Source organism: Budorcas taxicolor, chromosome 3, assembly GCF_023091745.1.
Source record: "Budorcas taxicolor isolate Tak-1 chromosome 3, Takin1.1, whole genome shotgun sequence".
NCBI lineage: Eukaryota > Metazoa > Chordata > Mammalia > Artiodactyla > Bovidae > Budorcas > Budorcas taxicolor.
Window position 1 is genome coordinate 109661240 of NC_068912.1, and position 118009 is coordinate 109779248.

At 44.1% G+C, this 118009-nt stretch overlaps 4 protein-coding genes across 16 annotated transcripts in view; 1 reads left to right on the forward strand and 3 right to left on the reverse strand.

Annotated features, from left to right (window-relative positions):
* Positions 1 to 6230: 6230 nt before the first annotated feature.
* Positions 6231 to 7850, forward strand: EVA1B (eva-1 homolog B). 3 transcript variants are annotated; one of them, XM_052637789.1, is made up of 3 exons: positions 6231 to 6313; positions 6758 to 6855; positions 7139 to 7850. In XM_052637789.1, the coding sequence occupies exons 2-3, from the start codon at positions 6789 to 6791 to the stop codon at positions 7576 to 7578; spliced, it is 507 nt and encodes a 168-aa protein (XP_052493749.1). In that variant the 5' UTR covers positions 6231 to 6313; positions 6758 to 6788; the 3' UTR covers positions 7579 to 7850. The 3 variants fall into 3 exon arrangements, with proteins under 3 accessions (XP_052493749.1, XP_052493748.1, XP_052493747.1); XM_052637788.1 differs by having other exon boundaries at positions 6276 to 6313; positions 6734 to 6855; XM_052637787.1 differs by lacking the exon at positions 6231 to 6313 and having other exon boundaries at positions 6633 to 6855.
* An 868-nt stretch (positions 7851 to 8718) lies between these two features.
* SH3D21 (SH3 domain containing 21) lies at positions 8719 to 22326 on the reverse strand. Its single transcript, XM_052638082.1, has 16 exons — positions 22323 to 22326; positions 21996 to 22153; positions 21846 to 21909; positions 21476 to 21594; positions 21142 to 21232; positions 20913 to 20968; positions 20783 to 20828; positions 20533 to 20633; positions 20327 to 20413; positions 20122 to 20164; positions 10498 to 10591; positions 10358 to 10410; positions 10161 to 10237; positions 9069 to 10006; positions 8916 to 8979; positions 8719 to 8836 (listed from the first exon to the last, which is right to left on the reverse strand). Exons 1-16 carry the CDS (start codon positions 22324 to 22326, stop codon positions 8780 to 8782), a joined length of 2052 nt encoding a protein of 683 aa, XP_052494042.1. The 3' UTR covers positions 8719 to 8779.
* Positions 22327 to 23426: 1100 nt separating this feature from the next.
* THRAP3 (thyroid hormone receptor associated protein 3) lies at positions 23427 to 92079 on the reverse strand. Of its 4 annotated transcripts, none has more exons than XM_052636800.1 (13): positions 92022 to 92071; positions 66630 to 66717; positions 50550 to 50621; positions 42663 to 42830; positions 37516 to 38421; positions 35251 to 35964; positions 34172 to 34344; positions 33350 to 33461; positions 32081 to 32165; positions 29805 to 29992; positions 27307 to 27502; positions 26718 to 26861; positions 23427 to 25013 (listed from the first exon to the last, which is right to left on the reverse strand). In XM_052636800.1, exons 4-13 carry the CDS (start codon positions 42797 to 42799, stop codon positions 24792 to 24794), a joined length of 2877 nt encoding a protein of 958 aa, XP_052492760.1. In that variant the 5' UTR covers positions 42800 to 42830; positions 50550 to 50621; positions 66630 to 66717; positions 92022 to 92071; the 3' UTR covers positions 23427 to 24791. The 4 variants fall into 4 exon arrangements, with proteins under 4 accessions (XP_052492760.1, XP_052492759.1, XP_052492761.1 ...); XM_052636799.1 differs by having other exon boundaries at positions 50550 to 50729; XM_052636801.1 differs by lacking the exon at positions 50550 to 50621 and having other exon boundaries at positions 26718 to 26858; positions 92022 to 92079.
* Positions 92080 to 117610: 25531 nt separating this feature from the next.
* MAP7D1 (MAP7 domain containing 1) overlaps positions 117611 to 118009 on the reverse strand; it is a 22931-nt gene continuing 22532 nt past the window's right edge. For all 8 annotated transcript variants that reach the window (XM_052636674.1, XM_052636670.1, XM_052636676.1 and 5 more), the window contains one exon: positions 117611 to 118009. This exon is cut by the window's right edge and continues 197 nt beyond it. The gene's annotated coding sequence lies outside the window, so the exon portion shown is untranslated.

Below are 118009 nucleotides of genomic sequence, written 5' to 3' on the forward strand. Positions count from 1 at the left end.
TGGTCCTGTCCCCAGCATCCCCCACAGCACACAGGCAGACCCACTTGTGTGTTCAGGAACCTGCACAGACCCAGGTCACAAAAGGAACAGCGGTCCATGCCCCTTCCCGGGCAGGTGTCCACACAGCAAGCGGGGGCGGCACCCCTCCAGGGTTCTGTGGGAAGGCCCTGATTCTCTGAAGTTTCTTCAGAGCGGGCCCCCAGGCCTCCACCTTTCCCTCCTCCCACAGCTACCCCAGCAGCCAAGTGGCCCCCATTTTCCTGGCCACTCCCGAGCCTACACAAATGTTCCTTTTTCCTGATCTGTCCCACTGTCCCAGGCCAGAAGCTGCCGGCACTCCCTGCCCACCCCGGCCACACTCAGCTCCACAAGCCACACCCCTGGGGCACTTATCTCCATCTCAGCCTCCCTCCTGCACCCCTGGCCCAGTCAGCCTCTGTTCTGAGCACAGGTGTCACCTGGGCACCTACATGTCAGGCTTACATTCAGCACCACCCGAGCACCAGGACTCCTTGGCTCATTGAGTCCTCGGCACCTAAGACTGAGGGCCACAGCTCTCACACCAGAACTGTGGCTTCACTGACTTAAACTTCTCAGATCCCCCTTTACCAGTATTTTTTGTGTGAGCCCTGAAAGCAAAGCCAGGAGGAAAGTACCAGAAAGGCAGGTGTGATCAAAGCCTCCTATGCTCCTGAGGGGTCAACCAAGAACCGAGATGTTCCCACCGTGTTAGTGACTGCCTGGTCCCCAGTGTCCTCCGGGAGAGCAGCTTCCGAGAGAAGCCAGCCGGGAGCTGTGCCTGGCCATGTCCACTGGGTCTTCCCTCACCCCTTCCCCTGCTTTATTTCCCATCATTGTGCTTATCACAGCCTGTTACTACAAGATATGTGTGGTTAGTGATGATATCCCCCCACTGAAATGTTGAGCTCCATGAGAGACAGGAGGCTTTTCCATGTGTCCATGTTGGGGCAGGGAATTGGGGGCTGGTTATCACAATGATGGGGGTAGGGGGTAGGGGGTGAGAGGGTGCTGCTGGCATTTAGGGGGCTGGGGCCAGGGACTCCAGACAACCCGAGAAGGCAGGCAGATTCTACATCCTGCTCAACACAAGTGAAAAAATGTGTTTATAATTATCAGAGCCAAGAATCTAATACCATTTTATACATAAACACAGAGACTTGTGTATCCATAATATACACTAAATTTTCTGGGAAGGCAACTACTGTGTAAAGTGGAAGATATGCATACATTTTTTTCAGAACTTTACCAAGAGTTCACCACCATTTCAGACACTGACATAGTATCTCAGGTCTGCACCTTCAGCTGTCACCTTCCTGGCAATTTATCAGTTCACAAATACACATTACCCTTTATTTCTTTTATATATATTACAGGACAAAAATATATGTATATCTGTAAACTATATTATCTATATTAATTATATAATTTGATTTAATTATATATTACTTTTGATTTGATTATATATTGCTTTTAATTAGAGGTGGGCATATTAGCCATAAATTTCATTTCCAGAGCACGCAAGAAGCAATAGAAAATATCATGGGGACTTCCCCGGTGATCCAGTTGCTAAGAATCCACCTTCCAATGCAGGGGATGCTGGTTCGATCCCTAGTCAGGGAACCAAGATCCCCCATGCTGTGGTGCAACTGAGCCCACGTGCCATGGAGCCCACGTGCTTGACCAGAGAGAAGCCCCCTGCACTGCAACAATGGACCCCACATGCTACAACTAAGGCCTGATGCAGCCAAAATAATAAAAAAGAAAATATCAAGAAAAGGCAGCTTTGGGTCTGACAGATGGGGAGAACCACGGCCTAGAACTGCCCTGTGGAAGACTGGTAGGGAACACGGATCTGAAGTTCAAATCCAGGCCCCATTAATTTCCATCCCTGTGACTGCACACAGGACACTTGACCTCTCTCTGAGCCTCACTTTCCTTCTCTGTAAAATGCGAGTCACACATGTGTACTTACGACTGACTCACTTTGCTATTAGTTTCACAGCAAGAAACTAACACAACACTGTGAAGTAGCTGTACTCCAATAAAAATGAATTTTAGAAATAGAGGCTACACTACAACCCACAGAGGGTTAGTGAGAGGATCTGAAGGGTTGAGATAAGCACAGTGCTTAGCAGAGCGCCAGATACCTAAAAGATACTCAACATCCCTGTGATGACTCCCGTCCCGGACCTGCACGGTTTCTCTTCCCAGCAGCTGTCCTGGGTGCTGAGGGGGCATTCAGAGGGCTAGACAGGTCTTAGGAGGCCTTAAGTGAGTCCCTTTCTTCCCACCACCCGAGAGCTAGGCAGCCTTTGAACCCCCAGTGGGGTGAAGCCCTGGTGTCAGCAGCAGAGCAGCCAGGCTGGTCCCCACCTGGGCCCCTGGGGAAGGGGGCAGAGTCAGGCTTTCCCTGGGCCCTGAATATGCCAGGCTTCCCAAGGGCGTTCCCAGAGGCTCTGAATCGCTCAGCCTTCTGATCACCCCTTCACTTCAGTTCAGTCCGACTCTTTGCCACCCCATGGGCTGCAACATGCAAGGCCTCCCTGTCCACCACCAACTCCTGGAGCTTGCTCCAGCTCATGTCCATCGAGTCAGTGATGCCATCCAACCATCTCATCCTTTCTCGTCCCCTTCTCCCACTTTCAATCTTTCCCAGCATCAGGGTCTTTTCAAGTGAGTCAGTTCTTCACATCAGGTGGCCAAAGTACTGGAGCTTCAGCTTCAGCATCAGTCCTTCCAATGAATATTCAGGACTGATTTCCTTCAAGATGGACTAGTTGGATCTCCTTGCAGTCCAAGGGACTCTCAAGAGTCTTCTCCAACACCAGAGTTCAAAAGCATCAGTTCTTCAGTGCTCAGCTTTCTTTATAGTCCAACTCTCACATCCATACATGACTACTGGAAAAACCATAGCTTCGAATAGACAGACTTTTGTTGGCAAAGTAATGACCACCCCTTAATACCTGTTTTTCCTGTGCTTCATCTTAGGAACACTCTGTGCTTCCCAAGGTGACAAATGGTTAGTCTCACAGGCAGACAGGACAGAAAGGCAGCTATCAAGCAGGCAGGTGGGCCGGCAGCAGATCAGCCATAGGCTGACAGACAGGGAGGAAATCAGCAGGCGCAGAAGTGGGATACAAGCCAGGCAGGCAGGTGACAGATATGCAGAGATCCTAGCCAGCATGACCGGAAAGCAGGTGCCTCGGCAGACCTACAGACAGGCTGGCGGGTGGGCAGAGGCAGGCGGAAAAGCAGACAGGCAGGTGGCCAGGAGGGCAGGGGGATGGTGTCAGGGGACCACATGGGCCAAAGGCTTCAGGCACCTCTCCGAGGGCCTTGAGGAGCAGCCCCCAGCTTCTCTGAACCTTCTCCCACCTGGCCTGGCAGGCCCACATGCCTCCCCCCAACCCCCTGGAGAAGGCAGCCCTCTGGGTACCTCTTGTTGAGGGACCAGCCACCATTCTCAACTCCCACTCTGTTCCAACATGGACACCTGCTTTGCCAGGGCTGAGTCACACCTGACCCACTCACACAAGTCACACGCCAACCCAAACACAGACACACCTTCGTCTGTAGGTAGTGATACCCAGAGATCTCCATAGCACAGATGCGAGTCAACAGCTTAATACAAACATATCCAACATCTCACAGCCCCCACTCAGACAGGCATGCACACAGACCCACATGGAGCACAGGTGTGTGCCATACAAACCGACGCACACTCAGGTTTGGCCATACCCCCACACCCGCCACACACTGATACTCCCACGGACACCAGGCATTGAACATGTCAGTGCAACCCAAGGAAACCCACGGCCAGGGGTTGGGTTCTGGCCTCACCTTTGCCCTCGCAGCCCAGTTTAACACGGCTGATCACACACTTGCCTGGCCAGATCTTCCTCCCCCCTCACAGACTGCCATCTCCTGCAGACCGGAAATGCAGCATCCAGAGCTCTCTCCTCTCCTGTCCCCTGGGCGACCTCAGCCACTCCCAAGGTGTTCAATCCATCCTGTATATTGAGGACTCTCAAACACACACCCAGGCCAACCAGACTCCTCCAGGCCGCACCTGTGTGTCTGATGGCTCCACCCAGATACTTATGGACCTCTCAATTAACCACCTGAAATGGAACTTGAATTCCCTACATGGTGCTCCCCAACCTGAGCTTTCCCCAGGTGCTCGGACCCAATCCAAGCAGTGGTCCTCCATTCCTGCTTCCCGCAGTGCAGAGAGCCTGCTGCCACTCCCATCAGCGTCTGAGCTTGGCTCACCTCCACCAGCCCCCCTGGTCCAAGCCCTCAGCCACTGCTGGCCTGGCTGGCTGGCAGCCAGCCCGCGGCTCCCCCTCTTTCCATTCTTGCCCTGCAGCCCCTTTCCTACCCGGAGCCCCCTGCTCACCCCCAGGACCTCTCCGAAGTGCGTCACGGAACGATGACACTCTCTGATGGAAACTAGGGGCTCCCATCACACTTGCAATAACATCCAAGCGCCTCCACAGGCCTGCCAGCCCCTTCACAATCACCCCCTCATCCTCCCCTGTCTCCCCGGGAGCCAGGTGAGGCCAGACACTCCTACCTCGGGGGCCCTCAGCCTTTTTCCTGCCCGACACCCTCCTGCAGATCTCAGCTCAGCTGCCCCTTCTTCAGGATTCAAGCCTCTCCCCATGTCACGTGCGAGAGCTGCCCCAGGTGTTCTTCACCACACCGCCCCACTCCATTGCCCTCTGAGCACTCAGCAGCACCCAGGACCATCGTCCCTGCGTATTGTCTCTCCGCCTTAGTGGCAGCTCCAAGAGAGCCAAGATTTGCATCCCTGCTGTTTACTGCTGAACCCCATTACTAGGGAGCACTAAGCAGACCAATTAGCGTTTGCGGACCAGCGGCTGAATGGGCTGATACACAGTCAACCCCACAAAAGTACTCAGGCAGATACAATACGAAAATAGACACAAATATACAAACATGGGCAGACATACCCCCCCACACACTCATAGAACAGACTAAACAGCCACAGAGACACCAAAAGCCCCTTTCCCTTCCCCACGGTAGTCATCCTAGTTCTTTTCCCAACCAGATCTGCCCTCTGCTTGAACCCAGACTCAGGACTGGGAGCGGGGGTCTCCAGCCTGGACAGAAAGGGGGGGTCACTGGCCCCAAGGCCTCAGGCTGTGCCTTCAGCTATGTCTGCAATTTCCTCTCCCCCCTTCCTTCCCTCCTCCTCTCTAAGGCTCCTGCCAAGAAGGCCTCCCCCTCACCCCAGGCCCAGTGCAGGAAGGGGGGCCCAAAAGGGGGGGGTCTGGGAGTCTGGGAAGGAAGAAGACCTGGCCGCATGCTGATCACACATGTTGCAGGCACAAGCCCTGAGCCTGGGTGGAAACGCACGCACACGCACCAGCAGGTTTAGCCCACAGCCAAACACACCTCTGCCCTGTGCTCTGGTGGCAGAAGGGCACAGGGGCCAGCAGAAGCCCTGGGCTGGGCTCTGCAAGGCTGGCCTGGGTCTGGCTTGAAGCCATAGTCCAACATTCATTAACCCTGCACGACCAGAGCTGGGCCAGCTGGACACACTCGTGGAGGGGGCTCTGAGAGGAGGGGTGGAGGGCCCCAGCCCTGGACACGGCGGCAGAGCGTCTGGGAGAGGTCTGGCATCTGAACTGGGAAAAGGGGCAGCCTCCCCTGAGTGAGGGGGCCTCCGGGGAGGAAGAGCAAGGTTTAGGGAAGGGGTTAAGAGCCCGGGGTCAGAGAACTGTGGGTTCAAATCCTGACCGTTGGGGTAAAGCTATTCAGTCTCTTCATGACTCAGCTGACTTATTCCTCAAGCGGGGATAATGGTCCCCACGTTACAGGGTTAGGATTCAATGAAAAAAAAATATTGTAAAAGATTTAGCTCATTGCCGCGGCAGAACCCCATCCTCATTATTGTTATTAGCAGCCTGGGGGCGGGTCCCTGCAACCCGCCTCCCCAGCGGTTTCCTGTGGGGGAGCAGACGGCCCCTCAGGCCGCCCCCCTCACTTCACCCTCCTCTCCCCTTCCTCTCCCGGCCCTTTTCCTCCCCGCCTCCCCCGCCCCGCCCCGCCCCGTCCCGTCCCGTCCCTCCTCTTTCCTCGGAGGAAACTTTCCGCCGGCCGATCCAGCAGCCCGAGTCCGGCCCGCGCTGCTGCGGCCTGGGAGCCGAGCGGGCGGACGGGCGGGCGGGCGGCCGGGACCGGACGGGGCGGGAGCGGCCGGGCCCCGGGTGTCTGCGGCCGCGGACGCGCCGGGGCCGGGCAGCAGGCAAGCGGGACGTTGACGGTGAGTGAGCCCCGGCCTTCGGGCCGGGGGATCCCCACGGGGCGGGCGGGATGGAAGAGGGAGGCGGCTTTCCTTCCCGGAGCCCGCCCAGGGAGTGGGAAGGCGCCCGCGTCTCCCTCCTCCATCGCGCTTCGCGGACGGCGAAAGCAGGCTTCTTTGGGGGACCCCACTAGGGGGCGGAGCCTCCTGCGGCTCACTCCCCGGTCCCTCAGCTTGTTGGGGCGTCCGCGCCCGGGGGAAGGACACCCCCCACCCCCACCCAGCCAGGGCCCAAGTCTGCAAGGAAGTTAGGAAGCCGCTCTCTCCAGGGTGGAACCTGGCTGGGGCTGCCCTTCCAGGGAGCGGAGCTGCCCCGAGGAGGAAGCGGGGACAGGGTCGGCTCTAGAGAGGGCGCAGGATCTGACCTTGCTGACCTCGCAGGATCTGACCTTGCTGACCTCGCAGGCTGACAGGGGAGCTGCGCCCCCAGAGAAGCATGGATGCCCCTCGAAGGGACATGGAGTTACTCAGCAACAGCCTGGCGGCCTACGCGCACATCCGCGGTGAGGGCAGACCCCGGGACACGGACCCCTCCCCGCCCCATCAGGCCCCCCTCCACTCCTCCCTTCCCCTCCTCCCCGCCACTGACTATAACCCCCCGCTTAGCCAGTTACCTATTCCCACCCACCGCTATCCTCACTCCCCCGACTGCCCAATGGCGGCTACTAAGGTCCTTCAAATAGGGGGTGCTGTCTTTGCCCCCTCCAAACTTCCCGGAGTCTTTTCGAGATGGGATGACCCCTGCGCATCAGGCCCCCTCCATGACTTCCGCCCTCTGACCCCCAGCTAACCCTGAGAGCTTTGGCCTCTACTTCGTGCTGGGCGTCTGCTTTGGGCTGCTCCTCACCCTGTGCCTGCTAGTCATCAGCATCTCCTGTGCACCCCGCCCGCGGCCCCGTGGCCCCGCCCCGCGCCGGGACCCCCGCAGCAGCACCCTGGAGGCCGAGGAGGACGAGGAGGACGACGACGACGAGGAGGACACGGTGACGCGGCTGGGCCCCGACGACACGCTGCCGGGCCCCGAGCTGTCCGCGGAGCCCGACGGGCCCCTGAGCGTCAACGTCTTCACTTCCGCGGAGGAGCTGGAGCGGGCACAGCGGCTGGAGGAACGGGAACGGATTCTGCGAGAGATCTGGCGCACCGGACAGCCTGACCTGCTGGGCACCGGCACGCTGGGGCCCAGCCCCACGGGCACGGGCACCCTGGGCCGCATGCACTATTACTGACCTGCCCACTTGCGCTGCAAGGTGCTCAGCGTCCAGGACATGCGTAGGGGCTCAGAGCTGCCCCAGGACCTTTGGACTGCCCCCTGCCCACGGTGCTATGGAGGCCCCGCCCCCACGGCTCCCCTGGTGCTATCGGGCCTGGATTCTGGCCCTCTGGGAGACACCCTTCCCTAGTCCAGCCAGAAGGCCCTGGGGGTAGGGTAGGACGCAGGGTCCCCATCCCCTCTCTGGGGGACGGTTAAGAGGTGACGTGACCAATGAAAGCTGCATTCTCAGTGACTCAGTCTCCTTCTGCTTCTAGTAACCCCCAGGCTCTTGCCATGTCGGGGTACCTAGGGTTGAGATCCCTCTACCAGGCAGCCCACCTCCTTCCATGCAACTCACACCTCGGCACACATACTTGCATTCACTTCACACATGGCAAAAACACACGCCTGCTGCACCCACAGACACGCACACAAATCAACTGCATTTCTTAAAGTGCATTCCTTACCCGGAAACGCCTGGGTACAGGTTGCCCCTGTCTCTACAAATGCCCTGGGTTTATGCATCATTTCAATCACACAGACACACATGCACACAAGGCCTCGGGACCCTGACGTTGACGGTAAGGCGCTATTACCCCCAGTGTAACCAAGTGTGCCTGAGCTGGGCCATGGAGTTCGTGTCCGTCACTGCATTCCTATGAGTCCCTCTGAAAGGGCAGTGAGACCAATTGGGAGGGGTCTGGGCTGGAGAGCAGGCCGGCCCCTCCCGTGGCGCACAGCTGGATTCCGGAATCCAGCCCGAGGGCAGATCCCCGAACCCTCCAGGGCCCCTACTGCCTGCCATTTCTCCAGCGTTGGCGGAGGCGGGGGGGGGGGGGGGGGGGGGGGGGGGGCTCGCGTCCGTAGGAGACACCCTCCCCCCGCCATCCGGTGGATAAAAATAGCCGTGCGCAGGCCTTGGGAACCGTAATGGGAGCCACATGTTGGCCAGATGTGCCCGCGAGCTACTGCCAGGAATGCGGACGGCGGAGAAGAACGCGAGCGGGAGCGCCCGCCCCACCGCGCAGGCCCCGCCCCGCACAGACCGGGGAGGCGTGGCGCGCGTACACTGCAGAGTTTACTTTCCGGCGTTTTCCGAAGACGTGTGCAAGGACGTGGGTGGCCGGAGCCTGGCTTCGCTCCAGGTCCCGCCGCAGTCCCTCCCGGGCCCACCCTTAGTGCGTCTGCGTCTGCGCGTGGACGGAGCCCCGGTCCCTCTGCTTCATCTGAACCTAGTGGGAAGAGGGAGTCAGGGGAGGGCCAGCCGCCACCCCCCGCCCCCCGCCGCCTCCCGCCTCGCACCCCACCCACCTCCAGCAGTAGGCGCTTCTCCCTCTCGTTCTTCACCTCCTCCCAGATGTCAGTCAGCTTCTTTCTGCGGACGCGGGAGACCCAGGGGAAGGGGTGGGCCGGGCAAGCCTAGAGCCCGCACCCCTCGCCTCCCCTGCACCTCTCCCCACTTACTCCAGCTGCACCCCCATCTGCTCCAGGGACCTCCTTAAAGCCTCCACCTGGTCCTTTATCCCCAACATGTCATCTCCGTCACTTCTGCGGTCTGTGAGATTTGGCGGGGTCGAGGAGTGCAGGATTGGGGGCGTTTGGGGCTCTGCATTTTTCTGAGCAGGGGTTACCTTTTTGGAGGGCACCCCTTCTTTGGGAGACTCCTCCTCTTTGGGGGTAGTCTCAGCCTTCGCTAGTGCCTCCTCCAGGAGGGTTGTCGCCTCTTCCTGAGGGTGGGCCTTCTCAAGGCCAGGCGCGGACCCTGACTTGGGGTTGGACTCGGACTGGAGAAGGGAGCTGACCCTCCTCTCCAGGGGCTGTTTCACCAGGCCGAGGGGGGGCTCCTCTGGCGTCTGCACCTCCTCTTGGGATTGAGCCTCACTGGCCTCAAGAGACCTGGCGTTTGGCGGGGCGTCTTCCTCCGGAGAGAAGTGATGGAGCTGAGTGTTGTCTCCGGCGGAGGCTTCTTCAGAGAGCACAGGCTCCGGGGTCAAGACCTTTCCTAGGGTGGGGGCCTCATCCCCCGGAGCGGCCATCTTTGGACCAGCGGCCTCATCTTTAAGTAGGACTTCTGGGACCCGGGCCTCATGCACAGAAAGGACCCTGTCTGGACTGGGGGCCTTGTCCTCCAGGGTTGGGGTCTCCTCTAGGGTAGGGATCTTCTCTGGAGTTAGGGTTTCCTCTGGAGTGGGGGTCTTCTCTGAAGGTGGGATCTTCTCTGGGTTAGGGGACTTATCTGGAGACAGAGTCTTCTCTGGACTAGGGGTCTTATCTGGAGGTGGGGTCTTCTCTGGTCTGGGGGCCCTATCCAGAGTTGGTGTCTTCTCTGGGCTGGTGGTCTTGTTCAGAACTGGGGTTTTATTCACACGAGGGCCCTTTGTAAGGCGGCTCTGCTTTTCATCCTGTAGTGACGGGGGTGTGGACTCAGCCAAGGGATGGGCCTTGATAGTCTGAGTCTGTTTCCCCTCAGCCTGGGATCCTTCACCTGCAGAGGCCACACCCTGGGAACCAGCCTCTGTCTAGGATCCCTGCTGTCCCAGGTCTCGTGCCCCTCACCTGACTGGCTGCAGGGCGTTGCTGGGAAGCCTGCGTCTTGGATCGCTTTCTGCCAGGCTGGAAACTGCTGTTGGAGCCTATGAGAGCAGACCCTCAGGAATCCAGGCCTACTTGGACCCCAAGCCGCTCCCCATCACTGTCCCTTTAGCACAACCACCCCAGGGCTCACCCCACTGCAGGGAGGCAATGAGACTTACTGGAGTTTCGGGAGGGGCGCTTCTGACCGTCTCCGCTGGGTGTCCAAGATGGCCTGAAACATGTCCCCATCAGACCCGGGGCTGGAGGCAGGGAGCAGCATTTCTTTTGCACCCTCCTTCCCCCATACCCCACTCCTTACTTGGTTTTGCTGGGCTCAGTGGGAGCTGTCACCAGCTTCTTGACTGTAGGGAGGACTGTTTTGGGCATCATCTTTTTGGATTCCTTAATGGGAGCTAGGAGGGGAGAGGGACATTTGTTCACTCACTCATTCCTTTCATCTCGGAGTCACTGACCCTGTCCTGTGCTGTGCCCAGGGACTAGTGACAGGAGATGAATCATATTTGACCGGCTGCTGGGAGCTCTGGGGACACTGACCACAGGAACACCCCAAAGAGTTGCCAGGGAGGCTTTGTGGGGAGACGGCTCCAAATCCCGCTGATTTTTAATCTATGCTTTTCTGACTTGTACTCAGCTTAATACCCACGGCTGGTTCAGACTCTTCTGCTTCCTGGACCACGGCAACAACCACCTCGCTTCCAGTCCACACTCCCTCCTCTGTCTTCTCTATCATGTGTACTCCCTAAGAGACCTCATCCAGTCTTATGAGTCTAATTATCATCAATAAGTCAACGACTGCCAGATTTTCATCTCTAGTCCCTTCCTCTTCCCTGGACTCCAGATTCATACCCGATGGCCCTCGCAGTATTTCCACTTAGCAGAGCTAACCTCTGGCTTCTCAACCTCCTTGTCCTCGGAATCTGGCCCTTTCCCAGTGTTCCCCATCTCACCCACTCACCCGCTCAGATGACAAAGTGAGGCGTCCTCCTTGACACCTCTATTCCTTTATGCCGCATGCACAAATCATCAGTAAGTCCTGTCTGTTCTGAACACATCCTCACCTCCATGACTAAGCTCTCTAGATCAAGTCACACCATCTTCACAGGAACTACTGCAGCAGCCTCCAACCTGGGCCTGGGCTGCACCCACCCTGCCTACGGTGTGCTTGCCCCACAGCAGCCAGAGAGGGCCCGTGTTCTACTGGAGAAACCGACACAAAAGCAGTAAACTATGGGGACTTCCCTGGCGGTCCAGTGCTTAAGCCTTGCAATGCAGGGGACACAGTTTCGATCCCTGGTCAAGGAACTAAGTTCCCACGTGCTGCAGAGCAACTAAGCCTGCACGCCACAACGACTGAGCCTGCGCTCTGGAACCCGTGTGCTGCAAGGAAAGATCTCACATGACCAAAGGAAGATCTCACATGCCGCAACTAAGACCGGATACAGCCAAACAAATCAATATTAAAAAAAAAAAACTAAGTAGTGCATTAGATAGTTATTGGGCTTCCCAGCAGGCATTAATGGTAAAGAACCCACCTGCCATTGCAGATGAAAGAAACGCAGGTTTGATCCCTGGGTCTGAAAGATCCCCTGGAGGAGGGCTCCAGTATCCTTGCCTGGAGAAGCCCATGGACAGAGGAGCCTGGTGGGCTATAGCCCATAAGGCTGCAAAGAGCTGGACACAACTGAAGCAACTTAGCATGCACGCCAGAGATTTATTAGTCGTACTGAGGAAGAATAAGCAGGGAGGGGTGTATAATTTTAAATGGGGTGATCAGGGAAGGCCACAAGGAGAAGGCGACATCAGTGAGCATCTGAAGGCAGTCGCACAAGTGACTTTCACCTCCACAGCTACAGAAACCGCCACCCAGGCACAAGCAGGCATGCTGAAGCTGACTTACACACACGGTATCACACCCAGATACAAACAGAATCCCCCAATTATGGGCGCAGTGGGCGAGAGCATGGCTCCTACAGCCAGACAGCAGGCTTGGAATTCCTGCTCTATTACTTGCCAGATGGGTGGGAACCTGGCCGGCAACTTAACCTTTCTGTGCCCTGTGTCCTCACCCATGAAACATGGATAACAAGAATACCCATCCTGAAGGGTTCTGTGAGGTCTGAGTGACTTAACCCGTGAGGTGCTTAGTGGTGCTTACTTACAGTCAAATGTTAATCTTGACTCCAGCTTCTTGTGGTATGGCTGGTTCGGTGTTCTGTGGGACCCTCCCACTAGACAGCAATTATATCCTGCTTTTGGATACAATTTTAAGGCACCACTGGGCATAGAGGTAGGAGAAATCCACAAAAAAAGGGAGGAACTGGGGCCACAAAGGAAGTGAGAGGGCAGCCCTACTTTGTGGCTACAGAGCCTGGGAACTGTGAGGAGGAGCAGGTGGCCCAGGTATGGCTCCCCTGGCTCATCACAGGCCCACAGCGCGGTAGCTACAGAGCAGCGAGAACCTAGCACCACCTTCTTCCGGAGGACTGCAGTGGTCGCTGCTGGTTGGTGCCCTCTGGCTGCTGGCAGGAGTAAAAGCAAGTCCTCTCTGGAAGTGTTTTCCCTACGGAGGCATGCCAGACTCCCACAGATTGGGATGGTATACAAAGATCCTGAAACACACGAGGGGGCAGACCACCGAGAGCAGGACCCAGCAAACGCAACACACAGCAGATACTGGAAGTGTCAGGAAGGGAACAGCGCAGTCATGCATAATATATCCGAAGAAATAAAGGACGAGCATGCAACAAAAGGGCCATGAGGCATAAACAAGCAGATTTTTCGGGGAGAGAAAAAAAGAGTTCTGAACTACTAGAGATGAAAAATAGCATTTGTGAAATAAAATGCAGTGTATAGGTTCAACAGCATATCAAACCTAGATAAAAACTAGAGAGAGAATTAGTAACTAGAAGTAGAATGAGGCAAGGAGGGAAGATTTGAAAACAATGTTAAAAGGAATGAGTTAGTATTTGTGAAATAAAATGCAACGTATAGGTTAAACAGCAGATTAAACCTAGATAAAAGCTAGAGAGAGAATTAGTAAACCAGAAGTAGAATGAGACAAGGAGTGAAAATTTGAAAGCAGTGTTAAAAGGAATCGGTAACAGAAGCAGGGTTTGACTATGGCTGAGTGAGGTAGATAAACCCTCTCCCCACACAGCAACTCTGAAGCTGGATTAAAAGTGACAAACCACCATTTCAGCACTTGGATACTGACCAAAGGTGTAAAGTAATCTGAGCAGTACTTGTGCCTGATGGTGTTCTTGCCTGCTCCCTTCCTCCCCCCAGTCCCTGCTGCCTTGGTCCACGTGGCCGTCCTACAGGGTGGGACAGAGAAGGGTCAGCAGCTTCACTGCCACGGTTGAACGGAACTCAATCAATATGGTGCGCAATTTTGGATTTGGCTTTGGTTTCACTGCTATGACACCCAAAGCACAGCAACCAAAGAAAAAATGGGTAGGTGTGACTTCATAAAAATTTTAAACATCAAAGAACACCATCAAGAAAGTGAAAAGCCAACCCAAAGAATGGGGGGAAATACTTGCAAATCATACATGATCAGGGACTTTTACCTAGAAAATATAAAAAACTCCCACAATTCAATAGTAAAAAGCCAACCCAACTAAAAATTGGGCAAAGGACCATTTCTTCAAAAGAAGGTATACATGTAGCCAATAAACAGGAAAAGATACTCCACATCATTAGCTTTCAGAGAAATGCAAAGCAAGACCACAATGAGATAGCATTTCACATCCACTAAGATGGTTACAATCAAAAGACAGATAATAACAAGTATTGGTATGAATGTGGAGAAACTGGAGCCCTCATACACTATTAGCAGAAATATAAAATGGTACAGTCACTTTGGAAAACAGCCTGCCAGTTCTTCTCAAAAATAGATTGTGTGTGTGTGAGTGTCTCTGTTAGTTGCTCAGTTGTGTCCAACTCTTTGTGACTCCATGGACTGTAGCTGACCAGGCTCCTCTGTCCATGGAATTCTCCAGGCAAGAATACTGGAGTAGGTTGCCACTCCCTTCTCCAGGGGATCTTCCCCTGGAAGAATTTCTTTCATTGGTATATACCCAAGAGAAATGGAAGCATATCCACATAAAATATTGTACACAAAAGTTTATAGCCGGGACTTCCCTGGTGGCAGAGTGGATAAGAATCCACCTGCCAGTACAGGCACCCAGGTTTGATCCCTGGTCAGAGAACTAGATCCCACATGCTGCAACTAAAGTATCCTGTGTGCCATAACTAAGACCTTGGGCAGCCAAAAAATAAATAAAAATAAATATTTTTTAAAAAAGAATATTATTAGGCAATAGAAAGGAATGAATTATATACATACTACAGAATGGATGAAACTTGAAAATATTATTCTAGGTGAAAGAAGCCCATTAGAAAGACCATATATTATATGATATCATGTATATGAAATGTGGGCAGATCTATCAAGACAAAGATTAGTGGTTGTCTTGGGATGGGGAGGGGAGAATGGGGAAACTGGTGGGATAATGGCTAAACAGTATAGCGGGTGGAACCTCCCTTGTGGTCCAAGGGTTAAGACTCTGCACACCCAATAAAAGGAGCTTGGGTTTGATCTCTGGTCATGGAAGAAGATCCCACATGCCACAATTAAGAGTTGTGGGTGCAACTAAAGGTCCGCATGCCTTAACAAAGATCGAAGATCCTGCATCCCACAGCCAAGACCCGACACAATCAAATATATGCATAACTTCTTTTAAAGTACAGTGGGTGATGAAAATGTTCTAAAATTGATTGTGTGATGTCGCACAACTATGACTATACTAAACACCAGTGAAGTGTACGTGATTTTATCTCAGTAAAGCTGTTCACCCCTGTTCCCCCAAAAAGATGACAGGCTAGATTTGACCCATAAACCACATTTTGCTAACTCCTGACCTAAACACCCCAATTTAAAGGCAGAGAATGTCGGACTGAATTAAAAAAACAAGATCCAACTACATACTGTGGACAACAGATTCAAAGACACAAATAGGTTGACAATAAAAGACTGGAGAAAGATATATCACACGAATAGTAACCATAATAGTACCAAAATGTTAATATCAGACAGAACTAGCTTTGAGACAAGAAAAATTACTGCAGACAAAGAGGGAGAGGTTATAATGATAAGCAGGTGAATACATCAGGAAGAGATAATAATTACAAATGTATATTCCCTAAAAACAAAACTTAAAATATATATTAAAAAAAAACAGAATTGAAAGGAGAAATAATTAAAAAACAATAGTTGGAGGTTTTGTTCAGGAGAAAGGTTAAGACTGAATTGAGACTTGTAAAGTTAAATATATCTGGTAAATTTCAAGAGCAATCACCAAAATAAATATAAAGTACAAATTTCAGAAAAATGAAAAAAGTAAAACATGAAAAAAGAAAATAATTGAAAAATATTTTTAAATAATTATGATTAATATAGTCTAAACTCATCAATATATCACCAAAGAAAAAGAATTGCAAACTAGAGTTAAAAAACAAAGGTAATTTCTAGAGATCTTTTGCAAAACAATGTGCATATGGTTAACACTATTGTACACTTAAAAATGGTTAGAATTTTTTTTTAAGTATTTGAATATTTTAACAGGAGGCTGAATAAGAATATACTAACAGATTGAATAAGAAAAGAGAGAGGAAAATATAAAATAAACACTATTAGAAATGAAGAAAAGATGTAACTACGGATGCAGATGAGATTAAAAAGATTATAAGAGAATATTATAGAAAACATTATATAAATGATTAGAAAATGTTGATTAAATGGATAATTTGAACATATAACTCACTAGAACCGATTCAAGAATTTTCATGAGGTTTTTGGTCAACCATGGTTACCCAGGAAGTAGGAGCCAGAAGGCTAGTTGTATGCATCTCCTAAGGTGTGAGGTTTCTTCTTCCTCTGAGAACAGTTGTAAAGGGGTCTTTGTAGATGTAATAAAGTCATGAAGAGGTCATACTAGGTTAGCGTGGACCCTAACCCAGTGACTGGTATCCTTCTCAGAGGAGGGAAATCGGGACAGGCACACACAGGGCAGAAGACCTTGTGAAGACCAAGACAGAGAGCAGAGCCACGCACCCACAACCCAGAGGCCACCGGCAGCTGAGAGGAAGCAGGGAAAGACCCCTCCCCCAGACCCGCCACGGGGACACGGCCAGTTCAGCTCCTGGCTGTGGGCTTCCAGCTTCTAAAAGTGTTCCATTAAGCCAGAGGGTGGGGCAGGGAAGAAAAAGAAACAAAGAATTTTAGCCAGAAGCCAGACTTGCTTATAACTATAAAAAAAACTAAAGTAGTTTAAAATCTTCCCATAACAGAAGAAAACAGGACCAGATGAATCTACAAGCAAATTTTATCAGCTTTCAAAGAAAGATGATTCCCATCTTATGTAAGATCTAAAAGATATTTAAAGATATGACAAAAAAAAAACCAAAAAGTATATTCCTTGGGATTTTCCCTGTGGGCCAGTGATTAAGAATCTGCCTGCTGATGCAGGGGACATGCAGGGTTCAAGTCCTGGCCTGGGAAGATCCCACATGCTGGGGGACAACTAGGCCAGTGTGCCACAGCTACTGAGCCTGACCTCTGCAGCAAGAGAAGCCACTGCAATGAGAAGGCCATACACCACACCTGGAGAGTAGCCCTTGCTCACCACAACTAGAGAAAACCCCTCCACAGCAATGAAGGGCCCATGTGCTGCAATGAAGACCCCAAAATAAACAAATAATTTGTTTTAAAAAGTATATTTCTTAACTCATTCAGGGGCCAGTACAGGACTGATGATCAGATGAAGACAGTAAAAAATAAATGCAAAAATCTGAAGGGGAAAAAAAAAACTGAGATGGTATCCCAATAGCACATAAAAAAATAATAAACCATGACCAATATGAATTCATCCCTGGAATATAAGGGTGACTTAGTATTAGAAAATCCTACAAATATCTTTATATTGACAAATTAAAGAAGAAAACCCATTTAATCATTTCAAATAATTCACATAAACAATGGAAAATTTGATACCCACTTTTGATAAAAATTCCAAGTAAAAGAAATAGAAAGGATCTTCCTTAATCAGACAAAAACACACTTACAAAAGATCTAAGCATCAAATATCATTGTGAAAGGGAAAAAGTTTGAAGCATTTCATTTATAATCAGGAACACAGTAATGATATTCAGTATTACTATTTCTATTCAATACTGTATTACAATCCTAGCCACTAAAGTAAAATAAGAAAATGAAATTAAAAAGGTTGTAAGAAGTGAAAAGATAGAGCCAAACTGTCATTACTCACAGATGAAACTGACTGTCTTCATGGAAAAGTATTAAGGATTTACAGATGCAATATATTTCTATAGCCCAGGAAGAAAAGGGATATCTAATTTTCAAAAAAACACAATAAAACTCACATGCAGAAATAATACATAGTGCTAGAACAAGTGATAATCTATATGGAAAAAAGTATAATTGGATCACTCACTAAAATCAATGCTACATAGACAAAAGCACTTAAAAATGAAAAGCAACCCTTTACAAGTTTTAAAAAATATAAACGACTGTCCTTCTGAACTTCAGACATGAAGGGATTTCTTAAACAATAAAAACACCTACCAATCATTAAAGATAAGACTGATAGGTGTGTATTAAAATTACTCCGAGCAACCTAAATGTCCATTTACAGAGGAATGGATAAGAAGATGTGGTATATATATACAATGGAATATTACTCGGCCATAAAAAAGAACAAAATAATGCTATTTGCAGCGACACGGATGGACCTAGAGATTGTCATGCCGAGTGAAGCCAGAGAAAGACAAATATCACAGATCGATCATTCATATGATTAGATCATAAAATTTAAAAATTAGATCATATGAGAAATCTACTTTTAAAAAATGACATATAGATAAATAAGCTATAAGGATTTATTATTGAATAGCTTTAAGGATTTATTGGGCTTCCCTGATAGCTCAGTTGGTAAACAATCCACCTGCAATGCAGGAGACGCTGGTTCGATGCTTGGGTTGGGAAAATCCGCTGGAGAAGGGATAGGCTACCCACTCCAGTATTCTTGGGCTTCCCTCTTGGCTCAGCTGGTAGAGAATCCGCCTGCAATGCGGGAGACCTGCATTCGATCCCTGGGTTGGGAAAGATCCCCTGGAGAAGGAAAAGGCTACCCACTCCAGTATTCTGGCCTAGAGAATTCCATGGACTGTGTAGTCCATGGGGTTGTAGAGTCGGACACGACTGAGCGACTTTCACTTCACTTCACTTCAAGGATTTATTATTATTGTAAAATAGAGCCAATATTTTACAATAACTTCAAATGGAGTAAAAGAGGTAAAAATTTTGAATCACTATGTTGTACACCTGAAACTAATAGAATATTGTAAATCACCTATACTTCAAAAAAGCTTCTTTTAATTTACAACTCCTATTCATTAAAAAAAAGAAAAGCCATAAACTGAAACTATCTATAACATGTGCATCCCATAGTCAGAATATATAACGAACTCAACAGCTATCACTAACCAGGGAAATACAAACAAAGGCCACAACGAGATGCTGTTTTGTGCCAGATTCACAAAAATAATGAAATCTGATAATAGCAAGCATTTAAGAGGGTTTGGATCAGTATGCTCTCATACACCAATGGTGGAGTGAAGTGTACAAGTCCTTTGGAAACACCAATGTGACTTTACCTCGTAAAAGCTGAATATTCACATACTGTACTACCTAGCAGCGCTATCTAGCATATTCTAGAGAAACATTATACCTGTATGCTGGGAGACAGTGTTTATAGCAGCACCATAAGAGTGAAAACTATAAACAGTGAAAATGTCCAACCAGGAATAGACCAGATACACAAATTGCGGTAATTCCTACAAGGAATAGTAAACAACACAGCAAAACAAATGAACTACGGGGACTTCCCTAGTGGTCCCGTGGCTAAGACTCCACTCTCCCAAAGCAGGGGGCCGAGGTTCGATCCTTGATCAGGGAACTAGATCCCACCTGCTGCAACTAAGAGTTTGCATGCTGGAACTAAAAGATCCTGAGTGCCACAAGAAAACTGAAGGTCCTGAGTGCCTCACCAAAGACCTGGAGCGGCCAAGTAAATATTTAAAAAGAAAAGAAAAATAAATAAACTACATCTACACACAACATGGATGTGAATTTTAGAAACATAATATTGACTAGAAACAAGAAAACCATAAACATATGATACCATTTTTATACAACTCAAAATAAGACTATATTAAATGATACCTCGTTTAGGCATAGAACATAAATGAATACACCTAAAAACTCCAGGGAATTGTTCAAAATTCAGGATAGTGGTTACTGGTTACCTCTGATGTGGGGAGAGGAGCAGAAGGGAAAGAGGAATACACAAACCACTGGCAATTCTAGTTCTTGGGTTTGGGTGACCGGCCATGGGTGTTCATTGTTAAGTTTTAAAACACATACGTTACGTATATTTTTGGATTGTGTGCATTACATTAAAACATAAAGACACATCCCACAGATACACTGACACATAAACAGAGCTATTCTCTGACTCACTTGATAGATACGTGAACATAAAGTCTCAAAGGCCCAGATATACTGATCCATATATTTCCTCACAAAATGAAACAAATGTAAACACAGTCATTAACGAGAATGATAGCTCAGGACAGAGGAACAGGAACGTAGTAACACACACGAAGTGACACAGTCCTAACACGGACCCACCAGACATTCCTACCAGGGCTTTAACCCGTGGGGAGGTACCTCCTTAAGGGTGTGCACTGGACCACTGGGAAGCTACAGGTGTCTGTGAGCACCTGGACTGGTGGGCCTCCCAGAAATCACTCCCCAGTCCCAGGCTTCCCGGGCACCCACCTGATTCCTGAGATACCACTTTCCGTGGGACCAGCTTCTTGATCTACGCAGAAAAAAGTGTCAGAATCGGAAGAGGAGCCCTCACACTTCTAGGTCCACTCTCGCTTGTGGGTGGCCCTCAGCTGTGTCCAGCGAGTGCCACCACCCTCAGCTTTGTCCAGAGTGGCCTGCCCCTTGCCACCAGAGTCCCTGGCTCCATACTCACTGGGGGAGGTGGGAGCACAAAGTTATCCGGGAAAAGTCCTCTTCTGCCTTGAGACTCTCCTTCCCACCAGCCCTTATCCTCTGTGACCTGGGAGAGCAAGAGGTCATGGGGAGATGAGCCAGAACCCCAAGCTCCTTCCTTCCCTAAGCCCATGCTTCTCAACATCCCCCATCCCCGTGCCCTCCCTCGCCCTGTGTCTTGCCCACCTTCCTCAGTACTTTCACCTCATCACCCCTCCGAAGAGCCAACTCGTCTGGGGCCTCAGGATGGTAGTCAAACAGGACCCTGTAGGTCTCGGGGTAGGAGACTGAGGGGAGTTCAGTTCACTGACGCCAAATCCCCTCCCTGCACAAGTCATAGGCTCCCTCCTCCATCAGCCTACCTGGGCACCCCCTCCCCCAAGTCACAGGGGCTTGGGGAAGAGGATTTTGAGGGACCCTTTGGCGGGGTGCTCACCTGTCTGCAGGTAGTCTGGAGGGCTGTCATAGGTCAGGCTGCTCAGCTAGTGGGGGCAGGGGAAGGACCAAGCTGAGCCTCCAACCCCCTAAGAGGAACTCACCAACTCTGCCCACTCCACCCACTTTACCTTGGGAGGCCACTGGGGACCAAGGATGACTGAAGGGATGTCTGGATTGCCAAGGCCTGGTGGGGGATAGAGAGGTTAGGGAGGGTGCTAATGCAGTTGAGGTCATGGGAAAGGTCAAAGGGGTCATAGGGCAAGATGTGCAGATCACAGGTTCAGGCCACTGGGGCAGGTCACTGAAGATTGTAGTCTGGTCACAGGGGTTCACGGGGTCACAGGGTCCAGGTCTCACTTGGGGGCCCACTGTCCAGCAACTCCACAAAGTTGGATGGGAAGGCTCCCAGCTGCCCGTTCTTCTTCCCCAGCCACCAGCCGTCCTCAATCTGGGAAGGGGGGAGGACGCAGGGGCATCTAGTCCTGCCCCAAGGGTCTCCCTAGCAATATTAAACCCTGATTCACCCCGATTCTGCCCAGATGACCCCTCTCCTCCCTTGCTCCCTCACTTTCCCATTTCTGTGCCCCTCATCAGTTCCATCACCCACAACCTCACGGCACCCATGTCTCCTCACTCAGAGATTCCATCGTCTCCCCTCAAACCCCTCTCATCCATCACCTCATCCCCTCACCTCCTTTATCACTTCCACAATCTCCCCAGCTTGCAACTGCAGCTCGTCCGCCTGCTCCGGAGTGTAGTTGAAGTTTGCCTTGCACCATTTTCGGGGGCCCAGAAATTTGACTGAGCAACCTGGTGTCGGTCGAGAGTGAAGCAGCTTGAGTCTCACGCTCCAATCCGCGGAGCTGGGGGAGAGGCGGGACGCGCTCTCACCCTCCCTGCGTCTAGGCCCCACCCCAGGGCGGAGCATTGTACTTGAGAACCAATCACGGGTCGCGCCGTGGCCGCGCAGCCCCGCCCAGAGCCGCGCCCTTCAAGGCGAGTTGGGGACAACCTGGGCGCTGGGGCTCCGCGCGCGCGTATCCACGTGCACCCGCGCTCACCTTGGCGGCGCGCACAGCGCGGTCTCGGCGCCTCCCCCGAGCAGCGGAGAGTCTCCGGGATCTCCTGCGAAAGAGCGCACTGAGAGAGGGGCTCTCAGCTCCCTGGGGAGCGCGCAGAGAAACCCCGCCTGACCTCCGGCTCTACCTCACCTGCACCAGGGACTCCGGGAAGAGGCCACAGCGGCCTCCCAGCTCTCCACGCATCCAGCCCCGTGCGGGCCCCTTGCACACCTGCCGGATCACGTCACCAGGCGCCAGGCTCAGCTCTTCCTCCTTCTCCGCGCGATAACCGGCTAGGACCAGCACCTCTGCGGGCGGAGGATGGCGCGGGCACGCGGTTCAGAAGAGCCCAGTCGGGGCTGACTGGCCCTGGCGCGAGTCCCGGACCCAGTGTGGACAGCGAGAGAGCGTAGTAGTGGTGTAGGCTTTTAAGGCTATTTCCAGGCAGAAGAGCCACCCCAAACCCTCTGCACATACCCATGGCTTCCGGGGCTCCTTCCGGAGCCGAGCAGGGAGGATGGTGTGGTAGCGTTAGCAGCCGAGTGCTGGGTCCAGGTAGGTTGGGACTAGCCGCGAGATTGTGAAGCCAAGGAGGCGGAGACGCAAGCCCATAGGTTGGGCTCCGGTGCAGGGAGTGGGTGTGGGAGGGGGCGGCCCGGATCGGCAGGTTCGGCCCCCAAACTATGGGTAAGGACTCCAGGACCTCTGGCCAGTGCTGGGGTCACAGCTCCCCGACAAGCTATCTGCCCAACTACCTCCCCTCCTTATCCTAGCCTTGGCTGAGTCTCCGACTCGCCACTGGCACAGAACCGTCCCTGGCTTACCCTCTCCTGGTTATTAGCTGCATGGGAGTCGACAGCATACCAGGGTGGGGCCCCCAGCAGGCAGCAACCGCTCTTAGACGGGTCCTGGATGGGTGCAGTGGGTGGTTGCTCAGTGTGCACAAAGTTATTGCTGCTTTCCCTGGGAGGTGTATTCTCCCTGTAGTCCCTTCAAGGGGAGAGGAAGAGCTTAAAAACCCTTTCTTCAGGCCAATGGGGCCTAGCTTGGTTTCAGGAAACACCACGGGATTCTCCTCAGAGGAAGACAGGAAGGCAACTTCGGGAGCTTTCAAGGCTCGTGGTTTCCTACAGCCAAGGCCAGAGCTGGCAAAGGTTAGTGCCAGTCCCAGGTGGGCCAGGCTAACTTTCAGATCATCTTCCTGCTTAGTGGTGAACACACAGAAGGCCAAGCCTGTCATCCACACCCCTTGACCCCTGCCCCACTGCTTTGGAAGCCAAAGTCCTTGCTTACAATGACACCAGAGTGGAAAAATCTGGTTCTCCTAGGGTGTCTAAGGAACAGGATATGAAGCAAAATCACTGGAATGGGAATGAGGAGTTATTACCCAACACAGATTGGCTGAGGCTCCTCCCAGAACAATCTCGCGTGCAGCTGGAGGGGATGGGGCTGCAAGAGTCTGGGCCCAGCCCCGCAGACATTTCATCTTTCTGGTTCCCTGAAGTTGCTATGGGGGGACATCCACCACCTGCCCCCACCACACCCACCCACACCCACTCAGGGTGACAATGACCAGAGCCATTTGCATCTGCCACTTCATTTATTTTTTTATTTGCAGGAGGAGTTGAAACAAATTTTAAGGGTATTTTCATTCCCCCCCCCCAAACATGAATCATTCAAGTAAAACCAACTTAACTATAGAAATGTAGCAAAGTAAGGGGAAAGTAGCATAACAACCCAGGAGGCAAAGGTTGGGGGGGGAAGAGGTGGGTGCAGTCCGCATATAACATATGCATAAATGCCATATGATTCACCTGCTCAGGACCGCCTCCCCAGAAGGCAAGCACAAGGACCAATTTTAAGAGGATGTTTTCCCCCCAAACATCGGAGAATGTTTCAACTTAAAGCTTAAGGTTTAAAAAAAAAAAAAAGGAAAAAGAAAAAAACACAAAACAAAAAACCCCCACAAACCACCCAGCCATAACCACCTTCCTTAATCGATCATAGGAGTTTCTTTTCATTTTATAAAAAGATTAATAAAAAATATTGAAAAAATTATTTTCTCATCTTATATTTGTAAAGATAATAGAAGTCAGAAGTTTCTTAGAAAACAGACCAGAAACTGCCATCCAGTTTCCACCCCTGTTGCTGAGAGGATCAGCAGGACTAGAAAGTTTGGGATACTGGAGCTGCTGGTGGAGAAGGGGAAGCCCAGCCCACAAGAAATCAGAAAATACTGGGGGGAGGGGAGGTGCGCACATGGGGTGTGGTTAGGAGCAACACCACATGATACATGGCTGCGCAGAAAAGGGGAACACAAGGTGGTCAGAAAGGCCTTGAACTCCTCCTCGACATACAAAACCTAGTTTTACAAAGACCCACGCAGTTTGGTCCCAAACTGAGGTGAACACATCAATATTTATTCACATGCTTTGTTTTCTCTTTTAAGAATCAAAGTTGCCCAAATTAAATCTTTCTGCTAATGTTACCTATATATGCCTAAAAAATAAAAAAAGGGGGCTTTTAAAATAAGGATAAAGAGACTGAAAATCAAATTAGTCCTCAGCTCCAAATGAAATGAAATAAAGAATAAAACTGTTGGTTTCTAACAGGGAACAAACCAAAATCCAAGTTATCGCTCTGCCCTCCCTACCCCAGCCCCCACCCCACACACCAACAATAAACAAGAAACACGTAGCTAAAGCCCAACATGGTGTGTTCTGCTCAAGAGCTGGGCCTGACCCCAGGCCAGCTGCCTCTGTCTGGTGGGACGCCAGGATGCTCTTCGCCAGGATGCTCTTCGGCAGTTGTAGGATATTTTGCATGGCTGGTGGGGGGTAGGGGTGGGATTTTCAGAATCTTCTTGAGGCTCCTCTGTTTAGCTCCTCACCAGCCGTCTCCCGGCGCCTCTCTCCATCGGGCAGGGGCTCCCAGCAAGAGTGGCCGCTACTCAGTTGTCGGCTGTAAATTGTCCTTCTCTTCTCGGTTCTCTGTCCCACTCTCATCGTCTTCAATCTCCCCTTCCTCCCCACTGAACTTGTCATGGGCCCACTTGGGGCTGGTGCTGGATTTCCGGAACATGAACCGGCCTCGACCGCGAGGGAAGGCTCCTCGGCCCCGGCCCCGGCTCACCCACTTCTCACTGCCTTCGCCTTCACGGTCATCATGCTTAAAAGAAAAGGAAAACTGTCATCAATGCCAGAGTAAACAAGAGCAGCCTCTCCTCTGCACCTACCCAAATGTGACTTTCCCAAACAAACCTATGTCCTGTCCTCCTCCCTGTCCCCACTGGAAAAATGCTACTGATTCAGATCTAAGAGAATATTCAGTTCGGTTCCTTGAATTCTAAGGCAGTCGTTTAGGCACTGTAATGATGATGATGATAAAATCTTCAAAGACCTTTTCTTACATTATCTCATTTAATCCTCACATTTACCCTACCCTATCATTATCAACCCTCCACTATGCAGATGAGAAAACAGCCAGGGGAACTTTAAGTAACTCCATATTATTTAGAACACATTCTCTCGGGGCCGGGGGGGGGGGGGGGTGGGGGGGGGCGTGCCGCGCAGGTGTAAGCCAATCACCCCGAAACATGCAACTCTTTCTGATCCGAGTTGTCTGTAAGCTAAGACAGGAAGCAACACAGAACACACACACAGCTGGGAGTCTTATCCAGCTCTCCCAAGCCTCCCCTCAGCCAAGAATAGGCAGTGAGACCAAGGGCAAATGGCTCATGGTCTCAGACCAGTACTGGCAAAGGCAAGGCCAGAACCCAGCCTCCTGTCTCCTATCTTTCCTCCTTTCTCAGTTTTATGCAAGAAGGCAGTGTGGCAGAGTAGAAAACAAAACAAAACCTTTAACTCAATCCCTGTTCTGATGATCTCATGAGAAAGGAGGAGGGAACCAATGAAAGAATGAATGAGAAAGGATTTTGAAAAGTCACTGTTACCTCATCAGCCCCATGACTTCAGAGAATCTGAACCCTCCACCCACACAAGTAGTACCTGAGGCTCCTGAGGGGTTAGTTCAGCTAAAGGGCCAGCTGCTTCTTCACTAGCCTAAATGAAATCTGGTTGGCAATGCTTCTTCAGGGACAGATAGGGTACGGCCTTTCATCCTTCCCCTAAACAGCCCCACTCCAGTACCTATCCTGGGCCCAGTCCAGCCAACATTTTCCTAGATATAGGTTCAAGAGTCCTCTCGGAGTATCAGAGTAGCTTCTAGAAGCCCCAGAAACGTGAAGTTGGCTATGCACAGTGATTTACACAGCAACCTGCTTCCCAGCTTCCTATTTCCAGGTCAATCCTCATGGGTGATCAGACTCAGCAGCAAGATTACCTTGGTTATTACAACACTCAGTCACATCTGCTTGGACCTGAGCCTGCTGTTAACACAGCAAGGCAATAGAGCTCTCTCACTGGCCAAGTAATTCAGCCTATAAAAGCCCAGCTCCAGTGGTGTTTCATTCTGGAGACAGGTGCCCTCCCTCAAAAAGAGAACTGTCTTTCCTACCCATATTGTCCAAGGGCGTGACAAGGTGTAACTGCCGCCTCTGGGGAAGGTGATAGTTCTATCTCTTGTAAAGGCTGAAGGGAAGCTTAGGGTGGGTGCGCAGTAAAAACAGACAAAAAGGCAAGAGCAACCTTTCCTGCTTATCCTGGAATCCATAAACATCTTAGATAACACTTTCAAGGTCAGGACTGCCTCTCTAGAGAACAGTCATCTTGCCAGAACTCTACCAGCCCACAAGTATACACATAACCAGTGCCATACCTGCACACAGTTCTGGAAAAATCAATCAAAGCCTCACTGCCAGCTACTGTGTATGTCAAAGGCCCCTTCGCCCTTCCTGGTTATCCCAACACATACCAAGTAGTACTTCTTGCTTTTGGGTGTGTACTCGGGGTCCCATTCCTCCTCCCGGCTTCTCTTCTGAAAATCATTGTTGCTGCTGTTGTTGTTGTTACCAGAATAGTTGCCTCTGCCCCAGCCTCTTCCTCTGGCTCGAAACTGCTATGGCAATAAACGGGGAAAGGAACAAAGGGTCCATGTAAGGAATGGAGAAAAACAACTCCTTGTCTTCTAGTCAAATACTTTTCTGCTGTCCTCTAGTCAATATGCTGGTTAACTGGTTTTTACCTATTCCCGTTCTGTTTATCTCAAGTCTATAGCCCAGACAGGGGATAATGCCATAAGGGCCTTCCTACATACAGCAGGAGTTAAAACAAGTGAGGAATTTCAGACCAGAAGCCCTAAGAGGCTTTCTGGGTAAGTGATTATGAACAGGGAAAAAAAAAAAAATTAAAAATGGAAAGCCTGGGGAATGGGAAACCACAGATTCTAGGGTCTACTGACCTAATCACCCGTATCAAGGGTAACAAAATAAATGTTCTGATAAGCACATAATTAGAATTAGCAGGAGAAAGGGCTTAAAGAAAGGGCGGGGGCAGAGTCTTACAAAGGTTCCGCGGGCTCTGCCTCCTCTCTCACTTGGGCCCACGAAGTCTTTGGTCCCCAGCCTTGACTTGTCGAAGCCCGTGGTGCTCTCCTCCCTCTCCTCGGGCTCTTCCGTGTACTCCTCTGCTTTATAGGAGTGGGACGACTGGGAGGAGGACGACGACGACCTGGACCGGTCTCGCGCTCTCCGGTGCTTCCTGTGGACACACAAGCGGCCTCTGGGTACAGTCCTTGTCTGCGGGCTCGTGAGTAAGGAGCACAGGGCAATCAAGAGCGTCTGTGATGAGAACACTGAAGACAACCCGGAAAACCAACTCACCCTCAACACACCCACCCAGGGAACTGGGGAGCTTCCTCCCAATTCTCTCAGCCATGCTCACTGACATATCTATGTCTGAGCCTGTGATAAACATGGGACACACACATACAGGAGGAGGGACAAAACACAGTCCATGCATGGCCTCTGGAAGCTCAGTCTAATACGCGTGCATGAACTGGAAAGACAAAAGGAGACACACACTGTCATGAGAGCCAGAGAGGGTCTGGTGCTGGGCGAGCCTTTACATTACCATCTGTTTCAACTTTATGTTAGCTTTATTTCTCATGCAAGACTACGACCTGTCTTGGGAGGCTGTTCTAAAGATCGAAAAAACAATGTGCTTAAACACTCTACACTGACACAGCACGCATATAGTAAATGGCAATTATGATTTCAGTACTATTTTCCCCATCTTAGAGACAGGAGGTACAGGTGACAGAACTAGGTAGATTTGGATTCAAACCTAGCACTAATTATACCAATACTCCACAAACCACTGTACTCTTCCCACTTTCCACTGCGCTCAAACAGGTTTAGGTCATTAAGCCTAGGATCTGGCAGAACTCTTCCTAGAGTTATTTCCCATCTGTCCCTTCATCTGGAGGAAATTACAGACCAGGGGCAAATTAGAGTAATACAGTGAGTCACTGTATACGTACTCGAGGTTGGGGCCAGTCCTGCCATGTGGTAGTGGAGGAGGGTATCAGCCACCTCTAAGGTGGCAGAACAGCCAGCTCCCAGGAGTACAGGACTTACAGGGAGAAGCCAGCCAAGTGTTACTAACCTATCATTACCCTCCTCCATTATGAAAAGCACCTTGCCAACCCCCCACCCCCACAGCTACCCCAACCCCCAAACATTTGAGAAGATCAAAGACAAATATTTGAATCCTACTGGCTCTAAGTTATTCTCATCGGATTCTTGTAATCAGCACTATTTCAAGAGCTTTTCAAAAATAAGACTCCAAAAATCCTGATTTGAGTCCCAACACTGCCTTTTATTAGTTGTGTGATCCTGGTATGCAATTCTTCAATCATATGAGAAAGAGTTTTTGCATACAGTGAAAACAGTGGCAGAATTACCATTTTTCTTCTTGACCCAATCACAAAATACTAGAGTTGCAAGAAACTTGATTAAGGTTACACAGCAAGTCAGAGGCAGTGAAATATGTCCCAGGGAAACAAATCAGGATCAATAATCCAAGTCCAGGCCTGAAAGGCCTGAAGGGTCCTACTCCCTTTCCACCAGAGAAGACTACTGTCCACCAGCTTCCATTTCCTGTTGAGGATGATCAGATCCTCTATCTGTGGATAGCCCTGAAAGCTGTTAGGGCTCATAATGCATATGTTAACTGAGCGCAAGGGTAGACAAAGAAAAACAGAAGATATGAGCTTACTTTTCTTTCAAACAGGCAAAAGGGATAGTCTACTAACTGTCTCGCTTATTTCGAAGGATTGTTTTCAAAAAATGGATATAAAAGTGCTTGCCAGCTAAAGTTCAGGAACACAAAGCAGTGCTGCTTCCCACAGGAAGGCGTGGGGTTTCAATTCTGCAACTTTTAATGCGCATGACTGAAAAGTCATGGAACGTTCAAAAATGTAAATAGAGACAAGACCTTGGCATAAATGCTGCCTTATGAAGTTTAACAATGCTACCTTTGTTTTAAAGAATATTTGGAACACCTCTCTTGGAAGTGCCTGTGAAACTAGTTTAAAAGGCATTTAAGATCAACAAGCTTGTCCTATCTAGTTCTGCCCTGTTTCTCTGGCCAAACAGTTTTTACTTGAAAACAACTTTGAGCCATTTTAAAACATAAAATGTTTTAAAAATAAAATACTTTAAAATCTAACCTTCGCAAGATGATTTGTGATGAGAAAGGACATGTCAAAGAACATGTCCAAAACAAAAGCAAAAGGAATTCCCATGATTCTCCACACTGTCCCTATAGCCAAATCAACTGCCTGTCTCCCAGGAGGCCTCCTTTGGACAAGGATTATGTCCATTTTCATTCAAAAGTTCTATTTTTCATCTAGGGAACTTAACTGACAGTTAAAAGAAACTACGCAAAATTGTCCCTAATTGTTCTCCAGTGTGCAGGGTCTGCCGTAGAGTCTGATGAGGGGCAGACAAAGGAGTCCACTCAGGAGGCTGAATGAGGCAACAGACAAGGGTTTACGTACTTCTGCTTCTTTGATCCTTTATGAGTTTTCTCTGTTTTCTCAGCTGATCGCTCCCTTGAGTGGCTTGAGTCTCGGGAATCCACTGATTCTCTTGATTTACCTCGTTTAAGATCTCTCTCTTTATGTTTTTTACGACGTTCAATATCAAGGCGGAGATCAACAGGATCATCTTTGTATTTTCCCTCAGCCTGCCAAGAGAAATCAAAATTAAGGTTTTTGGGATTCAGGACTACAAACTCAACCACCCCACAAACTGTGGTTTCTATTCCAATGGAGTGGTACAGAGGAAGCACTGGGAATGTGAGGCACCTCGCCCAACTCAGGAGGGATACAGGATGTTCCACCAAGTCACTTCATGAGGATCCCTAGAGAGCCCAAACCGATTCTCTAGAATAATGATGATAACCTTCTGCGTATGCTACATACATACACACACAAACACACACACACACACTTCACTATTTCCCTCTGTGGTCCAGCAATGACTTTGGCTAGCTGAAAAGCTGAGAAGGCCTAAATTAACTCTGGAAGGTGTTTGGTTAGGCTGGCTTAGGCTTAGTCACCAGTAGGAGTGGAAATGCTGTCATCATTCCCCTACCTACACTGTGGCAGCTACCCTGGACCTATCCTCTATTTGGAATTACCTCTCAGTACTGAGTCCAAGCCTTCCAAAATGTTATTTATATCAACAGATTTCTCTAGAGAAGGCATATCGAAAACCATAATAAAGAATTCATAAAGTTGACAATACCAAGTCAAAGTTTACTTTGAAAAGAAAAATGAGAAAATATTTTCTCACTAACTTTCTTCAAGTGTAACCTATCACAGTATGTGGTGCAGAGACAGAGTGAGCCCAGCAACAACAGCGGCCTCCTACCCTAAACCATCAGGCAAAGGGCTTTCAACAGCTCTTGAGAAACTCAGTGAAAGCAGAGGAGCAAGGTGTTTTCAGGCATATTATACACTAAGATTTGTCTCGTGGAAGCAAAAACCTCCCTAGGGACTTCTCTGGCAGACCAGTGGTTAACACTGTGCTTTCACTGCAAGGGGTGTGGGTCAAGCCCTGCTCGGGGGAACTAAGACCACACAAGCTGTGTGGTGCGACCAAAACACAAACAATCAACAACAAACCTCTCTAAAAAGAGGAAGGGATGAGCAGTTCGCTCTGTATTAACATTCACTTACACAACTAAGCTTTTTGTTTAAATAATGAAGTTTTAATTAACAAGAATGGTAGGTGGTAACTTGGTTTATTTTATTGCACACTTTTGAGAAGGAAATGGGGCCTCTGCACCCTCCAAAGACCAAAAAAGAGAGCAGTACAGCTGCAGTTCCCTTAGTGCACAGAGCATCTCTAATGAATAGGCTTTGTGGGGCAGATAGGATGACATCTCTCCCGATGTTTCAAAACCCTGTGTTTCACATGGTTAGTGCCAAGCTGGTGGGTACTTGGAGGAAAGGGGGAATGGGAGAGAAGACAGACTGTGCAAGAGTGCCTCTCATCACATTCAACCAACAAGACAAACCTATTTGGAAAACTTGAAAATTACTATTTTTAGAAACAGTTTCAGCAACATTGGAAGAGTCATCTCCATAGGAATTAAATTTCAATCTAATCTCTATAGGGTCCCTATGTGGGAACTGATGGTCAATAAATACTAAGATTTTTAAGAACCCAAATCTAGTACTTCTAGTAACAGACTGCACACAAGCTTTAATCTCTTAATAACAGTGTTTACGTGCACATCATTACACATGTAGCTGGACTATCAAAGCAATGTTTAGCTTTAAAGTAACAGTAATCAACAGATGATAGATATGGCACAATGTTAGGAAAAAAATCTGGACTAGCCGCTTTAAACAGTCTATTCAGTTAAGATATGAAAACTTCACTCTCCTCTGACATGCATGTCTTTCTGAAATCATGGTTGGAAATAGCGCATGTATATAGTTGATTTGATAATACTTACAAGCAGAAAAATATCACAAAAAGTTTCTTCTCTCATCATGGGCACTTGTTCCAAAACTCCTCTCTTTTTTTTCTCAAGCTCACCTCAATAGACTTTGGGGTCATTTACCATATTCTAACCACTTCACAAAGGTTGTTGATACATTTAATAAAAATTAACCCTTTGTAGTTCATTTTTAGAATTATGCCCATCCTTAAAAGAAAAACACAAACTTAAGTAGAGAGTAATTTAAACAAACACATTTCTGACAAGTTCATGCCCAACGCACTCATTTTGTTGGAATTACTGATCAAAGCAACAGTTCACCTTGTAGCCAGGTTCCCGGGGACTTTTCATTTCGTCATGAGCCAAACCATGTTTTCTGAATGTACTGGGGGAAATGTCTATCCTCCTAAAATTATAAACACAAAAGTTGTTTAACATTCCATAGTGTGAATATAGCGTTTTAGTTCATAAGTGAAGTAGCAGAAACACAGGCATTCCTTTTTATTATACTTACCTTGTTTGTTTATATACTTACACTCTCCCATAGCTATGCATGCACAGGCGCACACGTACACACACACACTTTCTCTCTCCCAACTTTCCAAACCCAAACAGAAGGAACTTCATATTCTACCCAGTACCGTACAGTCAAGAAAACAGACTCACCTATAGCCTTACTTATAATCTTAAATTCACATCAAGACTATCTATGCCCTGCTAACTTCAAAAAGCAGTTTTCACCTTGGGAACTGAAATATAATGGTCCATTATTTACCAATATGATAAAGTCTAAGTGAGAAACGAGTGCCTGGTGTGACACACATCCCCAAAGACCCTAAATCCAAGACTATCACAAACATGGTCCTCTTACCTACTGCAAAGGTTCAATCAAAGTTTAAGGCCAACTACATTTCTAGACAAAGTCCCTATTTGCTGAATAAATTCCCACAACCAGATGTTTAAACCTCTGGGCTTTTTAAACCCTTTGACATAATTCTGTAAGTTCTTCTATCTTCATCCCCCACTTGCTGCAGATTCTCCCAAAGGAAGAACCAATATATGAAATACATGGGATGCTTCAAGAAACATTTACTTTATGTATAGAAAGCTCACCGTGACCTTGGGTTATCATTTGCAAACTGCTCCTGCAACTCTCAATAACACAAGGGTTCTTTTAAATCAAAAAGGGCTGTTTTGCTCAAGCCCAAAAGGAGAAACATGGTAATCAAAGCACGCCCTTTCCACTACAAATCACTACTATCCTAGACTATGGAGAGCGTTACCTTAAATTCTGCTATTATACCTAACAAGTGGCAAAAACAAGACAAGTTTATTCTCTGGTGAGCAGTCTTTTGGGCTTCCCTCATAGCTCAGTTGGTAAGGAATCCACCTGCAAAGCTGGAGACCCCGGTTCAATCCCTGGGTTGGGAAGATCCCCTGGAGAAGGGAAAGGCTACCCATTTCAGTATTCTGGCCTGGAGAATTCCAAGGACTGTAGAGTCCATGAGGTCACAAAGAGTCAGACACAACTGAGCGATTCTCCTTGAGCAGTCTTTTATGATCACCTCCAGTGTAGGCCAAGGTCCTCACCTGTGAATCTCTGGGCTTTTCTTGTTTTTAGCTGCCTCCTGTTCACTTCCTCTCTTTAGATATTTAGTAAAGCGTTCATGCAATGTCATTCCAGAGGACCCAAAGTGATGCTCTGTGGGGAATCCAAGAAAAATATGTCAGGCTGTTAAAGGGAGACCCAACATTCAAATCCCTCTGCATGGATGAAACTGCAGCCACAGATATGTGAATGAACTGGCCAAATCCATATAACAAACATACTGTGAAAAGTAAGGAAAATTAGCTGGTTCAGAGACAATCCAATGTTAAGCACTGGATTGCCATGGTAGGACACGGATACAAAGTACTATTCTATGTATCAAGAGCACCAACTCCCCCTAAGTTCCAGTTTCAGATCAAACTGTAACTGGCCCAAACCCAGCTTCTAGATCACATTCCTCAGTCTGTCCACCTCCATTTGCCCAGAAGATGGCAGAATAATGTGGGACAAGTTCTATAAGATGCTGCTAGAGGTATCTACCTATTAAGACAGGACAAATCAGATGGGCTGGGAAAGCCACTTTCCATATTCCCCCTTTTCAAGCAATTTAAATCCTCACATGAAGGACTTCACCTAGCCTCAGGATCCCAGGTTATTACTAGTACTTTCACAATGTTCAGCTTTCTGATCAGAACATGGAAATTTATCCCTAGGAGACATTTCCTTCAAACCAGCCCCTAGGTTTAAAGGCCCTCTCGATGAGATAAAGGTCCCCAACAGACTCCCTCATGTCTCATCCTTCTGCTTGTTAGGAAGCTAAGCATGTAGACAGGGAACCTGAGCAGGCTGGGGTCAGGACTCACCTTTAACGTGGTGAACGATGGTCACTATATGCTGGGCAAACAGCTCTGAGGGGCTCCGCTGAGACTGAGCTGACTGTATGTGCTGGAAAATGGATCGAAATTCCTGCTCCTTTTTGTTGCTATGAACTAGATCCCGACAAAGCTTTCGTTCCTGAGCCAATAAGCCACTGGGTCTGAAAAATAAACACAGGGTGGCCCAATGTAACAAGATACATAGAAAGTCAGAACATTTAAGTCCTAAAAATGCAAGCATACTTTTGAGAGAAGTGAATTTATCTGCAAAGTTCCTTTTTAAATTCCTAGCAAAGTACAAAGAACCTCAAGGCACGTAACTGTGGTAAAAGGCATTTCATCCCTTGGAGTTTAATAGAAACAAATGGGCAGGATGAAGGATTAAAACTCAGTGATTCTGTTCTGGAGGTGGTGGTGGTGGTGGTGGTGGGGTGGTCTCTGCTGATTTTAACACATGACAAACAGTAAGGAATCTTACAGGGCCACTCAGTAAAGTGACACAATGCAGCAAGAGTGGGATGTAGCTAGACTGCTCAGCAGACTTCCAACTGGCTGTGCAACTTTCGCACCAGGTGAAAAGCAGCCTGGGCCTCACAACTCTTTCCTGAAGTTCTCAAACCCCGCACCCCAGCCCCAACTTTCAAACCATTATATTATTTGATGAAGGCCTGATGTAATACACATTGTGACTTAGCTAAAAATGAAAAAATGGATCCTGCATGGCTCCACAGGCAAAGACACCCTCAGCACATTAGGAAGACAATGGACAGGAGTGGAATGGGGAGAGGGTGTATGATGTGATGAATGCAGTGCAGGAGAGAACCAGAGGTGACCCAGCACCAAGACAGACAGCCACTCCAGACTAAAGACGCTTCGCGACACTGCCCCGAACACGCGATTACTCTGTGATGCACACTTCTCCCACGAAAACAGGGAGACACAAGAGTATTCACACTGAAAATGAGATAGTGGGAGAAATACCAGGAGGGGTTTGTCCTCGTTCTAGAACAACCTTATGGAAAGAGGTTAGGCTAAAGCCCTGAGGATCAAGATGGACTACATCTCACCTTGCAAGGTCCTCATCAAAAGAGTCCATCCGGACATTGACTTGGGCCTCTCGGGTGATGGAAAAGGAAGACTTCCCTGTGGGAAAGTCTCCTTTGGCTCCTAGCTTCTCTCGGCTCTCAGAAGTCTTTCTTGGGGGAGGCGAAGAGCTCTTCTCCTGGACTGCTTTGTATGCAGTCACTCGAAAATTCTTTTCAGGCACAAATCCCCTGTGCCCACTTTCGCTTCTCTTGGATCCTCCTCGCTCCTCCTTTTTGGATCTCTCTGAAAAGGATTCCTCCTCCAACTCCTCCGTCTTTCTCTGCTTTTCCTTCCCTGGAGGTGCGTACACCAGGCCCTCCCATTTGCCTGACTTCTCCTCCTCCTGGTTTTTGCTTGCACCTGCTATGACTTTCGACATGAATTTGGGTTCATCATCAAACTCAGATTCCTTCCTTCCTTTAGCCTTGTCTTTATCTTGATCATCCATCTCCTCCTTGTGGAAGTCAGCCATCTTCTTCTCAAAGTCATCTCGAAGCTTATACCTTTTGGGAGACTGGCTACCCCGAAAAGGCTTCTCAGTATCAGTTTTGGGAGCAAATGAATCAGATTTCATTTTTGTATCACCCAATCCCACATCAGAGAAGCTCCCTTTCTCTTTCATTTTCTCTTTGTCAGTATTTGTTTGTTTCTGTTCCTTATCTTTTCCATTTTCTGTCTTCTGTTCATCTAGATACCTAGTTATGAAAACACAAGGGAGACACACAAGAGACTTAAACAACCTGATCCAAAATAAAACAGCACCATATGGTCTTAGGTTTTTGACTCTCTAACAAGCATGACTTGTGGATTCCAGCATTGCCAAAGGTGTCTTGATTACTTTTTTGGTAATTTCTGAAAAACTGCTCTTCACAGGTTTATGAACTTACCATTTAAAAGATAAATAAATGTTCTGTGGAGTTGTATATTAAAAAAACAAGCGAAAAGAAAATAGCAAAGGCAATTTTTAGGATACTAAAAAACAAAAACCTACTTACCTGTAAGCGGTCTAGGGAAAAAAAAATTAAGGTCTTATCCAACCTTCACTCAAGTCACTTAAAATCTGCTTTCAGCAAAGTTAACATAGAATGTTCAACCTTGGACTGTTTTGCTTTTATACAACTCACATTTGGAAATACAAGTCTCAAAAGAGACTTCAAATTTGCTTCAAGTCACCTAGAAGACCTAAGTATGAAATATACTGTGAACACAAATAAAAACAAAATATATGTTAATTGGGGGAGGGGGCAAAATTCATCCCACTCAATTCCTATGGAAAAGCAGAGTTCATGCCCAAGTGTTCTAATAAGATTCACAGTCCTGGCAAGGAACAAAACCTGTATTTTAAAGCAGACTTACTGAAGGCTGGGAAGTACAGGTTCTGAACATCTTATCTGTACCATTTATGGAAAAAGTCTAATCAAATTACAGTTGCATTAATATGGCAAAAAAAAAAAAAAAAAAAGAACCAAAAAAGGAACCAAAGGGACAGCAGGGCATCAAAGAAAAAGCTAATAAGAGAAAAAGGGGGAGTTGCGGGCAGGAGGGGCACCTGCTCCGTAGGTCCCTCTTGACAACGTGGTCCCAATGCAACTTCCCTGTTACGTTTCTGCCATCCCAATGCATACAACCACACAAAACAAAGACTCGTGCTCCAACTCACCGTGTCCCTCAGGGTAGAAAAACAGAAGCACTATTATGTCCTCTCCTAACATGCAGCCTGCTTGGCTTCTACTGGAACATACACCCACCTTGTGCTTTTATAACAAGGTCTTCCTGGACTAAGCCTTGGACTTTCCCATTCTGCCCAGTCTCCTCAACTGCAGGGTGGGAGGGTGCAGCTCTTCACCATGATGGGCGGGTGCAGATCGATCATAGAAGATGGTGGATCTTAGAGGGTCTAACAGCGCCAATAGCCATTCATTTTGGTAAAGACCACATTTTTTTGATAGCTGACCCACAAATCTCTATTGTTCTCTGGCTTACACTGGTAGAATCCAAGGCAAACTTTAAATGTGAAAACATCATTGCAGAGTAATCTAGAATTTGTGCTGCAATACAAATTCAGGAAGGTAGGAAAACCATAGTTAAGCTAAAGGTTTCCTTGGATGATGCTTTCAAACTGGCGAAATGAAACTTTAGGAAATGGGAATTACCTTATTACTATTAATCAGAGCTCTAAGGATCATATTACAACTAAATTGCCAGCTGGTAAGATAAAAACAGAAAGGGGAAAATGAGGTACTTGCCTCTTTGTATAAGCTGCTCCTCCTGGAGCACCAGCCTCCTCCTTCTGAGATGAGCCATATGTTGAGCCAGTGGCTGGTGGACTCTTACCCACAGGACTCTTTTTGGATGGGCTCAAGGACCCTGAACCATGGTCAAACTGACCTTGGTGAGTCCCACCCTGGTACCCAGCACCACTCTGCAGAGTTGAGCCCATCTGGGATGTGCTGGAAAGTGGAGGGCTAGGTTTTGGCACAGGGCTAGGACGAGGTGATCGCCGCCTCACCACCACAGACTGGAGGGGGCTTTTGAGAGCTGGGCTTCGCTCCCGGGGACTCAGCTCAGACACCCCTGAGGCCCGTGATGCAGAACCAGCACTGTATGTGGTGGCATCTGGCCACGGCTTTGAGCTCTCAGATGCTTTTGGGTCTTGAGAGGTGCCTCCAGAGAATGGCTGCTCCTTGGCCTCATCTCCCTGGTTATCACCAGCAGCCTGGGACGGCCGGCTATCCTTGGAAGAGGACTTTTTCTCCTTCGCAGACTTGCGCTTAGAAGATTCAACTCGGCTGTGGTTGGAGGAAGAACGAGAGGACGAGGAACGCCTTGACCTATCAGAGGAAGACTTATCGGAGTTTCTGGAGTGGCTCCTGGACCTTGGTGATGGGGACCTTCTCTTTGGAGACCGGGATCGGGAACGGCCCCGACGAGGACTGTATGCTTGCCGGTAATTCTGCCAATTTGAGCGGTAGTTTCCATAGCCTCCTCGGTTATACTGGCCCCATGGATAAAAGCCTCTGTTGCGCCCACGGAAATAATAGGGCCTTCTATAGCCTCTGTTGTGACCTCGGAAATCTCGATTCTGATATACTCTTGGGTGATTTCTCTCTCTGTTATGAGCTGGAGAATATGATCTGGAACGAGACCTAGAACTGAAAGAGGGGCAGGGGATGGAAGAAAAGTTTGAATTTTTGACACAAGCATTTTTATTCAAGAAAAACCTGCCAACAAAGAGGTAAAGCCCTACTCTTATGTATCTTTATTTTCAAACAAAAGGTACAAACTTAAATAGTTAATCCTACTCTTATGGCCACATTAAGTACAAAAATTAAAAAAATCACTTTAACAAACCAGACACTGAGGTGACTCATTAATGCTACTGTAGCACATTCTACATGGCGATATATTTCTACAGTGACTGAGGGAATATAAAAATGCTCTCAATGTACTAAACATTTTAATATAGTATACTAATTAGTTTCACAGGCGCAGAGGATTTTACAGATACATCCCCACATCACTGGAGGAGAGGACGAACTGCAAGTTGTGGTACCCAGAGAGTTAAGTCTTCAGGTCCCCTGACCTCACTCGGTTTATTCCCTATCCCACCCACCTCTGTCTGTGCAGGGCTAATTTCTTGGCTTCCACCAAGATTTGGGTTTGTGAAATACAGCTGCGACATGTCTAAACCAAAGAACACTTAAATAGGGACTGAGAGAATGCATCTGTTCAAAGCTTAAAAAAAATTTCAACTGATATCAGATCAACAAACCAAGCAAATATTGTTGTTTTTTTTAAACTGGGAATCTGGAAATGGTCTCACTCTCTAGAAGGTCAAGTTTCTATGGCTGAACTACAAGGTCTTCCATAGGTGCCACAAGAGGGCACCATCTGACCATAACACACCCAAGCACACAACATGGCAGCCAAGAGACTACAAACACCCCCACACCTGCACATCTGTCAGGCCAGTGCTCTTCCTCATTTAACAATACAGAACTCTGAGTTAGCAAAGGCCCATTTCCAGAACTATAGGGACTAACTATAGAGTCATCTAACTCTGTAAAAATAACATGTTCACTATTAAGTGGATTTTTGGAGCAGGCTCTGTCCACTCCATGCATCAACCTGATATTGCAGTACCTCCAGGAACTGGGGTGGGATGATATTAGATATTTACAAATGCCAGACTTATCGATGACAAGGAGGTCTGTTTCCATCAAAAAGCCAAAAGCTGTACTTGTTGGTATAGGAATCTACTGGGCTTCTTCAATACCACTTATTGTGTCAACTATAATACAGAGCATTAATTGGTCACTACTCCTAAGTATTAACAGTTACCTAGAAATACGTAAAATTAATAGAAAACTCCCCCCAAATTTTCTTTATATACAGAATAAAAACCCTTCAGTTCATAAGCAGGCCTTCTCATATCAGACCTAATTGGAACCATAGCTTTTTATCTGTTTGCTTTTAAGTTTTATAAATAACTCCACTTAGCAATGTGACAGGTTTTAACAACTAAATAAAATGTTATATTTAGAAAGAAACTTGGAAGATAAAATAGGATTGGTTTTCCCCTACCCATTGTGTTCAGGTTCTCTATCTACCCCAAGAACAAGACCTGGTAAAGATGCAGCAAACTGCTGGCTGTTAATGGTTGCTATTTAAGTATGATTTAAAAAAAAAAAAACAACAAACTTACCTTTCACACTTTTCATTCGAAAACAGTAACAATACAAGAAAGAAGAAGGGAGAAGCAGACGCGGCTATGAAACTGAATATGACCCGATTTAAGGCTATACTTGAGGTAGGTGATGACCACCAGCACTGAGGAGGGTTTAATTCATGCTCCCATCCTCACAGGCTACTGCTGCTTCTGTCACCAATTATTAGTGAGGGCCCTGCGGCACACTGCATCCAAAACACGCAGTCACTGCACAGATGCAGGAACATGAGTCTCTGCAGATTGTAAATGAAGTTATTTAGAAGTCACTTAAAAGGATACAGTCTGTGAAATATAAGGAAACAACCAATTTTCTCCAGTTCTGTAGAACTCAGCAGTTAAGTTAAATTAAAGACATGGTTTCTCAAACTCTCTGGATAGTATACTTTCCTTATAGGAGAGGGGAAACAAAAGAAAAACATGAAACAGATAAGCCAGAAATAAAAACTGAACATCCAGTGGCAAATTTATCTGTTTCTAAAAAACAGAGAAGTCAGACTAGAATTAAATATAAAAACATTTTCCTAGTAAAGATATTCCTCCAAAATAATCTTCCAGGCATTAAGACAGCACATAGAGTGGCTCCAGACCTACCCCAAAACATACTGCCTGCCTAAGATATCTTTCCCTCATTTACCAAGTTGATGGCCATGCCAAATGATATGTGCAATAAGGAGACGCGATCTGTCCAGAAAACCAGTTATCACCAATACTGCAGAGTTGGTGAGCATTCTTCATTTTGGTTTATGTCAGTTCAATTCTTTCTCTCAGTTTCAGTTGTACAGACTCTTCTTTTTGGACCAATTACTTAGTCTCCATTTATTAAATTAACTTTTAAAATTACCTGTAGAACCAAATGAGCTAAAACTGAGTTAAACAGTCCAGATCAAAAGAATCTGGGTGTAAGGTGGAGTTCACTAGCAGTCCCTGCGTAGTCTTATGGCCTTGTTAGCAACTTCCTGAGGTAAATATATTCAGTGGATTTTCCCTCTTTCTTGGGGGGTAGGGGGGCAGTGTAAGAAAATGCGATGGAACTTTACTTTTAGAGATTCTAACACAATTAGGCAACAGACACTCTATCTAGCACAAAGCCTGATATAATAAAAGTATGTGCCCAAGAAATATGGGAGAGAAAAACAAAGCTAAGACTACTGCTGCTGCTGCTAAGTCACTTCAGTCGTATCCGCCTCTGTGTGACCCCAGAGACGGCAGCCCACCAGGCTCCCCTGTCCCTGGGATTCTCCAGGCAAGAACACTGGAATAGGTTGCCATTTCCTTCTCCAATGCATAAAAGTAAAAAGTGAAAGTGAAGTCGCTCAGTCGTGTCAGACTCTTAGTGACCTATGGACTGCAGCCTACCAGGCTCCTCCGTCCATGGAATTTTCCAGGCAAGAGTACTGGAGTGGGGTGCCACTGCCTTCTCCAAAGCTAAGACTGGTGACCCTCGAAACATAAAATTATTATTTTTTTAATGGAGGGTTTCTTTTGAAGGAGAGACCCAGAGTTTGAAACTTCCTACTCTACACTATATGAAGTCATCACGTTTGCACACCTACTTTTTGTTCAATCTCTACTCTGAAATTAATTTTCAAACAGGCTTCTCAGAGATTCCATTTAAGAATTAACTTGTTCTCGTTGGGAAGGTGAGGGTAGGGGAGAATCCTACCAATCTGAGGACATTCATCTAAAATAATCAGCAGGGGCTCCAAGTGGGAAAACTGAGAATCATGTCCTTGCCTATTGCAACTCTGACAAAAAGAATGATTTTGGTGTTTAAATATTTAAATGATCAATATTTCTCTAACACACATATAGAAACTTACATTTATTAAAAGGTTCTTACCCACTCACAAAATAAAATTAAGTTTTAAAGAATGAAAAATAGCCCGTAGAGGATTCATGTTGATGTGTGGCAGAACCAATACAATATTGTAAAGTAATTAGCCTTCAATTAAAATAAGTAAATTTAAATTAAAAAAAAAAAGACGCTGGAAGTTTGGCACCCTATTCCAAGACACAGCTGAAATAAGGAAATAATCCAACTAAAGGTGTAGAAATTAATTAAAGTATATTGGTGATAAATTCAAAAGAAGTATTTGCACATTTAGTCAGGCAAAATGATGCCTACAATAGTGACTTTTAGGTAGTTTTAAGATGAGTTTTACTAAATAGATGCAGCTTGTTAGTAAGTGGCATATCAGGTGTATGTAAGTGACTACTGATTAGTTTTTTTAAGGTTTATTTTAGTGGGTTATGGTTTCTTTTTCTTGCAATGTTGAGTGTACTATTACTCTTCTTAGCTATCTTTTCTTTGCTAATGATGCAACTAAACTTTGGCCCAAGCCTCCAAAAAGACTTCAGTGAAAAACAATCTGGTACAGAGATTTGAAGCAAGTAGCTCTAAAAAAATATTCTTTCTTTCAAAGTAGAGGAAAAACAGTATCTGCTGGCAGGAAAGAAAAGGAATTAGGCCAACTGCATGGCAATCAAAGCTGATTTAGAGTTGTAGTGTTTGAAGAGACCTGGAATATCTTACAGCCCAACATTTCACCTCAAACTAATGCCCTACCTCCACTTGACACTCACAGAAAGAGTCTAACAAAAGATCTTCAGAGACTCGCACGGACAAACCAATGATGATCTCATTATACAGTCATACCCCCTTACCTCAGCCTGCGCTTCCTTGAACGAGAGACAGAGCGACTTCGGGATCGAGACTTCGAAAACGAACGAGAACGAGATCTTGATGCAGATCTTGATCGAGAAGAGCGAGATCCAGACTTAGATTTGTTTGTTTTGGACATCTCTGAAGAAAGGGTCACTTTTCAATTATACCTAAGAATCAAACAAATGAGTGAGCCTCTTTGCAAACCCAAATTTCTGTGAACACTTAGAAACAAAAAAGATGAAATGACTGCTTTAGAGAGGAGGGAGAGGGTGAGATGTATGGAGTAACATGGAAATTTATAATACCATATGTAAAATAGATAGCCAATGGTAATCTGCTATATGACTCATGGAACTCAAACAGGGACTCAGTGATAATCTTCTAGAAGGGTGGGAGGGGGAGGGAGATGGGAAGGAGGTTCAGGATGGAGGGGACACGGGTGTACCAATGGCTAATTCTTATTATTTCCCTACTTCCTGGACCTTGAAGCCATGAGGCATATCCTTAATATTTAATTCAAAGGAAAAGGTTTAAAATGTAAGAGACTATTCTCAAATACTGTAATGCCACAACAGGATGTAGTACACCATGTAAAATACAGGACATTAATCCATAAACACAGGAATAAAGCAATTTATAGGAGAAGAACCATTAACTTTCTTTTAGCCTGTCACCACCTTCAACAGCCAACCTTTTTTCGGGGTCACCTTCCCATGAAAAAAACACAAAATTGTCTTTTCTTTTTTTCAAAGATCATAAAGCTAGTTAATAGCCAAACCAGGTAAGAACTACAGGACCTAATTCTGTCACACCTCACTGCTTAACAAAAGATTCTTTATGTGAAGGGAAAATAATAACTGATGAACATCTCAGCCTTCTCTCTCAGATTTTTTGTTATTCAGATCCCCGCTCAAAAGCTATCTATCCAGAGGCCTGCCCTGGCCACCCAATCAAAAGCCATTTTCCAAGGTATAGTCCAATATCTTGTTTTGTTCTTCAGAGCATTCAATCTAGGACTTGAAACTTATTTACTTTGCACTTGTTTACTTTGCTTTCCATCTGTACCCAAGTAGAATGCAAGCTCCCACTGGCATAAATCTCTTATTTACTGATGGATCCTCAATGCCCAGAACAGCAGACACTTAAACAATATTGTTATTAACTTATCCTCAAGGAGAGCATCATTACATCCGTTTTTACAGATGAGGATACTGAGCACATAAAAGAAGGTAACTAACTTGCCCAAGGCACACAGCTGTAAGTGGCACGGCTGGGATTTGAACCCAGGTGAGCTGGCTCCAAACTAGTGTTCTTTAACTACCATTGTATTATACTGTCTTGCCAGAGACTTGTGGGACGAATACATGATTCCAAGTCTCCACTCCTACGGAGTTCAGGATCTGGTAAAGAGAGCAAGACAGAGACAAACTGAAAGGCAGTATTTGTTTATAATTACTATATTCAAGTTTTAGATTTGAATTTTAAGAACTTTTAGAAAGGCAAAGAAGTCCAGGAAGCTTCTACAGCTCTAGTTCATAGGGATTATAACCATAATAATCTCAAAAGACATGATTTAGAAGAGGACTGAGAAACGTCTAGGAAGCCAAAGACAAAGGGTAATGAGTAAGAGATTGCTAAATGAGGATACCAAAGGCCTACATCTAGATCCTGCCAAAAGGATCAAACTGTTACATGCTCTAGCAAGGTCAAAGATGTTCAGTTTGGAGCCAATTTTCGCCAGCAGTGTCACTGTACAAAGCCAAGGTGGAAGGATGAGTTATTTGGGGATACAGGGTGGAGGTGTAAATAAGCAACTTACAGAAACTGAATATTGAAAACACATTGTTTTTCTGGCTGGCCTTAAGTATATTTTGGGATTCTTTGGGTTCATTCCTGCTCAATGGCTTTTTTCTGTTACAAGTCTAGGTAAATCTTTGCCTAGTAACTTCTCTGTCCAATTTCCAATTTTAGCTTAGGCTAGAAATAAAAATCCTTTTAGCTCACATTTACACAACAGGTGGACAATATCAGACTTTAAAAGAAAAGGGAGGGAATTCCCTGGTGATCCAGTGGTTAGGACTCTGTACTTTCACTGATAAGAGTGCAGGTTCAATCACTGGTCACGGAACTAAGATCCTGCAAGCCGTGCTACGTGGCCAAAAACAAAAATTAAAAAAGAAAGAAAGAAAAAAGGAGATGGGGGAACAAGTTAGTAAAGCAGGAAATATTCATTTCCACTCCCAGACACTGGAAAATTAAGACATTTTCATTAACAGGAAAAGAAAGTTGTCACTTAAATACAGACAGAGCCCAATTTAACAGTTTCATATATATTAAACTTACTAGAGTTGACAAGTATATTCAAGAGTCACTTATTGTGACGCTACCTTCACTGTCAGAACTCTTTTAATGTGAGCTGAAATTAAAACACCACTACCCCTGAGAGTTAAGAGGAATAACTCTGGATGATACAAAACCAGAGCTGGAAACAGATCAAATGAATACCTTAACTCATTCACGAGAACTCTTGAAAGTGGACAATGATAAATTAAAACAGACTTGGTCTTTGCCTCCATGGAACTTACAATCTAGAGTTGCAGATAGACAATAAACAAGTGAGCAAGCAAAAATGTAATTCTGGCAAGTACTAGGAAGGTGGCAAAAAAAAAAAGCATAAATATGGGCAAATTTATAAAGTGTGGTAGCAAGAGACTCGGGTTCAACCCCTGGGTCGGGAAGGTCCCCTGGAGTAGGATATGGCAACCTACTGCAGTATTCTTGGGGAAAATTTCATGGACAGAGGAGCTTGGCGAGCTACAGTCTAGGGGGTTGCAGAGAGTCTACCGTTAACTGAGCACACACGCAGAGTGACTTATTCAGGTAGGACGGTCCAGAGACAGCAGCTAAGCTGTCACCTGAAGACTATGAAAGAACAAGTCACATAAAAAAGGGAAAGATCCAAAAGATTGAGAAGTCTTTTCTCTCGATACACATAAACAGATATAAAACACAAATATTTTAGTGTAAGGCAGGGACAACCATATCTAAAGCTATCTGATCAAATTACTAAAATTCATTCAAAACAACTCTCAGTTTTAATTTTTAAGACTTTTTAAATGTCACTGCCATTACACATAGGTTTTTCCATTTCTAACATTTCTTCCATGTCTGTGCTCTAAAAATATTATGGAGAGTGAGACAGAAATACCACCTTGGAAAACAACTTAGCACTTTTTACATGTTACAAGCATTTAGCATTTGGTTTCTGTTCAAATTAAAACTTCTTCCAAAGGAGATTTTGTTTCTTCAGCAATGCCTACTCTTCTTTAACATGTAGTTTCATTTAGAGTAAGACAGCCACGTTCCCACACCAGCAATATAAAAGAATCCAACTACTGAACAAGTAGTGATCAGCACACTAGCAGGCAGAAACATAGGACACAGTTCCTAAACTCCTAAGTTAAGGGCTGGTATGATCCAAATATCCTCGAACTTTCCAAGATCCTTCAGATGACGAGGTTTCCTATCCACATCATCACCCTATTTGCCACGGAATCAACTACAGTTTGTCCTCCTTCATTGGGATACTGAAAACTATTCAGACACTATTAATGCATCCTAAGACTGCTCATTCTGGCAGCCACACCACATGCTGATTCAGAGTGAGATGAGTCACTAGGGCCCTCAAGTTCTTTCTCATAATCCCTCCTCAGCTGCAAAATGTCCTCCTCCTCCACCTTGTACTGACACTACTGTTGTTCTATGCCCCCCTCTTTTCAATTTAAAACCCAGGTGCAGAATTCAAACAGCCTTCTGAAATCATTTCAGATACAATCCTGTCACTTGGAGCAAGGGTTTATCTTTTAAACTGTTTTGCAGAGCCACCTGAGAGGACAGTTTCCAGACCCATCACTCTTTTTGAAACACAAGCATTCACCACCAAACCACTTGTCTTTGGAAGAACAGATACATTTCACTTAAAGCAAAAGTCTTAAGGTATATAATTACATGGCTTCTATATCATTAAAAACACAGATTTTGAGACTTCCCTAGTGGTCCAGTGGCTAAGATTCCATGCTCGCAATGCAGGAGACCTGGGTTTGATCCCTAGTCAGAGACTACAACTCATATGCCGCAACTAAGACCCAGCACTGCCAAATAAAAAAAATTTTTTTAATGAAGATTCTATTTTTTACCTCCAAGCAAAAAGAGTAATATTGACAGCAAGGGCCAAAGAAAGCCTCTCTACATTAAAGACTCTCACAGATACGAAAGAATTCAATTATTCCTTCCCCCTCCTCATGCTGGATTGTTAAGTTTCTTCTTAACTGTCCCTAGTGATTATGCCAGCACTGTGCTTGGCACATGGTAAATGTCTGCTGAATTCACCAGAAGGAACATCCTGGGAGTATATAATACTGTTTGCCCCATGTTTGGAACACTGTGGATAGGTTTCACTGGGCAGGAGACTGAGTTCCTAATACTAAGCAGTGCCAAATATAACCTCTCAACAGGCCGCCCCAGAGCTTCAACCTTCGCAGCCCTAAACGGTCAAGCTACATATAAACCACGCAACTATTCTTCAATCCATAAATACTAGGTTTATATTCCAAAAGATCCTTCTTAGAAAAGATTTAACTGCTTATTTTCTTTCACAGAAAGATTTACTACTAATCAAGCAAATAAAAATGGAAGGCAAACATACTATAACCTGAAAACAAAACAAGAACATAAAACAGACCTGTAGCCTTCCTAGTATGTAAAACCAATTCAGAACTAAGTCCTTTAAAGCTCTCTGAACCCATGAAAGGATGTAGGAATTGTGTTGGGCCAGGGAACTAATGTACACGGTTAACAGATTGCTGTCTGAATATCTGCATCTGTTTTCAACGACTCCACTGCCGTACTTAATGTCTGTACAGGCCTTTGCTGGGCAAACCACTTTTTCCCATTCTCTCATTTTCATTAATATCAAACTTACTACCTCACAGCATATTCCATTTAATCGAGAATCTTGTGTAGCTTAAAGAGCATATTCACAGCATTTCTCATCTCATCTCTCACTTCAGTATCACATCACAACCAATCTAAAATCAAACAAAGTACTGGTATTCTGATGAACACCAACCTCTTCTAGCACCACCTGCTTTCCCTGCAGCAATTAAGCACACACAGTTGCCTCTCATTTTAAGTTATGAGAAAATATTAGTATCGTGAAACTTACATCACTAATTATCACTCCAAGGACTCACAACTAACTCAAGAAAGGAGTGTTACAAAGGAACATTTACTTTAATCTGGTTAATTTAGGTCACAGGACACAAACAAGACCTAAGCCTAGAGAATTTCAGGACAGAATCAATAAGCGCCATCCTCTAAAAGTAAACCAACAGTCAAAACAATGGATAAAAACAATCACCTATGGAAATCTTTCCAAGAAACAGCTTTCCAAATAGAAATGCAAAAATCTTGGCATAAGATCTAGAATCCCTTTAAGGTAAGTCTCTAATTTTAAGATGTAAAACTCCGTAAGATACATACTATGACATGAGTTTATAAAAAAAGAAGTTTTTAGTAATGAATGAATATGGATGGGAAACTGACACATGGGAATCTGCATCTTCTTGTAGTTCAGAGAAAGAAAAGGCTATGCTTTAATGACCCATACCATACATACATACGTTTAGGCCAAGCCATGCCGCTCATGGGATCTTAGTTCCCCAACTAGGGATTGAACCCAGGCCCTCAGCAGAGACAGTGCATAGTCCTAACCAATGGACCACCAGGGAAGTCCCCATAGTAGTAATTCAAAGAAAAAATATCTATCTAAAAGTCGGGGGACCATAGAGTTCAAACCTAGAAGTTAGCATACAGTCTACAGACCAACAGAGATTTTTGTCCTGCTCTGGGGGTTGGGGGTGTATATGTGAGTGCTCAACTGCCCAGTCATGTCCAACTCTTTAGACCTGTAGCCCACCAGGCCCTCTGTCCAGAGGATTATCCAGGCAATAATACTCGAGTGGACTGCCATTTCCTTCTTCAGGGGGATCTTCTTGATCCAGGGCTCAAACGCTCATCTCCTGCATTGGCAGGCAGATCCTTTACCACTAAGCCACCCAGGAAGCCGCCAGGTTGGGGGCACGGGGGGTGACATTTATTTGTATCTAGCAATTTAAGGTTTCCAGGATACCTGTGTTGACAATAGGGGGAAGTATTTTATACTGGAATTATCCTGAACAACCGGGACTCATCACTTACTCAAGCAGGACAATTCAGCTACTCTGATTTGATGGACTTACTATTTAGGACTGTCTGGGGAGCTTCGTGGGCTGCCGTCTATGGGGTCGTACAGAGTCGGACACGAATGAAGCGACTCAGCAGCAGCAGTAGCAGCAGCTTCTCTTGCTCTATTTGGAGTATGCTCATCAAAGATCCTTCTAACTTGAAGTTTGGTCTCTGGATGGACCTGCCTACCAGAAAACACCCTAGGCAAATACTGGCTTTCCTAATAAATACATATCCATCAGAAATTGATTCCCTGGCACTTTATCAATAACACCTGTGCCAAACAAGGAGCCATGAACCTTCAGCATTACCTCACTTTATATACACAAAACTCATTAATCTTACATTCTGTACCTGTTTTACTGAAGAGCAAACCAGGATTTATGGAGTTAGGTAACTTGCCCCCAAAGTTCTACAGCTAGTTAAGTCCAAAATTCAAACACACATCTTTCTAACATTGTGCTAGTGATTCACCATTAGGACACAGGCTACCCGCATGTTGTACTCCATCAATCAGCTTTTTGTGAAACTGATCAGCTTAAAAATAACAAAACTCTGTTTCTGAAACATAATTATCTCTTAAAATATTTGGTTCATAAACCAGCAAAACTGAAATTCTTAACTAAAACAGCCAACAGTTCTCTTCCTCCACCCCTATCTGCTAACTCACATGCAAAAAATAGAAACAGGCTCTGCCTGAAACATGTCTGCCCAAGATAGCAGAAATGTTTCTGCTGTGGATGACTTTAGAAAGTCCAAACTAGGAAAGCCACAGCCAGCTGTAGAGAACAAAGAGCTTCATGTAACAAGAGACTAATAATAAGAAACATTCCAAAGCAGCTACACCATTTTACTTCCCCATCAGCAGTGTATGAGGGTTCCAATCTCTCTCCAACACTGTCTTTTCATTATTGAGCTATAAGACTTCATAAGTTATGGATGCATGCGTGCATGCTAAGTTGCTTCAGTTGAGTCCAACTCTGTGTGACCCTACGGACTGCAGCCTGCCAAGCTCCTCTGTCCATGGGATTCTCCAGGCAAGAATACTGAAGTGGGTTGCCATGCCCTCCTCCAGGGGATCTTCCCAACCCAGGGATCAAACCCGTGTCTTTTACGTCTCCTGCATTGGCAGGCAAGTTCTTTACCATTGGCATCACCTGGGAATCCCAAATTATGGAACAGGTATATTAGACATATACTTTGCAAAAAGTTTCTCCCAATTTGTAGGTTGTCCTTCCATTTTCTTGACACAGACCTTTAAAGAAAAGAGCTTTTGTTTGGTTCTCTCTAAAGTCCAATTTATCTCATTTGCCCTTTTGTTCCTTGTGCTTTTGGTGTCATATTTAAGAATGGTTTGCCCAAGGTCACAAAGATTTAATCCTAGGTTTTCTTCAAAGAGTTTTATAGTATTAGCTCTTCCATTTAAGTCCATAATCCATTCTGATTTAAATTTTATGTTACAGTGTGAGGTAAGGATCCCATCTCACTTTTTTGCATATGGATATCCAGATGTCTTAGAGACTAGTCTTATCCTACTGCAATGTACTGGCCATCTCTGTCAAAAATCAATTCACCATAAATGTGAGGGTTTATTTCTGTACCTTCAATTTTATTCCATTGACCCGTATGTCTATCTTTATGCCAGTCTTGATTAATGTAGCTTTGTAGATATTCTGAAATCAGAAAAGCACAGGTTTTCCAACCTCCTCCTGCTCAGAGAATTTTGGCTATTCTGAATCCCTTACATTTTCAGATAAATTTTAGCATCAGCACATCAATTTCTGCAAAAAAAAAAAAGACAAACAGCTGAGATTTTTGTCAAAGATTGTTTTGAATCTGTAGATCAGTTTGGAGAGAACTGTCATCTTCACAACATTAAGTCTTCCAACTTGTGAAGGCAGGATGTCTTTCTACAGGGTTTGTAGTTTTTTTCAGAGTACAAATTTTGTGCTCATTTTGTTAAATTCATCCCTAAGAATTTTACTCTTTTTGATGCTCCTGGAAATGAACTGTTTTTCTATTTCATTCTGATTGTTCATCACTGTGTATGCTTAGTCACTCAGTCATGTCCAGCTCTTTATGACCGCATGGACTGTAGTCTGCCAGGCTCCTCTGTCCATGGGGACTCTCCAGGCAAGAATCCTGGAGTGGGTTACCATGCCCTCATCCAGGGAATCTTCCCAACCCAGGGATCGAACCCAGATCTCTCTCATTGCAGTTGGATACTTTATCATCTGAGCCACTAGGGAAGCAGTCATTAGTGTATAGAAATACAATTCATTTTTGTATACTCATCTTGTATCCTTTAACATTACTGAATTCATGTATTAGTTCTACTAGTTTTCAATGGATTCCTTAAGATTTTCTACGTAAGATCATATCATCTGCAAAAGAGATAGTTTTACTTCTTCCCCTGCTGAGTTAGATGACTTTTATTTCATTTTAATGCCTAATTGCCCTGGTTAGAACCTCCAGTACAATGCTGAACAGAAATGAAGTGGACATTCTTCTCTTATTCCTGAACTTAGGGCAAAAACACTGTCTTCTTTTCACCTTTAAGTACAATGATATCTCACAGATGTCTATTATTGGATTGAGGAAGTTCCTTTTATTCCTAGTTTGTTAAATATTTTTATTATGAAAAACTGTTGGATTTTTTTTTCATGTTTGTACTGTATTTATTGAGATGAAGAAGTGGTTTTGGTCCTTTATGCTACTGTATTACACTGATTTTCAAGTTACCACATAATACCTGCTTTTACAACAGGCCTTAAAATTAGTCTTTATCCTATTTATGGATCTCTAACATAACTTAATAGAACAGACTGACCCCATATGGGCCTCCACTCCCTGTCCCTTGTCCCAGGAACTGCTATCTCTGCTCTCACTAGAGGACAGAACTTTTCCAGATAGATGGCTCTACATTTGGTACTGTTGCTAACCAACTGAGTTTAACAATTCAGGACAGCAAACCAAAGAGGCTACAAGATTAACTGGTCAGAGATCATGTCTGATTTTGTTCTCCCTTTCACCCACAGCACTTAGCCACAGAGTGGACACTCAGTATGTGCTAACGAACAGGCTTGTTTCACACTTCTTCTTCCTTCTCCACTCTCTTTATCATACAAGCAGGATAATAACAGGTCAGTTCACCAAATATTAACATTCCAATCCAAGAATAAAATTAAGTATGTACCACAGTCCTAATAACTACTGCTAAACTAGAAAGAAAGAAAGTGAAGTCGCTCAGTCGTGTCTGACTCTTTGCGACCCCACGGACTGCAGTCTACCACACTCCTCCGTCCATGGGATTTCCCAGGCAAGGGTACTGGAGTGGGTTGCCATTTCCTTCTCCAGAGGATCTTCCCAACCCAGGGATTGAACCCAGGTCTCCCACATTGTAGGCAGACGCTGTACCATCTGAGCCACCAGGGAAGCTAAACTAGAAGCTGAGCTTATTTCTCACAGTCTTTAGCAGACATTCACATTTCAATTTGGAGAAGGAAATGGCAACCCACTCCAGTGTTCTTCCCTGGAGAATCCCAGGGGACGGGGAGCCTCATGGGCTGCCGTCTATGGGGTCGCACAGAGTTGGACACGATATTTCAATTAATAGTGCCAGGTCAGAGTGAAACTCCACTGCCACCAAGTCCAGTCAAGACAGCCCTGCTCTCAACAGTCACTAAAGGCAAGATGCAGAAAATTCTTGAACAAACTGACTAAAATTTTAAAAAGATCCAAAAATCAGCCAAGAAAGAAACTCACAGCTCATAAAGAGTCGGAGGCAAAGGACTGGGCCTGACTGTGTGCTCTGGACAGGTGCAGGAAAGCAGAGCTCAGGTGACGTATCAAATGTGTTTACTATTTTATGCTCTCCTCTGGAGATTATCCTCTCCTGAGTAAAAGAGGGAAAGAGAATCAAGAGCAGCTATGAGTCTAGGGTAACACTTTCCCAAGACTTCACACCCCACTCCCAGTATCCTTGAAGAAATCTAAGTTCAGAGACCCCTTCCTGACATTTACTCTATTAAATAGCTCTCTTGAGTTATTAAATAAACCCACAAATATAATACTAATTTCAACTCTGAGGTCTTAAAATTTACAGAGGCAAATATCCACATATGCACTGAGCACCTTTCTAAAAGGAAAGAAGGATCCTTTGAGGAGAAGGGCAGTTTTATCGCTGAAACAATTTAACGATATAATAAAAGGTTTGCCCTCGCCTATAGTACAAAATCAAAGTTATTTTGGAGTTCAGTACTAAAATTCTTTAACTTTTTTACATTATACTGTATGTAATTTGGTAGAACATGTTTTTAAAATGTGTTAACATGTAGGTGAGTGAAAGTCGCTCAGTCCTGTCCAACTCTTTGCGACCCCATGGAATTCTCCATGGAATTCTCCAGGCCAGAATAGTGGAGTGGGTAGCCGTTCCCTTCTCCAGGGGATCTTCCCAACCCAGGGATCGAACCCAAGTCTCCCGCACTGCAGGTGGATTCTTTATCAGCTGAGCCACAAGGGAAGCCCCAATGAATAGGCACAGATAGACATTAAAACATATCTACATAAGCACATGCAGCGAACTATTAACAGTGGTTACCTCTGTGGAGCAGAAAGGAAGACATGAAGAGGAAGGGGGCAGGAAAAGGGAAAGACATGAAATGGGGCAGACAGGATGGGAGCACGTGCTTCTTATTTTACATATAAATTTTTTTAGCTGGTAAATTTACAGGTGACTTCCCCCTACCAGTCTTTTTTAAAAAGTTGTTAATAACATTCACAGAGTTAATGGTGTTGATCCTCTTAATGTGGAATCAAACATCTACCTACTTTCTTCAGAGATATTTTAAAAATCTAGACAAGTAATTTCCACATAACTCTAGACAAATAAAACTACACTTTAATGATTCAAAGTCCATTCTGAGGGAAACTTTACTACAATGGAATTTTTTTCCTCTTTTATTACTTAACAAAAGGCTAAGAAAGGCCAGCCTAATAGCCAATTGGGCTCTATTTTTTTTCTTTAATATTTTTATTATGGAGGTATTGAGTCAAACATACACAAAAGTAGAAAAAAAATAGTGTAAGGAACCCAAATGCATCCATCATCCAGCTTTAAAAAAATTATCAACTCTTTGCAGGTGGGCTCAATTAATGATCAAAATCCTAATTAGTCTAAGTGGATACAGCCAGTCTCTGCAGCTATTTCCCCAAGTATATGAGCTCGCTCACTCAGCATCAGACTCTCTCTGCCCCCGTGGACTATAGCCCGCCAGGCTCCTCTGTCCATGGGATTATTCCAGCAAGAATACTAGAGTGGGTTGACATTTTCTCCTCCAAGTAGTCTTCCCAATCCGAGAATTGAAACCTCATATCCTGCATTGCCAAGTGGATTCTGTACCAATAAGCCACCTGGGAAGCCCCTTTTTTCCCATACCTTTTCCGTTAAAGAAAAAAAAAAGAGAGAGAGAGAATCCTTCCATTAAGAAATCCAGACATGTGGCACTTCCCTGGTGGTCTAGCATTAGGATTTGCCACTTTCACTGAGGAGGCCCGGATTCAATCTCTGGTCATGGAACAGAGAATCTGCAAGCCTGCATGGCAGGAGGGGAAAAAAAACCAGGCATCCAACGAGAGGACCCAAAAGGTTCATATCTATATGCTGCTCCGTGTGCGCTCTGAAAATAAGTCTAAAAAGGGGATCATTTATATCAGCAAATAACAATGACTGTGATTTCAGTTCAAACACATTTAAAGTAAATTCCAAAGTGCAACCTTAAACTGCCTCCTAATTACAGGACATGAGTAGTCCAAAATACCACTGTGGGTTGTTTCATCAACTTGTTTTAAGAAGTGTGACTACCTCATAACAAGTGAGCAATTATGATGAGAGGAAGAAAATATACATTAATAAACTACATTTTTGGGTTAGCAAGGCAAAAAAGCTAAAGCTTCTAATTCTGCAGAGTCCAAAATTCACATAAAAATTGTCAGTTTACTTCAACCGTTTATTTGCCATTTGGAGAAATTATTTTTACACGGTAGTTTTTTTACCAATGCGCTTTTATTCTAGCCTTACTATCAACTTCCCTGAAAATAACCCTTCGTTAATAACAGCATATATTTTAGTTTACTTATGCTAACAATGGACCTGTTTACAGAACAAATTCTCAACTGTTCTTCTTAATGGCTGTTGTCAGGCTGTAAAGAATTCAAAGGAGAAACCAGCTCTGGAAAACTTCACAGAAACAATTCAGCACAGGGACCCCTTTGTGTTCACAAACTAGAGGGTTAAGGGACAGCCGGTAAAGCACATACCCTCAAAGAAACAGTATCTGGCCTTTGGTTCTTACGACAAGTAACTGTAGCAAAAGGCCCAACTCTGTTGTGTGTTTTCATTACTTAAAAAAAAGTAAATTTAGTTATCCATGGACACACAGATAATTTTTCAAAGTGAAAACTAGAAAAATTTTCCTTAATGCTTAAGAAGCATTAAAAAAGCTTCCCTGAGGGTAAGCTCTGAAGTAGTTTAAAAGTGTTATCAATTAAGGAATGGAAAGCCTGACATAAACATACACACAGATACTTTATCAAGAACACTGCCAATGTGGGAAGTTCTAGCCAGGTGGATTAACCAGCGCTTATTCACAAAGGTTCAATTCCAAGTCCTCCAAAAGTCAATCTCTATCCCTCCCTTTCCAGCCCTAATTTCTTTGGACAGCAAACAGGAGCGCTGCATTATTTAATCGCTTAGAAAATCCATAATAAACTGCACAGCAAAACAAAAAAAAAATGATTAGGACCATCTCATCCAACTTGAGAAAAAGAAGTAATCCCTTTCTAACAGTATAGCTATTTACACTGGATGCTTTGGGCTGCCAAATGCCAAAAAGACCTGTTGTGACAGAGTTCTTTCCAAAAGCCACCAGAAACCTGTGTCCTGTGGGTGGGTGGGACTGCGGGCTCCTGTCTGACCAGTACAGAGCCCATCCTACCTCAGAGACAAGTTTTCTTGACTTCTCTCCTTTTGAGCCCAAGCATCAGTCATCAACTAATAAATACCTATTTACATGTTGCTCTAGCCTATTTGGCTGCTGCAAACTGCATTCTTCCCTCTTTTTCATCCCAAAAATATCAAGATTCCTGATCAGGGCAGAATTGATCTTCATTGCCACTGGTGAGCAATGAAAAGCTAAAATAAATAAATAATGGGCAAGTGTTCAGGCACGTTAAATGGAGAAATTTACCAAGACTAAACTCACGCTTCATCAATAAAATGAGGATTTCGAACAGCTCTGCTACTGACAAAAAAACCCTCAAATGTTTGCACAAAGTAAGCAGAACATTCCTCATCCTGACTTTAGCCACCCTAAAAAAGGAATTAAGTGGTGAGAGTTGAACTTTTTGCTTTAAAAAAAAAAAAAAGAATGATCCCTCCACTTCCATCCCATCACCTCTGAAATTTACTATAGAAGAAATCATTTACGATTCGTAACATATTCTACCATTTTAGAAATACTAGTCCATCTGTTTGAAAATAGCTGACCAGGGACTTGGCTACTTACCTTCTGACTGTACTTCAACTATCACTTACAAGGGAGCAATCCAACATATACCAAATTCAGGCAGCACCACAACTATCATTTTCAAGGGGGCAATCCAACATATACCAAATTCAGGCAGCACCATAATCTCACTTGGGAAAAGGAAGTTTCCAGAGTGAGTCAGGACTCTGCAACAGGTTCCTGTCAGGCTGAGGGATATTGCCACCAGCTTCTTTTCATCACACAGCCAGCAAGAGGTCACATTTCCTTCCAGCTCTCCAGAGACTGAATTAAGTTTCTCAGTCTCCAAGACTTGGCAAGCTCCACCCATTCCATCTTTCACTTTTTAAAGAAACAGGACCATACTACTTCTCAGTAACTTAGAAAGGTAAGAAAAATGCAATGAGGCAGGTATTTTCTATATCGCATACAATACAGCATGCTATTAATTATTTCAGGTCTGATTTCCACATAGGAATGAGTTTCATAAAAGTTTTTCTTTTTTTAACACCAGAGAAAACACTTAAAAATTCAAGATCACAATGACAAACCTTTACAGGAAAACCCCTTTATTCATTCAATCAAACTGCTGTTTCTCCCCCAATGAGAAATAAAAACATATGAAGTTCTTAAGATCACTGGGATATTATATAATATTCACAGAAGGTAACATAATCAATCAATGCTGGAAAATTCTGAAAACTACACACAAGTAATAAACATAGGTCTTAACCACCAATTTGAAAAAAATAACTAGTAAAAGAAAATGTATGCAAGCAATTTTATACATCGATTTCTTCTATTATAAGTATGCCTCCCAGAAGGAATAACAAGTATGTGGGGGGTAAATTCAACTTTATTTGCCTGTACTGTATTTTAAATATACAGGACATCGCACCAAGTGCTGATTACTGGAAAGGTGAAAACACAAGCGTATCACGATTTTTGAGACTGTTTTGCTTTCTCACTAAGACAGGTTTCACAATCTCTGTATTTTATAGTTACTTTGTTAAGATTAGTGTATCATTTTCAAAAAAATATCCATCCTTGAAGTTTTCTTACCTGTTACAAACAGGGCTTACAGTTTAATTAATAATAGGGTATCAATACTGGTTCATTAATTGTGACAAACATATCATAGTAACGTAAAATGTTAATAGAAGAAATTGGGTATAGGGAATATAGGGACTGCTCAACTGTTTCCCTAACCCTAAAATATGTATGTTGAAGTCCTAACACCAAGTACCCTAGAATGGACCTCATTTGAAGATAGGGTCTTTACAGATATATGACTGGTGTCCTTATAAATAGGAGAAATCTGGACACAGAAATATGCAGAGAGAAGATGCTATGAAGAGATTCAGGGAGAAGATGGCCATCTACCAGCCGAAAGAGAGAGACCTGGAAGAGATCCTTCCCTCCCAGGTCTCAGAAGGAATAAATCCTGCCAAGCTCTTGATTTCTGACTTCTAGTCTCCATATTTGTGGGACAATTATATTGCTGTTGTTTAAGCCACTCAGTCTGTGCTACTTTGTATGGCAGCCCTAGCAAACCAATACATGAATTCTGTACAATCCTTGCAATTTCCTGTTAATCTTAAACTATTCTCAAATAAAAAGTTCATTAAAAAAGAAAGATAAAGGCAATGGTATCCACATCTCACAATTATAAGAGGATCAAAGCAGACAGGTAATTGGGAAATACCTGCTCAATGGAAAAAGAATCCATTATCTCAATACACAGTAAGCAAACAGCTAGGACTAGAATCCAGGTTTCATTCAATGTTTTGCATAACATGTTATTCCAAGATAGGGATATAAAGGTGACGTAAGTGAGGGACCATGCTGAAATAGATGTTCAATCTAAATATCACGTCCCAAATGAACAGAACCCAAGAGTCACTTTATAATACTGGGTTAGGTTCTGCAGTAAGTAGTGGCTTTGGCACCAAAAAAATTAACTGGGTTCAAATCTGTGCTCCTTAGCTGGACAAGATACTTACTCTCTTCATCTTCCAAACATGGGCTACACCTCATAAGACTGCCACAGGAATTAAAAAGTATACAAAAAGTGTAAATTGCCTGGCACTGAGCAGGTGACTTCACACCTTAAGCTATGTTCAGCTGCAACCCTAAAGTGGTGACAGGGAGATACTTAGAAACATCTCTTAAGAGAAAATAGATTTCACCACTGATTCTACTTTCCTGCTAATACATTAGTAAGCATTCAGGTATCTTCCTACGAAAAACAATAATTTTACACTAGCTAAGCTGGCACGTGTTGCACTGAAGAGACACAGAGAAGCAAGAAAAGGTCAAATTTTAAGGTCCTGACCTTTGAAGAATAAATCCCTTTGCCGATGAATGGTAGCAGGGAAAATCAATAGCAAACTGAGGGGCCATTCATTTGGAACTTAACTCAATGTCCCCAGTGTACATGACTTGTGGTATCTTCTCCTAAAATTTGCTCAATGGATATCTACTAGGCTCAGGACCATCTATGCAACTAACCCTTCATCATTAGAGAAAAAGAATGAAAAGCAGTCAGCAACTTAAATATTATCTTTGACCCCAGAGGCTCCTCTCCTATATCCCGAGGGGAGGGTGACGGCAATTTTTGTTCCTATTTTAAATGTGTTATCACTGGGGAACACAACATTCCTATTTTTTAGAGGAACTCTTAGCTTTTCTAACTTAATAAAGATACTACAGGCTATGTCAACTAATCACCTATGGACTCCTTCCAGTTCTCATTATGATAAACCTTCTTAAAAACTAAGTTAAACAGCCAATCATAATACAACTATTTTTTAATGAAATTATTAAGACCCTGGGCTTCCTCCAATCAAAAAAATAAAAAAGACGACCTTGGACTGAATCAGTGGTACACACTGCAATCAGAGCTTTTAAAAAAGTCCATCATTCCAATCCCAAAGAAGAGAAATGCCAAAAAATGTTCAAACTACTATACAACTGTGCTCAGTTCACATACTAACAAGGTAATGCTCAAAATTCTTCAAGCTAGACTTCAACAGTATGTGAACCGTGAACTTCCGCATGTACAAGCTGGGTTTAGAAAAGGCAGAGGAACCAGAGGTCAAATTGCCAGCATCCACTGGATCACAGAAAAAACAAGGGAATTCCAGAAAAAAACATCTACTTCTGCTTCACCGACTATGCTAAAGCCTTTGACTGTGTGGATCACAGCAAATTGTGGAAAATTTAAGAGAAGGGAATACCAGACCACCTTACCTGCCTCCTGTGAAACCTGCGTGTAGGTCAAGAAGCAACAGTTACAACAATGGACATGGAACAATGGACTGGTTCCAAACTGGAAAGGAGTACATCAAGGCTGTATACTGTCACTCTGCTTATTTAACATCTATGCAGAGTACATCATGTGAAATGCTGGGCTGGATGAATCACAAACTGGAATCAAGACTGCCAAGAGAAATATCAGTAACTTCAGATATGCAGATGATACCACTCTAATGGCAGAAAGTGAAGAGGAACTAAAGAGCCTCTTGATGAGGGTGAAAGAGTAGAGTGAAAAACCTGGCTTAAAATTCAACATTCAGAAAACTAAGATCATGGGATCTGGCCCCATCAATTCACGGCAAATAGATATGGGAACAGTGACAGATTTTACTTTCTTGGGCTCCAAAATCACTGCAGATGGTGACTGCAGTCATGAAATTAAAAGACACTTAAAAAATAAAATAAAATAAAAATAAAAAATAAAAATAAAAGACACTTGCTCCTTGGAAGGAAAGCTATGACAAACCTAGACAGCATGTTAAAATGCAGAGACACCACTTTGCTGACAAAGGTCCGTATGGTCAAAGCTATGGTTTTTCCAGGAGTCATGTATTGATGTGAAAGTTGGACCATAAAGAAGGCTAAGCATCAAAGAACTGATGCTTTTGAACTGTGGTGTTGGAGAAGACTCTTGAGAGTCCCTTGGACTGCAAGGAGATCAAACTAGTCAATTCAAAAGGAAATCAAGCCTGAATATTCACTGGAAGGACTGATGCTGAAGCTCCAATACTTTGGTCACCTGATGTGAAGAGCTCACTCACTGGAAAAGACCCTGATGCTAGGAAAGATTGAAGGTGAGAGGGAGAAAGGGACAAGAGAGGATGAGATGGTTGGGTGGCATCACCAATTCAATGGACATGAGTTTGAGCAAATTCAGGGAAACAGTGAAGGACAGGGAAGCCTGGCATGCTGCAGTCCAGGGGGTCGCAAAGAGTCGGACACGACTTAGCAACTGATATCAAGATACTTTCAGGAAACTGAGAAACAAATTCTAAACCACTGATTTATGTACACACTTTACAGATTCCAAGGATTAGGTCTCTGGTCTCTCTTATCCCACCATCAGTACATAGACAGCTACTCCTTACACGGAATTCTACATAAAGCTTGTTCTACATTAAGTAAGTCTGTTCACAACTCTCTTAGGAGATAAGCTGTTTGCTATCTTTTATAGACATATGGTTACAGGATCAAATATCTTCCCCAAACAAGTTAATCACAGAGAGATTTAGAGAGGGGAAAATATATGCTTAAATTTATTCCCTTATATGTTACAACTATGACTGCTTTGAATTATGAACATTGCAGGGTATTTCAATAATTTATCCCTTCCTGCAGAAGTATGAGCCCTAAGAATTAAAGAGTCCCATACACATGTAGCTATCAAGCACCTGAAATGTGGCTGGCCTGAACTGGGATGAGGTGTAGATATAAAATACAGGATTTCAAAGACTTAGTACAAAACTCAGAGTGCAAAATGTCGCATTAATTATTTTTATATTAATTACATGTTGAAATGAGAATGTGTTGGATACATTAAATTATATAAAATATATCATTAATTTCATCTGCTTCTTTGTATTTATTACCTTAATGTGGCTGCTGGGAAATTTGATATTACATATAGCTCACACTGGACTTCTCTTGGATGGCACTGTCCTAAAGGACAATGATTATGTCTTTTCAAATGCTCAAGTTTTGAACCTTATTCAGTATTAGTCACTTTTAAATTCATCATTTATTTTTGTAGTTTCTAGTCTTCCTTCACTTCATTCATCCCTCACTGTCCTGTTGAGGGAAAACATGATGTCTTTGTTTCCATACTTTACCAGATAAGTTTAGGGGAGAAAAAAAAAGAGGGGTGTTTTCTTAAACATACACACACAACTCTACACACAAAAAATGAAAAATAACTTCAAGATCTGCTATCATTCCGGATCTTACCAGTCACCTCAGTCTACAAAAGAAATCAAGAACCCAACCTGCTGCTTTCATCTAAAATGAACTAATTAAGGCACTATTCAAAGTTATCTTAATTTAGAGACCGCCTAACTACTCCAAGCCCAGATAGATCCAAACACTCAACCAGAACTCAGTTTAGGGGGGACTTCCCTGGTGGTCCAGAGGCTAAGACTCTTCAAGGTGACTCGCCCAATGCAGGGGAATCAGGTTCAATTCCTTGTCAGGAGAACTAGATCCCATGCGCTGCAACTGAAGATGCCACAACTAAAGATCCTGCATGTTACAACTAAAGATCCTGCATGTTGCAACTAAGACCTAGCAAAGCCAAGTAAATATTTTAAAAAAGAAACAAAGAACTCAGTTCAGATACATGTGACCAGTGCAACTCCCATCTCTGGCTCATAATGAATAGCTTATTAACTACATAAAGAAATAGGTCTAATTATTTTCTAGAACATCATGTATTTTTTTTTAAAGGAACAAAATCGAATTCATCAGATTTATATGTGAAAGCTCGTTTCCCATAATTTCAAGATTCTAAATGATCTGGCCCCTATGCCTACTTCTTCAACATCATCTCAAACCACTCTCTCCCCATTCAGTCACTATACTGGAGCCACAAAGGCCTTATTTCTGTTCCTGAACACTTACAGGCATTTACAGTCTCAGCACCTTTATACCTGCTGTTCTTGCTACATGAACACACTTCTGCAGTCTACAGCATGGTTGGCTCCTTTCTCATCCTTCAGATCTCAGCTTATCACCCAACTCAAAAAGGTCTCTCTTCTTAGCATTCTACCTAATAACACGTCATTGTTATTTTGTAGTCCTTCTTTCCTAACACTGCTGCTGCTGCTAAGTCACTTCAGTCGTATCCGACTCTATGTGACCCCACAGACGACAGCCCACCAGGCTCCCCCGTCCCTGGGATTCTCTAGGCAAGAACACTGGAGTGGGTTGCCATTTCCTTCTCCAATGCAGGAAAGTGAAAAGTGAAAGTGAAGTTGCTCAGTCCTGTCCAACCCTCAGCGAGCCCATGGACTACAGCCTACCAGGCTCCTCCGTCCATGGGATTTTCTAGGCAAGAGTACTGGAGTGGGGTGCCATTTGAAACTACCTTATCTGCCTTCCCAAACTAGAATGTAAGCTCCCCAAGAACAGGAATCCTGTCTGTCTTGCTCACTGGTGATTATCCCCCGCAAAGAGAATAGACACAGTAACAAGCACTCAAGGATATACTGACTGAATGAATCAAAAAACTCAAAAGCAGCTTTAAAGGACTCTAAAAGAATCTTAGAGGGGAAAATCTAGTGGGCTTATTTTTTAAAGTATGCAACTGGCTTCCTATGTAAGGGCCCTGCCTAAGCCCTTCTAGTTTTTGTTTTCCAGTTTCCAATACTAAAGTCTCTTGAAGAACTGTCACAGTTCCACACAGTGAGAAACAAGAAGTATGGAAATTTCAAGTATATTTTGCTTGCTCAGTCTGGAGAGAGAAGAAAGGGTTTATTTAAGATGAAATAAAGCACTAATAATAAAATCACTATTTGTACAAGATTAGACAAATAAATGGAACAAAACACAAAGTTTAAAAATACACCCTATTAATACACTCTCAAAAAGGTAACTTTTCAAAACACTATAAAAAAGGATAAATGAATAGTTGAGACAACTGATCAAGGAGTTAACACAAAATGTTAAGAGTCCTTCTTCTTACCATAAACAAAACTAAAATTACAGATATACTAAAGAAATGTAAAAAAGCAAGCCGCTAAAAAAGAAAATACTACTGTCTATTTGACAGGTCTAAATATGCTAAAAATATTACCATTAATTTTCTCTAAGATAAAAAACTGTATCCATCATAAAAGGACAATAATAATAGAACAGTAGCCAGGCACATCTCTAAATGCTTTTATATATATTCACTTATTTATTATTCCCATTGTACATATGAGGAAACTGTCCACCATCTGAAATACTATTTTACCTCTGTTTCATTCAGAGAACAAAAGAGAGCTCTTAGAAATTAAAAATATAAGAATACATATCCATCAATTCCATTTCTGGATATTTACCGAGAAGAACTGAATGAAGATCTCAAAGAGATGTTAGCACTATGTTCACTACGGCACTATTACAACAGCCAAGATGTGGAAAAAGCCTAAATGTCCATTAACAGGTGAACAGATAAAGGAAATGTGATAGATGGAATGGAATACGACTCAGTCTTAAAAAAGAATTCTGCAATAAGTAACAACACACATGAAGCTCGAAGACATTATGTTAAGTGACATAAGCCAGTCACAGAAAAACAAAAACTGCATGATTCCTTACATGAGGTATCTGATCCTGCATTGCAGACAGACGCTTTACCATCTGAGCCACTAGGGAAGCCCCCTGATATGAGATATCTAAAATAAATAAATTTATAAATTCAAAGAGTAGACTTGTCTTGGGAGTGGGAAAAGGGGGAAATGGCCAGTTACTAATCAATGTACATCAAGTTTCAGTTAAGAAAGATGAATAAGCTTAAGAGATCTGTTATAAAGCTGTATCTACAGTCAATAACAAGTTACTCTACACTTAAAAATCTGCTAAGAGGGTAGACTTCACCTTAAGTATTCTTATCACACTAAAAGAAAACCTAAAAGTAACTTTTCATCCATGATGCCAGCAAATTAAAAGCCTTCATGACAGATGAGGAAAAAAGTCATTTGTAATTTATTGCAAACAGAATCCCTGATTCACATGAGAAAATTTAAAGAACTACTTATTGCCAGTTTGTCCTGGTAGCTGCAGAAAGGCAAAAGTTTCTGCAAATGTATGAAGGGCATTTTGTAGGCAGTATTTTGTAGGCAGTGAGACTGTTCAGAGTTGTATGAAGAAACTGGACTGACTAAACAAAAATCTTGCTGAATATAAAAAAATAGTAAGTATACATATAAAAATAAAATCTATGAACACAAGTGAAAAAAATACAACAAATATTAGAAAATACAACCAAGGAAATCTCCCAAAGAACAAAAAACACAGAGATGGAAATAGTAGGAAAAAAGTTAAAATTAGAGAAGCAGTTCAAAAGATCCAACACCCAATTAATTCCAGAAAAAGAGTAGAGAAAATAAAGGAGAGAAAAATCAAGGACATAATTTCGGAAAATATCCCAGAACTGAGTGATATAAGTTTCAGTCCCTTGAGTGGCCAGCACATTAGATAGAAACAGCCACACCAAGGACATCATTATGAAACCAGAACACTGGGAATACTGGGAAAAAGAAGTTTCAGAGGTTACAAACAGGTTATATGCAAATGTAACTGACATCTCACCAACAGTGAATGTGAAAGGCAACACAGCAGTATTTTCAAAATTCTGAAGGAAAATTATTTCCAAACTAGAAATCTACATCTAGCCAAAGTAATGATCAACATAAGGGCAATATAAAGGCATTTTCAAGACATGTTATATCCAAAAAACTTACCTGTTGTATTCCCCTTTCTCAGGAAGCTAATGGAGACGTGTTCCTTCAAAATAAGATTGTATCAAAAAGGAAAGGGATAGGACATGGGAAAAGATAACAAAACCAGGAGGAAAAATCACTGGGATGATGTTTGGATAACAACATCCCAGCTCCCTAGTTAAAGCACATGCTCAAAATGAAGCAGATTAGAAAATAACTCTAAGATAAAATTGATAATATAACCAAAATGTTTAAAGTATTGAGGAAGATTAACACCTCTGGATAGATTTTAAGAAAGAAATTAATAATAAGAACACAGAAACTAAGCATAACAGGCCAGAAAAAGATAAATACTAACAAAAGAGAAAATAACAAGCTGTACAAATAAAATTAACCATAGCATACAACATGATTTAGCTGTGAATAAGCTATACATAACCTTAATATTGTTAACAGTGAATACTGCTCTCTAACCAAAATTACATTACAGTCAGAGTGACAATATGGATGTGTGAGGAAGTCAGAGAATTCTACCACTATCCAAGCTGGGAATAGATAATACCCTAAACTGGAAAATCCGTAAGCAGCAAAATAAGCTATTCAGAGGTAATACCAAAGAAACAGTGAAGAATTGGAAATGACTGCTTCTAGGGACTGGGAAGGGGGTGGGAGGGCTTGTTTTTCATCAAATGCTTTATGAAGGGACTTTCCTGGTAGGCCAGTAGCTAAGATTCTGCACTCCCAATGAAAGGGGCCTGCAGTTCGATCCCTGATCAGGGAACTAGATCCCAATGCTACAAGAGTTCACAAGTTGCAACTAAAAAACAAAAAGGCCCTGTGGAGCTGATGGTCTGACATGACTATGTATAGGATTTTTATACATGTATTAATTAAAAAAGAAAAACAAAGAGAGACTTAAATAAATATATAAAATGCTTTTTAAAATTTAAGAAAAGAGTATACTATGGGGGTAAATCTACTATATACATGACTTTATTCATGTTCGTCACATAGTTATCTAGGACATGGAAAACAGAAAAGCCTAAAGTGTTTACCAAAAAGGAACTAGTCACATAAATTATATGGAACATCCAATGATGAAATATCATGAGTCATTTAAAATCGCAAACAGAATGTTAAAACAAGAATCAGACAAAAGAGCACAACTCCAATTTTGATTACACATATCCGAGTAACATATGCATAAAAAGAGTCTGTTCCCCAAACTATTAACAGTGACTATGTATGTGTAAAGTTTATGGCTTATCTTTTTTAATATGTCCAAGTGAATAAACATGTTGCTTAAAAACTCAAAAGGAATCTTCTGGATAAAAAGCATAAGACTGGTTTTAGAAGGCACGAAAATTACTATTAGTTCCTTTTACTATCATACATTTACCTTATCTGAACAATGATTTGACTTGCAGCACACCCAAAACAGACGCAGTGCCACTGGCTTCTCCAAATTACCAAGTCAGAATACAACTCTGAAATGAGAAGAAATAAGCAGTGATAAAATAGCTACCCAAACCTCGAAGACTGCACCTTGAAATACAGATGCTTGGAATCTATAAGCAGAAACTCTCCTTTAGCTCTCAACTTCACTCCAAGTGGACACAGAATTCTCTCTCAAAGTATACTGGCTTGAGGGTCTCTGTCTGTCTCCTAAACTCATTTTCATTCACTCCACCTCCTTACAGTAAGACAGCAGTAGGGAAAGCTAAAACCTTCCTCTTGTAATCTGATACCTTTCACTGGCAGTATTTCAGGTACTATGGTTTGCATTACACAGGCTGAATTTGCAAACTCCATAATTCAACTTGGAGAATAACTTCAGAAGAATTAGATGCTTTAAACAAAAACTTTCAAATAGGCTGAACTACTGATAAATACACTTCAAGTAAGAACAACTCCCCACATTCATCCTTCAAAGCACAAGAAAACCTTTCAGATCCAAATGTTTAAATATTTCTTGACCTAAACATTAACATGGCCACGTATCAAAGCAATGTAGCATTATACCAAACAGAAAAACAAAGTTCCAACATCAGCAAACTCAATATGTAGTTAACATCCTCACTCCTAGTTTATCATTCATTCAAAATACTGTAAAGCATGCCAAGTTGTTTCAGTCGTGTCTGAATCTTTGCGACCCTATGGACTATAGCCTGTCAGCTCGTCTGTCCATGGGATTCTCCAGGCAAAAATACTAAAGTGATTTGCCATGCTCTCCTCCAGGGGATCTTCCCAATCCAGGGATCGAACTTATGTCTCCTGCACTGGCAGGCAGGTTCTTTACCACTAGCCCTACCTGGGAAGCCCAGAGTAGGAAGGCACCCAAGAATTAAATAATCTGAAGATGCAATCTTGACATTAACCTTTTCTTTCATTTACTCAGTCAAGGATACCCACCTTAGCTCTCTCTGAAACCTGTGGTTTGCACACAGCTGAAGCCTTGCCTATTTAGCTAGGAAAGAAAGGAATGCATTTCCTTAAGCTAGTCTCAGTACCTGTCAGGGCCTCAGCCGAGAGCCTCCTACCCTCTCAACCAAACTCATTCTTAGGAGGATCTCCTTCCCCAGCAAGCTCACCGAGGCTGGGTCAGGTACTGTTTCTTGGTTTTACCCTAGACAAGCATATCATTATGTCTGTTAATACTCACAGGGCTGCAAAGTCTATTACCTAACTCTGATATGTGTCTGCTGAGTAAACTGAATACACAAAAGCAATAAACTCTTGGCCTATACCAAAGATTATCAGATAATTAACATTACAAAGTGGCAACAAAAACATACTGTTATAACTAACAGGATAAGAGTTACCAGAAGAAATTACTATTCAGTCAGACCATTTAGCAAATTAATGACAATGTTGGTCTATATTTACTTAGATGATAAACAGCAAAACCACAGCACTAACAAGAACTTGTTCTTTCAAAACACTTTTGTATATATTCTTGCAGGTCATTCTGGGAGTTCATCCTAGATTACATCAACCGAAACCTCTTTCCCTGCTTCTAAATGCAGGGGCACAGGGGCTCACATGAGTCAGCTTGAGGGAATCCCTGACGACTCCTACAAAACTAGGAACTGCTTGCAATGCACTGATTAAAGAACTATTCCAATACATCTCCCTTTTAACATTCTAACCAGTTAACACTCTCTCTCCTCTCTCCATCTCTCACTAATAATGTGTTCTAGTTTCAAAAGCAAGTTGAATAAAAGTGAACAAAAGAGGACCCTGTGTTCTATTCAAGTTAACCCAAAGTAGCCAATTTTAGTTAAAGTAGACAAAATTTAATCTTAGCCACTTCCCAATTAAAAAAAAAAAAATACTAGAAACTGATGAGATTATGACAGCTAGGCAAATAACCCTTTAGGGTTTTACTACTGAGAACTATGCAATGTCTTGCTCCAAGTAGCTTCTCTGCTTTCAAGCAGGCACACCAAGACTGAATCCAAGACTGGTGAATTTACTATGAATGGTTTTGAAGAGAGAGGCAAATACTGCCAAACATGTCCAGCATACAGGGTCTTCTATGCTTGGGAGATGAGCAAATGATGTCAAAAAGCTCAACCTGTTTTTGTACATTCGTTAAAAAAGTTTCTACATTTTCTTTTTTGGCTGCCAGCACGTCTTGTAGGATCTTAGTTGCTCAGTTCAGTTGCTCAGTTGTGTCCTACTCTTTTCGACCCCATGGACTGCATGCAGCCCGCCAGACTTTCCTGTCCATCCCCAACTCCTGGAGCTTGCTCAAACTCATGTCCATTCAGTCAGTGATGCCATCCAACCACCTCACCCTCTGTCGTCCCCTTCTCCTGCCTTCAATCGTTCCCAGCATCAGGGTCTTTTCTGATGAGTCAGTTCTTCGCATCAGGTGGCCCAAGTATTGGAGTTGCAGCGTCTGCATCAATCCTTCCAATGAATATTCAAGACTGATTTCCTTTAGGATTGACTGGCTGGATCTCCTTGCTGTCCAAGGGAATCTCAAGAGTCTTTTCCAACACCACAGTTCAAAAGCATTAATTCTTCAGGGCTCAGCTTTCTTTATGGTCCAACTCTCACATCCACATATGACTACTGAAAAAACCATAGCTTTGATCTGTATGTCATTTAGATCTATACAGATCTTTGTCAGTAAAGTAACGTCTCTGCTTTTTAATATGCTGTTGCTCAACCAGGGATCGAACCCCAGGCCACTGCAGTGAAAGCATGAAGTCTTAGCCACTGGACCTCCAGGGAACTCCCCAATTTCTACTTTTTTTTTTAATAGTAGAAAAATATCAAGGTATTTTATGACATGTGAAAATTCTGTGAAATTCCAATTTCAGTATCTATGAACAGCTTTACTGGAACACAGCCACATTCATTCCTTTATAATATATAGCAGCAGAATAGGCGCAAAAGTGACTACAAACAGAGGTCTCACCACTTAGTGCTGCTACAAATTCTGGTGAAATAATTGTCACTAAAAAGCATTTCAAGTACCGTGTATTCTGTCATATCACATTACCATCTAATTACCAATGTCAAAACAAAAGAAAGATGGACTTTGAATATTACCCATTTAAGACACAGTGTGGAGTGTGGGTGCTTTTTTAAATACAATTAGATGGCAACACTCTGTGTTTATTATGCAATGACATCATAGCTGTGCCAAGAATACAAGAGTTGGCATTACCAAACTAAGTACTCACATAATATTCCCAATTCACAGGAAACCAACTGCTGGAAAAAAATTTTTTAATTTAAAACAGAGTATCTTATCACAACAGAAAACCTTTATAAAACCAAAAAAATAAAGGCTATATAACCAAAATAAGTTTCTGAGTATTATATCTGTTAGCATAAGGAGGAAAGTCATTTAATTATAGTGAGTTAATTAAGTCATGTTTCACTGCAGCAGCCTAAGAAATGTGTCTAGAGAAAATGAACTTAAAGACTACTAGCCTTTTGGTTTGAAGGGTTGAGGACAAGAGGAGCAATATAAGTAGTCAATTAAAAAATAGGGCAGATGGAGGGGAAAGGTGCTGACCTAAGCAACTATGGAAAGAAGGGAAACAGAAACAAGATAAAAAGCAAAAGGAACTCCATATAACCACTGTATTCTAGTTGTTAAAACTATTCCAGTTGTAAAGTTGTTAGCGGGTGCATGTGTGCGTGCAAAGTCACTTCAGTTGTGTCCGACTCTTTGTGACTCTATGGATCCTAGCCCGCCAGGCTCCTCTGTCCACGGGATTCTTCAGGCAAGAATACTGAAGTAGGTTATCACGCCCTCCTCCAGGGAATCTTCCCAAACCAAGGATCAAACCCATGTCTCTTTTGTCTCCTGCATTGGCAGGCGGGTTCTTTGCCACGAGTGTCACCTGGGAAGCTCCTGTTAAAGGGTTCAGTTCAGTTTAGTTGCTCAGTCGTGTGTGATTCTTTATGACCCCATAGACTGCAGCACACCAGGCTTCCCTGTCCATCACCAACTCCTGGAGCTTGCTCAAACTCAAGTCCATTGAGTCGGTGATGCCATCCAACCATTTCATCCTCCGTCATCCCCCTCTCCTCCTGCCCTCAATCTTTCCCAGCACCAGGGTCTTTACTGATGAGTCAGTTCTTCACATCAGATGGCCAAAATATTGGAGATTCAGCTTCAGCATCACTCCTTCCAATGAATATTCAGGACTGATTTCCTTTAGGATTGACTAGTTTGATCTCCTTGCAGTCCAAGGGACTCTCGAGAGTCTTCTCCTACACCACAATTCAAAAGCATCAACTCTTCGGGGCTCAGCTTTCTTTATGGTCCAACTCTCACATCCACACATGAGTACTGGAAAATATTAGACAAATCCCAACTGAGAGACATTCTATAATATAGCTAATCAGCAATCCTCAAAACTGTTAAGATCACCAAAAATCAAAAAAAGTGTGAGAAACTGTCACAGCCAAGAGAAGCCTAAGGAGATATGACCACTTCATGTCTATCCTAAATGAGAATGTGGAACAGAAGTACATTAGATAAAAACTAAGAAAATTCAAGTATGGACTTCAGCTAATAAGAATGTACCAGTACTGGTTCATCAGTTGTGACCAATGTACCACACTAATGTTAGTAGGTGTTAACAGGGGCAACAGGTGTTAACAGGAAAAAAGTGTTAAATAGGGTATACATGGGAACATACTCTACTATTTTCCCAGACCGTCTGTAAATCAAACTGTTCAAAAATAAAAATTTATTTTCAAAAAAGCCAAATGATTCTTGGTGGTGTTTCATGGCTCTTGATGGTTCAAGAGATATTACTGATCCTTACTCAGTGGTTTAGTGAAGTCAGTGATGAGTTTGAAGCGACTAAACACTGAACAGTCTGTGTGGAACAACTTCTGGTGAAAATCTTTTCAAAAAAGTTGAGAGAACATTAATTCAACATAGTCTGAACTTGAATATGCTAAGATGTACAGAAACACTGATTATAAAGTATTTAAAGCTTATGGTTTATTTACTATACCGCTCATCAGCAGGTACTTGACAAAAAAATCTCTCATGTGCTGCTGCTGCTGCTGCTGCTGCTAAGTCGCCTCAGTCGTATCCAACTCTGTGCGACCCCATAGACGGCAGCCCACCAGGCTCCCCCATCCCTGGGATTCTCCAGGCAAGAACACTGGAGTGGGTTGCCATTGCCTTCTCCAATGCATGAAAGTGAAAAGTGAAAGTGAAGTCGCTCAGTCGTCTCCGACTCTTCGAGACCCCATGGACTGCAGCCCACCAGGCTCCTCCGCCCATGGGATTTTCCAGGCAGGAGTACTGGAGTGGGGTGCCATTGCCTTCTCTGCTCTCATGTGCTACTGATCCAGTATTGACAAGAGTGACTTTCATTCCCTCTCAGTCCACTTTTGCAGACTTAACCATCATCAGTTCTATGAATTTCTGTCAGAAATACATGTCTGACTTGCCCTACCAAAGAGCAGTTAAACGGCTTAGCAGCAGTAAAATTAACTGCAATTTTTTAAGCTTAAAACTGATTTTGTCAATTTTTCTGAAGAATCACCGTTAAACACCATTAATGGATAGTTAATGGCTTTTGAAATTAACTTTTGCTGCAAACTTAATAACATTTCTTAATAAACCCACTTGAAAATTAGCAAAACAGCACTTCAAAGGAAAACATACTATAGCAAATTACAATGAACATTTGTTTGAACCACAAGTAATGTTACTGTCTTCACTTCCTGTACTAGCAAAACTCAAAATAAGCAACATCTTCATTCCCACACAAATCTGAAGCAGATCTATTTTCTTAGCTCAAACTACATTTCAGTGTATTTCTTTAATGCAAGTGCAAAGGAAATATTTGTATTTCAAAATCCACCTAAATGCAACTGAGATGCTTCCATTTAATCTTCAGTTGGAAATGATTAATGTGCAGTATAACTGGGGGGGGGGCTAAAAAGCAATTATCAAGAAAACAATCTAACAGAATTCTATAAATGCTTTCCAAGTTAAAAATATGCTCAATTAAAACCATATACTTATGGGTTAATATTATAGTATTTGGTATTTATTAGTATTTGGCAGGACCTATCTCTGTGAAAAGAAACTGTCAAAGATGACATGTAAACTCTCACTACATGTTTCATCATTAACAGATGAACATTTGCCACCAATTTTGATGGGTTAACTTTGGACCCCAATTAAGGGAAGTGCTATCCCCCAAAAGAATCCATTCTTCTCACTAACACAACTGTATTATAAAAACTGTATTCAATTTACCTAATTGTCTTAACAGTCATTTAGTGCAAATGCCCAAAGAAGAATAAACCCTTAATAAACAAATTCTCATAACCACAGGGTCTCAAATGGTAGAATATGTCACTTTTAAAAATACTATGTCTAACAACATACAATAATGCAAATAAAATTAGCAATCAATCAACCTAGAGCAATTTGCAAAGCACTAACCAACAAACTCAGTGGACATGAATTTAAGCAAATTCCAGGAAATACTGGAGGACAGAGGAGCCTGGCGTGCTGCAGTTGACGGGGTGGCAAAGAGCTGGACACGACTGAACAACAACAGCAACCAATAACAAAAGAAAAGAAAAGGAAGTGAAGTCGCTCAGTTATGTCCGACTCTGTGACCCTATGGACTGTAGCCCGCCAGGCTCCTCAGTCCATGGGATTTTCCAGGCAAGCATACTGGAGTGGGCTGCCATTTTCTTCTCCATCTTCCCATCCCAGGGATTGAACTCAGGTCTCCCGCACTGCAGGCAGACTCTAACTCTGACCCACCAGGGAATCCCATAATAAAAGACACATGCTCTAAAACCAGATTGCCTATATACTAATTTTCACACAACCAACTAGTAACTTTGAGATCTGTGATAAGCTTCTTAATTAAATCTCACCATCTCTGTTATCTATAAAGCTGGTTCCTACTCTAAGTGAAGTGAAGTGAAGGTCACTCAGTCATGTCCGACTCTTCGCGACCCCATAGACTATACAGTCCATGGAATTCTCCAGGCCGGAATACTGAGTGGATAGCCGTTCCCTTCTCCAGGGGATGTTCCCAACCCAGGGATCAAACCCAGGTCTCCCACATTGCAGATGGATTCTTTACCAGCTGAGCCACAAGGGAAGCCCTCCTACTATAAACGGTTATGAAAATTGAATAAACTAATATGCATAAAGTTACTAGTACTTATTAGCACACCATCAGTACTCATTATAATATACTAATCAGGGCAATATCAAGGTGACAGTTAACAGACAAGACTTCAACTAGCTGGTATGGGTAGTCACATGGTTGTTAATTACATTCTCCTGATAATTCAGAATTTGGATTTATGGCAAACTCAGAATATAAGACACATACATCTTCAAAATCTCGTGAAGATGCAGAACACTCTGGAAAGAAACCCAAACCTATACTTGATTCCAGGCTGAATGAGCATGACCCCTAAATGACACCAGTATTCTGTACCCCAGGTTCTCAATTTACAAGAGCAGAGAGTAATCAACATGGGTTCTCAATTTACAAGAGCAGAGAGTAATCAACATGCCATCTGCGTACCCGACAGTTCCTACCTAGACAGGTGGTTTTTAAAATCTTGCTCTCAGGCTATGCAAAAGTGCCTCAGGGCAAAGTAATAACATCTCCTCTGAATCCTCTGGCTTATCCAGCATATAAGACTGTTGGAAAAACAACATCTACTTTTCCAGAATTTCTTTATCATAACTTTTTATAAGCTTTCACCATTTCCTTACAACTTCAGCCTTTATTTCCTTGAAAAATAATAAAACTAATCATGTACTACTACTAGACTATTTTACTCTTGAGGGCAAGTACTTGATTAAATTCCTTTTTGTATCCCCAGTGTTGAATGATAAATAAATGAGTACATATTAATTATACGATGCGGCTTTTTACTATGGTAAAATATACATAACACAAAACATACCTGTGGCACTCAGAACATTCACATTGTTATCTGACCACACCAGTGTCCATCTCCACAACTTTTTCATCTTGCAAAACACAAACTGTGCACCCACTTAAAAAGTAGCACACCCACCACCATTCTGCCGGTACTCTGTCTCTATGAAAGCTGATGACTCTAGGTATCTTATACCAGTGGCATCATACAGCGCTGTCCGTTTACATCTAACATGCCACCAAGGTTCATCCAGGTTGCAGCAAACACACAGTTTTAAAAAACGGGAAAATGTGCAGTATCATTTGCCTGAGCAAACTAAATGTTTAATTCTTTTTACCAAGTTTTTTCATTTCAGTAACACATGCACAGTAAAAATTTCAAATTCTACAAGAGTACATAATGAAAAGAAGTCTCCTTCCTAATTTCTACCCTCTCTATCCTCAACTTCCAGTCCCCCCTCAGGTTTTTCTATTTTGGAACACAACAACCAACCACATGTTGCCTTGCCTTAAGGATGTCCTACTAGTAAGATACTTAGTTGGTCTATTACAACTGGCTATTACTCTGTTCTAAAAATACTGATATTTCTAAAAACTCAGGGATCAAACTGGCATCTTGGGTCATTTTGCATCTCCTGCATTGGCAAGCGATTCTTTACCACTGCCACCTCTAAAAATACTAACAGGGAAATTCAATGGTGATCCAGTGGTTAGGACTCACATGGCACGGGTCCAATCCCTGGTTGGGAAACTAAGATTCTGCATGCCATGCAGCACAAACCAAATTAAAACTAAATTAAAATACTAATATAAAGATCCAAAACAATGAACATAAAACATTCCACAAGTACACGTCACTGAGTTAACATTCAGTGAGTGTACCCAATGGATATTGTCTTTGCTAGGCAACATACTGAGGCAAGAAAGAGCACAGGCTCTGGTGTCATGTAAAAACCAGTTTAAAGCACTTTGACTTTTTTAAGGTTCAGTTTCCTGATCTATAAAATAAGGGCAACACTATCTCATAAGCTACTGTAGTGATTAAATGAGAAAAACATCTAAATCATAGTACAGTGCATAGTAATATAGCAAGGACTCATAAATAATAGTATTTTTTTTTAATAGGTAATTGTTAATATCCTTCACTGGGCACTGTGGAAAGCACAAAGATAAAAAACTTGCTTCCTTCCACGTACTTATAACACAACAGAGCAGTTTCCTTCTGCTCAGTATTATCATTATTCTGCCAAGACCCTGGTGCTGATAACACTTTCAATCTATGTTTATAACTTTCATGACTTATTTCTAAATATCACTAAAACAGTTATTTGTAAAAAAAAAAAAAAAAGTTACCAATTGTGACTTAAGAGTCCAAGAGAAGAGAGCCTTATCATCAGACCATGTAGTTAGTGGGCCTGAGGCAGTCTATAGCTTAGCCTTAATCAAAGAGCGAGAGTCCTGTGATTAAGAGACCATGGTCCACTCCAATCTGACCTAGGAGTGTATCAGATTTAGAGTCACAGAGCATTAAGAACTGGAAGCACACAGAGAGATCATTATCTAGTACAACACTTGTCTTTACAGAGGAAAATTAAACCCAGAAAAAAGGAGATCTGCCCAGGAAGGTGAGCCAATACTAGAGCCAAAGGCCCGTGGCTCTTGGTGTGTTCCAGTTCTTTCCACATCATCATGCTACCCTGTATCTGTTAAAGAACCTTAAACTATAAACTTCATCCTGTCTGCTCTATTTTCTTATTTTTCTTCCCAGTTACTTATTATCTGAGCTTCCCTGGTGGCTCAGACAGTGAAGAATTTGCCTGCAGTGCAAGCAACCTGGATTCAATCCCTGTGTCAGGAAGATCCCCTGGAGAAGGCAATGGCTACCCACTCCAATAATCTTGCCTGGAGAATTCCATGGACAGAGGAGCCGGGCGGGGGGTGGGGGGTGGGGGTGGGGGTGGGGGTGGGGGGTGGGGCGGGCGGGGCTACAGTCCATGAGGTCGCAAAGAGTCAGAAACTGAGCAACTCACTTACTTCACTTATTATCTGGGGGGGTGGGTAAAAAAATTTCAGTGTGTTTTATGAAAGCTGTCTTTCCTAAATAGTCTTATTATTTGGCTAAAACATACTCTACTAGAAGCCATGAGGGATGCTAAATAAGAATAAATCTGGACTTCTGTGGTGGTCCAATGGTTAAGAATTTGCTTGCCAATGCAGGGGACAGGCCTGGTCCAGGAAGATTCCACACCCTGCAGGGTGACTAAGCCCATGCAACAACTATTGAGCCCCTACACCCTAGAGGCTGTGCTCCACAAGAGAAGCCACTGCTATGAGTAGCCCCCACTCAACGCAACTACAGAAAACCCCCAAGCAGAAACGAAGGCCCAGCAAAGCCAAAAATAAATTTCAAAAAACAAATAAATCTAATCCACGGAAGGTTTATTTGAAAGGAAATTTCAATGAACAAATATTCAACTTTAATTTTTTTGGCCCTGCCATGCAGCTTCAAGATCTTAGTTCCCTAACCAGGGACTGAACCTGGGCCACAGCAATGAAAGCACTGAGTCCTAACCACTGGACCTCCAAGGAATTCCCCCAAAACTCTTGAGTTGGATAAGTGGATGGTACATTCAGAGTGTATCTTCCACAACTGCTTAGTTTTACTACAAAAATTTATCCAAAAGAGTTCATTTGATTAACAACCCATTTAGCAGAGAGCAACAGACCAGGATGGGGTGTTACTGGCAAAGAATCCACCTGCCAATGCAGGAGACACAAGAGCTGCAGGTTCAGTCCCTGAGTCGGGAAGATCCCCTGTGGTAGGAAAGAGCAACCCACTGCAGTATTTTTATCTAGAAAATTCCACGGGCAGAGGAAGCCGGCAGGCTACAGTCCATGGGGCTGCGAAGAATCAGACATGACTGAGCACACAACTGACCAGGATAACCAACTTCTAGATGGATCACATTTCCTCTCATCTGTAAACAAGCGACAAGAGACCGAATCTGATGCCTAAATAATCTGCTGCAAATATCTGTGACATTATTCTAGCATCAAATTCAGGTATGATCATGTCCCGCTGGAAAGCCTAAGTAAGTTCACCCTCAGAGATTTTCTTTCTTTCTTATTATTCTTTTTAAAATTACAAACCAGAAGCAGCTACCAGATTTGACACAAAGGTCAAAAACTCCTTCCCGGAGTACTGCGAAATTAAACTTCTTTTCGAGCAAACTCAGAAATAATCTTATCAGCAATTTTGGAAATCTACTCAAGATCCTCATATATTTCTGGTTCTGCTAACTTTATAAAACTCACAACTGCTTTGCAAATTTGCTGGTGTTAACCCAACACCAATTTACAAACACCTGTAGGGAGAGCAAGACTCTCTCTCCCACAAAATGCAAAATCTCAAGGCCACCAAGCCACTCCTAGACCATTTCTCACAAAATGCATCTTATTTCCAGAACACTTGTTAAGTGTTCACCAGAACTAGCTCTATATTCCTAAGTTTAACCAGAAAAATAGATTATTATAACCATGAATCCTACTAAGAGAACTATGTCACCTGTCAAAGTGATTCCTTATAAATGGAGAGTTCCCTCTGAAAGATTTAATTAAGCTATTTGACTAATGCCATCCCTGACTTAACAATCCTGCTTTCTATTTCCTGGAAATCTGGTTTTAGATTACACTGATATTTTTCCAATTTCTCATGCATAAAGTTAAGAAAGTTTTAAGCCTGGCAAAAAGGTATTAAGACCACTACACAAAGTATGAAGGCCATTATACAAAGCCCATAAGCAAGTCAGGACTTGAGATTCAGAATATTAATGAAAATTAAAACCAATCATACATAAAAAATAAAATTAGACCCCTATATCACATTACAAAAATAAACACCAAATGGACAAATATATATATATATAAACATTAAATGTTTAAAAATTAAAAGCTTTAAAACTTTTAAAAGAAAAATGTAAGAAAATATTTGTATGAATTCAAGGTAGAAGATTTGAAACAAGATATTTTAAGTATAAACCATAAAGTTAAAGATTGATAAACATGTCTATATGCTTTAAGAAATCAAAGCTACGTACTAGGAGAGTATATTTGCAATACATATAAACAAAAAATTAAAATCCAGACTCTAAGTAACTTTTACAAATCAATTTTTTAAAAAAGCAAAAACTCAATTGTTCAAGTAAGAAAATAAAGATTAATTTAGTATTTATTGAACACCTACCATATGCCAGCACTGTGCTTGGCACTAGAGATACAACACTGACAAAAGGAGAAAGTCTCTCACCTTGTGGTTGGTGGGGTAAAACATATACTCAAGTAACTATATACTGTATGTCAAATGATGATAAATGCTAAAAATAAAGTGGGATAAGAGAATGCACAATTAAAAAAGAAACCTATAGGCTAATGTACTTATGAGAAGATACTCATTTTCTCTACTAATCAGATGACTACAACTTAGAACTAAAATATTTCACACCCACAAGAATGGCAAAAAACCTTAAAAGTTTAACAATTTCACGTGGCATTAAGATGTGTAGCAACAGAAATACATACATTGGAAGTATAAACTGGTATAATCCCTCTGGAGAATGTGAAGATGTACACAACCCATGAACCAGCAGCAGCAATTTCAGTTTTAGATGTAAACCCTAGAGAAATTTTCCCAAGTAAACAGAAAATACATACAAGACTATTCCTGGCGGCGCTGAGTTTAAACAAGAAAACAGGTAAGTAAAAAGTCGCACATTCATACAATGAATACTAATACAATTGTAAAGAACACACACACCATGAATGAACCCCACAAACAAAAGACTAAACAGAAAAGTTACAAAAATAAACTGGTATCAATTTACATGACAAAGAAAACAGCAATACTACATTTTGTTTAGGAAAGCACATATTTTTAACAGAAATCTAGAAAAATGGATATATGTCATAAACACCAAGTCAGAAGGGAGGCTGGAGGAGGAGAGAACAATCCCGGAAGACTCAGCTATGTAAAGCTTTATTTATTAACCTGATCTCTTAAATACACAGATGCCAGTTGTATTATTCTTTGTACTTTTTGCATGTCTTCACACTGCATACTTTACAAGCGTAAGAAAAAATGCTGTGTAATGCTGAACACTGTAGTTGTGCTGCCTTCAGACTTTCTTTCTCAGTCCCTCTCCAGAAAAAAAAGACTGATATAATTCTCTATAATAGTGACAGAAAAGTACAAGCATTCGCACATACCCCAAGTTTCTTAGCTACACACATTTAGATTTTTGCAAACAACTTTAGAAGACTGAAATAGGACTTAGAACGCAATGTTCTTAAGGTAAAAATCAAAGAAACAACTCCACAATGAAGAATAAGCCCATGAAAGTATATATTAAGGGTAATTCCCTGGCAGTCCAGTAGTTAGGACTCCAAGCTTCCACTCCAGAGGTCCCATGTTCGATCCCTAAGACCCTACAAGCCACGTGGTGCTATAAAAAAATGAATAAAATAATCCTTTAAAAAAAAGTGTACAATGAATTTAAGCAGAACGGTTAAGAGTAAGAATTTTACAAACATGTGACCGACATGGATTAGAATCCTGACTCCACTACTGTGAAGGTTTGAACACGGTACTGATTCTCATCTAAAAAAATTAAAATTCTCATCTAAAATTATCAAAGGATTAAATGAATTAATGTATGCAAATCACAGAGTATGTTGTATTCTAAAAAGGTGGTTTGGAAAATAAAAACAAGAAAGCTGGATAGGAACAAGTAACAGCAGACAGGCTCAACAATGAGAACTTTATTTTCCCAAATTGCTTCAATAAATCAACATTTTACACTTCATTAAGGCTCTTTCCTTTTCCCCCAGTAACATGCTTACATAACCACCACCAAACAACAAATTAAATTCTTAAAGATATTTCCATTTCCAGAATCACCTTCAAAAAAACTAAGCTGATACACAAATATCTGTCCAATGCAAAACAGAGATCAGGCTAAATCCCAAGGATTTTGTTTAATCCCACATTAGGTCCATTTCAGGTGAGGACTACTCAGGGAGAAGGAAAAAAATACAAATCACACTTAATGCTATATAAATTGTATCAAGAAATATATACTCAAGAGACTTTCCGGGCGGCCTAGTGGTTAAGAGTCTGAGTGATTAAGATTCCTAAACATAGGGAGCATGGGTTCGATCCCTGGTTGCAGAACTAAGATCCTGCATGCAGCTCAGCCGAAAAAAAAGAAATATACTCAAGAAAAGTTGTGAATATTTTCTACAGGAAACTAGATTATTCAAGAGTTACTATATGTAAAGCTGAGTTTTATACACATAATGCATCCAAAAGGTTTTATGTGAACAATGTTTTCCTACGCACAAAGAAGTAATGGCAGGAAGATGAATACCGAAAACAAAGCCCATATCCCTAGAGCCTTGCAAGTGATATTTAATACAGAACAAGGAAACCAAAGATCTCCTTAGAAAGCACCTCCTACTTCTTGTCTGAAGCTTCAAAGTTCTAGGTTAGTTATCATAAGATCAGGTGAGAAGAGCAAGGTCGAAATTCCAGATGGAATAACACGTTACTCTAATACTGTATATTACATATATATACTGTGTAATATGTATACATACACACACACGTACATATGTGTATATATATATGTAATACAAGTTACAGCTAACATATACTTCTGACCAGCACATAAAATCTTAATCTCCTAAAAACCACAGCAATGCCTTAGTCGACAACCTCAAAATTAATCTTTCACCCACATTCATGGCTCATGTATGAAAATTAATGGCCAGAGCAGGTTATCAGATTTCATCAGGAAGCCACTCTAGGCTAACCATGTTAATACTTTTTGCATTAAGATGCCTTCTCTCAGAACTTCCCTGGTGGTCCAGCAGGTAAGAATCTGCCTTCCAATGCGGGGAACTCATGTTCAATCCCTGGTCAGGGAATTAAGATCCCGTAGGCTGTGATGCAACTAAGCCCTGAGCCACAGCTACTGAGCCTGTGCACTGCAACAAAGAGCCCCAGCGCCACAATGGAGACCCCACATGCAGCTACGGCCCAACACAGCCAGAGAAATCATTTTTGTAAAAAGAAAAAAAAAAAACAAAAACCCTGCCTGCTCTCAAAGAGAAGATATTTCAAAGATATTTTTAAAAGATATAAATGACATGACAAAACACTTGCAATAAACAACACTTTATGTCATTCTTTTAATAAATTTTGGATCTACTGCTTCTGAACCAAGAGTTTAACAATACAATGGCTAAACTCAAACAGCACTGAAAACAATTACATTTGAGAATTTTTAGTGCTCAGCTAATACTGTTCACTCAACTGTCAAAACAGCACTAACCAACTCCATCTGTGCCTAAACTTACATAAGACAGAATTTTCATCACTTTTACATATCCAACCATTTAATAACCATTTAGCAATAAAAGAAATGATGGTATGTAACTATGTTAAGTTGCATAAAATACTGAATTATGTAATTTTTCATGTATTCTTTATATTAATGTCAAAATATATATACTGTAATTCCCTCGAAAGAAGGTAGGAAGGAAGGCGTATTTTTATTTTAAAGATAGAAAGATACAAAAAACTAGGCAAAGGAATTCCTTGGCAGCCCAATGATTAGGACTCTGCACTCTCACTGCCGGAGGCCCGGGTTCAATACCTGGCTGGGGAACTAAAACTCCACAAGTCACAAGGCATGGCCAAAACAGAAATAAAATTGTTTTTAAAAAGCTAGGCCAACATTATCTATTCTGAAACACATTTTCTGTCATTTTATTTGCAGCAAGGCAAATGAAAAAGCCTGTGTCAGCTTGTGGATTCATGTCCATTTATTCTCAAAAATAAATTTAAATATTTAACTGGATCTAATAAGCCTGACAAAAACAGAATGGATGTTTTCTTATGTGAAGTGAAAGTGAAAGTCTCTCAGTCGTGTCTGACTCTTTGCGACCCCACAGACTGTAGTTCAGGTTCCTCCTTCTATGGAATTCTCCAGGCAAGAATACTGGAGTGGGATGCCATTTCCTTCTCCAGGGGATCTTCCTGACCCAGGGACTGAACCCGGGTCTCTGGCACTGCAGTCAGACGCTTTACTGTCTGAGTGAGGACTCTCCTAATTTACTGCAGAATCTTCTCCTTGGATCCTTACTCTGAGCAATACAGCAGCTGCCAAGAGTGGAAGTTTAGAGTCAGACCTAGGTTCAAATCTTCTCTCTCCCTAAATTAATCTCTTATGACTCAACTTTGTCATCTATAAAACAAGAAACCCTTCACTTACCTTGTAAAGTATAGGGTTAAATGAGATAATACATGTAAAGTGTTTAAAAAAGCATTTAGTTTGAAAAAAACTCAACATATAAAAGTTCTTAATATTTAGGTTGACCTTATATCCAGGTTTGCTTAAGACAGTCAGTTTACACTTGCTGTTGCAGTGTATTAATAGCATCCCCTCTCTCCATAGCATTCTGTTTCAAAAAGGTAAATTATATGGTCACAGAATTAATTTGACAAAAGTAAGTCCAACTAAGCCCACCAGCCACAACTAGAGTCTGTGCGCCTCAAAAAAAGATCCTGCATGATGCAACTAAGACCCAAAGAAGCCAAATAAATAAAGCTAAAAAAAAAAAGATTTAAAAAGTAAAAAAAAAAAAATCATTCTCAATTCCAGTTGCTGATTAGTTGTTTTTAAAGTGAAAAAAAGGGACTTCCCTAGTGGTCCAGTGACTTAAGATGAAAACTCCAGGCTCCCAATGCAGGGGGCTGGGGTTCCATCCCTGGTCAGAGAACTAGACCCCACACGCCAAAACTAAAAGACCCTGCATGCCACAATGAAGATCGAAGATCCCGCGTGCCACAACTACACCGGGCAGAGCCAAATCAGTATTTCCTCCTTTTTTTTTTTGAAGTGAAGAACAGAAACTTTAATAGGTTTAAAACAAAGTATTCTCTCTGCATTCTAAACAAACCCATGTGGGCTAAGAAGTAAAGAATGTTTCAATATTACAAAACTGATGATACATAAAAGACAGCCAAAGCCCAAAACTCTTTGTAAAATCTAAAAGGAAAGAACTGCAACTACTCTGAGGCCCCAACTATCTTATGCAGAAGTAATGCTGACAAAAACAAACTAAATCAAGGCTCTCCAACAGAACTTTCTGAGATCAGGAAAATATTCCGTATCTATGCTACTCAAAAAGGCAGCCACCAGTCACACTGCTGCTATTGACCACCTGAAATACGGCTACTATGAAAACCATACTATCTATTTAATTTTAATTTACTCAAAGTTAGCTAGCCACACGTGGCTACTGGCTACCGAAATGGACTGTGCAGATCTAGACCGCAGATCACTTTTTTCCAAAAGAATCCTAAAGCTCAGTACATACTTAAAAACAAACAATGACTAAGAAGGAAACCTTTTTGAACAGAACAGAACTATCAGTTCTGGGCACTTTTCTACACATGGTATTATGTCAACAAATATGGTTCTCCAATCAACATCTCTTGTTCTACCTAGCATTCCACTGTATAAACATACTAGAATATAAGCAGTTCCCTGGTGTTGCATATTTAGGTTGCTTACAATTTTTCACTTAAATAACACTGCAATGATTATCCTCATCTTTAAGGATGTGTCCAATTATTTCCTTAAGCTATATTCCTAAAAGTACAGATACATTCTGCTGTTCTCCTGAAAGGCTACAGCAACTTACATTGCTACCAGCAGTACTTGAGAAATGTCCATTTCCCCACATCCTCACCAACAATAATTACCATATTGTTTATCAAGACAGAAATCTGAGGGGAAAAAATGTTTTCTCCTTGTTGATTTAATCTGTACCTCTTATTTTCATGTGATTTATTTTGTCAAAATAATGTAATTTTCAAAATGGTTAGCCAATTGTTCCAGAACTTTTTATTGAATAATTGAGTTGTCCTTCCCACACCATCCTGAAACACTAACTTCATCATACACTCAGCACATATGCTATCAGCTGAGGGCTCTGGGTGGGTCTCACTATTCTTTCAAGTTTAAGTTTTCTCCAAACAGCTAACAAGAAATCCATCTTCTGTACAATAAAGTTAATTTATTGAATCCCTACTATATGCTCTGGCACTGGGCTAACCATCTAGCCATCACAATAATCCTTGTTGGAGGTAAATAAGAGATTTCCATTTTCATTTGAAACTGAACAGATACTGAACGGTTAAGCACCCTGCCCCAGTCCCAGTTTAATAAATAAAAAACCACAAAAGAAACTTCTGTAAGGATCAAGGACTTCCATTCATCATACACTCATCTGATAAAACCAAGGCAGCTGGGTACCAGAGATCACCTACCTCCATGAGCATGCCCTATTAAATGAACATTGCAGCCAAAAATATTCTGCTGTAAGTGGACTAGAAAATATTCCTTACCAAACTACTTTCATCCTGTATGTATCCTCCAATACTAAACAGCCTTCACAGCAAAAAAGAAAATAAGCCAGCAATCAAATACATTTTCTTCCTCATTCTCTACTGCCATTCCACATGACACTACATTCAAGTCCACTAGAATCCCCTCACTGGCTGAATGATGAAACAATTCGTGCTTGCTAAAGGTAAAAGGTCAAATGTGACAAAGAAGCCCAAATGTGACAAGTAAGACAAAAAAGGTCACATGTGACAAATGAGGCCGATAGAGAAATAAAGGAAGAGAAGAGGTAAGCTAAGCTCTACATAGTGAACAAAGACAAAGCATTCACCATCAACCGGATAATCAACATATTACCCTCCAATTTCCCAGGAAAACGAGAGGAATATTACAACTTGCAATTTAAGTCCATCTGAAGTAAGGCTTTAAGCATAAGCTTCCATAATAAACCAAAGACGTTTATCTCTACCTCCTCCACATCCCTTATGTTTACCTTAACTATTCAGAAATATACGGAAACTGTAACCACTAGTCTAAATAAATGGCACTGAAGTAAACTTTCTCTTTCTACATTACACATTTTTGCAATGTCGATTTTTATCAACAAGAACCTATCTATAAGCAGAGAAAACAAAAATGAAGACGACTACCTTGCCCCACCAAGGGTTTGCAGGCTGCACCTTGCTTAACTACACCCTGGAGTAGGGGTAAGAGAGCTTCAGGGAACTCGATGGATTTTATCTTTATAACAGAACTGGCAAGCAGAAGCCCAAAGTACAAAGTATCAACTCAGTACCTCTAAAATGGGGGTGGGCTATTCAGAGCATGGTCAGCTAAGCCTCTTTCTCTCTTAACGCCTGAGGTACCTCCCGTCCAACCTATACTTGGCTAACTTTACCAAAAATTGAAGAAAAATAATCATTATCACAACATACTGATAGTTAATTCAGTTTTACAGAAGAGCCTTTATATGATGAGTTTTGAATACAAATTTTTATAAATCTCCTTTACAACTAATATACAATACACGTACACATTTTAAGGGTACAGTTCAGTGAGTTTTGACAAAATATACCACCACAAAATAAACACCACCCCAACTCAATGAAAGAATACTTTCATCATTCCATGAAGTACCCTTCTGCCCCTTTGCAATCTCCTCACCTATCACCAGAAGGCAATGGCACCCTACTCAGCACTTTTGCCTGGAAAATCCCATGGACAGAGGAGCCTGGTAGGCTGCAGACCATGGGGTCGCTAAGAGTCGGACATGACTGAGCGACTTCACTTTCACTTTTCACTTTCATGCACTGGAGAAGGAAACGGCAACCCACTCCAGTGTTCTTGCCTGGAGAATCCCAGGGACGGAGAAGCCTGGTGGGCTGCCGTCTATGGGGTCACACAGAGTCGGACACGACTGGAGTGACTTAGCAGCAGCAGCACCTATCACCATACATATTAACATAATCTAAGTAAGCTAAAAGGGGACGACAGAGGATGAGATGGCTGGATGGCATCACTGACTCGATGGACATGAATCTGAGTGAACTCCGGGAGTTGGTGATGGACAGGGAGGCCTGGCGTGCTGCGATTCATGGGGTCGCAAAGAATCGGACTGAACTGAAGTGAACTGAACTGAAGTAAGCTAGAACTTGATAGCGGGAGCACTTTCAGAGACTTCCAGTTAGCCATCAATTTATTCCCATTTTAACTCATCTTCTCTCTCAATATTTACTAAGCCTCTTCTATTTAACAGAAAATGCAGAGAATGTCTTGGTGTGGGGATTCAGCAGTGAATCGAACAAATCCCTGCTCCACTACCTAAAGAGGTAAAGATACAGTAGATGAAAAATAAATAATATAACGTTCCATAGTAATGAAGGTTGGATAGTGTTTGATGAGCGGAGTACTATTATTGATAGGGTCATCAAGGAAAGCCTCTATCAGAACTCTTTCCAATGGGAAACACGTATACAAAGAGACATCAAAACTGCCAAGAAGGGACTTCCTTAGTGGTCCAGTAGTTAAGATTCTGCACTTCCACTGCAGGGGGTGTGGGTTCGATCCCTGTCAGGGAACTAAGATCCCATATCCTGCATGCTCTGCAGCCACACTTTATTGTATCTGAAACAATAACTTTTTCTATTAAAAAATTTGCCCATTCTTGTCTTTTATTGAACAACCCATTCTGGCACCTGACCAACTTCCTGAGTCTTCATTTTTAAAGTTTTTTTCTGATAGCCCATAGTCTGGGAGCCAAAGGTTTTAGTCAAGACCCTAGAACACATCCTTCAGATACAAGGGAACCATCTTTTGGGAAGTCCTAATACAATGCAGAGTCCTGCAGTGAAGAAATCTCTAGGGTAGCTTCACAAAGCACTCTATGACTTCCTCTATCAATCCTTTATGTATCCTGCCCTTTTTATTAAATTAAGAGAAAAAGAAAACTGAGTTATTAACCTCTCCAAAAAAACACAGATTACTGAAAGCAAAGTTGATAGACTTCATAAATGCACATATTAAACACACACACACACTTTTGCCTCAAAACAGGAGCCAAAAGTCTTCTAATTAGACATTCAGCAACTCCTCTTCCCTTGGCTCTCTGTCTTCTGCAACAAGCCAAACTGTGCAGTTACTGCATTCCAGATGCTAAAAAGCAAATCAGGCGGAACAAAAATGAGGACACTGCACACGTGCCAGCTGAAAAGGCATGGGAAGGGGGCAGATCAATGTCTTTCCTAAAAACTCTTGGGTTTCTTCGGTTTGCAAACAAAACAATTTCGTATTTTGGGCCCTCCCTTCCCACAGCACTGTTCCTTCTCCCTCTTATAAAGTTAACTAAAATTTCCTTTAAGAAGAAACAAGGAAGAAAAAAGCACCAAAACAAAACAAAAAAAATTTTAATGGTGCCTCAATCAAGCCTGGTGGGCAGCCGTCTATGGGGTCGCACAGAGTTGGACACAACTGAAGTGACTTAGCAGCAGCTGCAACTATAAAAGATGAGTGCTGCAAACAAAAACATGGGTCCGTGGCTGCCACATCTGATTTTTCAAAGCAGCCTGAATCTACATTTTTACATGAAATCTCCTTGCTTTTTAATGTTGACAACAAATTCAAATTTACAACACTGTACGAGCCAAACAAAACACATCTGCTGACTGGATTTAGTCCATGAGCCTTTAGTTTTAAATCTCTGCCGTAAAAAGAAAAATACGTGGTTCTTTCAGCAGTAGAGCTCTAACTTATACCCTGTTTCCAATAACACACTATCATCTGAGAAATACACTACAAAATATATGAATATACATCTGAAACCCCTGTTAGAAGGAAACCAAGAAGAAAACGATCTCACTCTTCACACACTAAGGTGCTCCATTTCTACCACTAAAATAGGAACTGCAAACAAAACTCCATAAAAAAAGGGACTTCCCTGGCAGTGCAGTAAGCGGGCTCCCCACAGAGGGAGCATGGGTTCAGTCTCTGGTTAGGGAATTAAGGTCCCACATGCTGCACAGCAGGGCTTTGCCTGTGGCTCAGTGCTAAGGATTCACCTGCAATGCAGGAGACACAGGAGGCTTGGGTTCAATCCCTGGGTTAGGAAGTTCCCCTGGAGGAGGGCATAGCAACCTGTTCCAGTTTTCTTCCTTGGAGAATCCCATGGACAGAGCCTGGCGGGCTACAGTCCATAGCGTCACAAGAGTTGGACACAACTGAAGCCACTTAGCACACACGACCCATGCTACATACACAGTGCAACCAAAGACATTAACACTGGGGTAGGCGGGGGGACCAACAGAAGAAAATAGTAGGAATGAATATGGATTTCTGTGAAACTGAGCTCATTAAGTTCAGCTTCCTCAGTATGTGCATCAGCCCATTAACTCCTAGACAAAAAGAAACTAAAAGCTGATTTTTCTATGGCACAGCATTTAACTCTGATTTGAAACAAACAACAACAAAAACAGAGTTCCTGGAGAAAGTCAATCTTTTAGACACGTACCCACGATTCTTAACTTTCTTGGTAAGCTGTGAGCAAATTGCTTTTTTATGGGTTATAAACCTGCATTACAGACTCTAGAGAACTGGTTCTTAAACTCAGACTCAATGAATAATGGAACGTAATGAATCCTTGAGAAAATGCACTCCCTCACAAAAACTTTGGAGTCCATGAACCCCCTGTAGTCCATGGACCACTAAGAATGTGTTTCTCTAGAGAAAATTAAAAGAACAGAATGAATCCCTTTGCTTCTTCCCACCAATGCACTTTCTCTTTCCACTCCCCCTCTCAACTTCAGTCAACTATCACCTCCAGGCAAAATCAATACAATAACCTCTTAACTGATGGTCCCCCACAATCCAGTTTCCACACCCTTGACAAAACTGATTTTAAAATGTAAATCAGAAGGCTTCAACAGCTTCCCTCAACAACATTAGCTCTCCAGCTCTTCTTTAACCACTTTCCTCACTGAAAAGAGGCCAAAAGCACACTAAACTCTTCCCATCTTCCAGTTTGGGCACTACCTGGAATGCCTGCCTTGACACCCTACTCTTACCAAAAAGAATTTCTCTGACCACCCTTAGGTCTCTCTTTTTTTATTGTCCATCGATTTCCCTGCATGGTACCTCCACATCACTTTTCTCAATTTGTAACTTATTTGCTCAACTGTTGTGATTTCCCCCACTACCTTGTAGGTTCCCAAAATGCAAGACCCCTTCTGCCTCACATCCCCTTGTACTCCCAGAGCCTAGCAGAGGGGCCGGGGGATGGCAGGTTCTCAAGCACTATTTATTTTATCAATCAAATACTGAATTAGTCTTAAGATGTTTACAGAATGAGGGTGTGAAGCAATCCACCAAAATCTAATCTTTGAGAGCACAGTGTATCTAATTTATTTTTTATTGGAAAATAATTACAACACTGTGTCGGTTTCTGCCACACATCTACATGAATCAGCCATAGGTATGTGTATATCCCCTTCCTTTTGAACCTCCCTCCCACCAGAAAGAACAAGATTAACCACACTCCTTCAATCTAGGTTGTCACTTGGCCCAAGAGAAGCAGGGTAACACCTCAAGATTCTTGGTGGTTAAGTTTAACTATTCACAAAAATTAATAAAGCTTAGGTTCTATGCTCTCAGGCAGCCTCACCCCACCTCACCTCGGTGCTAATCTCAGAAACACTGCACGCTTCCTCCCTCCAATTTCTCAATTACAATACAGAACGCTCTGTAATCCATAATTTCACTGGTTATGCCAAATTCGAAAAGTATCTGGACCACCTATGCTAGTAAAGAAATACGCTAGGGAACTACTACTACTGCTGCTGCTAACATGACTATTACCACCACCACCGCTAGAACTGGACTGTATATAGTATGAAGACTAAAAACATCAGTCTGCAAAACCAGAGATCTTTCACTGGTGCTAGGAGATTTAAATCACAAAAAGATGGAACTCCACTGAATACAAAGTCTTTCAGTTAAAACAGTTCCTTACAGAAACTTCACCTCTTCTACAAAATACAGTCAAGCCTAAATGGCAGCAGGGGAGGAAAAAAAGTTTTTTTATATTGCTAAACTGCGTACACTGCTTCACAAACTTCCCAGCAGAGAACAAACTAAGCCCAATTTGTTCCACAGGTTGTTCATGGTAGCAGCCAGCTCTGGCTCTTTAGCAGGCTTCTACATAATGATACAGGCTGTCTAGATAACAGGACAGGCTACAAAAGACGGTATAGCCACTAAAGAGAAAAGGAAGCGTCACTTGAAAGCGAAAAACAAAGTGATATATGTCTCGCCACTCTGGGCCTACACGTATAAATCCTGAGAGATGATAATGATAATAGTACTTAATACTCGGTAGGTAATAAGCTAAGCGGTTTTCAATTTACCTCATTTCATCTTCACAGTAACCCTATAAAGTGATCAGCGTTACTCTTTGCTATTTTGCAGATTAAGAAAACTGAGGCACCTGCAAGTGAAGCCCCTCGACCAGAAAGCAAAAGCTAGCAGAGCCAAAACTTGAACCAGGGCAGCTGGCTCCAGGTTCCTTCTGTTATGCTGCCACCAAAAGCCCCATCGTCTCTCTCAGGCCAGGCTCCACCACACTCTGCGGCTTTTCCTTCAATCCAATTAACAACCTCCTGGTAAACACTCAACTAACACGGATGGCTTCCAACTTCTGGGCACGAGTGCTACTCGCCAGTTTCTGCTGCGATACTTCATCCCTCAGACTTCGAAAGGCAAAGAGAAGGATTGATAAAAGTTGCTTGGGAGCTAAAGGAGGAGAAGGAAATTACCTTAAAGCGGAACACACGCCAATTACCACAGGAACGCAGGTCGACCTCACCTCCAACCCAAGAGAAACGAAAGTGGACGCATAAATGTTCCCGTGACTGATAATTTGGACTATGCCTCCGCCGGCCACCAGGCCGAAAAGAACGGGAGAGGTACCAACACCAGCCACATGCGCCCTAAGAAAAGGCAGATCCAGGCCAATAGAGATGGCGGGGGCGGGGGGGGGGGGGGCCACTCAAGAGTTCCGGGAAAAATCCAAATAGCAGGGTTCACCCCTAAAAGGTGAGTGATTAAGCAGGGAGATCGAGAAAGGGAAGGCTTTCTTACAAGAAAGAAAAAGAGAGATAGGAACCGCTCCGGAGAAAAGGCGGCCCTCAGCGTCGGGAGCTAGGCCGGAGCGAGGGGAAGCCCTGAAGGGCGGGGAGGGGGAGGAGCCGGAGCGAGCGGGGCCCTCTCTGAAGAGGCCGGGGGGCAGGCGCGGAGGAGCGACTCCGCGCCAGGCCTGCTGGAGACCCTGAGCCAGCGGCCACGGAGAAAAGAAAAAAGACGAAACGGCTGGAGTCAACTGAGCGGCCCTAATTCCCGTCACGGTGCCTCACTCACCTGGGCCCAACGCAGCAATCGCAGCTGCAGCCTCGCAACGGCACAACCGGCCCGAATCTCGCCCCCGCCCGACAGCGCGCCCCGCGTCCCCGCTCTCGGACGGCGGCAGCCTCGGCGTCGCCCCGCAGCCTCCTGGGAAATGTAGTCCTAGCTCCCGCCTTCCTAGCCAACTTGACAGTCTATAGGACTACGTTTCCCATAAGGCAAGGCGAACACCGGGCCCGCCGCTTTGCGTCACGCGCCAGCATGTCGGCAGTCACGTGAGCGTCTCCGTTCCATCCCTTCCCCCCGCCTGGGTGGCCTGAGGAAGAAGGAGGGAGGTGGACGGAAGGGGCGGGGGCGTTGCTGACGCCAAGGCCCCCACCATTTTGGAAGCAGCCTGGAGCGAGGGCCTGAGCCCCACCCACTCCCGGCCTACCTTGGTCGTCGAAAAGTCTCTGAGCTGGGAATCTGCTTGTCTGGCTTTCGTCCTCTAACGTGCCACTTCTCGCTTCGTGACCTTGAGCAAATCTACCCACTCTGAGCCTCAGTTTCTTCCCCTGTGAAATGAGACTAGTAATTTCTACCTCACAAAGTTGTTGCGACAAAGTCAGGCACGTAAAAGCGTCTAGTGCCTTGAAAGCGAGACTAAAAATGAATTTGTTTTTTGTTGTAATAATGTGTTCCTGTGGAGACCCAGAAGCCCGGTGGCAAAGCGCTCTCCAGCCTCGTTTCCGCCACCGCTGGTCCCGATTCCCAGCACAATGGCAGCACAAAAAGATGTTTTACAGAGAGGTCCTGTAAAGCTTGTTAAAGTGGATGCCCTCACCTGTTGAACCAGAAATTTCCCATGTGTAGCTTTGAAATCTGCATTATAAACAGACCTCTCCAGTGATTCTCGTGCACATACAAGTTTGAGAACCAGGGCATTTATCAGGATTTTTGCACAGGCTGGTTTGCGCTAGAATTCCTGCCCTACTGAACTCCAACCTTTAAGCCTGAGCTCCGTATCCCCTCTTTTGTGAAGCCTTCCAAATTTACTAGTTTCTCATCTCTGTCTTCCTGCAGTATCTTTCCATCTCATAATCAAGGGCTGTGTTTGTCATCCCCAACGGACTGTGAGCTCTTTAGAACAAAGATCAGTTTTGATGGATTTCTGCATCCCCAGGGCAAAGTAAACAAAAAACGTGGGGAAAAAAATGAAGGAATATGTTCTGCCTGTGAGAAAAACTCACCAGGCTCAACTCAAATACGGTGCCCTCACCCCTTATTGGCCCCAGGAACGTTCCTCCCGCACTGCTCTTTTTTCCTTCTTTGAGCATTTCTTGTAGGCTGCTTTCTGGGTAGTGCTTCTCGAAAGGATCTGATGCAATGTCACTTTCAATTCACAGATTCTAAGTGTCTACTGTAAGGTTATGCCTGATGCAAAATACTAGGAACACAGCGGTAAATTGCTGCTAAGTCGCTTCAGTCGAGTCCGACTCTGTGCGACCCCATAGACGGCAGCCCACCAGGCTCCCCCGTCCCTGGGATTCTCCAGGCAAGAACACTGGAGTGGATTGCCATTTCCTTCTCCAGTGCATGAAAGTGAAAAGTGAAAGTGAAATCGCTCAGTCGTGTCCGACTCTTCGCGACCCCATGGACTGCAGCCCACCAGGCTCCTCCGTCCATGGGATTTTCTAGGCAAGAAAGACACAAAAATACATAGTCATTCCTCTTGGTTTCCAAAACACCTCTGCTGGATCTCTTACCTTGCTCCTACCTCTGCCTGTTCCCTGGCCCAGAAACTTACCTCACAGTTCCAGCCTCCTCTTCCTCTTCTTCTCATGCAGCCTCTCTCCCTGAGTGACTTCTCTCCTTAAGTGATCTGGCACACTCAGGTAGCTTTTACAGCTCTTCTATGCATTTTTACTCCCTTATCCACGTCTTAACATCAACTCAGTTCCAGATGTTTGAGAGTCACCATACACTGACTTCCCACTGTTACCTCAAACTGAACCTGCTGAAAACTGAACTTTTTCAAAAAAAAAAGCATTACCTAGTTAATTGTGCAGTTAATTGTTTACAGATTTGTATTCTCCACTAAGCTTGGGGCTCCTCACAAGGAAATGAATAGGGACTTCCCTGGTGATCCAGTGGCTAAGATCCCGAGGTCCCAGTGGAGGGGTTCCAGGTTCAATCCCTGGTCAGGGAACTGGGTCCCACATGTTGCAACTAAGAGCCAGGAGCCAAATAAATACTTTTTTTTTTTTAAAGGAAAGGAACACCTTATGATTCCATTCATTTACTGAGCACCTACTATGGGCCAGGCCCTGTGCTAGAAGCTAAGGAGGAAATAGTAAACAAAATAAATGTGGTCCCAGGACTCCCCTGGTGTTCCAGTGATTAGGAATCCACCTGCTAGTGCAGAGGATATGGGTTTGATCCCTGCTTCTGGAGGGTCCTGTATGCCATGGGGCAGCTAAGCCTGTGCGCCACAACTACTGAAGCCTGCTCACCTAGAGCCCATGCTCTGCGACAAGAAGCCACCACAATGAGAAGTCTGAGCACTGCAAAGAAGAGTAACCCACACTCCTCACAACTAGAGAAAGCCCAGGGGCAGCAGGGAAGACCCAGCACAGTCAAAAATAAAATAAATAAACAATCTTAAAAAAAAAAAGTCAACTTCCAGTGCAAGGACACGTGTCATACCCTTCTCCTCCTGCCTGGTCAGGCAACTAAGATCCCACATGCCTGGTGGCCATCTCTGCAACAAGAGAAGCCCATGAACTGAAACAAAAACCTAGCCAAAAAAAGAATATATATATATATGGTCCCTGTCTTCACAGAGCTTACTTCTAACTGGAGAGACAACATTAAGATGTCTATCACATGGATAATTAATTACTACTTGTGATAAGGGCAACACAGGAAAGTAGATTAGATATATGTATCTCATAGATAGGATAGGAGTTGGCAAACTACGGCCTATGGGCCAATTCTAGCCCACCCCTGTTTTTCTATGGCCAGAAGCTAGGAATTGTTTTTACATTTCTAAATGGTTAGAAAAATCAAAAGAATACTAATATTCCATGACACATGGAAACTATATACAAAACTCAAAGTTCAGCATAAGGAAATTCATTTATGTATTTTCTATAGCTACTATGACCCTGAGATGCTCTGTCACCTGCAAAGCCTTTAATATTACCTGCTCCTTACTGAAAAAGTTTGCAGATTCTTGACATAGAATCCAGAGGTCCTGACCTAGGCTTAACGGTCAGAGGAGGCTTCCCTAATGAACTGACTGATAAACTTACGGTTAACGAGGTAGAGAATGGGAAAGAGCATTCCAGACAGAAGAAACAACACATAGGAAAGCCCTATGGCCTGAAGGAACTTGGCACATTCTAAAAATTGTTAGGCCTGCCATTGACTCTGGAGCGTAACAGGAACTAAAGCACAGTGAGCGTAGTGAGGTCGTCAGGATCTAGATCCTGCTGGGTCTGATAGTCCGGGTTGAGAATATTGGATTTTACTCTGAGAGCAGTGGGAAGCCATTGAAAGGTATATAAGCTTGGGAGGGATTCTGATTTCCTTTTGCAAAGGATTGGATAAAGGACATCCCTGGTGATCCAGAGGTTTTCCCAGGTGGCCCAGTGGTAAAGAATCTGCCTGATAATGCAGGAGACACAACAGATGTCGGTTCAATCCCTGGGTTGGGAAGATCCCCTGGAGGAGGACGTGGCAACATATTCCAATATTTTTGCCTGGAAAATCTCATGGGCAGAGGAGCCTGGTAGGCTACAATCCACGGGGTTGCAAAGAGTTGGGCACATTGAGCATGTATGCAATCCTGGTGGTCCAGTGGTTGAGAATCTACCTTCCAATTCAGGGAACACAGGTTTAATTCCTGGTCCGAGAACTGTTAATAAGATCCCACAAGCTACAGAGCAACTGAGCTCTTGTCCACAACTAGAGAGAAGCCTGAGTGCCACAACTAAGACACGATGCAGCCATAAATAAATAAATATTTGTAAATAAAGATTAAATAAATTTCCTAAACAATTAAATAAAATTCCTATTCTAAAGGATTATTCAGCATGAGAATGGATTAGGGCTAACTAGAATACAAGTGGAGAAACCAATTAGGAAGTTATACCACCATAGTTAAAATGAGAAGACACAGTGGCTTGATCTTGTCTGTTTTCATTGGGGATGAAAAAACAGTAAGCAGATTCAAAAGATACTTAGGAGATTAAATCTACTGGTCCTGATGATTAGATGAAAGAGGGAGAAAAGGAGTCAAGGTTGACCCCTGGGTTTCTGGCATGAACAGCTGTGTGGATGAATGTACTATTACTGTCTCACTACCCCACACTGCTTATATAAATCTCCCCACATTCATCAGGATGTCCTGAAATCATTCATTACATGCCTGTGTCTTCCACAGAGAGCCATCTCCTAGAAGGCAACAATGAGCTTGTTCTTTGTCTTCTGAGGGCCCTGAAGTGAGCTGGGCATAGAATTGGGAGCAGTAAATGTGTGTGAACGTTTCTCAGTTCTTATTTCTGTTTCTTACAGGAGACATCTATCCTTCTGACTGCTCAAGTTAAAAATCTCAGAGGAACGCTGGCTTCCTCTTTCTAACTCACCCACCTTATGGCATCAGTCATAAAGTCTAATATATTCTGTCCCTTTTGAACTGTGGTGTTGGAGAAGACTCTTGAAAGTCCCTTGGACTGTAAGGAAATCAAGCCAGTCAATCCTAAAGGAAATCAGTCCTGAATATTCACTGGAAGGCCTGATGCTGAAGCTAAAGTTGCAAGAGACACAGGTTCTCCAACATTCATTGGCCACCTGATGCAAACAGCCGACTCATTAGAAAAGACCCTGATGCTGGGAAAGATTGAACGCAGGAGGAGAAGTGTATGACAGTGGACGAGATGGTTAGATGGCACCACTGACTCAATGGACATGAGTATGAGCAAGCTCCAGGAGACGGTGAAGGACAGGGAAGCCTGGTGTGCGGCAGTCCATTGAGTCACAAAGACTCTGACACAACTGAGCGACTGAACAAAACAAAGAACATCTGGTGAATTTCCTAGTGCCCTGTTTCAGGCCTTCACATGTCTTAGTTAAAAAATATTAATTTATTTGGCTGCTCCAGGTCTTAGTTGCGGCACTTGGGATTTTTTTTTTTTTTTCTTAGTTTTGGCAGGTGGGATCTAGTTCCCTGACCAGGGATTGAACCTGGGCCCCCTGCATTGGGAGCATGAAGTCTTAGTCACTGGACCATCAGGGAAGTCCAGGCCATTACTTGTCTCACATGCCAAGCCTCTTCAGTCCTGTCTGACTCTTTGCAACCCTATGGACTATAGTCTGCCAGGTTCCTTTGTCCATGGGATTCTCCAGGCAAGAATACTAGAGTGGGTTGCCAATTACTGGAGTGAGTTGCCATTTCCTATTCTAGGGGATCTTCCTGACCCAGGGATCAAACCCATGCCATTTGCATCTCCTGCATTGGCAAGGCAGGTTCTTTACCACTTGGGGAAGCCCAAGTGAAAATCAATCAGTAATGTCTGACTCTTTGCAGTCCCAAGGACTGGAGCCTACCAGGCTCCTCTGTCCATGGAATTCTCGAGGCAAGAATACTGGAATGAGTAGCCATTCCCTTCTCCAGGGAATGTTCCTGACCCAGGGATCAGACCCAGGTCCCCTGCCTTGCAGGCAGATTCTTTACTGTCTAAGCCATCAGGGAAGACTTTACATGGCTTAGCACTTGTAAAGTGATTAGAATGGTGTCTGGGCCAGAGTAAAGGGTGTATAAGTGTTGGCTAAGGACTCTTCCCCAATCTCCCTGCCTCCTGCCTCTTTCCACTCAGGTCTTCCTCCAGAAGGTAGTCAGCATGCTATCTCTCAAGGACAGCTCTATTCAAGCCATTTCCTAGCTCCAGTGCTCTCAGGACCAAATCCTAAATCCTCAATTTGCTCTACAAGGGCCCACATGGTCTAATCTGACCAGCTTCCCAGCTTGAACTTCAAAAGCATTCCGTTGCCACTGGGAAGAAGGGCAAGCTCAGGGCCTTGCACCATCTGGCCTCAATGTCTTCACCACCCTCAGCTCTTCCGTGCAAAATGCTCCAGTCATGTGTGCTCATCTTGCCCATACACTGGGTTTCCTGCCTCTTCCTGCCAGCTTATGCCCTTCCTCCCCAATGGCCCCAGGTATCAAAGTCTTCTCTTGTCAGTTCAGTGTCCCTTTCCATCAAGACTACCCCACTTCTACTCTGCATTTATTAGCTCCTACCTTACATTGTGGTTTCTGCACATCTCATTCCTTCATTCCCTGGGAGCAAATAGATTGGCCATCTATTGCTGTGCCTGCTCAGCATCTTTCCAGTCCTCCTTTCCAGTAACAGCACTCTGATAATCCTCTGAGATGACTTCACTCTCCCACTCTGGCTCCAGGGTGGGCAGGTGACTCTGGCTGATCAGTACATTTCATTCCTTTGGCCACAGTGACTGGCAGGTGACTCAAATCAGGCTAGCGGCTGGGGTAGGGAGTCATCAGGCTGAGACCTATGCTAGAACACTGGGAAAAGGGCCCTCTCTCTCTTCTGGGGTTGCTAAACTACAAGAGTAGCAGAGCCTGGACTTGTTACTAGCCATCTTTGTCATTATTTGAAGAGAGCCTTCTTGAAAGTGAAGTCAACAGAGTTGAAGAGCAGAGCCAAGAGTTGAGAAAGACAGATTCTCAGCTCTTCCGGTTTGAGCTCCTGGATTCAAAAGAACCTGAGATTAGCATCACCTCAACTTTTCCGTTCATGAGCCAATAAGTGAATTTGTTTGAAATGAGTATCTATCACTGCTTTTACTTATTTATTTGGTGGCACCAGGTCTTAGTTGCAGCAGGTGAAATCTTTGGTTGCAGCAAGCAAACTCTTTAGTAGAAAATCTAGTTTCCCGACCAGAGATTGAACCTGGTCCCTCTCCATTGGCAGCTTGGAGTCTTAGCCAGTGGACCACCGAGGAAGTCCTGAGTATCTGTCACTTCTAATGTTGGAGTCCTGAGTAGCAGACTCAAGCTGATGGGGATATCTGTTGTGTTCAAGAGATTTTCAGAGAAGGAAGATGGGAAGGGAAATCAGAAGAGATTGGGACCAGTACCAGTGTGTGACTTGTGGGAAACAGGAGCAGATATCTTTGCTGTTGCTCAGACCAACCAAACTGCCTTCACCTCCATCTCTGTTTTGCAGGAGAACCAAACCAAACATTCTGACCGAGGTAGCAGTTGCTTGTTTTCCTGATGATCATCGGCCAAGAGGAGGCTTTTCATGTATGAGCTTAAGCAGGAGGTGGTTACTCCTTAGCCAGTTGGCTTGCATCTACCATCAGAGAGTACTCTAATCCAGTGGTTCCCAAACTTGCCTGCACATTGGAATCACCTTGGAATATTTTAAAAATTCCAACACCCAGACCACATCCCACACCTAGTAAATCACAGTCTCTGGGGGTGGGACACAGACATCACTACTTTCAAAGTTTATACAGGTGATTCCAACATGAGACAAGTTGGGGAACTAAAGGCCCCATCTAACTGTTTCCAAGGCTTACACTTCTTATAGAAAGCAGAGATTCTCCACCAAGTTGACAAAAATCACCTGGGGATTTTTTTCTTTTTTTAATGTCCATGTCTAGGCCCCACCTTTCAGAAATTCTGATTCAGTTGGTTTGGGGTAGGACCTCAATACTGGCTGCTATAGACTAAATGTTTTTCACCACTCCAAATTCATATATTGATATCTGATTAACCCTCGATGACTTGGAATCTTTGGGAGGTGATTAGGCCATAAAGGTGGTGCCCTCATGAATGGGATTAGTGCCCTTATAAAAGCGAGAACTCCTACCCCCACTCCCATTCACCTTTCTCATTCACATGCTCTTCCCCTAAGGAGAAGAAATGTTTTGTGGGATGGATGAGACTGAGAGAAACTTCAACAAGCAATTAAGACTCCGCTCCCCTCCCTTTTCAGACCTTCTTGTTCCCACCCTTCTTGTGGTGAACATATGGCCAGGGTGCCATCAGATTTCTAAAGGCAAATCTGGAGATCCACCTTCCTGACCCCACTTTCAGGGTTGGTCCAACGATTGGGTAGCTCTGTCTGTCCTGCCCAGACTCTCCCTGGATGAGGCTTCCTTGGGTGGTCTCCCAAGGTCTAGACATGGGAGGGGAAATTTTCTGAGCTTAGGTTCAAATAGCAGCAATTAGCAATAAAGCTGATTTGGCTCCCCATCCTGCTGCCTTGATTGGCCTGGTCTGAACTTTGGGTTTAGGGTGTATATGTGTGTGTATCACTCTCACACCCCAGCACTAGCATTTTGTACCAGCTTCAGTTCTGGCTTTCTCATGGACCTGGACTGCATTGTGTCCTGTGACCTCTGTATATTCCCCCAGCACAGAGACTGCCACAGAAGTTCTCAATATATTAAATATGTAAAACAGACTCAGGTCTTAACTGAATTCCTACCCTATCTATGATATAGTAAAGGATACAGAATATACAAATAGGACATAGTATGAGCCCTCCTCTCAGGAGTCTCCAGTGACCAACAGCCTCCGAGGAGCAGGGAAGACTTCCCAAAAGAGGAGGCATTTGATCTGGTTCTTGAAGGATGGAAGGGTGTCACAGGAAAAGTGGGAAGGTGCAGAGATATGAAAGGTTCGTTTTAAGGGATTTCCCTGGCAGTCCAGTGATTAAGATTCCAAGTTCCCAGTGCAGGCAGCATTTATTCCCAATCCCTGGCCGGGGAATCCCTGCTGCAAGGCGGGGCCAAAAAAAGAAAGAAAGGATCATTTAAGGGAATATTGAATACTGTTGGAAGGGCTGTTTTGGTTCATAGCCCCACCCCATCCCCCGCCACATGCACACCTTCCATGTAAACAGGCTTCCACTTCGGTCCTCCTCAATCCACTGGTCCTTGAGCAGATCAAGGATTGAGACAGACACATAAAGAAGGAACCAGTACCAGACACAGAAGGAAAAGAGGCTCCTAAATGTTCACTTGGGACAAAATCCACCCCTGCCCCCCCACCCAGTTAAGAACCACTGAGCTAGACAAAAGATAAAACAGCAGCTGTTTCAAAAAAGCAGGTCTTAGAAATAAAAAGGAGCTTTCCCAGTGGCTCTGTGGTAAAGAATCCGTCTGCAATGTAGGAGCTGCCGGAGATGCAGGTTTGATTCAAGGTTAGGAAGATCCCCTGTAGGAGAGCATGGCAACCTACTCCATTATTCTTGCCTGGAGAATCCCATGGACAGAGGAACATTGCAGGCCACAGTCCATAGGGTTGCAGAACCGGACACAACTAAAGCGACTGAGCATAAACACTCTGAAATGAAATAAAATGTTCCAGGGAAGAAGGACTAAGTCCCCTCTTCTGAAGCACTTTAGGGGAGATAGGTCGCTGAGGTTTAGGCTTCTGCTTCTGATGCAACAGGGGACTGGAGAGGCAGCTTCTAAGGTCATGGTCAACAAGAGAGTCCGAAATGCAGTACTTGGATGCAATCTCAAAAACGACAGAATGATCTCTGTCCATTTCCAAAGCAAACCATTCAATATCACAGTAATCCAAGTCTATGCCCCAACCAGTAATGCTGAAGAAGCTGAAGTTGAATGGTTCTATGAAGACCTACAAGACCTTTTAGAACTAACATCCAAAAAAGATGTCCTTTTCATTATAGGGGACTGGAATGCAAAAGTAGGAAGTCAAGAAACACCTGGAGTAACAGGCAAATTTGGCCTTGGAATACGGAATGAAGCAGGGCAAAGACTAATAGAGTTTTACCAAGAAAATGCACTGGTCATAGCAAACACCCTCTTCCAACAACACAAGAGAAGACTCTACACATGGACATCACCAGATGGTCAACACTGAAATCAGATTGATTATATTCTTTGCAGCCAAAGATGGAGAAGCTCTATACAGTCAACAAAAACAAGACCAGGAGCTGACTATGGCTCAGATCATGAACTCCTTATTGCCAAATTCAGACTGAAATTAAAGAAAGTAAGGAAAACCACTAGACCATTCAGGTATGACCTAAATCAAATCCCTTATGATTAAACAGTGGAAGTGAGAAATAGATTTAAGGGACTAGATCTGATAGATAGAGTGCCTGATGAACTATGGAATGAGGTTGGTGACATTGTACAGGAGACAGGGATCAAGACCATCCCCATGGAAAAGAAATGCAAAAAAGCAAAATGGCTGTCTGAGGAGGCCTTACAAATAGCTGTGAAAAGAAGAGAAGTGAAAAGCAAAGGAGAAAAGGAAAGATATAAGCATCTGAATGCAAAGTTCCAAAGAATAGCAAGAAGAGATAAGAAAGCCTTCTTCAGCGATCAATGCAAAGAAATAGAGGAAAACAACAGAATGGGAAAGACTAGAGATCTCTTGAAGAAAATTAGAGATACCAAGGGAACATTTCATGCAAAGAGGGGCTCGATAAAGGACAGAAATGGTATGGACCTAACAGAAGCAGAAGATATTAAGAAGAGGTGGCAAGAATACATGGAAGAACTGTACAAAAAAGATCTTCACCAAGATAATCACGATGGTGTGATCACTCACCTAGAGCCAGACATCCTGGAATGTGAAGTCAGGTGGGCCTTAGCAAGCATCACTACGAACAAGGCTAGTGGAGGTGATGGAATTCCAGTTGAGCTGTTTCAAATCCTAAAAGATGATGCTGTGAAAGTGCTGCACTCAATATGCCAGCAAATTTGGAAAACTCAGCAGTGGCCACAGGACTGGAAAAGGTCAGTTTTCATTCCAATCCCAAAGAAAGGCAATGCCAAAGAATGCTCAAACTACTGAACAATTGCACTCATCTCACCTGCTAGTAAAGTAATGCTCAAAATTCTCCAAGCCAGGCTTCAGCAATACGTGAACCGTGAACTTCCTGATGTTCAAGCTGGTTTTAGAAAAGGCAGAGGAACCAGAGTTCAAATTGCCAACATCCGCTGGATCATGGAAAAAGCAAAAGAGTTCCAGAAAAACATCTATTTCTGCTTTATTGACTATGCCAAAGCCTTTGACTGTGTGGATCACAATAAACTGTGGAAAATTCTGAGAGAGATGGGAGTAACAGACCACCTGACCTGCCTCTTGAGAAACCTATATGCAGGTCAGGAAGCAACAGTTAGAACTGGACATGGAATAGACTGGTTCCAAGTAGGAAAAGGAGTACATCAAGGTTGTATATTGTCACCCTGCTTATTTAACTTCTGTGCAGAGTACATCATGAGAAATGCTGGACTGGAAGAAGCACAAGCTGGAATCAAGATTGCCAGAAGAAATATCAATAACCTCAGATATGCAGATGACACCACCCTTATGGCAGAAAGTGAAGAGGAACTAAAAAGCCTCTTGATGAAAGTGAAAGAGGAGAGTGAAAAAGTTGGCTTAAAGCTCAGCATTCAGAAAACAAAGATCATGGCATCTGGTCCCATCACTTCATGGGAAATAGACAGGGAAACAGTGTCAGACTTTAGTTTGGGGGGCTCCAAAATCACTGCAGATGGTGACTGCAGCCATGAAATTAAAAGACGCTTACTCCTTGGAAGAAAAGTTATGACCAGCCTAGATAGCATATTCAAAAGCAGAGACATTACTTTGCCAACAAAGGTCCATCTAGTCAAGGCTATGGTTTTTCCAGTGGTCATGTATGGATGTGAGAGTTGGACTGTGAAGAAAGCTAAATGCCGAAGAATTGATGCTTTTGAACTGTGGTATTGGAGAAGACTCTTGAGAGTGACTTGGACTGCAAGGAGATCCAACCAGTCCATTCTGAAGGAGATCAACCCTGGGATTTCTTTGGAGGGAATGATGCTGAAGCTGAAACTCCAGTACTTTGGCCACCTCATGCGAAGAGTTGACTCATTGGAAAAGACTCTGATGCTGGGAGGGATTGGGGGCAGGAGGAGAAGGGGACGACCGAGGATGAGATGGCTGGATGGCATCAGTGACTTGATGGACGTGAGTCTGAGTGAACTCCGGGAGTTGGTGATGGACAGGGAGGCCTGGCGTGCTGCGATTCATGGGGTTGCAGAGTCGGACACGACTGAGCGCCTGAACTGCACTGAATTGGAGACTCTTCTTGTCACAGCCTGGGGGGAGGATGGGGTGGGTGGGAAGTGGCACGACTGACATATGAGTAGAGGTCAGGGATGTTGTTAAACATCCTATAATGCACAAGACAGCCCCTGAAAACAAGGTAATTCTTGATATTCCTGCCCAGAATATCAATAGTGTTGAGGCTGAGAAACTCTTCATCTTGCTTAGGGAGAAAAAGTTCAGTGAAACTAGCTTAAAATAGCCCCTGGTCTGGTCAGCAATAACTAACACAGGGGTGTTGTCTTGCAATTGATCAGCAAATTCGTGCTTGGGGAATTTCCTGGCGGTCCAGAGGGTCACTGCCAAGGGCTGAGGTTCAACACCTGGTGGGGGAACTAAGATCTCACAAGCCAAGGAGCAGCCAGAAATAATGAATACATTTGTGCTTGCTCTCCTTTCCCTGGCTCCTGTATGGGAATGGGTGAAGTTGTTTTGTGCAGGATGCTGTGGAAGGAGATAGGGGTTAGGTGGGGATAAGAGATGGGGTCACACAGTGCAGAGTACAGGCTTTCGATCTAAGTTCATATTCCAGCCCTGACTACTTCCTCAGCTGTGTTCTTTCAGGCAAGTGACTTTCCCTCTCTGGGCCTCAGTTTTCTCATCTGTAAAATAGGACAACTCTTACCTTACAAGGGCTTCCTTGGTGACTCAGCTGGTAAAGAATCCGCCTGCAATGCGGGAGACCTTGGTTCAATTCCTGGGAAGATCCCCTGGAGAAGGGAAAAGCTACCCACTCCAGTATTCTGGCTGGGGAATTCCATGGACTGTATAGTCCATGGGGTCGCAAAGAGTCGGACATGACTGAGCGACTTTCACTTCACTTACCTTACCTTACAAGGTCCAGGAAGTTGGCTGTTGCTATGACTTCATCCTGAGGTGGTAGAGAACCATTAGAAGAAGTCTTGCGAACCTAGGGGGAGGAAAATCAGCTCTGAGTGGTCGGTGGGGCAGCCAGGAAGGGAGATGATTTACTCCCACAGTGGTTTAATTCCCTCCAGGCAGGTCCAGAAATCTCAGTCTATCTATAATCTCTCCTTTCAGGGCCTATACTTCCTTTGGTTTAGTTCAGTACTTTAGGGGTTTGTCCCCACCGCGGTGCTCAGACTAGGCAGCAGAAAAACACACTGAAGCCAACAATTTGCGTTTTGGACTCCTTGCAGTCCATGAGGTCTTAAAAGAGTTGGACCGATTTAGCTATTGAACAACAGAAAAACTCCTTGCTGTGGGTAAGTTTCCTCATCTCTGGCTGAGGGTGGGGACTAAGGCTGTCAAAGGTTGCCAGGCATCAAAAGACATCCCCCAGCCAGAACTTTTGTTTACAAGGCAAGACTCTAGCAGACAGGAAGCTGGGTTATTCCAGAGCATGGGGCTCCCAGGCTCCAGACTGGAGAGAGGAGGAAATGGGCCCTTTAGGAAAGGTTCGAAGGTTTTCCCAAGCCTGAGAAAGTGAGCAGGGCTCCGGGTGTCTTGGCTGTGACTGTTGTCTTTTCTTGAGTAATAGGGACTTTGCATCACACCCACTCTGATCTCCCAGAACCTCTGATTGGCCTGCAGAGCTTCTATTTGCTGGGGAGGGGATGTACTAGGAGTGCTGACTTGGGAGTCACACCAAAAGATCACAGTAGCTAAGCCAAGCAGTTTCCATGAAGATAAACTGAAGTTGATTGAAGATCAAACAGTCCTGCCCTGAATGTTCTAGACTGGATAAACACAGGAATTAAATGCTGTGCTTCAGGGGGGTGGCGGCATTATAAATACATTAAACTCTGTAAACTTACAATTAAATGCCATGTATTCAAAAGTAATAGCATTCAAAGCTTGTCACTGCCTATTTATTTTACCACATTTTGCTATTGCACGTGCTCTTGGAGTTATTCCCTTCTACATGGTGGAAATGCTGCATAATTGTGCACCGCTGCTGGCTCCTCCCAGTAACTCCTTCAGTGATGTCAGGTTGGCAGCTAGAAGTCAGCTGTGGTGGGAGTATTTACACCATGGAAATGGGCGGATGCTACAAATTTCTCCTTAAGACCACAGCCCCACCCACCCCAACATTTCCCTAAAGCCATTTGAAATCATTTTACCAGCACAACACTGGGTAGAGGACTCCCCAGATATGACTATGAATGAATTTCCCACCAGCTTGGTGGGCAGGGGGTTAGGAGCAGATAATGTGACTTAGAGAAATAAATAAATATACATGTCTGACATCTGAGTATTGTAGGTAAAATGAATACTTGCTACAAATACCTAGTCTCTAGGACTTTCCTGGTGGTCCAGTGGCTAACACTCTGCACTCTCACTGCAGGGGGCCCAGGTTTGATCCCTGGTGTAGAAACTAGATCCCACAGGCTGAACTAAGAGTTTGAGTGAAGATCGAAGATCCTGGATGCCGCAACTAAGACCCAGCGCAGCCAAATAAATTAAAACAAACAAACAGAACCAAGCCCCAAATACCTAGTCCTGACATACTTGGGGACTCATCTTTCCCTTCTCCTTTTGAGACAAGAGTGTATGCCCGCTCACAAAGCACCCCCTAGGGCACCCCAGAACACCCTGTGGCGCCTTCTGGATGGAAGAAGACCAGAAACGCCACGAGGGCGGAGACCGTGTTCACCGCTGCTTCAGCAGATCTTATCTTCAGACCCCCTTCTCAGTCTCAGCAACTCTCCCAGTATCCCTGGCTTTGAAGCTAAGTAGGGCACAGTCGGGGTGCACAAGGGCTGGTTCTAGATGGGAGAACTAGAATGAGCCAGGAACCGGGAATTGCCTGTCAAGCACATGATCTACCTGGGAGCAGGGAAGCTCGTTGGGGCAGTTCCTCCCCAGGGGACGTTTGGCAATGTCCAGAGACATTTTTGGTTGTCAGACTTCCAGGGGAAGGGTGCTACTGGCATTTGGTGGGCAGAGGCCAGGGATGCTGCTAAACATCCTACAACGCACGGGACAGCCACCCGCCAAGTCACGCATCAGAGAGGATCCTGCCTCAGACACCAACAGTGCTGAGCCTGAGAAACTCTGGGACTGGAGACACAGTAGGGGAGAAACCCAGACAGGCAGGGTCTGGGAAGAAGCAGAGGAAAGGCTCGCTGCAGGCAGCCACTGACCCCTCCCTGCCCCGCAGCACCCGCTGCTGTGTGTGGCCGGTCAGCCTCGCGTTCTGCACCCGGTCCTGTTTCTCTGGTCTCTCTCTGGTGACGTCCCTGTTTGTCTCTGTTTATCTCTTGGTCTCCTTTTCTCGCTCTCAGCCGTGCCATCTGCTCTGGCTGGATCTGTGTTCTGAGTCATGAGACAAGCATTTGGCATCAGTGCTCCCTCAGCCCACACTCATCACTCCAGTTGCCGCGACCTGGGAGCTGGGCCAGGAGGTCAGGGAACCAGAGGCTATAAAGACAGAGGGCCTAAAGGGTATCGCTTTTCCCACCACCTATCTTGTCTTTTCCCCCAGGACCCTGCTGCCTGCCTCCCTGAGGCCTAGAGCTCCAACCTGCTGTCACTCCACCCCCACCCCCGGAGCCTGTCCAAGTGGCCTTGCCCAACCTACTGATCCCTTCCTCCCCACCCTACTCTCAGCTCCTTGAATTTCCCCTCTAGCCTAGTCCAGCAGCTGTTACAAAACAACAACGGGGAACTAGGCAACCCCTCCCACCGGGGGCAGTAAGTGACACCAGGCTCAGGACGGCCACTGAGCCCAGTAACTTCTGCCAAGTGACCAGCCACTGGTGGCCTCTGCCCTGGTCCTGGTTTCCAGTTCCCAGGTCCCAGAGTTCAGAGCCAGGACATGGTACCCGGTGCTTGGAGCCCCTGCTCAACATCCAGGCTCAATTACCAGGACCCAGGGCCTGGTGCCAGGACTTTGAGCCCTGCCCCTCTCACTCCCCTCCCCAAGCAGACCCTGGGGGCCTGGTCTGCCGTGACCTGGCCAGCAGCGCCTAGGGTGGGTGCTATGTAGGACATGGACACAGCAGAAAACTCTATGACAATTTAAAAAATAAACTGCAGTGACTTTTAAAGTAAGAAGTATTCAAATGAAAACTTAAAAGGACTAGCAGTCTGGGCAGAGGGAAGAAAAAGACCAGGGTATAGATCTGCCGGGCTTCCCAAGTGGGGCTAGTGGTAAAGAACCTGCCTGTCAAGGCAGGAGACCTAAGAGATGCGAGTTTGATCCTGGGTCAGGAAGATCCCCTGGAGGAGGGCATGGCAACCCACTCCAGTATTCTGGAGAATCCCACGGACAGAGGAGCCTGGTGGGCTAGGGTCCATAGGGTCATAGAGAGTCGGACATGACCGAAGTGACTTAGCACACACGCATTAGGGTTGCCACATAAAATAGAGGATGCCCAGGTAAATTTGAATTTAGGTAACAAAGAAGACTTTTTAAATGTAAGAATGTTCTATGTCATATTTGAATATACTTCTAAAAAACTATTCCTTGTTTACCTGAAATTCTTACTTTAACAAGGGTCCTGTATTTTGATTTTTTAAATCCAGTAGCCCCACAGGAAAACAAACCCCCTCCTCCAGCCCTTACCCAGCTTATCTACCAGCTGCTTCAGGTGGAGAAACAGGGAGTGTTCCTATCACTGTGGACATTTGGGTAGAGGGAACTTAGGGGATTTTATTTTTTTTAACTATTCCTACTTTTATACATCTTCTCATTTTCTTTAGAGTCAGCATTAGTTTATAATACAAAAAAAAAATCAAATTTTATAGACACTATGTACTGCATAGATTATTGCAATATACCCCTTTCATCCATTCTCTTTTAATTCTTCAGCGGCTGCACGCAGGATTTTTGTTGCTGTGTGAGGGCTCAGTAGCTGCGGTGTGAGGGCTCAGTAGCTGCGGTATGAGGGCTTAGTTGCCCCGAGACGAGTGGGATTTTAGTTCCCTAACCAGGGCTAGAACTCACATCTGCTGCATTGGAAGGCAGATTCTTAACCACTGGACCACCAGGGAAGTTCCTCATCCACTTTTTAAAAAAATATTTAATTTAATTAATTAATTTGGTTGCACTGAGTCTCAGTTGTGGCATGCAAGATCTAGTTCCCCGACCAGGGATCAAACCCAGACCCCCTGCATTGGGAGCACAAAGTCTTAGCCACTGGAACACCAGGGAAATCCATTCATCTGCTCTTTAAGATAATCTTTGGCGGAATTTCCCGCAGTGTGGCCAACCTAAATACACAAATAAGATGATTTTTTGACCAAGTGATATAGGCACCTGCTTTAAAATTCCATAGGGACAAAAGAGCATTCAATGCAATGTCTCTTCTGCCCTGCCTCTCGGCCACCCACTTTCCTTCCCCACTTCTCTGTGTGTCCTTCTAGAGACATCTCAGTGCCACAGCCTCGAAACTGTCTTCCTGCTCATACTGTCTTCCTGGCCCACCTAACTTCCAATTCTGCCCAGCTGGTGTTTCACCTCCAATCATGTTACCTTCTGACTTAACTGATTAATTATTTTTGACTGAGCTTTGTTATGTTGACGGAAGGTCTTTGTTGTGCAAGCAGGCTTTCTCTAGCTGCAGAGACGTAGGAGCTCCTCTTCACTCTGGTGTGCAGGCTTCTCGCTGTGGTGGCTTCTTCTGTTGTGGGGCACGGGCTCTAGGGATGCAGGCTCAGTAGTTGTGGCCCAGTAGTTTAATTGCCCCAGCCTGTGGAATCTTCTTGGACCAGGGATTGAACTGTTGTCCCCAGCATCACAAGGCGGATGCTGAACCACTGGACTACCAGGGAAGTCCCTTACCTCCCAACTTAAAGCCCTGCAGTGGTTTCAAAGAACAAACTTCCCAGCTAATCAGAACACAGGGCACTTGCTGCCTGATTCTTGCCCAGGTTCTGGGACACGTGTCCCTGCTGGTCTGACACTCAATCACAGAAACACAACCCTCCTAGTATCCCCCTCACTCCCCCAGCTGGCCTGGGGTCCACGCGCTTGGTCATGTTTCCCTGTCAGACACTTACTGCACACAGATGGCATCTGTGGGGTGCCAGGCACTGTGGCTACAAAGGACACAGTAGGTAGGCAACCAGACTGGAAGGTCCCTGCTCTTGTGCCTCAGGTTCTGGCAGAGGAGCATTTAATAGACAAATTGTTATGATAAAGCATCTGTTGTGTGAGGGTAGGTCCAGAGCTCTGGGGTCAAAGAAGGCCACCTAGAAGAAGACACATTTAAGAACTGAACAATCATCAGCCAACTACGGAGGTATGGGGAGGAGGGCAGGCAGGGGATGGTGTCCCAGGCTCCGTGCACAGTTCATACAAAGGCCCTGAGACATCGAGAGGAGCCACAAATCCAGGGTTGGGGGTACACAGAGAAGAGAAGGGTGTGAGAGCCGCCGGGTGAGCAGCACTCAGGAAGCCACTCCACGGAGCATGGAGAATCTTAGTTCCCGGACTAGGGATCGAACCCTCGCCCTCTACAGTGGAAGCACAGAGTCTTAACCACTGGGTCGTCAGGGAAGTCACATGGCTGTTCTGGAGAAACTAGATTAGAGGAGAGGACCGTGCTGCTCTTTCTAGGATGGCAGAAATGACAGCAGCTGGAAGGGTGTCGGGGCACTGGGGAGGGAGTGGGAGGCATTGCAGAGGTGAGGCGGCAGGAGTGAGTTCCCAGACACCTGGCTTGAGACACTGGTGGGTCCTGTGATGTTCTCTGGTTCTAAGTCCAGATTTGGACTTGAATTGGAGGTGCCCAAAAGTTGTCCACGTCAAGATGTCCTGCAGACACATATGTAGGTTGCCAACCTCAGGATAAAGGTCTGGACTGCAGATTCTTATTTGGGAGTCATCAACATAAAGTTAACAATAAAAATGTTATCTAGTTCTCATCAAGTGTTAGACACTTTTCTAAGTTTTTTTCTTCTTTTTTGGCTGTGCCATGCAGCTTGCGGGATCTTAGCTCCCCAACCAGGGACTGAACCGAGGCCCACAGCAGTGAAGGTGCAGAGTCCCAACCATTGGACTGCCAGGAAATTCCCCCTAAACCCTTATATACATTAATTTATTGATTCCTTACACCAGCCCTGTGAGGTATGTGCCTTTACTCTTGCCATTTTACAGGTGAAGGGGGAAACGTTCAGTACTGTCACCAAGCATGACCACCGAATGACAGCCAGGCTGGAACTCCAGAGGCCCAGCTCCAGCATCTGAGCTCTTAACTGAACCGTACAACCTCTCACCTACACAGCAGTTTAAGCCCCAGAAGAGGATGAGAACAACTTTAGAACTGTCAGAAGGGCAGACAGTCAACCCTCAGGAATACTAGCACCTAAAGTCCAGGGTCTGAATCTTACTTTTAGGGTAAGCTGTCTCTGAAATTCTACTGTCTTAATTTTAAAAAATTGATTACCCTACAAAAACCAACTTGAAATGAATCACAGACCTAAATATAAGAGCTAAAACTATAAAATCTTACAAGAAAACATAGGGCTTGCAAAGCTTTATAACATTGGATTTGGCAGTGATTTCTTGGATATGACATCAAAAGAAAAACATAGATAAACTGGGCTTCATCAAAATCAGACACTTTTGTGCATCAGACACTATCAGCAGATTGAAAAGGCAACCTATTGGATGGGAGAGAACAATTGTAAATCACATATCTGAAAAGTAATCTATATCCACACTATAGAAAGAACTCCTAAAACTCAACAACAGTAAACAACCCAATTAATAAGTGGGCAAAAGACTTGAATAGATATTTTTCCAAAGAAGATATACAAATGGCCCATAAGCACATAAAAATGATGCTTAATATCACTAATCAGTGTTGTTTAGTCGCTTGATCATGTCCTACTCTTTTGCGACCCCATGGATAGCAACCCGCCAGGCTCCTCTGTCCATGGGATTTTCCATGTCAAAGTACTGGAATCCCGACCCAGGGCTCAAACCCATGTCTCTTGTGTATCCTGCAAGGCAGGCGGGTTCTTTACCACTAGCGCCACCTGGGAAGATCAAAGAAATTAGACCAATAAATTTTTTTTTCAGGAAGAAGCATTTTTTAACTGATGTTGTTTAAAATGAACGGTGACCTTAAAAAGCAGGCCGGTTTTTAGTTATTCTTATTCTTAGTTATTATTATTCTTCAATTCTCCACCTTTATTACTTACACCAGGGGCAGACCCCAACCATCATTCTACCCTTGCTGGCCATTGTCAGCAATGCTGGGATCCAGTTCCACCCAGCCACTGTGGAGCAGAGCTGAATGCTAGGGGCTGTCCTTTGGAGGCATAAAGTTCTCAATCCTTAATTTAAAAAAGCTTCTCAGGGACTTCTCTGGTGGTACAGTGGTTAAGTATCTGCCTTCCAGTGTAGGGGACACCTCGCAGGCAGCAGCCAAAACGAAAAATAAATAAAATCTTTTTTTTTTTTAAAGGGGATTCTCAAGCCCCGAGTAGCCGGCCCTGAGATCTGGATCAAATATTTCTTCTTTGTATTTCCATCCATTCTATGCCTGGTCTTTCCAACTGAGCACCCCGACAGTACCAACCTGGCCCCATGCATCACCATATTCTGGCCACGTGAAAGCGAAGTCGCTCAGTCGTGTCTGACTCTTTGCAACCCCATGGACTGCAGCCTACCAGGTTCCTCCGTCCATGGGATTTTCCAAGCAAGAGTACTGGAGTGGATTGCCATTTCCTTCTCCAGGAGATCTTCTGGATCCAGGGATTGAACCCAGGTCTCCTGCATTGTAGACAGACGCTTTACCATCTGAGGCACAGGGAAGTCCAATGGGAGTATGTCTAATGTGGCTGTCCCAAAATGGAGTGGTTTAGGGACGGGGCTGGTAGCACACAGGAGGTTTTGTTGAGCGGCCACTGGATGTCAAGGCACCTCAAGTTAGGGAGAGGGGTTTTTTAAACTAACAAAACTCTTAAAAACTCTATGTGTTAGCCAAGGAAAGCCTCACCCAGATCACTAACCCTAATTTGCAGGCAAGGAAATCGGAGCACACAGAGGTCAGGGGAACAGCGCACCGTTATAGAGTGAGTCACTGGCCAGGACTGGACACACACTTCCTGACCTCTAGGCCAGGACGCCGGCCACAGCCCCGCCTCTGGCCCCGGCAGCTTCGATCTGACCTAAAGCGTCAATGTGCTGATGTCACCACGAGGGGGAGCCAGATGTCCGTTCTTGGAGTAGCCGGGCGCAGGCTGAGGGGTGGAGGGACTGCTCCTCCAAGAGTCTCATCCGCAGAGCCGCGCGTGGAGCTGGTGGAGAAAGCGGACGAAGAGTTGGGTGCTTATAAGAGGGCCAAAGCTCTAGAGCAGGGGCTGGGAGGGAGGGAGGACGAAGGAAGGGCATTTGTTGCCTCCTCTGGTCCTGCCTGGTCTGGCCCTGTTGGGAAAGGAGCAGAGCTGGAGAAAGGAAGGGCTTTCCTGAGCACAGGCTTTCTGCCCCCGCCTCCGCTCCGCTCTGTCTTGCTTAAGAGCAGACCGGACATTCCTAAAGCTCCGGCAGGAAACCGGGAAATAGACGGGGAGGCCGGCGTCTCTGCAGCCCGCCAGTTCTTGCAAAGCAATGCTCTCCCCCGCGCCCCACCCCCAGGTCCTAGGCGCCTGCACCCTCCTAGGACTGCCCTCCTGACCTGCTGGCCCCTTCCTCCCAGCCTATGGGATCAGATCCATTCCCTGAGCTCCAGTCCCTGCAAGAAATTGCTATCCACCACCAACCTCCAGGTGGAACTCATAATCTGTCCGCCTAAACCTGGCTTTCTTCCATGGTTCCTTCCCTCAGTGAATGGCACCAACACCCATATAGTTATTTGACTCAGAACACTTAGGAGTCATCCTTGACACTTTTCTCTTGCGTACCCCATTTTTCACTCCTCTCTACCTCTGGGTTTCCCCCTACTCACTGCACCAAGTGGCCATCGCATCTCACCAGAATTGTTTTGTGTCTGCACTCCCTATTGTCACTCCTCTCCCCTCTCAATCCCTCCCGCAGGTGGTAGCTCTGATAATTTTTTATTTTTGGTAGCGAGTCTTGCAGGTATCTTAGTTCATCTCCAGCCAGGAATGGAACCTATGCCTCCTGCAGTGGATGTGTGGAGTCTTAACCACTGGACGACCAAGGAAGTCCCATCTGATAAACCTTTCAAATCCTTATTCTGATCGTGTCACCCACCTGCTGAAATCTCTCAACAGCTTCCCGGTGGCTCTTGCAGTAAAGACCAAAGTCTTAGTAGCGTGGCCCATAAAGTCCTGTGTGGTCCTGTCCTTCCTCCCTCTCTGGTCCCATCCTCCTCCTTATTCTCTCCGTTTCAAATGCACTGGCCAAGGTCATCACAGGCCCTTTGCACCTGCTGTTTTCTCTGCCTGGAACGAATCCCACCCTTCTGTCCTGTTAACTCCTACTCTTTCAGATCTCCGCTCCAGCATTGCTTTCTCAGGGACGTTTCCCTTGACCTCTGTGATCAGGGCAGGTCCCTCATTACTCACTCTCCTAGCCCCACATGCTTCCCCTTCATGTATCTGTCATAGTTGTAACTGTCCATTTGGTACTATTATTTAATTAATGTCCATTTCTTCCACCAGACTGTAAGCTCCATGAGCATAACGACCATGTCAGTTTCTGTGTGCTTGAAAGTCTCTAGCACCTCTGTGCCTGGCACATAGTAGGTATTCAATGTTTCTGGAATAAAAAAGTAAATCCACGTGGCCCACTTCTTTCCAAGAGTTTCCCAGGTGGCTCAGTTGTAAAGACTCTGCATGCAATATAGGAGATGCAGGTTTGATCCCAGGGTTGGGAAGATCCCCTGAAGAAGGAAATGGCAACCCAGTATTCTTGCCTGGGAAATCCTATAGACAGGGGAGGCCGGTGGGCTGCTGTCCATGGCATTGCAAGCGTCCCAGAAGAGTGACTTAGAGACTAAATAACACCTTCTTTCCATCTCCGTCTCCTGAGCTTAAGCCTCTATCATCTTCTGTCTGGATCTTGGTAATCACTTCGCAACTGGTCAAGTCCCTACAGTCAAGTCCCTACTGGTTTCCCACCCATCAGCCAGAGAGGTCTAATAAAAATGCCAGTCTGACCATGTCACCTTTCCCACCCCATTTAATAGCCTTTGGTGTCTTCCCATGGCCCTTGGAATAAAATCCAGACTCCTGACACAGCCTTACAAGGCCTTGCATGGTCTGGCTCACCTTGTGCCAAGCGCCACCTCCTCAATGGACCTTTCTTTTCTTTTTTTTTAATTGAAACACAGTTGATTTACAAGGTTGTGTTTGTTTCTGGTGTTTGCTGCTGCTGCTGTTGTGTCCGACTCTGTGTGTACCCCATAGACGGCAGCCTACCAGGCTCCGCTGTCCCCGGGATTCTCCAAGCAAGAACACTGGAGTGGGTTGCCATTTCCTTCTCCAATGCATGAAAGTGAAAAGTGAAAGTGAAGTCACTCAGTTGTGTCCGACTCTCAGCGACCCCATGGACTGCAGCCTACCAGGCTCCTCCGTCCATGGGATTCTCCAGACAAGAGTACTGGAGTGGGGTGCCATTGCCTTCTCTATTCTGGTGTATAGCAAATTTATTTTATATATGTGTGTATATATATATATTCTTTGTTAGATTCTTTTCCATTATAGTTTATTAAAAGTTAAAAAGCTATTGAATATAGTTCCTTGTGCTATACAGTAGGCCCTTGTTGGTTATCTATAGATAATAGTTTGTATCTATTAATTCCAAACTCCTCTAATTTATCCCATCCCCCCTTCTTTCCTCTTTGGTATCCATAAGTTTGTTTTCTATGTCTGTAAGTCTGTTTTTGTTTTGTAAATAAGTTCTTTTGTATCATTTTCTTTTTTTTTAGATTCCATATATAAGTGATATATTTGTGCTTCCCTGTTTGACTTATTTCACTCAGTATGATAATCTCTATCAACAGCCCTTCCTTAAATAAATATTGAGTGCCTATGGTACCAGACCGCCCCACTCCAGTACTCCTGCCTGCTCCTCTGGGGCGTCCCACACACTGAGCGCTCCCTCTGCAGCTCTTCTTGCTCAGTTTCACACGGCTGGCTCCTTCTCATCCTTCAGGTCAAGTTGAAATGCTGCATCTTTAGAGGACACTTTCTCTGAGTAGGTCTTTGTGTGATGAGCTTTTCATCCAGGTTATTTCCTTCATCCTAGCTCACTCAGAAATGCGTTTATGTATTTATCATCTATGTTCCTAGATGGATTAGAAGCTTTTGACCACCATAGCAGAAAACCCAACTCCACTGGCTTAAACAAGGAAAGTTGTCCAGGGGAAGGACTGGTTTGGAGGTGGGGCAGTTCAGTGGTGTTCTCAAGGACCTCAGTTTTCCCCATCTCGCTGCACTGCCCCGTTGATGTTATCTCTGTCCTCAGGTTAGCAGGATGGATACAGCAATTCCAGGCCTCACAGTAGGACTTCATGTCATACCAATAGGGTTTTCTCCTCCTGATGTGTCTCACTTAACTACTGCTGTGTAACAAGTTGTCACAGAACTTGGCAGTTTAAAACGACATTTTAACTGGAAAGGCTTCGCTGGTGGTTCTGGCAGAAGGTCTCTCATGAGGTTATTGCCAAGCTATTGACCAAGGCTGGAGTCCCCTGAAGGCTTAACTGCAGCTGGAGGATCCACTCCCAAGTTGATTCGTGTGGCTGTTGGCAGGAGGCTTTGATGCCTCCATAGGTGGGCCTCTCCATAATGCTGTTTCTTAATGTTGTGCTTGCTGTCTTCCTCCAGAGTGAGAGAGCAACTGAGTCAGAAGCTGCAGTGTCTTTTAAGACCTAATCTCAGACATGGCCCACCACCACTGCCATTGTATTCTATCATCACTCAGCCCAGCCTTGGTCCTACATGACAAGGAACTACATAGGGTATGAACACTAGAGGGCGGGAGACACTGGGAGGTCACCTTAGAGGCTGGCTCCCACCTGGTGTTTTTCTTTCAGAGTGAGGAAAAAAAAAATGAGGGAAGGTTTTCTTTGTATCTGCTGGCAGATACCTAAACCTACCTAAACCAATCACTCGCAAGGCGGGTGGGACCAGCAATTGCAATCCTGATGCACCCCTGGGCTTAGGAGCCACCTCTGCTAAAGAACATAGTGGGATCCAAGAGGAAGACTGCCGCCTACACAAAATCAGGACTCTGGGATGAGGAAGGGGCAATGGGAATGGATGTTGAGAGGGCTCCTGTGTCTCTGATGCTCACTGCTAGACTGTCAACTGCAAGAGAACAGAGACCCATGTCTTTTCTCCCTCCTTGCATCCCTGGCATAGAGCTCATTGCCTAGTATAGAGTAGATATAACCATTTTTGTTAAATGAATGCATGAAAGACAAAATGGAAGACTGCCAGAAGACGTCTGGGACTGGTTACCAGGTAGGGCTGGATATCCGCAGGCCACCGGGTCCTCAAGTTCTTCTTAGAATTCAGGAGGATGCCTGCTCCCCACCCCACTGCCAGCCCTAAGGACAGACGGGACTGGCAGAATTATTCTCACTTTATTTTCTGGAGAAATTTGATCAGATGCAGTAACACTGATTCCAGGCGAGGGCAGGGGGCACAGGTACCCCTAAAGCAACCAATATCCTGTGGCCCAAGGTGCCCCCCATCCCTAGACCTGGGTTCCCCCTCAGTTACAGTTAAATAGAGGGAGGAAGCTCTCCCCAGGGAGTCTTGGGAGGGTCTGCCTCCTGCACCCACCCCCTCCATGCCGAGGGGTCTGAGCACAAGCTATTTACAGTATTCACATCCACTGTACCCCACCAAACCAAGGCAAATACTACAGGTGGCTCTTCCCCATGGGAGGAAGCCAGAGAGGCTGTGAGTGTATGTGTGTGTATGGGGGGGTGTCCGCGCGTGTGAGCACACGAATGCACTG

Excerpts from the sequence above, each read along its gene's own strand:
- EVA1B (XM_052637789.1), top strand. The coding sequence starts at position 6,789 with ATGGATGCCCCTCGAAGGGACATGGAGTTACTCAGCAACAGCCTGGCG. Across the intron at positions 6,856-7,138 it reads GGCCTACGCGCACATCCGCG|CTAACCCTGAGAGCTTTGGC; the intron begins GTGAGGGCAGAC and ends TCTGACCCCCAG.
- SH3D21 (XM_052638082.1), bottom strand. Across the intron at positions 10,592-20,121 it reads AGTGGTATCTCAGGAATCAG|CTCCCATTAAGGAATCCAAA; the intron begins GTGGGTGCCCGG and ends CTCCCCTCCTAG. Across the intron at positions 10,411-10,497 it reads ACTGAGCCCAGCAAAACCAA|GCCATCTTGGACACCCAGCG; the intron begins GTAAGGAGTGGG and ends GACATGTTTCAG.
- THRAP3 (XM_052636798.1), bottom strand. The coding sequence starts at position 42,799 with ATGTCCAAAACAAACAAATCTAAGTCTGGATCTCGCTCTTCTCGATCA. Across the intron at positions 27,503-29,804 it reads AAAGGATCAAAGAAGCAGAA|GAAGCACCGGAGAGCGCGAG; the intron begins GTACGTAAACCC and ends GTGTGTCCACAG. Across the intron at positions 25,014-26,717 it reads AAAGCAAGAAGTACTACTTG|CATGATGACCGTGAAGGCGA; the intron begins GTATGTGTTGGG and ends TTTTCTTTTAAG.